At 41.9% G+C, this 144,179-nt stretch overlaps 1 protein-coding gene across 2 annotated transcripts; it reads left to right on the top strand.

Moving 5' to 3' along the window:
* Positions 1-23,083: 23,083 nt before the first annotated feature.
* On the top strand, positions 23,084-125,795 carry ZNF516 (zinc finger protein 516). 2 transcript variants are annotated; one of them, XM_061364686.1, is made up of 6 exons: positions 23,084-23,215; positions 66,223-68,247; positions 108,926-110,404; positions 115,236-115,340; positions 116,238-116,305; positions 122,763-122,960. In XM_061364686.1, exons 2-6 carry the CDS (start codon positions 66,348-66,350, stop codon positions 122,820-122,822), a joined length of 3,612 nt encoding a protein of 1,203 aa, XP_061220670.1. In that variant the 5' UTR covers positions 23,084-23,215; positions 66,223-66,347; the 3' UTR covers positions 122,823-122,960. The 2 variants fall into 2 exon arrangements, with proteins under 2 accessions (XP_061220670.1, XP_061220669.1); XM_061364685.1 differs by lacking the exon at positions 116,238-116,305 and having other exon boundaries at positions 122,763-125,795.
* Positions 125,796-144,179: the final 18,384 nt, after the last annotated feature.

Here is a 144,179-nt window from a genome sequence, read left to right as displayed (position 1 = left end):
GCCATGCAACTGTCAGTTCACATTGTGTCTGACAGTCATTGACAGCTTGCTTCTTCAATTTTACTAAGATTAATATTCTTCACATGTTTTATTTATATTTACTGGTCTTACTGCAGTGAATTTTTAAAGAGACATTTTCATATTGAAATTCCCTGTTAAAAGTCAAATCTGCATTTTCTTCAAAATTTTGATTTACATTTCATCAGTATTGCTTGTGCAGTATTTGCATGTTGATCATGGACTGATCACATTCACGATGCTTTATTCGTACAGTGGTCAACAAGGCTTATTCTGATAAAGCCCCAGGATCACCATCCTGGGAACCTTCTCATCCTTGGAAACAACTGCACACTGTTAACTTGACACAAGGCAGTAGTTTCACAGAAGAAGACTATTCAGATGCATAAAATTATTCATGTGTGCAAGCATTTGAAAGTCTCAATTTCTGTAAAAGTAACGTTGTCACCAGAGTAATACTGTTGAACTCAGAAGTATTCACATAGGTAAATGATTGCAGGATTAGACTTTGAACTCTGGTGAAACTCTTCTACTTGTTCTGTCCTTTTAGGCTGGCTCACCATCTCTCTGGATGCTTGAATTAAAATAGCAACACATGGGCATGTTGGAATTGTAAATACAATGCAGGAAATTATACTTAAGCCAAAAGAATTTTAAACACAAAAGGTAGAAATAGTTGGAAATTTGGACAGAAGGTCTAATTTTATGACCATTTTTATATAAATAAGCTATTTAATTCATATTAAAATAATGTTTGGAAAATGTAAAGGTATATATAGATGTATATAAATATATAGAGAGAGACAAAAGCTGAATCTTAATGTTTATGCTCTGTCTGCTTTAGAAAGCGCTAGTCAAATCCCCCACTGGAGTGGGGAATTTTCAGTAGGTGTCCTATCTGAGTGCAGTCTGACTTATTGGACCCAATTAGGGAAATCCAGATCTTCATGTTGAACATCTTTGCATGTTTATGAATTGAAAATTCTCCACTTCAGGACTCCTTTTAACCTCTCTGATCTTTCAAATTGCATGTCTCTTAACTTCACAGATAAATTATCCGATTCCGACCTCATCTAGCCTTGAGATGACAGTGGTGTTTTATCTCTTTTTTCTTTCCTTTCTCTCCAGATCTGCATCATCACGTTTTCCCTATTGCCATGGCAATACAGCTCAATACACTGAGAAGTGCAACAAGCCAACTGCATGTAAAAAGTTTGCACAAAGGCAGAATTGCTAACTAAACAAGGGGCACTGCTGATACATGGCTCCCGCAGGGATATGGCAGGGGAGGGTGTCCTTTTTCATCTCCTCTCCTTACCAAGTGATTACAGGTGAAAACACAAATAGGGACATGAAAGCCAGCACATCAGGATTTCTAAAACAGTTTATAGGAGGGAAAATCAGCATCAAGTAAGACTACAGTAGCATGAAAGTGTGCTGTTTCATTCAGATCATGAGGAGCTCTGGCAACGTCTGATGAAAACATGGGTGATTTATCACTTTTAGGTGATTAAGCATTTGTAGTGAATTTTAACAATAACCCTGCCCTGCACCTTGAAGAGAGGTGTCTTGTTAATGAAGAAATGGTGGCACAAACAATGAAGAGCACAGAAAAAACAGTGAATCGGTGAAAAGCCCCTCCATTTAGCCTAATAATACTTTTCATATTCTTAGGTGCTAACTGAATAACAATTTGCCCTTCAGTGACACTTCAAGACAGCTTCTTTTTTTCTTTTTTTTTTTTTTTAATAATAGTAAAAAAGGAGTTAAAACAGAGATCCCTTTGATTTTTCCTAAAGTCAGACAAAACGACAGATGAACAAACTGTAGCTTTTTACCTTTCTGGCTTGGTGTCATTTACATTTAATTCATTAATTATTTTTCAGGGAGAAAAGTTTTGTCTTATTTTCAGTGAAAAGAATGCTGATTGTTCTCCTAGGGATATTATAATAATGTCAAGGAAAGCCATAAATATTTTATAAAGACTGATAATAGAGTTTTCTGTGCTAAGGAAAAGTCAATGACTTTTGAAAAGGGATACATAATGATTTTCTGACTAACTGCAAAAATGAGATGGCAGTAATTTTAATATTAGTTAATAAATATTGACATTAGTATTTCAATGAGTGTAATCAGGCTTTGGTTGGATATTGGAAAGTCATGGTTTGTTCAGCAGTATTATTATAAAAGCTCAACTATTTCCACTGAAGCTATTAAACTATCTTTGCAGGAAGCCTCAGTAACCTCTCAGAATAAATCCAGTAAGACTATGCAAGAATTAACACGTGCTCTCTGCATCATATTGTGAGCTCATCTATTTTGCTGTCCTGCTGAAAAACAACATTGCGCAATAGGTTACGTGTTTATGGCACCCTCGTGCAGAATCAGCCTTTATGCAAAATAAGTTGGTTAAAATGACAGCATCAGGCTTATAGGTAATCTGATGTCTTCAGCATACTTCACCTTGCTGTATCTCAGTTATTCAGAAACTTAGTGGTTAGGGGAAAAAACAAGAGCAAGAAAATACCCAGGGGTGAACCAGAGTCTGAAATGTCAGCTGTTATTCGTGGTGTTAGCCTGTTACTGCAGAGACAGTCAGAAAGTCATTATTCCATGATGACTTCTGAGTTTTCAAACACTTTTAGTCCCAAAATTACCACCCCTCCACCAAAGCCAAACTCCAGAATTGTTTTCAGAAGTGCTACGTTTCTGGTGAAGGATGCCCCTGGGATACCTGGTATTTGATGAATTAAAAATGACATCATTCTTGTTGGCTTTAGGGTTGATAATTACTGTCTACTGAGAACATGCAGCAGTGAACAGTGGAGAGGAAATGGAGTGAGCTGAAACCTAGCTCTTTGGTTGGATGCTCATTAATACACACGTCTGCAACGAACAGACCAGATTTTAAATCTGACTTTTTAGTATAGAACATTTTCAACAGAAGTTTCCTGAGCAGTGACACAGTTTCCTCACAAAACAACCTCAGTTCCCACGCAGTGTAAGTTTTAGGGGGCAGCATATCGTTTCTCTCATTGACCACTCTGGCTTCTGCTCTTCAAAAGCCTCAGCTACGCTGGCACAGATGCCCAGTGAGCTGGACTGGGGAACAGATCTGGTGAAAAATAACCTTAGTTTTGACTAATCTTTATCTGGATTAATTTCCCAATCCAGGTGAAATTGTTTGAAATAAACTGTGAGGGTGGGAGAAACTGAAGTTGGCTGCTCACCGATTAGGAGCCATGACCCCATCTCAGGGAGTGCTACGACGCCATCCTCACCTTGGACTTGGTGACGTATTACCAGGCCCTGCCCTTTTGCTGGCCCTGGTGCTCCCCTGACCTCTCTGTGACTCAATTTAAAGTCACAAACCAGCTGAAAAGTAACCCAGGAAAAAAATAGAAGAAAGAAAAAAAAAGGCTATTTGTTTAACTTGGCTCAAGGAGGGGTCAGATAAGCAGGGGTGCTAATGCATTTCTGTGCATCAGGAACATGTGGCATGGCCCAGGAAAGAGGGAGGACCCTAGCTAGCTCCATCATTTTAAACTGTCTTGAAACTGCTCCCTGGATGTTTTGCCAGGGGCTGCGTAATAGCGAGAGGAGCAGTTTCTGCATCGCAATGTTTAGTCCTGGCTAATTTTAAAATGTAATGTAAAACAGCTTCCTTTCTTTAAAAAATGGGATTTGTGAGCCTTTCCTTAATATGCGTGCACACACAGAGTATAAATTCATCCAGGAAATGTGTTGATTTATAACGTGGGGGGAGCAGAGCGGAGAGGAAAACTAAACAATCTTTTAGCCTCAATAATATCAAAAATGCCAAGCCTGGTTTTCCCCTGTTTGGAGTTGGAGGCTGTTGGGGGAGGGACTGGGATTCTATTATGAGCTTTTTCACAGTTTAGAATAACTGAAAGGGATACTAGAATTTTAAGAGAGGGTTGGTGTTTTTTTCCTCCTATATGATTTTGCATGCTGAAGTTTAACAGCTGTTGCAAGCAAGAAGAAAACATATTTTTCCCACTACATCTTTTGATTCCACCAGATGAACTGAGTTTCCTTGGCATTATTTCTTCTTCAGAAAATTCAAAATACTAGGCAGTTAAATTTAACCCAGATATGATTCTGCTGATTTAAAACTACATTAAAACAAAGGCCAAACCTTTTAATTGCTCATGACCCCATTATGTTCTGTCCCCTTCCCCCTCACCCTCCATTAACTAGTTGTCCCATTGTTTCACTAAGGATTGAAGTTAGATTTACTGGCTGGCAATTACAAGGATTGCTCTTTTGCCCCTTTGCCCCTCTCCCTGTTTTAAAAAATAACAAGAGAGAGGATGGGGGAGAGGGAAGCCTCCGAGCGGTTTGGCTTGTTTGTTTGTTTGTTTGTTTGTTTCCCAGTCTCTGTGGGTTGCTGGTGTTTGTTAGGAAAAGTGAGAATATAAGCTGATCAATTCCCTTCACCTCCTCAAGACTGCATTTTCCTGGGACAACGCAAACAGCCAATTGCCCTGCAAACTGTCCCATCTGATTTTATTAGGTTTGTTTACCCCTGTGCCATTGTTTATCATCACTTTCATACATATTTGCACTTCCATTATATTTCTGCTGTCAGCTGCAGCAACAAATAGGCTTTTATTAGTCTGTGAGCCTCATGCAGGGGAGCAGGAGTGGGCAGCACCCAGTATAGTCTCCCCTCCTTGCATTACCAAACCCCCATGCCACAGTGGGATTCGCTCCCTAAAGAGATAAAGTTCCCACCAGTTCTTCCTCCCCCTTCAGACTTTCCACTGGCGTGAGCACAGGCATTTGCTTTAGTTTATGACCGTTAGCAGAGACTGTGGGGGACGTGCTGGGTCAGCACATCCTGTAACTCCTCTGGATGGCAGAACCAATGTTGGGGCATGCTGCCATCCCCAGGAGGACCCTTCAGCCACAAAGGGATGACGGTTGGTTTTGGTTGTGGGAAATTCCACTACCAACAGATTTCCCACCTTAGAGGTCTCCTTTGGGGTTTATATCATCATAAGACAGCACTGACTGGAATTGAATCTGACCCCGTGTTTATATCCGAACAGCACACAAACCTGAAGTAAAACTCCAGACACACATAAATAACACGTGCTTGCACATCCTCTGCTGTGTTGTGATCCCAGTGATGCTGAAACTGGTGTCCGAGCACTTCAGACCCTGGTTTTAAAGACTTTGAAATGCATCTATTAAATTGCAGCCTTTGCTGAACCTGTCAGGAAGGGTTTCTGCCCCAAATGGAAACTGTCCAAATAATTATGCATGGCCATTTTAAAGTTATGCAAGGTCAGAAAATACAAACAAAACGTAACAAAACAAAAGCTGGGAGATTGAATGGCCGCAGGACAAAACTGTGAGCTGCAAGAGACTTTTCCTTTCAATGCCCACTTAGCCACATGAAATCAGGGCAGCAGTGAGTTGCATAGGGCTGAGGTGCAGGGCATTCTCCCTCTGAGACACAGTTTAGATTTACAGTTTTATGAGTGTTTTCAGTCCTGACTTCATTTTAGGCTAATACCTGGGGTTAAATACCCCCAAGTTTCACTAAACTGGGTGGATATGTGAGACAGGTTTTTTATCCTCCTACAGCAAAAGCAAGCTCTGGGGAAAAGGGGAGACAGGCTGGGATTCAGTGCTCACAGTAGTCCATGCTGCTGCCTGCACTAGCAGACAGGTGTCCCAGTACCAAAGGCTCATCCCTTTTCTCCCTCAAACACTAGCCATAATAAATGTGTTGAGGACAACATGAAATACTAAGCATCCTCTGATTCATGTGCGCTATTTCAGAGTTCTGTGCACTGATGAATTATGGGGGTGGCTGGGAGAGGGTTATGATTCCTAGATTTGCTGGATCTGCTTTCTGAGATACTTCAAATGGATGAGTCTCCTGAGCTGCCAGCAGCTCCTCCTTTCTTGGAGTCCCTCTTTCCCCACCCCAGCCCCAAACTGGCCCTCTGACTTATACTGGAGTTCCTGGCTTTCAGTGATTTTCCCCTTCGTTAGCTGAGTTCTGAGCTTAGTTAATCTCTGCTCACTGGATTAGTAAAAACTCTTTTGCCTTGTGAGCTATGCTTTTTGTGATCTGTAATTTTTGAATTTCCAACAAGCAAGTTGGGAAGGAAATGATAAGGTTTACTGGCTATGACTGTAAAACTGCATCAACCATGAGTAGTGACTTGAAGTTTTATCGATGAAGCTTGATAAATGCAAGGTCTAATTTTTCATCTAATTTTTTCATTTAAGCAAATTCTGAAAGGGTTACACAGAAAGTCAAAGAAGATCCCTCTCTCTTGCCTAAAAACATAACTCCAGAGAAAACCATCTTAAAATGCAGGAAAATATCAAATCATTTAGGACCTGTGGATTTAACTTCCATTGAGGATGACAACCATTTCACAAGTTGAAGGCTTTCTGAAGCCAGCGTAAACCAAACCCACCAGGATGTTGGAAATCAAAGCTCCAAGCCAGAGTACAAACTGTCTCCCTGTGTACCTACTAATGCACAAACAAAACCTTGCGTTGGGAAAACATCAGTCCCTCTCTGTCCAAGGAAGCCTGGAAGATGTAGTGGCAGCAAGTCATGAAAAGGGTGGAGTCTGAGCCATAGCTCTGCCATTACCTCTGTGCCTCTCATACAAGGCAGGTCTCTGGCCAGGATTTACAATACTCTGTGTTCTCCAGGTGTAATTTAATGAATAACTTTTCAGGAAGGCTGCCAGTAACCTCCTCTCTCTCCTTTCCCCATTTTGCTCATTCATCCTTGGCGTTGTAGTGGGCCTTGGGAACTGAATCCCAGGAAAAAATAGTGTTTATTCTTATATTTACTATTTAGTTATAAATTCTATATTTTCTGGGTGGGTTAGTTTTGGTTGGTTGGTTGGTTGTCTTTTCACCCAGGGGATCAGGCCCACCATCCAGCCTACTGCACATCCACGACAATACTCCAGGAGGAACATGGGAGGAACAAGTTGCTGGCAAGGGCCAGAAATGGCATAGAGCCACTAAAGCATCCTCTGGCCCATCAAGTGCCAGATCACAGCTTTAGTCCATTTGGTGACCCATTGCCTGCTAAGGTTATGATATATATATACATACATAAATATATTTATCAGTGTGTCTGCAACCACCAATTATCTGCCAAACTGTCCCTAATTTACACCAAAGCAATGTAAATGAAGCATATCTGTGGAACAGTGCTGCCTGAATGCTGCTTCAACTTGCTTTGCTGTGAATACAAGGTAGAAGGCAGCGGAAAATTAGGAACGGAATAGCTAAGGATGTTATAAACTATGTCTGTGAGGTTAATTTAAATTTAGCTTATGTTTCTGTAGAGCCATTACTGGGAGATTGCTTTGCTTTCTTAGAAACTGGGGGGGTGGGGGGGCTGGGGGGATCCAAGTAAATTGACACTGTTATCAGAGCAACAAAAGAAATCCCTGTAGGCCATTTAGAAGCTGTTGTAACCAGGTTTCCCAAATAATATTAGTTGTATTCTTCCCTGCTACTGTGTTAAAGCATGCATGCAAAGATGTAAGCAGTAATAAGAGAAGACACAAGTCACATGTGCTGCATATTCTTCTTGCTCTTCTTCCTCTTCCTTTGCCACTCAGGGTACTTGTATCTGCCTGCTGCTCTGATGTCACTCCTTTCAAAGAAATAATTGCAGACAACAGACTTCACTATTTGGTTTATCAGCATCATGTTCTTGGGGAAGCTAGTCATTATTAAAGATATATGGGCAGGTGTGTGACTGGCTTAAATAGGAAATATTTTTCTGAATGACTCGGTGTTTAGTTTATTTTTACATGTTTTGACTTTCATTTAACTTGCCCTTGAATCCTTTAGCTTCTGGATGCCCTAAGAAATGTGTACGGTTCTCTAAATGTCACCTTCATCCATTGTCTCCTCCCCATGCTCTGCTCCTTGGACACAGAACTGCCTATCACTGCATAACATAATGGTCAAACGCTCCTTATTATACCATAGTTTAAAATGCATTTTCCAATTACACGAGTATATAGCATTTTCTAAACAAATAGGCTAATTTTGTATACGTAGGCAGTTTTTTAATAGGATGCTGCAACTGAAAATTACCATACAATTCCTAAGGCCCAATATCACAAACATGTTATTAATCTCCTAGTGAAAACATGTGAACTGCTCCATGCTTCACTGTAGAAACCCCTTTCTTTTTTCTTTTCTCTTTTTTACAATGTGCAGGTAGCAGATTGTTTTGGCCTATTGGAAACAATTAAATCAAAGTCCATTGGGCTTTCTACAGCTGTATTTAATAGAGAAGGACAGACTCCTTCCTGCTGGTTAAATTGGTTGCTGCGATGCACAGCTATTTTTATTTTTGTGTGAAAGTGAGGTTTTGAAGCCTCGAAAATAAATGCTGGACTTGGCAGAGGACAAAAATACTTGGCTAAAAGTCAGCACCAATGAAGTGCCCTGTATTTACTTTGCTGTATGTATCTAAATTTCTATTTTGATTCAGGAATTTACCCTGATAGATTAATCTATGTTTAGCGAGAGCAGCAACTCATGCTACCTGTTTCAACAGTGAATTTGCATTAAATAAGATGGGTAAGAGGAAAGCTGAATGCCCCATTTGCACATTAAAAGCTGATCATTAATCCTATATTTTAACTCTACAACTGTCAGGAGCTATTATTTCCCAAAGAGCCTGACAGTTCAAGGGATAAACTGGAGTGGGTCCCATTATAAAGGTCTATGAATAGACGTCAGAATAGTTTGCGCATCAAACCCCAAAGGCTATTAAATGTGATGCTTTAAGAATCAATTTGTAGCTAAATTAAACTGAAGGGATGTGAATCCTAGGACAGATTTTAATAAAGCAGAAAATGTAACATAGGCATTTTAAATACAATTAGGCAGATGTAAAGATTTAAAAAAATATGCATTATTAAGCATTAAAAAAAAAAAACCCACATTGATTTTCATCCTAATGCTTGGAAAACTGTGCCACAGTTTGCCACAGTAAAGAGATCAAACAAGCAGAGGTGCTGAAATGCTGCTTGCAAAATTATGTTTTCAAGTGACTTTAGAACAGATCAATAGAGAGCTGATAGCTTACGAGCCTCTGAGACAAGTCAACAAACGCAATGCAAGAAAAGAGGACCAAAGAGCTGTCTTTGTACAAAAAAAATTAGTTTCTAACAGGGCATCCTGCCGAGTTTTATCCAAGTTCATTAGGCTTGAAGACTGAGATCTGCTAATTCCACGTGAAAAGTTCCAGACATCTGCAAAACCAAATCAAATGTGATGCTGCACTTAAGCTTGTTAAGAAGTTGAAGTTAACACTAAAACCTGCTTAAATGGGCTATCATGAAACAAGGCTGTACAAGCAGCACCATCCTCACACTTTCATCAAGCCAAAAGAAATCATGTAAGCTCTGTGCAGTTCTTGTGAGGCTTTTTAGCACCACACTAGACTGGCCCTCCAAAAAATAAATGTTGGGAAAAGAACATGATTCTCCAGTATGTTACTTCTGTTTTCCCCCAGGGGGTCTCAAATGAAGCCAGGGAATCAGGCCCAACATATAGAATTACAAGGGCGGGAGTGCAGAAAGACTGATAACCTCACTGTACTGGGAACAATTTTGTTATCTCTCATTTATTTCCACAATTTCTTTCTCTTAAGTCATTTATATCCCCAAGTCCCTGAAACAGGATGTGCCTTAAAAATGATACATCTTCCTCTGTGCTTGTAAAGTGAATGGTTGTTTATTATTCAAAGTAGGCTACTGAAAAAAGATCTCTCAAAAATGAAATCACAGTTCATTTCCATAGCTGAAAATGGAGCTCGTTGCTTACTGCACCTGAAGAAGTGAGGACAAAGAGAAGTTTATCATAGACAGTTCCCCCTGGTTGTTTTGTTCAGAGCTGGCTGAGACATGAATGGAAATTCCAGAAAGACCCTCACTTTGTACTCCACTGGTTATCATAGATTTTAATATTCTGGGGGGATAGCTGAAAGCTCTGTGCTGTGGATTGACCATAATGTCTAGTAAATCACTGTCTCTGACAACTTCGGTTTAGCTATTCCTTTTTTCTATAGTCAAATGAAATTAACTGTTACCCGCTCCATGATCCACCATTATTTTATTATTTTGAACTAGAGGCAAGCTGTCTATAGGCATGTGCATATGCATAACACATATTAAAGGAACCAGGTTCTTTACTATTTTCTTAGGTTGTGTAGACAAAATAGTATAGAAAGTGTCAATACTGAGGATGTCTGTCCACTCAGCCCCTTACATGTGTGCTTTATGGCATCATCTTTAATTGCACACCTACCTGCTAATTTCATTGTAAATCATCATTTAAATTTCAGGAATTAGGAGCAATTCCATATTTTGCTACCTTCAAAGCAGTTTATTATCCCATGCCCTATTTGCAGTATGCTATTCAATCATTTTTCTCAAAAAAGGAATAATTAAATTCCTCATGAGATTTTCTGTGGTGACCAGTTCTGCACTATTTGAAAGCTGCATGAACATAAATTAATATACGTCCCTCTTAGCAGTTGCTTTTGGAACTCATCCCAACCTTACTGCTTTGAGTTCTTAGTACAGTGAAATTTTGGCTTTGGCCCTGTAATCTATCCTAGAATAATATATTCGAGCATGGAATAGTGAGGACACTAGTCTATAACTGAGGACATGGCATATGTGGTTCAGTCAGCGCTACCAGCTGTGAGAAACCTGAGCATCCTCAGTTACAGCAGAATCTTCTTAGAATTTAGCAACTCCAACTGAAGAGGTAGTGATGGAGCATGTGCAAACTGTGAATTTTCACAGGCTTATAACACAGCCAAATGTATAACGAGAATAGCAAAAGGCAACAGGGAGCCTCTTCAGATTTTTCAGACTCTGGCTTCAAACTGTAGAGGTGCTAGAACAATTCTGAGAGAGTACCCAGAATGTTTAATGATGGGCAAACCCACCTGGTTTATGTTAACCTCACTTTCAGAAACAGCTAAGCAGTTTTGGCTGAAATTTTCATTAGAATTTGAGCTTGAATCAGGCACTGCATGCAAACGACAGCAGAAATGTCTAAACTTTAATGAAATCTAGCTGTCTAGGAAGACAGGCTTATAAAGGTAGAACGTCAGGCAATTTTCCTTTTCACGCTGTGCATATACACAAATGTAATGATCTCATTACACCTAATGCTGTGCATGTGAAATAAACATGTACGTGCCACATGGGTGCAAATGTGCTTGTGCACACACAACGATCAAACAATTTAAACAATTTATCATGTTCAAGAATATCACCCATAGATAGTCACCGTGTGTAATTCAGGATCAGTTATGCAAGCAGACAGGCCTGCTGCTTATGAGCCACTCACCAACAATAGTGCTATCTCTGACTGCAGTGAGAACAGGACAGTCAGGATTATAATCTCATTAAAGGAGAATAGATTCAGAAATCATGTCCTACTTTTGTTAAATGCAGCACTGGTAGGTTATATGGATTGTTTATAATTTGAAATGCTACTTGTGTATCTGGCTTGCAAAAATGACTTGATTCATTTGTGAAATTCTAAATATTAGCATTAACAGAGCTTTATTCTTTGGGCCCATAAATCCAGGTGTATCTATAAAAAGAAAAAATAAAGGGTTTCTGTTTATCATCTGTACAGAAGTTCTTCTTGTCTTTTATTGCAGAGAGCCAAGTGTAATCACCATGAGAGGAAATGATCGAGTTCGGCAGCAGCCTCAGCAGGAAAGCTGACTGCCAGGTGCGTGGAGTGTAAGCATAACTGTGCTAGCTATGTACGCACCAAGGGTTTGATTTGCATTAGAACACTGCTGGGCTGGAGGGAAACAAATGAAAGGGAGGATAGGTAGGCACCTACCCCACCACCACATCTCTGCCCACTGAAAAGGTTTGGGTTTCACGGCAGAAACACAAATACAGCGTGAAGCTAAATAATTAAAGCCTGGCATTACTGGCCAGAGTCATTTCTTGTTATAGGGAGGGTCATTTTTTTTTTTGTGTGTGTAACAGACAAAGCTTATTTTGAAAGATATTACATGTCTTCCTAAGAGAAAACATAATCTAGCATTTGCAAAACTTATATCACCCCAGGAAAAAAAAAATAGCCGACACCACTGAGCACATGGGCTTATCTGCAACCTAATACTGTTATTGTAAGGGTTTGTGTAGCTCACTTCCTGCCTTTAGGCTTGCACAACAGGATATTTAAATTACAAAGACAATGAAGAAACAAGGCAAAATGCTCTTGATATTAAAAATATTCTAGCTGCTTTACTGCTCTGATTCCCCATAAAGTGACTTGCAGGATTAATGAGTAAACACAAGGTCACTCCTAGAATGGTGCTGGCTAAACAAACTACAGGCAAATTAAAGGCAGCCAGCAGGCAGGTTCAGGGTTTAGCAGATGTCCCACTATGCTGTGAAAAACATATAACTTACTATTATAATGACAACCACTACCCCGTATTACTGTTAGCAGTCTGTCACTGTTTCCATTGTTAACTTGGTCTTTGGGTTTTAATATCTCATCTGTATCCAGTTGCATCAGGTTGAAACTTGGCACACAGGTGTGTCTGGATGGTACTCATTTTTTTTCTTTCCTTTTAATTACAAAATTCAATTGTATCAATTAGAACTCAGTAATATATTTTTTTCCTTTACTTTCAGACACTGTTTATTCACTTCCCAAAAACTGAAAGCAAACAAAAGTTTAACTTTTCACTGAAAGAGACCCGAAGTATAATCCAATCGGTCCATTAAATCTCTTGGCTCCTATGCAGTTTGTATTGACAGGGCTATTTTTATCCTAGGGGTCTTTATCTGAGTGGGCACTTCTCAGCTTACACTTTCCTGATCTACCACCTTGAAGTACTGAGAGACACCGAATTAACCCATACCGGATTGCTGTTACACCCTGTTTGTTTCTCTGTGGCTTCTCTTTGGGGGAGACTTTCTCTTCTATTCAGTATATTTATTCTCTTTTAGCTGTGTGACCACCTCTCTCTCATTACACAGTCAGCTCAAGGAAGGTGCAAAAAAGTTTCAGCAGAGATTGCAGAACAGAGATAACCCTTGTTACGTGCTGTATTAGATAAACTTGCCAAAACACAATTCCAAGCACAGGTACCATGCGTGACTTTTTCCATGATTTGCTCTGCCAGGGTCAGAGGTGGTCTCACAGTATTTCATTATGGCAGTGCAGAGCACAGCTCTCTAAAAGTACTGACACATTCTGCAGCTACAGAAAATGAGCTCAGAGAGAGCTGGCTTGTGTGGCCAATGAGTGGAGTGTTCCCCCTAAACTCAGTATATATGGCTGCAACAGGGGTCAAATCCGGCACAGCGCCTTGCATGCAGGGGAGAGATGTGGCAGGCTGTGGAGAGATGTCCCATGCTGTGGCAGGCTGCAGGCGATGATCAGGTGGATTGGAACATGGTAAATGCTGTGCCACAGGCAGGTAGGTGCAGATGCAACTATGGCCAGCCAGTAACCACCTGGGATCCAACTCAGCCACATCAGCTCTGCTGGGCAGTGTGATCGTCCTTCTCTCCTCATTTATCTGATTAGCAATGGGCTCTTTGACCGAGCCTGCCCCTGCACTGGGACCCAAGCTGCACAGGGGGAAAAGGGGATAAGTCTTACAAACCCTTGGTAAAGATTGAGTGAAATTCAGCTTAGATTAATAGTTGGAGTTCTAAGCCCGTTTTGCATTAGCAGTGACAAAGATGTGTCCATATATGGATGAATGTAACTTACTCACGTGTTTTTGAGCCCAAAATTCAGGGAGTGGAGGGCCCTACAATGGCTTTCAAGGTGACATTCTTCCATTCGTATCTCTGATTAAATTAAATCAGGGACCGTAGCGATAGGACAAGGGGTAATGTGTTTAAACTTAAAGAGGGGAAGTTCAGGTTAGACGTAAGGAAGAAGTTCTCTATTGTGAGGGTGCTGAGGCACTGGCACAGGTTGCCCAGAGAAGCTGTGTTCAAGGCAGTGTTCAAGGCCAGGCTGGATGGGGCTTGGAGCAACCTGGTCTAGTGGAATGTGTCCCTGTGCATGGGCAGGGGATTGGAACTAGATGACATTAAGGTCCTTTCCAACCCAAACCATTTTATGATTATATGATTCTAAGTTTAAATGTAAAACTCACAGAATTTCCCGTTAACTGTACATCTGAGGGAGCTGCTGAATGTACTTACGGGAGTCCAGATAAGCAGAAACTTTAGGTTGTACAAACAAGTCACACATCCCCTTGCTTTTGATAAAGCAGGACAGTAGGTTTGTATGTGTGCTAAGTAAACAGCATTAGATGAAGTAATGCCTTTTTTGGACATTTTCCACTTCGCATTTAGAAGTCAGGAGGATCTGCAAAACGACTTTTTTTTTTTGCAATATGGTGGGAAATAATTAAATAAGAATATTGCTTTATGTCAATCTCTTGCGTGCAAATCTTACAGAGTCTGGAAATCACCAGTGAACTTTGGAGAGAATTTTACCCTTAACATGGACTAAACACAATTGGTTGTCAAGGAGAAGAAAACACTTGGCTACTAACCAAGCAAATACTTCCTTTTAAAAATGTTCTAGTGAGCAAGTGAAAAATGAGGTCATTCATGCAAATATCCCATTCACCGGCACCTTTTTTTTACAGCCAGATTATGGCTACTATGCCTGCCCTATAGCAGAGTGGTGCAGACTCTGGGTAGAAAACTCTTGAAAGTAAAGATAATGGTGGTTCGTAGTCCTTGAGGAGGCACTTGTGAACGAAATGGGGAGTGTGCTGAGGCAGTGTGAATGCTCTGCCACATTGCTGCCTGCAAGAGGCAGAGGTGGGAACAGAGCAGGCTTCAGGAGCAGATGCTGAGCACGGGCAGGAATGCAAAAACAGACCAGCTTTATCCTGGGTCCCACAGCAGAGTTGCTCCCCACCTCCTCTCTGAGATCTCACCAGCAGCATGTCTCTGGTTCTTACAGCTGAAGGCAGTGCGGGGAGCTCGGGTTCGTGTTCAGCTGTTTTACACCAACATCCAGTCACTGACCTTGCACAGACCTGATACTGGGACCATCATAATGGTGCTTGGGCTTACGCAGCACGAGAGCACTGCCAGAGGCCTTTTGGCTTCTCTTTACCGTCCCTTGACCCCTTCTTCCCATTTATGCCTTATGCTGTCTCTCCTGTGCACTACAGAAGTATGCAGTTCTATATAGCAGAGCCTTCAGAGAGTTAAACACCAAATGGCAAAACAAACTCTCTTTAATTTTGTAAAACAAACAAACAAACAAACAAACAAACAAACAGGAACTTTAGCTTCAACAACTATGCAGGCACACCAGAGTTGCCAGTACACATTCATACTCATCCTCCTTCTCCAAAGAGACAAAGCATTGACTTGCACAGTACTGACAGCATAATTCTGTGAGCATTTTTGGCAGTGTTGTTACCACACTTATTTTGCAGTGTATTATGTTTATTACACCAAGGCCCACCAAAGAAATAGGGTCCTGGACTCCTTACTCAATGGAGGGATTTGGCATGAAATGTTCTAGTGTCTTAGGTAAAAATATGTGGGATATTATATGGCAGCATACTTCATAACAATAAAAGCATGACTAGTGGTACAGCTTGTATTATTAGAACACTGTTGCACTGGTCATGTGAAGAGCAGATCTACCACATTTGATTTTATTAAGCGTAACCCTTTTATTATATAAAGCCTCTAGGAATGAACAGCATGCTTGCACCATTGATATTAATGGGATCTTTTGCAATAAATACAGTACTTGGGAATCTTTTGTACAGCCAAAGGAATCTAAGAGCTGCTGCTGTATGTAATAACTGCTTTACTGAATGAGTACATCTCTGCTTTTGTCAGAGAAGCAAACGAAAATGTAAATAGAAGGAAAAAAACCCCAGACGAGGTATTGCTCCACAAGAAGATTCAAAATGAAGAAATATCTCCCAGATAGCCTGATCAGCTCTTTAGGAAGCAACATGAGTGTTTTAGAATAAAAGTGCTGCTTATTCCCAAACAAGGCACCCACACAGGGAGCTGCTTTAGTCTGGTTATTCCGCAAACAATTCCGATAGCAAAAGCTATGCCAGCCGGCTTCCTCGCTGAGGCGGGGGGAGGAGGTCTTCTCCTACATTAGGAGCCTTTTGTTGGCCTGATATGGCTATATTCCCCGCCACACTGGTGTTCAGCAGGGTTTCCAGGATAAAATAGAAATCCAAATAGCCCTTTCTGTCTACTTGAAAGTTTGTTCTGATTTGAACAGAATTTGTGTACTTACCGGACAATTGAATAGTGTAGTTTAACACTCGGCCTTTTCTGTGCTCGTTTTAAAACGTGGGGAAGGGGGAGGGAGGGGGGGGAGCAAAGGGGATTATACTGTATGAAACAGAGAAGCAAGAGTGCACCACATATGACTAAAATATCTTCAAATCCTCGCCACAGAAGTTTCTTAAAACCTTGCCGTCTCTAAGTAAGGCCTTTGTTGACATGAGTGCCTCACTTGTTACTGAATGCTCCGGGTTTATTAGCTTTGGAGTTTAACAGGGGAAAAAGGCAAATGCCTCCCAGAGTCTGTACCAGGCCGACTTCCCTAACTCACTTCTGTCTTTCAAACCCAATGGAAGCAACAAACTAGAAGCCTTCTGCATTTTTTTATATTTTTGTAAAAAAGTTAGGATAATTCTATGCCTCTAATTTTATGTTAATGATCCCAGGCGTTTGTTTCAGCCTCTTTCTTTCAATGGAACGAATTCACTCGGTTGATTTGTGGATCCAAATGTGGAAAAAGGAGTCATGAATTTTGCGTGATTAATGGGGAAATTAGAAAAGTAGCCAATTTCGCATAAAATTATACAGGGAAGAAAAATGGTCTATCAGCAATGAAAGAAATAGTGGGAAGCTTTTGGAAGAGCTCCCATTCTCAAAATAATTTTCCACAGAATTGTACATCTTTATTATGACTTACACTGTTGCAAACTACTGCATCTTCATGTGTAATCATCGTACTTTTACTCATTTTTAATCTGCGCCAGTTCAGAAATGTGGGCAGGAACACAGAGTTTTAGGAGTAACAGATACACAGCAACGTATCAGCTACCCACCCTGATCTAGTATTTAATGATTTAACTTTAAGAGGTGGGCAGCACTATGCTAAAAAGAGGCTAATGCCACATATTTCTGATTTGAATGAGAACCAGAAGGTGAAAAAAAGGGTTTGGGAGCTTCTGAATCCCGAGTTTTTGCCTGGCTCAGTGAAAGGTTAGAAGGCATTGGCAAACTTTTTCTTCAGCCTGTGAATGGTTCTCTGTGGATGGACCTCGGTACAGGTTGCAGCATCTCTGCGGTAAGGTAAAAAAATCTGGGATTTAGGCTTGAAAGCATCTCTATTTCTTGTTTGCAAGTTCTTGTGTGCTTTCAGCAAAATAAATACCTGATGCTGGTCAAGTTTTTCTGGCTTTTTTCTGCTGCTTGCCATTGCAGATCCATGTCCTAGTGCTTACGACGTATTATGTTACAGCCAACAAACTAACTTCCTCTTAAACATGTTACTTCTACTCTGTTGCTCGTGATATTGATGGCTATTTTGACCTTTGGAATTCTCTAACTACTGGAGCTTTAAAATAGTACAGATCAGGTAAATTTTCTCTTTTTGAAGTTCCTTTTGCCTCGCATGCCTGAGCTGAAAGACCATATAAACCAAGATTATTCAAACACTTAGACCACTGCCCAGAATGTCAAGGGAAATTTTGTTAGCAAGAACAAGTGACTGTTTTGTTCTGCTTTTACTTTTGAGATACGTTTTACTCAGCAGAACTACATCTCTCTGCTTGCCATGCTGTCACAGGAATCATTTATAGCCTTCCCCTTACTAAACTCCAGAAATTAACACTTGTGAAACTATTTTTTCTGTGCTCCTTTATTTCAAGTCTTCTGTGAAACGTTACCAAATAACACACTGTTTTAGAGCTAGCAGCCAGTTCCCCCAGTTTTATCAAGCTCTGCATTCTCTGTATCATCAGAGGTCATTTTTAGCTATTGTACCTCTTTGTCTGGTCCAGTTAGAAAAGCGCACAAGCACTCCAGTACTATCAGTTATGCTTGGAGGAACATAAGAAGGGCGAGGGGGAGGGGAGGCGACACAAACTCAGAAATAGCCCGTTTCTTTGCTTTGAGAGAGTGCAGCCTGCTAACAGCCAGGTCAGACCTGCCAGAAAATCAGCGTCCTGCAGTACTACAGTCGGTAGACAACATGGCCCCAGAAATATGCCCTGACAAAGATCTCTTAAATAAATAACAAAATAATGTCTCAAAAGTGGCATCGTTATTGAATTTGTCTCTCTTGAAATTAATTCTACATTGTGGCCTAGTTCTTTCTTAGTTCTGAACCTATGATGGGCCACATCTGTGGAAGTCTGTATCAGCTATTCTGAAACCAGCTGCTGCCGAGATTCTTTCAGTTAAACTGAAATTAAGAACAGGTTTGTGGGCTCCCTACCTGCTGTGAAGCCGTGATGTAGTTTATAAAATTACATATGGGTGAGAAAATCTGACTGCCAGGGCTGGAAATGTTGGTAATATATACAGCCTTTAGCATGAACCTAAAATAACCACGTACACTAAAGCTGCATTTACTTTGCAATATTAACTTTTTCTGCTCTCTTCCTTAGTGTCATTGTAAAAGCTATGTTGAATAACTTGATTTAAAATAAAAAAGTTGGTTTGAGAAGATCAAAGCACAAAAATCAAAATCAGGCCATATCCTAGCAACTGTGTTGGTGGTAGGGGCAAATATGAAAGACATTAAAAATGTTGATTCTTGAAGAAAGGACTCCAAATTACTTCTGCCATAAGGAAAAGCTCATTATATGCCATAAATGAGATGATGGAGACAAACACTGATCATCTTTTATCATTAAAGCGATTGCATTAATAGCAAGGGGACAACTTGTATGAGTAGAAGGTAAAGAGGATGTGACCACATCCTCTTTAAAAATGACACCCCATGCAATTTGTCATCGGATATGCCCAGGTTACTTATTGCGGTTACATGTTAATAGACTCATCAGATCCTGAAATACATGCAGCTCTCTGAATGGAAAAGTATTTTCAAATCTGTTTGCTAGATTTATGCCTGACTCAATTAATGGTGCACAAGAGCTTGACCTCAGTCCACGCAGACCCAGAGTACACCAGCGTGCAAAACTTTGCTGGGTGGTGCTGTGTTTTCATAGTGCAAACTTTGGAAGCAGCTGGACACCGCGCAGCTACTGGGGCATGATTAAAGAAGAGACAAAGATTTTCATGGCATGCAAGAAGTCGATCTATTTTAGCCAAGAGTATACGCTGGGTATTGACTGAAACCATTTTGTTTGAGTGAAATTTGTGCCACCCACATAAACTCTGAAAGCACACCAGTGTTAGAATGGCCCTTTTTAATTTGAGTCAGAAATGTTAGTTTCTTGTTAAAAAGCATCCCTGGGAATGTTTCTGTGCAGTGATCTGCAGATGTACACGGGCTTCAGAGCCGTGCGCGCCTTCCAGTCTGCAAGTTCTGCACATGCTCTTTGTACTTCCAAGTATACCAAGAAAGAGTCTGGGTTTGAATGTAGAGACTCATAGAGGATTATTTGTTGTTAGGCTTTGCGTGCTCTTTTTTTTCTCTGACCCAAGCACACTTTGAAAGCAAACTCTCTGGTTTAGATTAAAACAGATATATACTGGTTTATTGGCAGAACTGGAGAACTAACTATAAGGCTAGGGTCTGTGTTTAGAAAAGGTCGTTGAGAGACACATATGACGGGAGACGCCAAGGAAAATGCTAGTCTGAGTCTTGAGATGGAGAGAAAGATTCCTTAAAAAAAATCAAGAGCTGCAAACCATCCTTGTGTAGCACTATTGAGACACATTCTCTAAATTTCAGACAGATTCATAACAACATGAAGTATTAACCAGCACAAAACCTAAGCAACTCTGAGCAAGCATACAGCCAAAGCTAAAGCAACTGACTCCTCTAGATTACATTTCACTGAATGTATCTGTGGATGTGACATGTATACACACACACACACACACATATACACAATGTGATACAAACTTGGCTTGTTTGCCTGCCTTGAAGTATTTATACACGCTTTCAGCTTTGCTTTTAGAGAGAGGTTTTTCCTCACTATTCCACGCTGGGGTTTCTCCGGAAGCTTTTCTTATCTAAACTTCTACCAATCATTCCTAAGGCTAAGTTATGCAGACAAGTCATCGCAGAGATTTTCATCAAAATGCCATTTTCCTTAACTTGAGAAAGCCTGGTCCCAAATGCTGAACAAATAATTTATCAGATCGCAGCAAAAGTAAATAAATGTTTTCCTGCTCCAAGTATTTCGTTAGCCAGAATTATTATACATGTGAGTCTATAAATAGCAAACCACGTATTGCGCCATTAATATCGCTGACATTCTCATATGAAATACCGTAATTTAAAGAATTTGAAACAGGAGGACATTGCCTGGAAGATTTCTGGCAAAGACAAAATGGGTAAACAGTGTCTGCAAACAGATTAATCACCCATGGTAATGGTACGTTACTGACGACTTGAAAATTAGGAGTATCCTCTCTACCTGAAATTTCTAACGACACTGATGATGTTATGCAAATATATGTTGCATATCCCGTAAGTCTATAAATCCTTACCCTGTTCTAGGTTTGCTATTGAAACCCAGAAGTGCTGGACTCAGCAGAAGAAATGTGAGAAAATCTCCTATTTAAAATTACATGGACAGAGGAACTCTGCTAGTGAGTTTCCGTGAAATTAATATACCGCTTGATTGTTTTTAAAGTCTCTGCATCTTCTGAATTTTTAATTCCCTTTCCATTAAAGTGGAATACCCCTCACTTACTGGGTTTGAAATGGCTTCTCCAGTCCTTTCCCCCCGTAGCCACTGCATCCTATGCTTTTTTTACAGGAACAAGGAGTGCAAGAGTGGGCCCTGCAGAAGTAAATATGGAAAATATTAAGCATTTCAAGCATTACTCTATCAAATAGTAAAGCAAGTGCTGTGTTGTGTATTCTCATGTTTTACTGTCTAAGGAAAAGAACCTATACAGACTATGAGGGAAAAGGAGTAGGTTGTAAAAATCACATTTTTTAGGTAGAGGATTTGGGAAGTCTCCTGCACCTTTCATTGCCCTGACTTGTCAATTTTCGCCATATGGAAATTATTAGCTTAATACTGTAGTCCTAAATACTGCCCAGGAATGCTGATTTATAAGGGATTTCTTACTCTTTGTGTAAAGAAATGCTACACTACAACGCGCACTGTGATCAGATAATCTACACTCTTGTGCTGTAGGGCATGCGTGTGGGGTGAATTCTCCAAGCCGGGGGAGGTGGCATCTGCTCCGGTCCATTCGCAGGTAAGTCCGTCGTCAGGGAACTTGGAATTTCCACAAAACGCTGCAAGGGACTGGGAACACAATGTGGCCCGCGATTGAAAAAGCGTGCAGGGAAGATGCTGATGCAGAAGGAACAAAATCCAGACATTCCAGATAGATTATTTACTATTGAGGCGTGTAAAAGCGCTATTTTGGCGTAATGAGCTGCCTTTGAAGGACAGGCAAAGTGCATTTTTTAAAGCGCGTCCCCTCTCTGTTTTGACCAGCTGCTCTGCACGTCCGATATTTTTTTTCCCCTGTGAATTAGAATTAAATTTGATTGTCCCAAATACATCCCACTCAGGCATTCATGCTGAAAGCAGCAACAATTGTCACTGACCTTTAACACGCCTGCTATTCAAATTAGTGCAGATCATTAATCACGCATAGCTTACATTTTATGATTCGTGTATCCTTCATTACCAACTTTCCCCCTTCATTCGCTGCCCCCCATCCCCCTCCTTTCTTTTCTTTATTCGAGGGGTTCTGCTAACGAGCACTGGGAAGGGCTGGGTTTAAACCCCTCTCCCCCGCCTCCTTCTCGCCCCAATTTTGTTTCCGTCTCCCTTGTCGGAGCAGTTTGCGTCCCAAGTGCAAGGCGGAACTGGAGCGGGGCAGGAGCGGGGTCGGGGAGCAGCCCCGGGCGGGAGGCTCGGACCCGGGGTGCCCAAGGAGGGAAAAGGAGAAGGGGGGTCCGGGATCCCACCCTGCCCGGCTGCCCAAGGGTGGGAGATAACCCGGACACTCCGTCAAAAGTCCTCCGTGTCAATTCTACGTCATCGCACATTACGAGACAAAGAAAGAGGAGGAAAAAAAAAAAAAAGCGCCTCCTCCACACCCTCGCTGTCTAGTACCGGGCTTCGGCACGTTAAACTGGGCTTTCCAGGGACGGGCGGAACAGCCGGTGGCACACGGGCTGGCCGCGGCTACACCGGGCTTAGGGAACACGCGGGGACACACGGATCGAACTTTGCAGACATGGCAGGCGGGGGGGGGGGGGGGGGGGGGGGCAGGTGTTCGGGGTTTTTTTTCTTTTCCTTCTTTTTTTTTAAAGCCATATGGCAGATTGATTTGTTCGGAGGTCTTTCAACTTCCCCAGCGTGGCTGTTGAACAGTATTCCGCTTTGATCTTGATTGAGGACTTTAATGTTGTGTTGTTTCTGCGCATTTCAATAGATCCATAAATATTTTACCAGTGGTATTCGTCCCCCCCCCCCCAATAATAAAAAGGATAAAAAAAGGAAAAAAGTTTCGCACAGAAACGCATCGGGGGCAACTCCAGCCTGCACCTTTCTCACCGGAGGTACGTGGGAACCGGGCCGGCGGTGGGCAGAAGCGCGGTTCCGTGCCCGCTCCCGACCGGCAGCGTATCCCCGGGCCGGCAGCACCTCGCACCCCAACTTCGCTCCGCGGAGACAATAGTACCGGGCGGGTTGTGCTCCGCACCGGCCTCACCATCGCGGCCGGGCGGGGGGGGGCCGCGCGGTGGCGGAGCGGGCGGGGCGCGGCGGGGCGCGGCGTGCGGGGGGCGGTGCGCGGGGCGCGGCGGGGGCCGCCCCCCCCCGCTCCGCGCCAGTGGAGCCGCTCGGCGGATCATGTGGAGCGCGCGGCCGCTCGCATGCGGCGCGTGGTTTCACCTTCAGGGCGGCGGCGGGCGGCTCGGCGCGCCCTTCCCCGGCAGTGGCCGCCGGCCAGGCGAGGAGGTGAGGGGTGGCGCGGGGCCCGCGGGAGGCAGCGGGGGTCGGTGTGTGTGTGTGTATATGGGGGGAGAAGGGAAACTTCGCGGAGCCTCCCCGTTTTTAACCTCCCCCCCCCCAGGAGAGGCGGCTGTACCCCCGGCCACCGGAGCGGCTCCAAAATGGTAACTTTGCGCTGTTTCCTTGGAGGAGGAGGATGATGGTTTTACTGCAGTGGTGGTGCCGGAGAGGCGGGGGGAGAGTAGCGGGGGTGGGGTGTTGTGGGCTCTGGGAGCCTTTTGGCTTTGTACGCTCCATCAGGGGCTGTGGGTGGGGGGGACAACGCGGGGACTGCGATATTAATCCATTAAGAAACAAAGAACAAATTGCCTCACTTTAAAGTAAAACGCTTCGGGGAACGGAGGTGGGTGATGGGTTTTGGAGCCCCGAGTGGCCAGTTAAATTATTAAGTGGGGTTGGTATATTTTTTTAGTTATTTAACCCCCCCCGCCCCCCGCCCCATAGCATTGTTTGTGCGATGTCCAATGTATGGCGGTGCGTGGGTCCCCCCCCCCAACCCCGTGTCCCCCGTTGTTTTTTATCCGCTCTCCACGAGTGGGTCCCCTTCGCAGAAGTACACAGTTCATCGAGGGAAGTTGGGGGCGGGCGGACGGGGAAAACAATTATTCACATACAGACAACGAGAAGGACAATGTCTCCGCAGCGGTTATTGCCAGAAGAGGAAAAAATAGCCCGTTGGGTGCGGGTGGGGTGGGGGGCTTGATGTGTATGTTAAAAAAAGAGAGGAGGGGGGAGGAGGAAAGAAGAATAGAAATAATGCAGTTCCAGACATTTTGTGCTATAAAAGCTTTCCTCCTCCTCGTCCCTCCCTCCCTCCCCCCCGCTGCTATCCCCGGTGATCATTAGCATAGCGCCCAGTCGCGATCCTGATGGGAGCGGAGCACTCGGGCAAGTTGGGGAAAGTTTGGATGGGTGAACTTCGCCGAGAGGGAGGGAGGGAGCGAGCTGGGGTGTGTGGACCGGCCGAGCGTGTATGTGTGTATGTGTATGGGGGGGGCGGGCATGACAGCCGGCCCTTGCTCCCCCCCCCAAGCACCTAACCTCTGCCATTAATCGGTGGAGACAAACCCCGTGGATTTGGTTTTTGTTTTGTTGGTGTTTTTTTTTTTCTTCCTTTTTTTTTTTTTTTTTTTTTTTAAGCAGAAAAGTGTGGGTTTGGAGCCGGGCCCCATTTATTAGGAGCGTTAATAAGCTCCCAGCAGCAGGCGGGGATCGTGTGGGGAATGCGCATTGTGTGTGCCCACGGCTGAGCCTTTACATTCCCCCCGCAGATACGGGGGCGCTCGGGCACTGGACGCGCAAATATCGTTTTGCTCGGACTACTTTCCAAACATTAATCCTGGCCTTTATTTAATCCAGATGCAGGGTTTTCCCCCTCACACCCCCCCCTTCTCTCAGCCCCCCCCCATTTGCTGCCTTATTGTTGGTTTACATTTTCTGAAAAGGCGACTGGTGTAACCTGTGGAATTTGAAATGCAAATAAAAGCCTGTGGGAGTTGAGGCAGAACAAATCAGCATTTATAAAGTGAAAAAGATTTAATGTCTTTGAAACCATTGCGAGATTTATTTATTTATTTATTTTAAGGCGAGCCGAATCGTGACGTCAAGTCGTTTGGGAAAGATTTTGTTGTTGTTTAATTATTTTCATTATTATTATTTTTAACGTCTGAAACGCCGGGTATGCGAAGTGCTTACAGGAAGAACAGATTACAAGATTAACATCTGTTAACATGATCGTTTATCTCCAGCCAAAAATAGGTCAGTCCTTTCTTAAGGAAACACGATTGCCGGGCGCATGATTAAATAATGAAATTAGGCTGATGAGTTCATAAATTAAGACGCTATGGGGACGTGCGGCGGCGAGGGTCCGTCCTCTGGCAAAAAAATTATATTCAGGGTCTGCCGGCGAGCGCTGCGAGGGGTCAAAGGCCCTTTTTGGGGAGAGCTGCAACTCTCCCTCCTCCCACTCCCACTCCCCCCCCATCACTTGTCGCCCCCCTCGTCCCCCCGCCCTGGGATCCGAACTCTTCCTTGAGAGCGGAGAAGTTTCCTCGGCGGGGGGGTGGGCCGCGGGGGGTGCTGCGGATGGGGGGTGACGGAGGGTCGGACGGGCCGCGGAGCTGAGCCCCCGCCCGGCGGCGGTCCCCGCCTCGCTGGGGCGGCCCCAGTCCGCGGGCCCGCCTCCCCGCCACCGCCCAGCCCCTCTCGGCCCGGCCCGGCGCGGCCCCGGGGTGTCGGGGCGCGGCGAGGTGGGACGGGCAACCGCTGGGCCGGGCCGGGCAGCTGCCTTCCTCCATCCTGCGCCCGGCCTCATCCTTTACATCCCCTCGGAGCTTCCCTGTCGGTGGTGGGGTTGGACTTCTTTTGGAAGTGGATGCGAAAGTGCCCTTACAAAACATCTCCTCGGGCCTGGCGGTGCCATCGATGCTGTTGGGTTTTTTTTGACGCAGATTTAGCCACGTTCTAGAGGAAGATCAGAGCAGCTTTTCAGAACTGGCTGCTCTGAGCTGGCTCCTCGGCGGTCGGGCTGGGGAGAGGTCCCAGAAGCCTGCCCGGCAAAGGGCTGCTGTGCTTTGGCCCGGTGCCATGGACTTTTATTTCATGCTTGCTGCACTAAATGAGTTAACAGCCAAAGGGTTTTTCATTAACTCGACTTGGCAACCGTGTATTTAGTTGGCTTCTCCCCCCCGCCCCCCTAAACCCCAATACAGCATAATTCTAAGCAGAAGTTGAGTGGCATAACGTGGATTGATTTGGGGGGCTGTCTGCTTCTCAGGATGTTCTCTTTGTGCCCTCTTCCTGTGCATGGCGTTTGGATGGGTTGATAACACAGTTTCATTTTGTGAGGTGTGTGTGTCTTGATTTTTGACCGTTGCTTTGCCATGGTGCATTAAGGCCCTGTGTGCCCTAGAGGGGACCCAAGCAGGGGAGATGCTAACCCTGAGTGAGGGCAGCAACTTGCTGCTTCCGCTTTATTTTCCCTTCTGCCCCACAGTGGGGTGTGTGGATAGGGCCAAGGGGGGGTGTGTGTATGTACGTGCTGGGGGGCACGCTGCTGCATGCAGGGCAGGTGCACGTGTTGTTGCAAATGGGACGGTGTTTGTGTGCATGCATGCATGGCCAGAGATGGGGTACGCTTCACTGCTGCACGTAAGTCACACATGTGTACCTGCAGGTCTTGCTATCAGAGGGATTATGCATGTGTATGCCAGGATGGGGACTGAATGGGTGAACATGTGTGAGAGCACATGTGTGAGGCAGGGGGTGCTTCATGGGGCAGGTGTATGTGTGTGCTGATACACATGTGTGTGTGGTGCTGGGCTGTGTCCCATGGGTGGGTTCAGGTGATGGTGGGTGCTGAGTGCAACATTGTGCCTACTTCTCGAGAGAGGCCCCCCGCCCGGCTGCTAGTGGGCCATACATAACTATTGCAAGAGGTTTTGGTGGGAGAGCAGTGCTGGGGAGGGGTGGTGGTGGTAGGAGCAGAAGTTTCATGGAGACAGGGAGTATTCTGGGAGATTAACTCTTGTAGTTTTGTCTGCGGTGGCTGATTGGGATGAGGAGTCATCTCTTGTTCATTGTCAGCATGTCCTTCAGCTCCGTAACAGCAAACCCATGGCTGTCTGACCTAGTCATGTGCTGCTCTCTGCAACCCGTCTTGTCCCAGGCGTTGAGGAGGAGTAAGCCTTGGTGGTTTTTGAAGATCTCCTCCGGTAGAACTGGAAGCTGAAGTTGTGTAGGAGCACCTGAGATGTAATTAGTATTATGGTGCAGTTATTTTGGGAGACATCTTTTGTTTCACAAGAGTAGCTGCCATAGGCATCTTGAATGAACTGTACAATGAAGTGTGGAGTTTAGGTATCTAAAAATTCTTACCTGGGATTTTTTTTCAAGCCTGTAGTTCCTATAAAACTGAGTGGTGTTGAAGTGACATCTATTAGTGATAAGTGGCCTGTGTGAACAGTAGGGCATTATAACCCCTCTCTAAACTGTTAGTTTAATATGCAAAAATAATGCTTACAAAAGGAAAGAAAAAATAAACTAAACACCAACATCAGTGAGAATAACATTGTCTTAAGGAGTGACCCAAAACATGTTTAAAGAGAAGAATGGTATTTGTTAGCAGGGCTCCTATCTAGGCTCAGCACAGCCTTCTAAATTGCTTTATGGGACTAAAACATGTGAATGACTGCTGCTCTGTGCATCCTAGAAAAGAAAACAACTTACATGACTGGGGTGAAAGCTACCTGTTGTTATTTGCAGGTGACCTCGGGAACAGTATAGCTGGCTGAATGGAGCAGCAGCAGTGACATTCAGATTTTGTAGATTATAAAGTTTTCCTGTGACAGTGACTAATGTCTTTGCTTTAAAAATTAGGTTTATCATATATTTCTTTAGTTGGTCATTGTATCTCTCTGTCACCAAGATGTAGTAATAGCAATTATCAGTACAAAAGTACTCATTGAAGGGGTTGAAAATGATGGTGCCATCCTTCTGAATCTCTGCTTGCTACAAGTGCAACCATCCCTCATCTTAGCAAAGGAAGATATTTATGTCTTAAAGCTTTACGTACCTACTTCAGAAGCAGGGATGTTGTCTTTGGTTGACTGAAAAGCAAATAGCCTTTAAAATGCACCTTGCTGTGGGTGCTTGAGTGGCTGGTACCAGGCTGGCAGCCTGGAAGAGCATCACTAGATGAGCGATGTACTCATCAACTCTTGAAAACCATCTGTTTATTCAGATTTGTTTTCGAGGTCTTTATGTGCAGGTGACTTCAACAGGTATCCATCTGTAGATACGTGTGATTCTATCTGGTGGGTTTTATGCTGAGGTCCCATCTGATGGAGGGCATCTATATTTAGTATGATCCAAAACCTGTCAACTTTGAAAGGCCTCACTTCTGTGAAGATTTGAATTCATGCCAGGTACTTTCAGGACTTTTCTGGGATTACATACACTGTGCAAAATGAGCCAATGCTTTTCCGAGACCAGTGATGAAGCCTGTAGATGTGTGCTCAGACTGGAAAGCTGGGTTTGACTATCTTGTTTCTTAAAGTCATCAAAATAGAAAGCTGAAATACAGAGTGATTGCATTTTGCAGGAAGCAACTTGTCCGAGCTTGCAAATTTTGCAAGTAAAATGTGCCTGTTAAAGTTTTTGAGGCGCAAGTATGAATTTGTAGGCGCATACCTTCTGAGCCTGAATGGGCACCAGATTTCTGTGCAGAAAAGGGGGATGGACTTCTGTTGTTTTTCATAGCTGTGTGATGTTCCTTGGTTGGGTAAGAGTGTGTACAGCCATCCTGTAAATTGACTTGTTGCTTGTGAGCCCATTGCTGTCCTTTAATGAGCATGCTTGCTACTCCCACTGAGTACCGTGGGTTGCAGGAGTGTGGTGCTGGGTGGAATTACATTTTCTCTGCGTGAGTCTGAAATCCTTAACAATATTGGCAGTTAATCAGCTAAAACTTAGCTAAAACTTAACTGAAACTAAAAACAGAGATTTTTTTTTTCTTTTTTCCTTTTTTTTTCCCTTTTTTCTGAAGTCATACAGGTAATCCAGATAATTAAATCACTTCACGGCAACAAAAAAAGTCACATTTATTTGATTAGATAGCTGCAGTATAAATTTTTGAATGTTGAAGCAACATTGCTTTTTCAAAGCAGACATCTTACATGCTGCAAATGTTTATACACTTAAGTGCAAGGATAAAACTATTCTGACTCAGCCACTGAAGACAAAACTCTGTTTTAAAGTTACCCGCTGTAATTGCACAGTATCTCCAGGTGTCATCAATACAGTACTAGGGAGTTAGAAAGCCTTAACGTATAGCAGTATGTCTTGATTATCACTTCTGCATTAGAAGTAAAGGAGTCTTCCTTTCCTTTTCCAGCAGGAGCGATTCTAGTAAATATTATGTTAGTGAGCCGGCATTAAAACGTGCTAGTGGCTTATGGCCCAGGTAGTTAACATCGCCATGGCTTTCATTAGGATGATGACTTCATTGCGAATATTTACTTTCATTATCTAACTGTTAGTCAGCAAATGTTGGGTCTCTTGATCTGCTGAACCTGCTTTGCTATTTGAAGCCAGTGAGCTCTGTGGTGTTTGATGCGATGGTTACTCAACATCAGTTACTCAGTTTTTGATGTTGTTTACATCTTGGTTATCTGTAGAGACCCATCAGCATTGTCACACACTTCGTGTTAGCAGTTTCTCCTTGTGTTCCTGAAACTGTATTACAGCAACAGTGCTTATGCAAATGGACTTGGGGCATTAAGCGTATGTTCTAAGATCAAATTAGTTTGCGGATGGACAATGCTTGCACCTCGTAAGTTGCCGCCAGAATATTTATTGCCTAATAAATTCTAGCAGGTATTTTATAGCAGTAGCACAAGGCTGCTGTAAGATAATTCGTTTGTTTACCACTCCGAAGCTGTGAGCTAACATTGCACAGAGTGCCTGTTGCAGGGACACTGGGACAGTGGCAGTTTACACCATGATGTCTTGTGTTAAAGAAGACACTGCTTTAAACTGTTTCAAGTGTTACCTCATAGAGGAACAGGGGCTTTTTGCTGTGGATTCAGAACTACTTATGTTCTGATGACTACTTATTGTCCTTTTTTTGCTAACCTTTCATTCAAATGATTGCTTATGGAAAAGAATTTAATTTGTATCAGCAGGATATTGCATAGCTTAACGCTTGTTCAACAAAATCCATGTTTCATTACGGGCTGTTGCAGAAGCCGTAGGCCAGGCATTGCTGTTACCTTGGGTTTACGACGACTGTGTAACTTTAGTAGAGTGACTCTGAATTTACAGGGCTGTGCTGGGGATGAATTTAGCACACAGCACTTAGCTCCTAATTAAAGCTTATAGTATTACATCCGTAATCAGGGCGCTCTTAGAATCTCTAAGAAATTACTTTTTTTCTTTGTCTACTCTTCCCCCTTTTCTTTCTTGCCATCTTGCTCTATGGTGTTGGGAGCTTGCTTCTCTGTGTTGGGGCCATGATATTTACATCCCAAAGGAAATGTTTTACAGCAGTGTACTCCAAATTGCGAAGTAGAATAATTTTTGTGGCTCCCCAAATCTTTAAGGCCAGTTTCTGAAACTATCTAGCTTTTAATCTTCTTTTCAAAGTAAAACAGAGACTACAAAGCATGTGTAATTACATTTTGCAGCTATTTTTAGACTCCTGACATGTTTCATTTATAGTATAATGATAAAAACAAATACTCAGCACAGAGGCTAAGACAGGCAGTTTTCAAACCAGCAGCATCCGCTTCAGCTGCCCTGTGTGTATTTCAGACATGTTTGCTTTAGTCTTTTTGTTCTTTTTGGTTGGGAGTGTACCGAAACTGTATGTTTCAGTACATGGCTGGGGGTGCAGGGAAAATGAGAGCTCTGTCAGGCAGGTCCTGTTGGGAGTATTTGCTGAAAATCGGATCATATGTCAGTGAGTTTTAACGCATTGCACGCACACACACACATGCTTTTCTTTTCAGGCAGGGAAAATAAAGGCAGAAAGGTGAGTTGGCTTGTCACTATTTTTACAGTACATAGAAATGCATGTTTTGGCTTATTATGAGGGGTAAAGCTGAGTTACTAGAAATTTTTCCTTGTCTTTTTAAGAAGGATGGTGAGCAGTGAAGTGGCATTAGTTTTCAGTGAAGAAAAAGAGAAAAGAAAGAGCTGGTGGAAATTGAGGTGTTTGAGTCGCAACTGTAGCCTCATTTTAAAATAATCAAGTTTATTTATTTTAAACTAGATTTGGGAAAGAAAATAGCCATGTTCCTTGTTTTTAAAGGGTAACGTGAATGCGCTCACCATATGGTAGCATTTAACCCATATTGTATGGGCTGACAAGAAGTCACATTTATGCTCTTGATTTATTTCAGTGTTTCAGAATGTTCTTCTTCTGCAGTCTAGTACAATAAATGATGCATTTAGGGTTGTGCAATGTAACTGTGTCTTTAGCTGTTTTGCCTCATTGTTAGAACGATACCAGGTTTATGAGTAAGCAGTTTTATTTTTTTCCCCTCCTTCCGAATAATTTCCTTGAGAAATAATCTGTCTCTGAATGTTGAAATGATTTGCGGGAAGAGTTACAAACAATAGCCAGTGACACGGTGTGTTGTAAAGGACTGCGGAGCGAGGTGTTACGGTCTCTGCTGGCTGAAACTAGAGCTGCTCCTTTGATGGTTGAGGGTATGCTTGGGAAGACTTTCTCCCCCACTCCTGCTCTAGTCTTCACACAGAGGTTGCTTGGTTGTCTATTTTAATGGATGCATTCTGGCTTCCCTTGCAGCAGACTGTGAGGCACCTGTGTTGGTGAGCTGGTACCAGTATTGGCAGCCACAAGTATGGTAAAACCATGAATCAGGCAGCGTAAGGATTGATTTAAACTATGCAATTAGGGAAATAAAGTCTCTTATTTTCGCTTTGAATTTGAGGCCCCTGGGAGTTGTATTTTTAGGCTTTCTTTCCCCCATCATTCCTAGCTATGCATATCTTCAGGGTTTCAGAAGACAGGGCTCTACTCGAAAGTCCCAAGGCATGCAGTAAACAGGAGTTAGCCCCATACGGTGCGTCGCGTGAGAACTCCCAAAAGTCAGTGTGACTCCTTGGTGAGGTACCAGTTGCTCACCATCTGTCTCTTAAAGTCGTTTCTTTTAACCTTGGAATGCAGAAATATTTCAATAAGGTTATTCATGTGTTTGTGTGAAGTGTCTGTAAGCGCACTGAAAAACTGCTAAGCTTCTAATTCCAACGTGGTGTTTGAATACTAATGTATACCAATTAGGAATGGCTGATGTTGTAATTTAGAGAAGTTGAAAGGAGCATTAAACGCCACCCTTCCAACACTAAATACAGCTTTTCCTCCCGTTGTAGCTGCTTACGTGAAACCAAGGGTCTGTCTTCCAGATTGTTGTGCTAGCACGTTGATATATCCTTGGATAAGCTACCAGTCTCACGTATTATCGCGTCAGCCCCTTTGCAATATCCTGTGTATAACTGTACCTTTAGCTGATTAACACAGTGCTTTCTTGGTACTGTTTTGAGTGACTCTGTGAATGCTTATTTTAAGACCATTTTTAGGGAAGTGTTTTCATCACTACTGAGAAAAGCTGAACAAAATCTATAAATACTTACTCTAATTAGATTTGCTCTGTTTGTCTCTTCTCTTTTTTTTTCCCCTTTCCCCCAGATAAATTTTACCTCTGTAATGAATGCTGTGATCTTCAATGCATAATTTATATTGACATTAATAATGATACTTGGAGAATGTTTTAAAGCCAGTCTGAGAAAACATGACAATTTATGATGATAAACCTGGTCCCATTAAGTTGGAACATCTTTCAGTAGAGAGAGCTGTGACTGTTGGTGGTACGATGAAATAACCCACTTCTCCTCATTGTGGCAAGCATACTGGAGACTTCATCTTATCATGAACAGTACATACCAGGTGTCGAGTGACATGCCAGACACACAGCTTTGCTTCTGAATGACTCCTTCCAATTAGAAAGTAATGGCTTTAAGGGGATCAACCGAGTAATCGGAGTCTCCCAGTTCTCAAGTGCCAAGAGGTGTATATTTGCAAATGTTATTTATTTATCTGCTCTTTAATTGAGTTCCAAAATTGTTGGTAACCTTGGGTGAGTGCGGTGGTGGCTGTAGGGAAATATGTGGAAATCGTGGGATTAATGGTTTAGCAGTCGGGATTAAAAATAGTCTCAGCAAATTACCCTGTTGATACTGAAGCCAGAATCTGTTAATGGGGTTACAAGCAGATTGGTTTATCAGTCATTTATTTTCTAGGTTGATTAGGGATTATAGGTTGCCATGTATTTGTATCACAAAAGTAAGCAGTGCAAAAGGAGAGGTTGGCTAATATTTCACTTAAAAGCTCCATGCACTTAAAAGGAGGGTGGCTGCAACTCAGAAGAGTCTTCTAGACTGCGGGCAGCCTTTTCTCCCTGATTTTAATGCTCTGAAGTGGATGCCTGAGGAGCATGGGTGTTGTAGTGGGCTGGCCTGACTTGTTAAAAATCTGAAAAAGGGAGTGAAAGCGGTAATGTAATTTGTGAAATTCATGCTGGCCACTAAATATGAAATGTCAAAACACCTGTTGCTGTTATGTCTCCTACTGTTCCAGAGCAGAACAGAGAGAATTTTTGTTCAGTCATGATAATGTATATGAAGTGCAGTCTGTGCAATAGCCTGAAGATTTCTGTGTGTCCTTGTTATAACCTGCAAACAAACTGACATCGTGTGTACTCCTGCATAACAAAAAAATCTGACTGCTGCCTATATACTGCAGGTTGTGTGTTCATTTCCAAGCTAGGCATAAAATTGCAAACCAAGATGTTCCCTCTGAGTCTTCATAGGAAGATGAGAGCCATGATGGGAGTCCTGTAATATCTCAATATTACTCTACTGCTGTCTAGCTCAGGGGGTGCTGTGGCTTTTGCGCTCCTCTTTGCTACCTTGGTGTACAGCTTGAGGTAGCCCAGTGATGTTTATTGGCTTTTCAGTACTTGCCACATGAAATGCGATTGAACTAGCAGGTGAAGACTTCTGCAACTTTTTCGGTAGGTTTGGAGCACTGGAGGAGGTTGGTGGAGAGACTTGTAACTGGTTTTGCTTCCTCGGATCTGACAGAAAATGAGGGAGGAAACAAGAATTTTAAGAAGAGAAATGTGACCTGGTTTGAGAGAGGAATGGAAAATATTAGCTAAAAAGGAATCCACATGGGACAGGCCGGTCCAGCAGGCTGAGGAAGGGGAAGGAAATGGAGTCCTTGAGATGTAAGAAATCACTCTAATTCCTTACCCTTCTAAGGCCTAGGTCCTCATCTCCCCTTGCAAAAAGCTTGTCAGAGCCTCCTGCAGGCTCTGGGACTGATGTCCAGGGGTCAAGGCTTGTATCATGAGACTGGAGAGGAAGGCAGATGGTTATCCCCTTAATGTGGCTTCTTTGTACGTGAGTTTTGTGCTCCCGGAGGATGGGAGATGGGAGAGAGAGAGTGTAACAGATGCTGTGAAGGATGAGCAACCTAGGGCAGTGGCAGGACAGAGAAGTTTGTCTGAAGTTTGGCTTGAGACCTCTCTCTTTGAGGTCATTGTGTAGACCAGAGTGCAGATTACTCTGCAGCGTATAGGGACCCTTCAGTGATGCTGCTGCCTTGGTAGGATGGGGAATGCTGCCCTCCTAGTTGGTACTTGCCCTGCAGGGGAGAAAACCCTCATGACTCATTAGGGTCTCTGTCTTCTCTTATCCCTATGGAAGAAGGCACACTTCCTCTTAAGCTAAAGTCTCTTCAATATGTAAGAAAAAGGATGAGATGATCAGAAGTGTGAGTCTGACAGCTAAGAAGATGCTAGACATGAAACGGATTTTCGTTGTTCTTACAAACCCAGTTTATCTTGCTTTGTTTAGTGTATTATACAGAGAACAGTATTTGAAAGGATGAAATCTCAGTTTCTCATTGAAAATTCCCATGCAAAATGAAATTTTCAGTTTGAATTTTCTCAGTAATCTTTTAAAAATAAAATATTTGTGTATGTGCAGGAGTAAGAGAATGTGAAAAAAATACATGAAAAATAGTTTTGCAGAGGAGCAGGAAAAACACTGATCACAGTCCTCCCTCCTTCACTTCCATGCTTTTAGGGTCTAGTGAATTTTGATGAGCATAACTTGGGGTTCTCTCATGGAGTTTTACAGAAGGTCTGAGAAGTTCATTGAAGACAAGATACCCAGAATTACTCTCGGTGTAATTCCACCCACAAGGTTACACCTTGCGTTTGGGATAGCGGAGCTGTGCCAAGATGAGCTAGTTGACTTGTAAAGATCTCTCAGCCGTTTCACGGCTGGCATCAGCGTCAGTCTCTGCAGAGGCAGTGAAGAGCTGGTGCAGGCAGCAGCCGCTGCAAAAGCTGGGGGAGAGGGAGACGCAGGGCTTTGAGGAGCTGAGCACAGCCTTGTAGGAAAGGAGAATGTAACAAGGCTGTACAGAAATAAGGGGGGAGAAAATGGGTGTTCGGAAGAGCCGTGGATGTCCAGGAAGGCTATTGAAGGTGAAGAATGCGTTTCCCTTGTGCCTCGGGACTCTGAGTTTCTGTAGGTGGGTGTCTTTGTTCTTTTTCTCATCAGAAATCACCATGGCAGGAATCTGCAATTATCTGTGTTGAGGTAGTAAAATGATCGTTGCCCGTTGGTGATGCTTTTCTTCGTGAGCAGTGAGCCTGAGGTGGTGGCTGGAGCTCCCCCAGTCATTGTGTCCCTGTACAGCATTGCTAGATGTCGCTCTCTGGAATAGGTTGATACAGTCTGAGATCTTGTGTGTTTTGTTTCCTGTGGCACTGACCTGCCAGGTGGTCTCTGCCATCCCACAGCAGCACAAGAAAGAGGCAGGGATTGTGCAGAGCTGTGTAGGAGCAGGGAATGGAGATACCTGGCGTTTGTCTGGCGCCTAGGACTTGCGCTCCTGCTTCATCACCAGGGGTCCTGGGATGTGTGCGCATCTGTGCGAAGTAACTGAATTTTTCTTTGCTGTAGTTGTTTTAAGGGACTAAAGACTTGGTTCCCACTGCACTGGTCACTGCTTATTGTAGATGCTTCACAGATCACTGCTTGTCATAGACCCTTTTTCTGCCTCTTGTCCCTCAGGTCTGCTTTGGTCTGCAGTCCCTGTTTCCCAGCTGCTGTGTGCATCTGAACTTGAGCCGGTGGTGTCAATGTTCACCTAAAACCTAAAGGTGGCGGAGACTTGGGATGAGTGGGTGGATGTGGCATCTTGAGCATGAGAGTTTTTAAAGGAGGAATATGAAGCGGAGCAGATTTGCCATCATGATGAAAATGGGAGCAATCAGAGTGTTGCGAGGGGCCTGTGAGAAGGATGGGTCTATGCCAGGCAACTGGTCTGTGGGTACAAGAGGTCTAGGCAGATAGCAGGCAGGATGCTGACAGCTGCCTAAGGCTGATTAATTTTCAGCACTGGCAGCAAACTTCCTTAAAAAAGGAAACAAAGAAATTGCTGTGAGTGAATAGAATTTGTTAGGACTAGCTAAGTTTGTGAAAGATGCGTGTCAGCAAAACCAGCCATTAAAAAAAAAGGCTCATGGAAAGTCTGTTGTTCATCCCCCGTCTTTTCTGTGAATACTCATGAATCTGTCCTGAAAGCACATTTTCTAGACGTGACTTTCACTGTAGTGAAGTCTGGTTATTTTTACAAAGAATGCGCTGTGTATAATGTTTCTGGTCTGTTAAAACGAAGTAGTAACTTAAATGTTTTAAGCATTGTAAGGGAAATAAAATGAGGACATGCTGCAGTTCCTTTTTCCGAGCCTCTGTAGTTTTGATCAGTTCCTTTTGTTAACAGTCATCCTCTAAATTGAACCGCAACATGATGGTCAGGTAAAGGTGTGTGGGAACATGGTAGGTATCTGTTTATATCTGACACAAAGTCAGTGGTTTAGGCTTACAGTAGATTACAATTTATCAGGACAGTATAATTGTAGCTGTTGTCATATAGTGGCACCCAGTAGCAATGGTGATCTGTTATTCTTGTTCTGGGATGTGTGCAAACACATAGTAAGAATAGGTCTTGGGACTTGATTGTATCTTCTCTGTGTACATGTGGTTGTATGGATCCATTAATGGGTCATTAAAATTCTTCAAAGCATATCTGCTGTCAAATTAAACACTAATAAATGTCTGTTAATTACCACAGCCTTCTTCACAATAATAAGTTATTAGAATTGAATTTACTGTGAATTTTACTAGAGCAGGGGCGAAGCCAACTTCAGTGTTTGATCCTCAGCTGGCATTTGAATGTGTATCCACAATAGGAGGCAAAAATTTGGCAACAGTTTCCTGGTACTGAAGGCTGCCTGTGTGTTGATGCTGTGAAATTGCTTCCTGCTCTTCTCCAAACTTGGTTGGTTTCTGTGTGGGGATCAGTCCTGTCCCAGGCTTGCAGGAAAACAGCACCATGGGCCTCTGCTTCTGCATTGCTCTGTGGGTGCCTGGAAATGTGGTCAGTGCCAAAGTATTTGGGTCATCCCAGAAGTTAACCTGCCAGTACATGGAAAAATGAGGGTGGTTCATCTTTATGTTAGCCCTCTCTGTATCTTTTACAGAGGGGTAGTAGTGAAAAGATGACGGTGAAAAGTCACATGAGAGATGAGAGCAGACAAGAAGGGAAAATGCTTGGCATGCTGTGTAGCATGGGTGCGTTTACATGAGTACAGTGCTTGCCTGTGGGGTAAAGTATTGTTTATGCAGTTTTCCTTCACTGCAAAGACACTCTAGTTTTACAAACAGGTTTTTTGGTTTTGGTACTTCAGCTTATTAGTAAGACCTGTGCGGCCTAGTAAATATGCACAAAGCTCACCTTCATGTATGTACTGAGTAGTAAAGGTGGGATTAAGGTGGTGCCATATCCCATGGATGCATAAATGGCTTTGTAATTTCTTCTAGATACTGGTCAGAAAATTGTACAGATTCTTGTGCCAACTTTAGCCTAGAGCCTGAGCTTTGCTCACTCACTCTGCATTTCATTGGTGTTTCTCCACTGATTTCAGTTACATTAATTTAAACTTGTGTCAACGTACGTGAGACTGGAGGTTAGCATTCAGTGTGCTAAATATGCACTGTGGCATAGAAAGTGTAGCAGGATGGCATGGGACTGAGCCAGCAGAAGGAGAGATGCTTATGGTATGTATCTTGTGCCCCTGTGTGTTTCAGCCTTGTACTCCCGGTGTCATGTTTAGCCCTGATACAGGTAGGTACAGCTTGAGCTGGGGTTATTCCTACCTTGAGCTCATGGCATAGGGTCATTTATCTTACTTTTTGACTGCTTTTCACTGTAACCCGTGCTGCCTTGTAGATTAGTGATGAATTCATGGCTTGTAGGTAGTCATGTCTGTTCCTGTGCATGTGCACACATACACTACTACAAAATAAAGCCTTCAGAGCCCTCACTGAATAATCTTTCTTGGCATCAGTGAGCACTTTTTACTCATTTGAGAAGTCTTGCTGACTTCAGAGGCACTTTCTTGTGAGTAAGAGCTTGCCAGTGTTAGCAATGGTTACCCAGCCTGGTCCCATAGGGTGGTGTTATGACTCAGTCATCCTAACCTTGGCATTGTCCGGGCGCGTGCGCGCGCGCGCACACACACACACACACACACAAAGCATTGGTATTACTAGGCCAGGACTTGAAAAATGTGAAATTGATGGTTTGACTTCTGTTATTGATGCTGGAGATCTATTTAAACCCAGGCAAACAGAGTACCTGCAACCTTGGAAATACAGGTGCCTCCTTGCCCAAGCATGATGATGATGTAGAACACTGTGTGTGTGTAGCAGCATGCTGTGGTGCACTTCTGGCTCCTTGCCTCCTCCTCGGCATCATAGGCTGGATTCTCCTCAACTCTTTGCCATCAATACTTGCTAATGTGGAGATTTCGGGGGTGCAGGTCAGGCCAAGCTGGTCCTCTGTGTATACAGGACAGCACACCTGCATGCTGTGTGAATATATTTGTTTATAGTACAGGTCAGGTGTTAAGAGAAAGTGGTACATGACTTATTAGATAATGGGAAAAGAAAGGCAGTATTGTCATGATTACAACTTTAGAAACAGAGATGGCTTTCTGTAGTTCCTCAAATATGACAGAAGATGGGTAGCTAAGTAATGCACTAGCTCACTAGAATAAGTGTATGATAATGCCAAAGGTAAGAATGTAATTTAATATACTGACTTCAGAATCCTATAATTGTTCAGTTATTTCTGCTTCTCTTATCTTTCAAAAAAGCAAAATATTACCTTTTTTTCCCTTCCCCTCCTTCCAGTTTTGCAGAAAGTAGGTTGTTTGTAGTCCTCTATAGTTTTGAGGTTATACATTAGCAAGCATCATGCTATTAACCCTTCCAAGTCAGTGTTGATTTTTTTTTTTGTAATATAAAGAGAGTGTATGCCTATACATGTGGAAACAAAAGTCACAGATTTATTTTAAAGCTGTAAAGGTTGGCAAGAACCAGAGTGTACCCTAAGGCATTATTACATTGCCAGTTGGGATTTGAGCTTTTATACAAGTAAATTTTATTGTCTAGGTTAAAAGCCAAATTCGTTGAACCAAATTAATCTCTGCTTCATTTCCAGTGTTGGCAGAGTTTAACCAGCGACAAACATAGCTGTTTGGTTAAAGATTAAAGGATTATTATTGGTTTGATATTTTTAAACTAATATTAGTGTGAGCCCCAAATTAAATAGGTTCTGAAGTTTTGGCATGGGGTTGCCATGCTGCCAGTAATAAAACTGATCTTTCTTTATTTCTTCATTTATTTAATAAACATACTTGCCATGAGTACAAAGCTTGTAATGTGATGCTTGTTCTTGGTCTGGCAAGCTGATCTGTATAGGCAGATGCTAGTGGCCACTTGGAAACCTATTGAACTGTCTGCAGAGATTTGCTCATGTGGGTCAGTCTTTGCAACTGGGGGTTTAGTTTTAGAGGCAATTAACAATTCACTGTTGCCTAATTTTAGAGCGCAAATAATTGCTTTGCTTACTCAAGAGGAGAAACAGTGCTTCTCTTTGAAACATTCCTAACTAGGGTGTAAAACCAGATAATTTACATTAAATGGCTGGAGAAGCAATTTGTCTACTGCATGAAACCCCTATATTTATGTATCAGTGTAATCCAACCATCAGTTTATTGATTCAGAGTCCTCCTGGAAGTGTCACAAATGCGCAGAGCCCCTGAGCGCTAGATTCAGCACTTGATACCCAGGTGTAGTGTTCAGATCTATGAAGTGTCTGAACCCTTACAGCTCCCCACTGGCTGTGTTTTTCAAGATATTCAGGCGCTTGGTACCCTACCCAGGTCAGCTGTAAGTTATGCCCAGTGAGAAGGGTCTCAGGCAGCCCAAATGATAGCATTGCATTTATCCTAAGGGACACTGTCATCTTCAGGATGACTTAAAAGCCTAGCTGGGCATATAATGCAGTAATAGTGTGCAGAATAGCCCTGCTGCTGCTGCAGGTCAGGGGCTTGGATCCCTGCTGATGCTTCCACTCAGATGCCTGCAGGATGGCAGAGTGCAGAGTTGGGAACTGGAGGAGCAATCAAGAGCATTTGTTCCTGTGGAGTTTTCTAAAAGCAATGAGGAAAAGGTGTAAAATGTTTAGGGGAACTAAAATGCCAACTTTACTAAATGAAGCAATTTAATTAATGCAGTGCTGACATACCATAGGTGAGATCTTTTTGCCCCATTGCTCCACATGCCCTGTTGTGACAGCAGGAGCGGTTGAGCAGGGAAGCGCATCGGTGCTCCCCTCTTCTAGTTTTCATGCTGCAACCCCTATACGGATGTCTTTTGGCCAAAAACTTCCCTCAGGCATCACTTCAGGAAGCATGTTTTGACACTGCCTGCTTGCATATGCGCTTAGAGGGAGTCACTGCAGGTGTCACTGCAAAGAAGAGTCTTCTCTAGTGTATGGTTGGAAGGCTCCAAGGCAAAGAAGTCAGTGAGAATTACTTATTCTTAAAATGAACTAACCCTTCCCCTTGAAACAGCATAGAAGTTACAGAATTGTGTATCGACAATGGTTTTATCTGGGGGGAGGTGATTAGTTTTCATATGAAAAGTTTTAGAAAGGTCTTGGTGAAGGACATAATATTGCAAGTTTAAAAGGTTTAGGGTAAAGCAAAATGGTATTTTAACATTTTCAAGGAAGTGCTCATGGCAGTGTCAGGTAACATTTTACCCCAAACTTGCTGCTTTGTTCTGGGTGAGCAGTTTTACTACTTGTAAAGTCTCAGTAGGAATGTGTGAATATTAAACTCATAAGCAAAACTGATGTATTCACTGGACCCTTTTGTCACTCTATGGAGATTGTGTATGGATATGGTATGTTCCCCACTGAGTAAAAGGAGAACTTCCAGACTTTGAAAGCAAAGTTCAAACTCCAGGGTCAGAGAGTGAAAAATACCTCCCCTTACCCAGACAAAAGTAGAGGTGTGGGGTGTTTTTTGTTCTTTATTTTAAGTCAAACAGTATATCCAGTTGGGCATGGAGATGGCACTTCACTGTGACTGTTGGTGGAGAGGTGACCTTAACAGTGGTCCTGGGCCAGGTTGTTTCCTCAGCCTGCTGTAGCCCTTCTTTCTGGAAGGGGTTGCTATGGAATGGCTGAGTCAGCACTGAGAGAGGTGCAGTTTGGGGTTTTTGGGGTTGTTTAGTTTTTTATCCACACACTTTGTTTTTTGTATTTTTTGTTGTTGTGGCACTGATAGATGTGAAGACCAGGTCTTCTGAGGGACCTCATTAGCACACTAGATGTCCTGTGCAACTTTGCAAGGGTGAGGAGGAAGGGATTTGGTTGGGGTGTATCAATTGGCAAGTATGCTAAAATGTGGTAAGGCTGAGTTGATGCAATCACCAGGGTGCAGTCAGATTCAGTCACCCTGTGCTTAGTTATTCTTCCTGTGGTTACTGACCAGTGAGCCATCCTGTATTGTAGCAGGTGCCTGCATTTTGAACTAGGTTATATGGTACCTGATCTTACTGATTTAATAATCTGGAGAGGTTTTACAGCAGAACAAAAAGAGTTTGCATACTTCTTCAGATTAACGAGATCCATCTCTTTAAACAGGGGATTAAGATGTAATTATTCTGTATTTATATAACAGTCACTTGTGGTTGTGTATGCTAGGGTGGCTTATATAAACTTTTCTTTAGGATTGTTTCTTGTTGCTTCGCTTTTAAAAGCTATTAGGTGAAGGAGAAGTTGGCTTATGATAAGACCAGACTTTTTTTTTTTTTTCTCTGTACATAGGATGTAAGCATTGCAGTGTTGCAGACTGAAATGAAATCACTGTTTGCTTTATGCTGACCCAACAACACGGAAGGTGTGCCTCCTACTGGTGTGCCTCATTCTGTGTGGGTCTCTTACCCATCCTTTCTGGCCCAATGGGTAAGGCTTCTTGAGCAGCCAAATCCCATAAAAAAGAGCCTCTGTCCCTCGTGGCGTGGTGTCTTCATTTGTCACAGTGGTCATGCGGTGCAGGGCAGAGCCCTGGTGAAGGAGCAGAGGAGGTGAAGGTGGGGAGATGGGGGCCTTCATGCTGCAGCTGTGGGGAGGGCAGGGATATGATGTGAAGGTGGTGGTTCATCTGCACTGGAAGCATTGAGATGTTTGAGTTAGGGTGTGCTTTGAAGTCCTCTGGTGGAAAGACTGCCTCCTCACCCCCTGTAGGTGATAAAGTTGTTCTACCTTCACTTTACCAGAAGTGTAGGTTAAGCTGCCATCTGTTACAGGAAGAAAATGTTTCCTGTGACAAGCAGAAATTGCATACAGAAACCCATGTTTGATTTCTCAATTCTGAGTCTCTGTTCTTTCAGAAGAAAAGGTTTGCACTTCTTGTTCCACTTGTTAAGTTTTAAAGGAAAATATTGAGATTGTACTATTCAAGGTAATGTAAAATATTTAGCTAATTATCTTAGCCAGCAGAGAAGAACTGAGGGATTTGGGAGGTGGAAAGGAAGAGGAGGCAAAGATACTTGTCTGATTAAAAGTAGCGGTGCAGTGAAGTTAAGGACCCTTTGACATTTTTGTGGCAAAGCTCAGACAGCAGTTTCATTTCAACTGTTGATTGACACCACCATTGCCCCTGTTGCAGCATCTGACTTTATTGCGAGGAAATACCTGCGAGGAAATCTCCTGATTGCTTATGATGTCTTGGTGACTTCATACTGTGTCATGGTGACTTCATGATGTAACTGGGGCCTGAACGTGCATAGCTGCCTGTGCTGTCCTCCCATCTTCGATTAAAACTGTTATTGCCTCTTCTTGGTAGATGGAAGTACATCTCTGGAAGTCAAATGTTAGCATCTTAATCTTCACTTAAAAGTGTAGGCAGCCTACCTACCTTGGGCTTGTAAAAATTGCAACCCCAGCAGGTTTCTTTGGGTTTCCTCCTGTTTCCGTTCATCCTTCAGCACTTGAAACTAGCCTGTTTGAATCTTAAGCGTGAAATTTTAGTTGCTAAATAAAACTTCAGTTATTCATATAAATTATGGGGGAAGCAGTAACAGCTTTGTGTTTCTTACTGTTCTGGTTATGCCTGCTAGGAGACTTTAAGGAAATATATGGAGCTGTCAGGGATGTAAAAGCAGGAGAGTCTTGTTCTTGAAGAGAAGACACTTGGATGGCTGATGAAATCGCAGCCCTTGGGTGCTGCACAGAAGTAAATTGAAGTCATTATGACATTATGGCAGCGAGTGCCTGATCTGCCAAACTGTCAGTGTTTGATGGACGTGGTATCTACTGACATGATGTTGCATGAGTGCCAGCCAGTTTTTCTTTCTGTCAGCGCAGTGTTGATACTGCCAAGTGCCTGTTATTCCCTCAAACTACTGCACGTGTAAAAAAAGCTGCTGATCAATACTACAAATGGGCAATTTATGTTTGGTGATCATCAAACGTGTATTGATCCGTCTTTTGGTTATGGGTGGGTAACATCAAGAAATCGGTGATGGAGAGGGTTGAAATATTGGTAACAGATAATTTTTCTAAATCAAACCATAAACATTCGCAGTACTTAATAACTTGCAAGATATAAATAGTTTCCTGACAGCTTTCCAGCAGGAGTTTCATTTGGGAGCTGACTCACACCCTAAAATTGAGGAGAAAAATCAATGAAAGTATCAGAAAGTGACTTTTTTTTTAATGTTTGGTGTGCTTTTTTTGGTGTGTGTTTGTTTAACGTAGCACAAAATGAGCATCCCAAGGAAGCGCTTTTGCCACCCTGCTATGACTAAATGCCTACAAAGTGAATCTGGAAGCAGGTTCGGAAAGTGGAGATGCAGCAGAAACAATGGCAAAAGTTGAAAGAGTAAACCCTGACATTATGTAAGATAGCAGATGAGAAATGATTCAATAATGGTTACAAGCACTCATACAAGGGGGAAAAAAGGTCCAGATTCCCACATAATGGTATTGATTCTACATTTGAAAAGTGAATTGCAGCTTACTGCATCCAAGGTGTAGAGAATGCTATCTGCAGATACAGGGAGAGAGGTACGACAGGGAGGGTTTTGCTATGTGCTTAGACAACAAAGTAATACAGGAAGGATTAAAGGACTTCTTAGGTGAAGTCATCCTCTATTTAATGCTTATTGAGAAAGCCCTGCATCTTGTAATGTTGGCTGAATGTATTTTGGAGGGTTAAGGATATTTCTGCCACTGTGTGAGTGATTATTAAGGAGATCAAAGCTCCAGTCTTCTGTTGGCATCTTCGCATACAATTCTTTGAAAAGGAGTGTGCTTTTTATTTTACTGTGTCATAATTTCTAGGCTTTTGGGTTTGGCTTTTTGTGTGTATGATAGTTTATCATCTCTAGAACAATGCACAAATCAGTCATTCAGACAAAAAGTCTAAAATCTGGATGACCTAATTATAGATTTCTAAATTTGCACTCCTGTGTCCTGGTATTAAGTATTCCCTTACTCAGAAGAGCTGAGTACTTAGAAATCCCATTGCAGTCAACGGGAATTGCAGTAATAAGCACATTGAAAAGCAAGCTGTTCTTGTTAAGCACTTAAACATGATCATTTATAGAGATACCTGAGACTTAAAAAGTGTTTGCTTAAATTAGTAACCTAGTTAATATCTCTAGAGCCAATTAACTGTTTGAAAAATATTTGCACATTATTTGGGAAATTTCAGGTTTCATTTAAAATAATTTTGACTGATTTTAAATATTGTGGTTTTTTTTGACTTAGAATTTGATCAAGGGTTTGAAGTACTACCTTCTTGTAATAAATTTTGAAGTTTCACTCTGAAATCTCTGATTTCACTTTCTGTTAAACCTATTGCGATGTGACTGTACTCACACTTCATAGGTCTGAGTGGCTTTGAGAAAAAGAGTAGCCCCACTGGATTTAATCAGATTATTTCTGTGTGTAAAGTTACTCAGTTGCATAAGTATTTGCAGAATTTGTGCTTGTGTAAAGTTTCAGTTAATGACTTAAGTTGCTTTTTGCTTCATCTTTAATAACTTATTTTTTTATTTTAAAGATGTCTGAAAAGTCTGTATTTACAGTGCAGGACCCCTTCCCCCCCCCCCCCCCTTTCTGCATTTGGTTTCAGAAAGGAAAATAATTTTAGGTGAACTTCTGTTGCTGTAGAAGAAAAAAAAAGTAATGTGGAAATGAAATGGGTTTTGGTTTTATGCATGTTTTGTCAGTGGTACAATGGATTCATTCATAAGCCTTTAGTAAGATGTATTTTGATATTTTTTCTCTCATTTTAAAATGTAGGTATGAGTTTTCTTGGAGAATAACAACACAAAAGCCTTAATTTGGAGTTATAATTATGAAATGCTGACCTTACCATTCAGAGCAGCTGAATGGTTTTATGTGGAACAAGGAGATGGATGAGGCTTTCTCTAATGCAGGCCACTTTAGGACACTATAAATTATGTGCATCAGATATTTTTATTCAGACAGCACACAACAAAACCTGGAAATGCTAAGACTACATATTTTAGGGAAGTAGATTTGTAAACTATCATTTTTAAATAGATCCTGTAACAGTGCCAGTATAGTGTGTTATAGGCCATTTTGGGTAATACCTAGAAATTTAATGGTTACATATACTTCCTGGCTTGCTCTGTAGACAAAATAGAACATTTTCAAAGTAGCATTTAACGTATATTGAACCCCCATGCACTTAAGGTGGACCAAAAAGTTTTTCTAGTACTTCCTTCAGAAACCTCACTCTGTATCCTCCCTCCCTCTCTCATTTTTCTTCTATTCCCTCCCCCCTTTCGTCAAGAGATTTTTTTTTTTTCCTGCCTTTTTGGGTATGCATTCTTGAGTACTTATCGCTAAGTTATCTGGTTAACCCTTATACAAGAAGGCAAAGGAGGAGACTTGCAAATAGCACAGCTGAAGTTTTCAAAGGAACCTGCATAAGTTTCTTTTGCTACTTTAAAAGTTGCAGTTTACACCTCTTTCTTTGACTATATTGCTTGTCTGTGCCCATGTAACTCTGTAAAATTTCTTATATTGTAAAACTGGCTTGATATCTCTTTCAAGTGAAGTGTAGGTATTGAGAAAAAGTTGCTTTAGGCTCAAGGTATTTTACCAATATTCTACATTGAACTTATATTCAAAACTATTGCGTGTAACAGTTTGTGGAGTTGTGCTTGAGTGAAAAGAGGAGTCTTCGTGTGGCTGAGTGCCAGAATGAGGTGACCTCTCAAAAGATACTTTATCTGCGGGACTTGCTATACCAAGGTATTACCACAGTAAAACCTCACAGCGCAGAGTGCCTAACGGAGAGGTTATAACATACAACTTATGGCTTAAGAGGGCTACTTGAAGTCTGAAGTCAAGAAGACACCTTTTCAGAAAAGCATGCTGTTGCCTGCTTCTGAATTACTTTGTGCCTTCTGAAGTTGGGGCACTGGTCTCATCTCTGTGGCTGTTCTTACAATGAAGTGATGGTGCTGGTTTTAGAAAAAATAGTTTTTCTCCCTATGAGTCACTGCTATGATGACTTAGATTTTAAGGAAATAAGGAAATGTCCTCGTTGAGCATGCTTTGTTATCTTTGTACCAAATATGAACAGTGTTCATCATAAAATGGCTTTTTATTCTAATAAAAGAGGGGTGGGGGGAATAGAACAGTGATTAAGCTCTAGGTCAGACGAAATAAAGCCACAGAGTTCTTGCAGTGTCACCAAAACTACACTAGCTTGTATGAGTGGTGACCTGCTGGCACTTGCCCTTGATTATCTTCTTTTGTACAAGAGACTACAGTTCATACTAGAAACGAACATTGTAGAGTTAGGAAAGCAGCACACCGCTTTGCTCTGCAACTTATATCTTCTGTGCTTCACTGAAGAATAGCTTTATTAAACCAGCCACTGTTTGCCGATCCCCTCCTCTCCAGCAAGACCAAATCTGATACTTTTTAAATGCATTTTTCTTTCCCTCAGAGCTGAAACAAGCAGAAGCAGGCAGACTTGCTGTATGTTGCTTCTCTATTCACGGTAAAGATGAATTCCAAACTATCAAGCCAATTTCCTGTTTAAATTGCTGGATTTTTGTTGCCTAGAACTGGAATTCAGATGAAGCAAGAACCAACTATTTCTCTCTGACCTTGACATACGTTGCTTTTCTTGGCTGGCTGAAAAAATGTTAGAACAAACTTCATGTAAGGCACTTAAGAAAGTAATTAAACCTCTGCATGTAGTTCTTCAGTTGTTGGTTGCATTTCTGTAATAAGTAATTCAAATAATTACAAATAATCATAACACTCCCAAAAAGTCTTTTGTGGTCACTAGAAACTGATGGGTGAAGAACTGTGATTTTTGTGCATGTTTGATATTTGATAACTGTGGAGCCTCTCCCTGGATAGATTTTGTTGTGCTGCATGAAGGAGACCAACTTTTGGCTTCAGCCATTGTTCTGAAAGGTACTTAAGTGAGGACTGCCTTCAGTGCTCGGCAGCTGCATTTCTTCCTTTAGGGCTTTCACCAGTGGAGAACAAGAGCAATATCATGGGGATAACTTAATTATAAAATGCGTAGATGTTGTTTCACTTATTTAGTCAATAGTCTGGAGACATGGGAATTAGAACTTGTGAAGCAGTAAGAATTTTTCTGATAAAGAAGTGTTTACAAATGAAGCAGCTTTTAAGTTGGGTATTTCTGTGCTGTGTTGAAGATACGTTGTGGTTTCATGCCTTGGAGTTTAGTATGTTTATGTCAAAGGGCTATCAGAGTAGCTTAAATATTTTTGGGTTGCAAATCCCTTATAAGGAAATGTAAGGTGATACAGGCTGTTCTTTCAGTTGCTTTCCAGTTATTTAATGTATACGGAAACATTGTTCCCTTCAGCTTTGTGAAAAATATCAGTCTAATAATACCAGTGCGAAATACGAGTTTTTCTCAGAGCCACACACCATGCAGTTAAAACAGAGCTGGACTATAAATCACTGTTTTTGCAATACAAGTAGTGAGAATGTAGTATCTCACAGCCTAGCAACAGCCTTAATTAGCTGCTACCGCACAGGCGTGGTAGCAAAGGGTAAAAGCTATTGCAAGCAGAGCCCCAAATCTGCATGTGTTGTTTTCATTTACAATGTTAATGTAGATGAGAATTGTTATTAACAGTAGCATAATTAAAGTGCGCATCCTTAACTTTGTGACGTCCCTGCAGTTTGTTTTGTTTTAGGTTGCAGGAAGCATTATGAACTCTAAAAAAGCTGTAAAGAGAGGTTAACAGAAGTTACTGAAAACAATTTGGGATTTAAACTGGAAAGCCTTGTAAAATTACTGCTCTTTCTCTTTTTCACATACTTACATGGTTTCTAAACTACTTCTTTGAGGGCCTATACAGATTCTGGTTAGGAGAAATACTTTAAAAGGACTGTTGGGATGAGTCCTGATAATAGATGGGTCTGACTCTTTATAATGATTTATAGTTGTTATTCAGTTAAATTAGACCTTGGTGCTCTGATACACATCTGGTCATTACTTTCTTTTGGCAGGGTTTCCCTAACAGTTTTCCTTCATTAACAGCTACCAAGTGACTCTTAGAAAATAATTAAAATTTCATTTGATGGTATTTGTAATACAATGGCTGCACTGTTGCTGGAAAGTGAAATCAAATGCTTGTTAGCCGCAGAATCTCTACAGATGAGTTTCACTGTTTCGAACAGAGAAACTATTGGTCGTGCAGTGAAAGCTGTGAAGGCTGATGTGTAAGCGTGTCTGTGAGTGCAAATACACTGATAATGTCATTGCTTTCTTCATAGTAGCATTCAATTCACTCAAAAAATGTAATGGTGTTTGGGTACTTAAATCTTAGGACATTTTTAAAAAGATGTCATTTGAAAATGTCATTGTTTAAGAAAAAAATCCCTGTGATTAATTACGGATGTTTTCTAGCTTCATTTCTGTTCCTTAGCTTTGGGTGCAAGACACTTGGCTTGAGTTGGTCACTGGAGCCCATTTAGTGAGGGCACGGGGTTGTTTCAGAAGCTCATTGTAGGCAGCTGTGGCAGTGTCTGGTTTGCAGTAAGGAAGGTGTCCGTGTTCCTGACAGCCTGTGCAGTGGGAAGTTGTGACACAGAAGCAGAGCAGGTAGCAGAGTGGGCGGACATATGTGTGTGTTTAGAGTCTTTTTTTCCCTCCTCCTTCTATTTTTGTGTCCCAGGGAACCAGCGCTGTTTGCCTTCCCAGCTTGAAAATTATGTCAGCTTTTCTGGAGACATTGACCTCTCAGGTACATGCATTAGAAAGCATGGAAGGGAGTCAGCTTTACGAGGATGAGGTGTGTTCCCACTGCTCTGCTGGAGATGCTGTCTGCGTGCTGAGCGGCTGCAGCACTGGCTGTTTTGCAACTCACTGTGAAAGATAACGCTTGCCCTGAAATTTTGTGGTCACATAAAAGTGACTCCCCACCGTCTGACTGGAGGTGTCTGGGCTGTAAGTTTGGAACACAGGGGACCTTCAGTTTTTTCCTGTACAGTAGGAGATGGCTTAAGATTTGTTACAAATAGTCATCAGAACGTAAGAGGGTGTGAACTGGGTCAGGCTGAATGTTCGTGTGCTCCAGTATTCTCCTTCTGACAGTGCTCAGTGGTGGCTGCCTGGGGAAGGAGCACTGGGACAAGCCTTTGGTGGTAACCCCTCCAGGGGAACTCTCCCAGTTTGACCAGTTTGCCCCGTAATGGCTTCCTGAGGTAGAGATCACATCTGTATCTTGCTGGTTTCTTAGCCCTGGATGGGCTTTTCTTTCATGACTTTGGTCATTTGCAAATGCTGAGCCTCATCTGAGTCAGTTAGGTAGTGGCAAAGGCACTGGGCAAATTGGGAACCTACAAGTTTGGGTACCTTGGTTTCGAGCTGATCTGCACCTTGTAGGCTCAGACAGGGTTTATAAAGAAGTCTGGTGCATACAGAAATAATGCTGAATGTGTAAGAGATGTCAGTCTCGTACTTTAAAGCTGAAGGGCTGGTGTATCTCCCTTCTCATGCGAGTGTAAATGTATAGTGACTCTGCTAAACTTGATGTGGTAGGTTGGGATTGAACACCTGTCTGACTCAGCTTAATACCTGACTTGCAGTTTGTTACCAAGAAAGGCTTGAATGTGCCTGAACCTCTTGTGAGCTGGCAGTCTCTCTGCTAGCTCTGAGATGAGAGATCCTCATGGGATAAGAGAGCTGTGTGAAGCTGCTGTAGCGGAGTTCCCAAAGAACAGCTGCCTTGTGCAGGCAGTACCATGCAGCCACATGGTGAGGCCCCATGGTGGCCAAACACAGAGGCTGTACCAGCCTTGCTTGGTCCAGTCATCTATAAGGCAGCATGAGGAAGTGTCTAGGTAGCAGCATGAGACCACCCTCCGTACCTTTGGTGTGTGATCTGCAGCATATGGAGGAATATCATCTTCACAAGTCTGAAGGTGATAATGTGCTAGAGTGTAAAGTGTTGAAATAGATGCTAATCCAGACCTTTATTTTCTGACATCATGGATGTGTCTTAGAGGATTTGCCTGTTGGACTTCTCTTTTACGAGGATACCTAATAATTTGGGTTGAAACAACCCAGTCCTTAGTGGTTTTGGTGTTAGCTGCTGCAGCTGCCTTTAGCTATACCCAAGACAAGACTCAGTCTTGCAGAGTCACTGTTTATAATCTGCAAATGACAAACCCAGTGAGACACAGTGGGGTTTGTCTGCTCCCTCAGAGCTGGCTTGTCTTACAATAGTATTATCACCATCTATTATACTTACATTCAAGGGTTATGGTTTACTTAGAAACATTCTGGCAGAAGATCAAGGTATTTTTAGTACCATTCAAGGTTTTGCAATGTCTATGCCACATCTGCACCACAAGGCACCTGGCAGATAAAACAAAGGGCTTGTGTCCTGCAGGAGAAGTAGCTGGGGCCATGGACTATATGGCATTGGATGTCTGTCAGTGGGTACCTTGATCTTTTTATGGTTATACAGCCTTGTCAAATTAAGATGGTTTTCAACATTGTATTTATCTTTAGCATTCTTAATTTTGTTAAGTCTAGGTTGAAAGCATTAAGGAAAATATTTATGAACCTAGATCTCAAACACTATATACCTAAATAAAATATTATTATTTTCCCAAACCAAATAAAATAGTTTGTTTTCTTTTGCCTCATTTTTTGATTCATGTAAATTCCCTGGAGTAAATGGAGGCTATGCATGCTCTGTACACCTGATCATCCACTGGATGAGTATGTGGAGGGGTTATTCTGGCCCCCAGCATTAGATGTTTATAGGTAAATTGCTGTAGCCTTCTAAGGAGTGTTTATGGCTGAAGTGGAGGAGGAAAGGAATACCACATCTGTTTGCTATAGTTACGGTATTCCCCCCTTCGTATGATTTTGTCAGAGGAGAGGATGGGGATCATTTCCTGCAGCCCCTTTTTCTGCCATCCAGTGATTGCAAAACAGGAGATGTAAGCCTCTGAAAACAGAAATTTCTTTGGCTTCACAGTTGTTGGAAGAAGCTTCAGACATCACTGAATGTAAAAGCTCAAAAGGCAAATAAGAGAATCCACAGTACATTCAAAAACCTCTCCTGTCTTTGGGTATCTTACGGTATTTGAGTGCTTAGCCCATGAGGTTTAGTGTTCTGAGTTTGCAGTACTATAATAATAATTTTTATTGTGCTTTCTGTTCAAGTTTTAACTATACCTGGTTTTGGATAGTGTTTTTAATGAACACTTTGACTTTATATGTTGATTGTGTTAATCACGTGGGAAGTTTAGGAGGTACTTGAAAGCCTGTGAGTAGAGAAGTGTGGTAGAATGAGCAATGATACTTAATAAAACTGTATATTGAGAGTTGTGATACTGAAGGGTGTTCTCATACTTGATTACAAGCCTCATACATGGGTTTTATGAAAAAGGTTTCCTTATGTTTAGAAAATACATGGTTATAGATAAGGTCCTGTATTTGTGACTGTATACAGTAGTAATAATACTGTGTGTGTTCTTTCTTTCAAGAATGTGTTTTTTACTGTTAGTCAAGTTGTGAGGCTCGGTGACTTTGTTTTTTTGTTTAATATGGCCAGTTTTTCCTTGTGAGGAAATCTTCTTTTCAGATTATAAACAGTGACTCTGATAAATGCACCCATTACCTAAGTAAGTAAATACAGGTGTTCTTGTCTAAACCTGTTTAAAAAAAAATAAAATCCAAAATCCTCTAAAGTATTAACAAACATTGTAGCTGACTGTTGTAAAGCTGCCAAAATTAGATTGCACCTGCCTAAAAATGTGCTTCTAGCCAGACATTTTCTTAGTTTTGCTTGATATTTCTACTGAAATAAAAACCTCCGCAGCACAGATTGCTTCTTTTTATTTGTATGCTCTCCACTGCAAGTGGAGTAGCCATGGAGTACTAAAGATAGTATATAGTTATAAATGGTTTGTTTTCATAGTAAGAAGTGTCAAGTAACCAGTGCGAGCAGTCACTTACATACAGAGCAAGCATAATACTGTGCTGTTGAGCCATGATTATTTAGCACTCACTATGGTGTAAAAATACATTAAATAGAGAGTAGTTGAGTAATAAATGGGTCAGATGCAGAAAAGTGAAAGCAGTAAAAAAGATGGGTAATGAAAAACAGAAGAAGGATCTTTGTGTATGTGGCTGAGACAAATGGCGTTTGTGTGTTAGGAATAGCATCACAAAACATCCCATGGTGAACCAGCCACGCCATAATCCATGCTTATTTGTTGTGTAACAGGTTTAAGGATTTAGCAGTGTGGCTCAAATTCCGCTCTCAGAGTTAGCGAGTCACAGTACGTTGTGCATCTCTGGTGGAAAATCTACTTGTTTCAGCATTGTCCTGAGAGTCAAGGAGTATTTGTATTTGCAGAATGGTAAAATGTGTGATAGAAAGCAGCATACATGTCCTGGAGGAAAGTGAGTTTAGAAAGCTTTCAAACTGGACTTACAGTCCCAGCTGTAGAAAAAAAACTAAGGCCTGTAAGAATACCTTACTGAATTGAGATTCACCACTAGGGATCTTATACTTTAAACTGATGTTCTGCACTGCCCACTTTTTTCCCAGTGTTTCCTTTGGTGGCATGTGCACTTGAAATGTGCTTGTTATTATGCTTCTTGCTTGTTGTTATTAATATCGTATAAATGGATGCAATTGGCTGGAAACCTGTGTTTCAAAAAGGCAGAGAGGCGAGAGGTTAGTGACATGATTTGTGCTTTGTTCCTTTCTTTACTATCAGATAGTCCCTTTGGTTCACTAATAGGTGAACTCTGGGTAGGCAGAAGAAGGCATTAGTTTACTTTTGGGGCTCATGGGAAAGAATCTTGGTTACTCAACTTCTGGCTGTGCCTGTGATGAAAAGAGGGACTTTGACTCTTTCAAAAGGCGAGTCTTGACTTTATGATGATAATTTGTTCTTAGAAATTGTTTGAAGTTGGAACATTTGTCACTCTGTAATAAAGTATATAAAAGAGCATGTATAAAATATTTCGAGTCCCTGCCTTGAGGAATATATGTACCAATTAGAATACAGCAAAATCTACTACACATATTATGCACTGGGGGAAAAGAAACAACAAAACGGAGTGATGGATTTTGTTTTGGAAAACAATTTTGAGTAATTTGTGGAAAACACGCTTTTAAGAATTAATGGAAAAATAATGGAAAACCAGTTCTAAATGCAGTGTCAAAACACAAGGTCGTAAGTGGGAAACTGATGCAAAAGATGCGTTGAGGAGAGTGAATCACTGCCCACACAAAAGAGAGTAGGTGGAACTGTGGAGGTCCTTGTGGGAGAAGAATGGCACTTGAACCTAACATGTGAGGCGTTTGACCTGGGTGTTATAATCCATTTGACTTTTGGGAGAGCGCTATGCTGTTAGTAGCAGTTACTTGGGTAGAGCAGAGGAGAACATCTCGGTGGCCAGAGATGACTGTAGTAAATGAAGATAGAAGCACCTGGAGAATGGGCACCTTCTAAGGAGCAAGACAGAAGGGGAAAGGAAGAGGCACTTGCTGACTGTCCTGCCAAACAAGGCTCCAGTGAGCAGGGACTGAAGCCATACAAGTGAGGGAGAGCCCAAATAAAGAATTAGTCAGGAAGGGCCTAAACAGGTTTGAGAGAGAGGAGGTGAAGGTTCTTCTGAAAGAAGCAGAAGCCTTGGGGAAGACTGAGAAAGCAGGGCTAAAGAGTAAGCAAACTAAGTGAAGACTGGGGAAAAGAAGTGGCCTTTACACTGGGATTGTGGGGTGGCAGTGGCTTGGGGAAGGGACCATGCTGCCTCCAGGTAGTCCAGAAGGGATCTGACAGGCAGGTGGTATGTGTGGATAGCTGAGGCTTGGAGGCATGGTGGTGATGGAAGTGGGGTAGAGATGGGTAGGAGAGTGTAAGGAAGGAAATCAGTGCTGCAGAAGGGGTGTGGGTGTGAGTGGGATGGACAAGGACCCAGGCTGCGGTGGAAGATAATGTGAATATAGCAATTAATGGCATTGTGACTTCTCTATTACAAAGAGTGAGTGAGAGGGGAGGGTGTTGGTGTGTATATGTGCTACACAGGCATGTTTCTTTAAAAAGAGAAATAAAGTCTGGCTGTAATATTTGGTGATGTAAACAAATTCATGTTCTTAGTGTAATTGATATTTGTCTTGCCAGCTGATAGATTTGCCTTGCAAGTTGCAGTTGTAATGTATGGAAAAATAAACAATCAGGCAGCACCAGACCTTTCTTTTCCTAGCAGGCTTGTTTGCTTACTATCCTATCAGTGGTAACTGTAGGGAGGTTGTTTTGTATTTAAGTAGTTGCTCAGCATTTACAGGCTGAGGCTGTAGAAGAGTTTCTATGTAGAGGCTGGGTTTTGTTCCTCTTCTTTTTAGTCTTCTGTATGCTCTTAGATCTACCTACCTGTTCCCAAGGCCAGCAGTGAGCTCAGGAGTGGTTTTAGAGATGGATGTCCATCCAGGCCCTTCTCTTCCATTGAGGATGAAATACAGAATAATTTTCAGCACTTCAGTAAATTTCTGTCTGTATTTCTGAAGAAACAATTTGTGTGCTGTAGGTGGTGGATCGGCCCAAAGATTTAAAGTCTGATTAAATGGCAAAGGGAGGGGAAGTACATATGCCTGTTTTTGTAAGGAAGGTGGAACAGTTCTGAACAGAGTTGTCAGGGTTTATCTTGTGATATCCACAGTGTTCTGACCTGCCAAAATCTGAAGCATGCCTTACTTACATTGTGCCTTAATGAGGATAAAGTTAACAGGCTTGGTAAAATGTGCCTTGAAATTGTATTTATGAGGAGACCATGGAATCCGTTTGTCTCTCTGGATGATACATTGCAGTGATGTTTCACAGAGATAGTTCAGCATTTCAGACCAAAATAAGCCAGACCAACTGACAGCTGAATGATTTGGTTTGAGTTTAGTTTCTCTTCTGTTGTCTGGGAGCTTTGAAATCCAGAAAAAGTCATCTTGTGCTTTGTATTCATTTGATATACAGGACGGTTTCTTTCTTCCCTTTGTGTTTATAAACGTAAATACATAAATAGAGGAGAAAAGTAGTTGCCCCACTGTGTAAGTCAGCACATGTTTTATGGTAATACCACTTTTGTTGTACTGGCTATACCTGTTTGCTTTTCTATGCTGATAGTGATAGGGCAGTACAAGATTCGGTGTATTACAAAGTTGGATTTATCACATACATGCTGGTAGTAGCTTTTAATGCTGGGAACTACAGAAAACTCTAAAGTTGATTAACAGGGTAGAGAAACAACAGCAGGCATCTTCTTACCTTTAAAACCACTGGTGAACTTAGAAACTCGTGATCCTTCTTTTTAACTATGAGCAGTCATCTGTCTTACTACTAAGTTTAAAAAAAGCTCATCATCACAAAATATACTTGTGGATCAAGTGATACTTGGGGGTATCTGTGTACCTTAGCGAAAAGGTTAAAATGAAGGTATTTCTGAGACACTGGCAATCCACAGATTGGCCTTCAGCACTGTCCTCTGCCAGTTCTGGGCTGGGAGTCACTAAGCCAAAGCTGCGTGCACTTTAAGCAACACAGTGGGTCCTGAGTTTCAGCTGGTGCAAAGCTAGCTTCAGCTTGGCTGGTTTGGGATCTCACAAGTGCAGAACGTCTGTGCTTGTGCTTGGGCCTGGGCATAGTCTGCATGCTTGACATTCAGAAATGTTGCAGAGAATGGAAAAACTGTGATTGAAAGTCTTAATTACCTGCTTAAGTTCTTAAACGTTTGAGAAAGCTTCCTAAAATAGACTTTGTTCATGCTGTTTTGTGCTTTGCAAGAGCTTACAGTAAAACACTTCCATATATAAAAACAAGTAACCCAACAATGGAAAATGAGGTTTTGGTGGTGTGTGTTTTGTGTTGCGTCTCAGTGCTAAGCATTGCTATCTTGAAAGGTAATGTTTAACAGAATATTTTATGGCTTATTGCATATGATTATCCTTCCTTGTGTTTCAGGGCACAGTTCTCTCCCTTCCCCTTCTGCCCGTTCCCTCTCCCTTTCTTCCAGTCTCTTCCTTCCCCCCTTCCATTCCCCCCCCCTCCTTTTTTTTTTAATGCAGTCTTTCTACTCTTAAAATGGGGGTTTGAAAAGAGTTAAGGTAGTAGTGCCTGAAAGCTTGTTTCAGTGCTTTATAATTCCTTTATAATGGGGGGGCGGGGGCAGGGGGGGAGGACTAAGCAACAACTTGCTGGTGTTATTTCAGAAACAATTTTTTGTTACTGTAAGGCTTTAATAGTTAATCAAACAACAGTGCTGTAATTCTGAATCTGTTAACAGGTTAACGCTTGGCAACACTTACATTTATAAGGTAATGATTTTACTGTAGCAATTTGAGCAGTAGGATATATTGGGTGTAAGAGAAACTAATTTATTACCTTGAATTTCTTAATTCTCCACACAGCTTATTTCATAGCAGCGTACCATAGAAATAATCTTTACCTTTCATTGACCTGCTGAACATAGCTGTAGCTAGTAAATTTGCTTGATATTAAATATAGAGCTTTTTGGATTTCAGGCCTGCTATGGGCAAGTCATTACAGCGCTGTATGAATGTACTCAAGCACTGAAGTTAGTTCCTCACTGGTGTAACTGTTAGTTGTGACAGGGAGGAATTTGGGCACATAGGACGACATTGCTTCCTGTAACTTTTTGCTGGGGTAGGAAATCAACAATTCATAATGTTTGCTTTTAATTATGCTCTTGCTTTTCTTACATTCAGGTCTTGATTTACACAGCACAAAGGCATACTGGTTTTAGCTAACGGTACGGCTTCGCGTTTGGTGCGAATTGATTTCATGGCACGGTGTGTGCTTACAGCAGCTGAGGATGTGGTTTGTGTGTAGCTTGCATTGATGGGGCAAATGAAAGAGGCAGCAAGGGGTGGGGGGGGTGGTGTGTGTGTATGTGTGTGATGTACTGTACTGCTGCACTGGCTGCCAGCTGATGATCCAGTCCCTGTTCTTTTGCAGATAATGTAAAAATTAAAAACCTAAGTATTTCCTTGTCATGACACTCAAAATAAAAACAGATACCTTTTTTGTTTCCCCCATTTTAAGATACAGACTGAGCACATAGCAGCATATTGGTGGGAAAACACCCTGCCCATACAGTTTGAGATCAGCCCCCATGCTGAAGATTTAAAATGGCCATGTTACATCTCCGTGTAAATTGGTTTGCAGTGGAAACCCTAACAAGATCATTAAATATAAAAACACTGTTAGATGCCGGGAAAATACTGTGCTGCCCATGTGTATGTGCATCTCCATAGACATGCATGACTAGACAGCGTCAATGCCATCGATCTGAATAAGGAGGTAATAAAACAGTATTGAGGTGACTTTGCTTGTATTTGTAACTGACTTATTTTTTTTTATACTGTCAGAACTGTGGATGTTTCTTCAACTTCTAATTCTTACTGCTTGGGAGTACTAAGATACTAAAGTAGCTTGGTGGGTATGGCCAAATAGGAAAACATTATTGTTACATTGAAAAAATGGAGGTCTTTTTTGTTTTGTTTTTGAGATATTTCTGAAGCTAGGATGATGCTTATTTTCAGAATTAGCAGTACTGTTGCAGCATGTCAGAATAAGAGCTTTTGTCTTTCCGACATATATCATTAATGACCCTAGGAAAAAAAATCACATCTGCACTAGTGCAGTTCTTGGCTTTTCTAGGGCTGATCAATAATCACATTGTGTATTCATTCCCGCTAGCCCCCTACCCCGCGAGGTCAACTTTAACTACTAGTCTTTATAATTCAGAAAAAGGAAGGACATAGACTACCTTGTGCATTAAAAATATTGGTCTCAAAGTTTCCTTTGGGTCTAATTTACTGTTACTGATCAAAAAAATCAGTAACTTTTTTTTTTTAATTTGATTTAAATAGTTTATTTGTCATTTTTTAGAAGAGCTTTTCTCCTCTTCTGCCTTCCCATGCTGTGTTGGGAAGTCTGTTTGGGAACTGGACTGAGGATGTTGAGGCTTTCTATGATTGTGCTATTTAAATGGATCCTCTCCTGATGGCATTGTAGCATGTGACAGTGACAATGGGAGAACAACAATTTCAGGGCCTCCTGTCTGGATGGTAACACAGCTGCTGCAATAAAGTCTTGTTATGGTTGTCCAGTCACATTGTTATTTCTAATTAGACATTCTTATTTGCGTTGCATTAGAAAACAGTTTGAGCAAACTAGTAGATACTTGAAGTTAGTTAATTTTCTCCTCCCTGTCTTGAAAGATTAATGTTGCTTTTTTGTTTTGTCCTGCAGCCAGAATAAGTAGTCTTGAAAGAATTTTGCCTTTAAAAAAAGCTTTTAATGATTATTATTTTGGCTTATAATCTCCAGCAACTTCTGTAAAAATAAAGGGTTATTGTGGGTTGTTCTGTCAGTGTTAGACATCACCAGTAGTTTTAAGTCTTGTGATGGCATTTTGTGATTTCTGCATTGTTGGTTTTTTCCATGAAAGTACTAGTGATACTGGCTCCCTTTTATTCATTTCTTCATATTAGAGGGGAAATGTAGTTTGTTCATAATGGATTATTGATTGGTCTGCGAACAGCAGAAGCCCCAAGGCCTTGTCATCAATGGTACTTAGTCTCCCAATAGTGAATGCATCGCTTCATGCAGCTATTTGCAACCCCAGTCTGTGGAATATAAGCCCGTAATTGTTACTCTTGTGCAGCACAGTTTTTAGGGAGAGGAACTCTTCATTGTCATTATGGGATTTTCCCCCTCAATTTGTTCAAAGAATAGTCCCTTTGTTTGAGTAGCAAGATAAAGCTTGTCCTGGATGTTAATGATATATTTCAATTCATTGCTTAGAATACTACAGTGTAACTAATAAAGTACATTTCTTTGTTTCCCAGAAGACAAACACGCACAGTATACTAAAACACAAAATGTGCATGGAGTGGGTGACAGCTCTTTCTCAACATACCCTGTAGCAGCGCAAAAGCAAGCTCCCCCCTCTTCCCCTTGCTCCTGAACTGCTTCTTGAGGAGCCACAATAAAATCTGGGTTACAGAGGTTGCTCTGACCTTGTTTTGAGAGAGATCACCTCGCTTCAGATGCCTACCTCCTGCTTTTTAAGCATTTGTGGTTTTATATTCATTTCAGTATATTCTTTCCCCTGCCTAGGGTGTGGCATCAGTTGAAAAAGGCCTGACTCTGCTTTTGCAGCCCTGGCTGCTGCCCTGAAGCCTGCTGCAAAATGTCATTAGCTCATGGAGGGAGGACATGAAAACACATGATGTATTTGGAGCAGCTCAAAATAATATTGCAGGGTTCAGACACCAAACTTTTCAAATGGGAAGAGCTTCCCCAGCCACAGGGGAAGGCTGGTTTAAAGTAACTGAACAAAAAAGTATTGCAAAATGCTGCTGAAGGATTTTATATAGCCTAAGCGGAAATAAATGAATAGAAATTCCTTGTTTGTTTTTCCGGGAGCTTTTTATTTCTCCTTTTCAATCCTGTGTCAGTTTTGGCATGCTTGAACAAACTTTAGGAGGTCTGTTGTCAAGATTGCTGCTTTTAATAACTGAATACATTTGATAATTTGACAGCCTTCTAGAACTGGCTTTGGATTTTTGAATAGCTTTTCAGTGGGTTAGCTTGGATTGCTCTCAGAAAATCACTTCAGAGCTATGCAGCCTTTACCTAATGGCAAGTTTAGTCCATAGGTTGCAGAATGTCAGGATTTCCAGCAGGTATGTGCTTACTACCTAAAGGTACACTTGCTCTACCACCCTCTGGTATAGTCTGAAAGGTGCTAAGCTGAAGCGAGCAAAAGGTCTAGAGGCTAGTGACATAAGTCTGTAAAAGGCATTTTGGTAGGGCTGGTGCATAAATGAGGATGGCAGGATCAAATCTTTTATCAATGTGGTGGACTGTTGGCTTCCATGGGATCTGGGGTGTTCAGAAGAAGCCATGTCTCTTCACAAAGTGAGGAGGAGGGTGTGCAGGTAGAGCATGGCTAGTATGTGTGTAAGGTGGTGTCCCTGCAGCCTAGGGAGAAGACATGGAGGGGAAAAAGGTCTCTGCGATTTGGTGAGCATGAAAGCTGGTGAGACAGTTGTAAAACTTTCTGTGCCTTTCATCCACTCTTCCCCTGCACTTTGCTCTCTTCTGGCCTCTACTCTCAACATCAAAGTCTGTTGGCTCTGGGGTTACTTAAGCTTCCTCAAATCGAGAGAGATCAGTTCTCCAGGTTGCTGTTCTTTAAAAGTTACAACTTTCTCAAATTCACCTGCACATTTATGTTCCATGTCCTATCATTTCATCATCTAGAGGAAATTTCAGTAAGATACTTTTTCCACAAGATCATGCCTTACAGTATTTTCTGTGTGCTGGATTTTTTGGGGTTTTGTTTGTTTTGTTTAGTTTTTTAAAGTCATTGCTTTTGGCAAAGAACACGGTGGAGTGATTGGAGTGTATAGTCAAAGCTCTTGCAGAGTGTAAGAGCAATACTTCTCCAGTGCATTTGTTTCAGATGGGATTTGAAATACTTGCACCCAAACTGAAAGCAGTTTGTTTTAAAATAGACACTGTGCTGTTTGAATAGGTCTATGTAGCTTCCCAGATTGTATGTTCTTGCTTATTACTTACTGAAGAGTTTTCCCTTCTTGCCGTTACAGCCGTGAAAAATGATTTTTAAAGTCAGGTTTAGTTGAAGGGAAATAAAAAAAGAATGTACAGTCTTCTGTATGTTAGAACAGGAATAACTTTCTTGTATGTTTTCCTCTCATTCTGCTCTGCACAGGATATCTGTATGCAGCAAATGAATTTTCAGTTAGTTTTGCAATATGGTACCTCTTGCATTCTATTTTTCAGTTTTCTAGTGTAGTTTATTTTCAGTTTCTTCTTGCATTAATTGTTTTCCGAGAGGTGCAAAAGACCCTTAAGAGAGTCTGTCTCGCCCTGCAGGGAGTCCTCACAGCACACCCGGTCCTCTTCCAGAACATGCAGGTGGCATGTAGAGTAGTAGGTATTTTAGAGTGCTCCTGTTTTAGTTAAAATGCTGTTCCCCTGTACTTTTAATATACTAAAGACTTGCAGAAGTTGCGAGGATGGTGCAGCCATGCACTGATGCACCTGCATCCCTGCCACCGGGGATGTGCTACCATGACCTTGCTGGGGAAGCTGTGGCTGGTGCGGGGAAAGGCCTTGTGGCTCTGTGATGACAGCAGATCCCTTTGGCCAAATGTATTTTCTCTCACCCAAGAACTGTGTCTGAGTTAGTTTTTAAAACCAGAGAAGTTTTGGTATCTAAATGTTTGCACTAGAGTCAATTCTAACCAGTTCTGAGTTTAAGCTAGTAGGAAAGCTCATTTTCCTTTCTGGTGGGGACATTAAAAAAAGTTTATTTGTATTTGTCACTGTGTGAGTCAAGGCAAAGGCTGTCTGTGGGGCAAGTGGTGCAGAAACGAGCCTGAAATATTTGGCTGAGCAAAGGCATTTCTCATCATGCCACCCCTCCTTGTTTTGGGTCTTTGTATGTTTCTCTTCTACCTTGCTTTATATACCAAACCTGCATGTAAATGGTAGTGGTGTTAAGTGCCTCAGTGTATTTAATAAGGGCTGGAAATGCCCTGGATACTGGCCAGCATCCTCTTACGTGAACTGCTGATCCCTAGTTCAACAAAGCAAAGTGAATCTAGTTCGCATGCCTCTTACAACACAGTATCAGACATCCTCAAGGAGTTGTATTGCTTTTGGCATATACACGCGTTACTGTGTTTTAATGGCTGCAATGCCATTAAAACACACAAAATACATTTAAAAACAACATATTCAGTTACAGGTTGCATTCACTTGAACTTCCTTATGGTTTGCAAGTGTGCTAGTGGGGATCACTGTGCTGTGACAGTCTAGGAGAAATCTGCAGGCTGGATATGACTCTGCTATGGATTCTGTGTGACAGGATGGTGCTAAGGAACTGCAGGGTGAACTTGAACCAGACCAATGAAAGGTTACCATCTACCACCTGAAATTAGTGAGAGTTGAAATGTTTTTGTAGTAGCCTTAGGGTAGCTGAATATGGCAGTGTTGCATGTGTGCTGAAAGAGAATTATTTCAGAATACTTTCAAATTCGTAATTGTTTCAAAATACAAATATTTTTATTACCACAGTCAGTAAGAGACAGAAATAGCTGTGACAAAATTTTACTCACAGCAGAAGAGCTTGATTGGCAAGCTGATTTCTTCCATCCCGTGTGCCATCTTTGTTTAGTGGTTAATGCTAAAGTGGAAATTATTAAGCCAAAGTATTATTTTCTATTGGAAGGATTTTGCAAGTGATGTTTTTCTTATTTTGTGCATTCAGTCTCTGGAATTCGAACTTTCAAAGTTGTCTTTTCTTTTTTCCTGCTTCTTTCCGATGAACACTGGCTTTGCTGTTCTCAAAGAGCCCCTCTGAAAGCATTACTTTTAAGTGACACTTAAATGATGTAGGGAGAGTTCTAAGTTGTTCATGTATGTTTATCTCAGTCAATATGCCAGAGCCTGAGGGTGACTTCTCCACGCTGTGTAAAGCAAACTGGGATTGGGTGAACACCCTTCCTCCCCCTGGAATTTCTGTTTGTGGAAGAACAGGCTGGAATTTTTGTGAGTCTTAGATAATTCAAATCTAGGACTACTTTATTTCAGCTTTTAAAGTTAAAAATTGCACCGTGTTGGCCAAGCTAAAGTAATAAAGATTAAACAATTATCTCAGAATATTATATACATAGATATATATATTATATATAATCTGAGAATATTGTATAACACTTCCATTAAGTATTTTAGACTAATAAAATAATTTGGCAATTTTTTAACTCTGACTTTCCCCCCCTCAGGCCTAATGTAATCTAGGGCTGAGGGGAATCTCCTGTGAGTGGCTAATACCTCTCTTATAAATAATGCTTTCTTCATATCCTCATTTTCATAACTAAGTTTCATTAATGAAAATGCTATAAATAATTAAAGTGAAATATGTCAAGGCTAAGCACAGGGAAGCTGCGCCCAAGTAAACAAAGGGACTCTGAAGCTTTGGATTTATGTGTCTGAACTGCTGCGTACAGCATTCTTGTCTAAGTTTGGCTCTTAAAGCTCTTTTGAACTTTCAGACAGGAACCCTTGTAGAAAGTTGAGTTAAAGTGGGACCTACAAAAAACCCAAAAGTCACTAGTCTAAAAGTCAGCCTGCCAATAAGCAGTGTTTCTCCCTGGTGTAAACTGTAGAAAATACAGAATGTAGAAAAGATTGTATAAAATACCTGGAAAAATCTGCCTCAGAGGTTGCTGGTTTTTTTTTTTTCTGCAGTGGTGGAGAACATTAGATAAGAATCTGTAGCTTGTTCAAGTATTCTTTACTGTTGTGTTAAATGCAAGAAGTTACCCTGGTGTTGTTGTTTTTTATGATTTAATGACTTTTAGGTTAAGTCTTTGATTATAAGGCACTGTGTTACTTGGCAAGTTCAGATTACAGGGCAAATAAATAAGATGTTACACTAAATTGTTTCATACATCAATAATGCAGTGTAAACTGCACTTCTGTTTGCTGTTTGGCATGTTTGTACCTTCTGGTACAGCCACAACTTCCAGTGGCTGACATCCGTTAAATACCCAGGGAATTTCTTCTGAGGTTGCCCCTCCATTTGGTTTTTAAATGGCTAATTTCAGAGATTAATTTAGGTACTCTTGTTTATAAATTACCTGCTCATCTGGATTTCTGAATTTGGGATTTTATTTTTCTTTTTAGTCACAACAAATTAGTCATAATATGAAACTGCGTCATTCAAGGAATGAAATTGCATTTGCATCATGTCCTTTAGCTGTTGCTGTCGGCTCTCTTGAGGAAAAGGTAGTTTGGGTTTATGCCGTTGAGAACTCCTCACATGCTGAAAGGATATTAGATATTGCAGATAATCAAACCCAGAAATGTATGGTCCTGTAGCAAATAAGAGACTAGATTATCTTAACCATAATGAAGTCATTCTATAGTGTGTGGCTGATATGAGCATTGCATCAGTTTTACCTTGCTTTTTGTAAGGCTCATGCTGGTGATGTGGTTAGACTATTTATTTATTTATTTACGCATTGAAGAGATGCAGAGGTGAATACAGCTTAAAATGTGCAACTGTAGATCTGTAGCTCTTTATTTATTGAGTCACAGATGTCAGGTGATGGATGTGTGAACATACAGTCTTGTTATTGCTCTGCATATTTTTAGCTGCATTTTAAGAAGTTGATGTTTTCTTAATGTAGTAATAGATTGGTTCTTTTTGTTAGAAAATACAGTATTCTTTGATCTTAGTCATGTGGTATTTGTAGTACTTAACGAGGATAGGAAGGGGGGGAAGATTTTTTACAGTGTGGTAATTGGGAAAGAAACAATCTGTGGAGACTTACCCATTGCCTTTTGCCATATACAAGGTGGGGAATTGCTGGTGTGTTGCACCTTGCATTGCTGAGGCAGATATTGACATTGCGTTTAGTCATGATGACATACAAAAGCTTTAAAACTTTTATTATCTGTTTTGTTGATCCAAGCTGTTTCTTGTTTTGTTTGTTTGTTTATGGTTAAGATTCTGTTTCATTGTGGTGGGTGGTGCTGTGGTTTCCTGTATGTCTTGTTGACATAAATCACTGGTATTTAAGATTATTTGATACCTACGCACATCATCAGTTTCCTTTGTTAGATCGTGACTAAATGTTACACTTTGAGGGGTTTGATTTTTTTTTTTTCTTCATTGTCCATCAGGAAATAACTTCTAGTTTTCCTGAATGCTTTGTCAGGGTCTGGATTCTTGTTTTCTCTCTAACGTACTGAGCGTCCTCAGCCTCTGCGCCTGCTCTGTGCATGCCACATCGAGCAGAGCTGTCTGAGACGCAAAGTAATGCAGTTGCCAGCAGGAATATGATACTTGCTAAAGACTCTAGGAAGGCCTTTTATCTTTGGCAAGTAAATATTTTACATGAAATTACACATGATGGTAAAGCCACAGATTTAAAGCATAATAACCCGTTCAAGAAATGTTTTCCTCGTTTAAGGTATATTTTTAGCTGCTTCTGCCTGGTTTTAAAACAAAAAATGTTTTGAAAGTTTGTACTCTTTAAAAGACACTGATGTCAGTTTATGGAAGTGAATACTTGCCTTTTTTTATTGTTTATTAATGATGCTTGCCACTGAAATCTAGATTATCAGCAAAAAGAGAAGCTGCTTTTTTTTGGTGCAATAGATTGTAGCGCAGTATGCTTCTGAACGTGGGGTGTGTGATGGAAGCTTTTGAATTAAAAATATGAATAGGTTTAAATATATAGGTTTAAGAATCTGCTTACATGATTTCTCTACATTTGTGTGATTTTTGTTCTTGTTTCAGGTGATCTATGCCATCCGTTTACACAGCACACGGAAGTAAAGCGGCGCTTCAGATTCTCTTGAGCAGCTGAAAGGAGAAACATTACCCAGAGAATGAAGCAGTAAAACATATCTCTGCAGAACCGTATGATTGAAAACGCGGTCCAGCCCTCCTCTGCTGCCGGGCATGCTTTTGTCCTCCTACCCCTCTTACCTGATGTTGCAGTAGTACAGATGGATCGTAGGAGAGAGGCAGAAATGGAGCTACGGAGATCCTCCAGCCCAGGCAAGCTAAGCAAGAATGACATGGATACTGACAAGACCATGTGCCACAGCTGCTGCATCTGCGGTAAAAGTTTCCCTTTTCAGAGCTCCTTGTCGCAGCACATGAGGAAGCACACGGGTGAGAAGCCCTACAAATGCCCTTACTGTGATCACAGAGCTTCCCAAAAGGGCAACCTCAAGATCCACATCCGTAGTCACAGAACAGGCACTTTAAGTCAGGGGCATGAGGCGGAGATGGGAGAGGCGCAGCTGGGGGAGATGGGCGTTTCGGAGGGCCTTGGTGGGTGCACCAGCCCCACTAAAAGTACATCTGCCTGCAACAAGATCTTGAATGGTACTGCTCAGGTTGATAGCAGCAAGATCTTGTTGAGAAGCAGCAAGAAGGAGGTCATGGAGGTGGTTCCAGCTGAGGTGGATGGCAAGCTGACCTCTTACCAGTGCACCTTCTGCAAAAACAAATTTGAAAGGAAGAAAGACCTGGAGCAGCACCTACACCAGGTCCATAAACCATTCAAGTGCAGGTTGTGTAGCTACATGGCCCTGAGGGAAGAGATGCTCTTAAGCCATGTAGAGAAGGACCATGCTCAGGTCCCAAATGGGGGGGCCTACACTGAGAACTGCAAGAGTGAGCCGAGTGCAGGCGAGTTTCCATGTGAAGTCTGTGGTCAGGCTTTTAGTCAAACCTGGTTCCTGAAAGCTCACATGAAAAAGCACAGGGGGTCATTTGATCATGGGTGCCACATTTGTGGTAGGAGATTCAAAGAGCCCTGGTTTCTCAAAAACCATATGAAGTCACACGGCCCCAAGACTGGGAGCAAGAACAAACCAAAAAATGATTTGGAGCTCATAGCCACTATCAATAACGTGATACAGGAAGAGATGATTGTGACAGGCCTATCTCTATATGAAGTTTGCACCAAGTGTGGAAATCTGTTTACAAATATGGAAAGCCTGAAAGTGCATAATGCTGTTCACTACCGAGCACAGAGGGCCAGCACTGGGGATAAAGCTGAGGACTTAATTGATGGGAGCCTAAGCTCCTCCGTAACAAAGCAGTTTTTCTTGCAGTGTCTCAATCTAAGGCCATCTGTAGGGCTGGATAGAGTTACAAGAGAACAGCCTGGGAAAAGGGTAGCTGAGTTGGATCCTGTCAGTAGCTACCAAGCTTGGCAGCTGGCCACCAAAGGAAAAGTAGTAGAGCCCTCAGACTATGTGAAGTATGTGGGATGGGACGAGGCCCTGGCGGATGCAGATGTGACTTACGACAAGGATAAAAGAGAGTACATCCTTGTCAACCAGGAGAAACGCAAGCGAGACCAGGACTCGCCCAGCTCTTCCAGCAACCCCAAGAAGAAGAGCTGCACCAGTGGGCGCCTGGAGAAAACTGGCAGCACCCCATCGGGGGAGAGCTGCCCTCTCGCCCAGGGGGACCTGGACTACCGCCCTGCCTCACGGCAGAGCCGGCGGGCCACTCAGAACAAGTCCACCGAGTGCTTCGAGTGCGGCAAGATCTTCCGCACCTACCACCAAATGGTGCTGCACTCCCGGGTGCACCGCAAGGAGCGCAGGAGCTGCCGTGAGGGGGGGACGGCTGCCCAGCCGGACCGCTATGGCTCCAGCAGTGAGGAAGGGGACTCGGGGTCTGTCAGTGGGCCCAGTACCCCTGAATCTGCGTCCGCCCCTGAGGACTCGGTCACCTCTGGCCTGGGGGAGGAAGGGGCTGAGGAGAGCTCGGAGGAGGGAGCAGCCAACCCCTTGATAGGTAAGATTGCTTCCAGCTTTGCTCTGCATGGTGTTGCCAGTTCCTGTGCCTCCCGGTGCGGGACATGGTGATGAGCAGAGGGAGAGATGCGTGAAAGCATATGAAAGGTTTAAAGGCAGTGATGTTGAGGTCCTGTTCCCACTGAGTGCTGCTGCTTGTCTTGGCATGGTGACTTGTCGTTCCTGGCACAGGTAATAAAAGCAAGATCAGAGGATGGCTCCATAAGGTACAAGTGAATTTGTATTTTGATGAAGGACACCTGAGAAATATTTTAGTTGCCCATAGCAACGGTGTATGGGCAGCTACCCAATGTTGTAGGATAGAGTAGTGTCTTCCCTGGGTATCTTGGGGGCTGTTTTCCCCCAGTTTATGGGCACCTTGTGCACTGTTCTGCCTGTAGCATGCAGGTGTAGTAGGGGCACAGCCAGTGTGGTGCAGCCCTGAAGCATGTAAACTTAATCTCCAGCGTGAAAGGCATCTCTCTCTTCTTCTCTGCTTCACTTCCCAAATTGTGTTTATAACTCCAAAGGCTATAATTAATCTCTCTGGATTAAAGCAGTCCTTTGAGCCCAACACTACTAAATGGAACAAATTATTCTCCAAATAGCAGCAAAGTAAATATTTAAAAGAACACCATTAAGCACTTTTGTATTTTTTAATATATTTTCTTTTTGCTGTTCACCATTCTTTGTTTATAATACCTTTTTAGAAATGTGAGATTAACCATTCTTTCCTTACTAGCCTTGTCCTGCTTTTTTGTTTGTTTTCTCTTTGGCAAACAGTAATATTTTCTTCTCATTTTCATTCATTTTGTTGTGAAGCACATAGTTATCTGTAGAGTTAAACGCATTTTCAAGACCATCACAGATGAAGTAATCTTCACCATTGTGGAAGAGGGTGGGTTATTCAAGTAGCTGTGTTCTGTCAGGTTTTTATATAATGTTGTGCTTTTTCCTGGCTACAGACCCCACGGCAGCAAAGGAACACTTTCCAGAATTGTATATTGTTACATGTTTTTCATAAAGTTTTTATATATATATATATATATATATATATTACACACGCTTTTTGGTCATTGAGCTGCTTTTGTGAAAGTCCCATGGTTTTAGGACAATTAAAGTTGGAGCCAGCACTGCTTGTAAGGTGTAGAGGGAAGAGAGCGCCAGAGGATTGAAGCTGTAAAAAATTAATCCCATCTGTTTGTCCCTAAATTAACAAGAATGGTCTTAAGCTTGATTTTGCTACAGCTTGGATTAAGTCCCCAGTGGACAAATTGGGTGAGTACTAGAACAGAAATGTAAATTAAGCCAGGAACTCTTTTTTTTTTTATTTTTTTTAAATTCTTTTTTTTTTTTTTTTCCCTTTCCAGAAACCACAATTCCAAAAAGACTCAGTAAAAAGTCCCAGTGACAGGCTGACTTGCATATTTTCTCAGTGATTACTTGCCTATTTGAAAGACTCAGAATTTAGCTTTCCTATCTGCTGTTGGATTTTGGACACTTAAATGAACTTCATTATGGAAGCATACGTACTTTGTGTGAAAATCCATCAGCTGCTGCCTGAAACACCTTGGTACAGTTGACGCAAGATGTAGGGAAAAACCTGCAGCTTTGTCTACAGTTAAATACGGTTGCCATGCTTTACCAGTGTATGTACATTTATTTGCCTTATGGAAACTGCTGTGGTGGAAGAGTGTCCCTCTGGAGATGGCTAAAAACACCAGAACAGTTTTTCCATGATGTTCAAGTAGGAAAGCTGTTCTTACAGGCTCCCCATATGAAGCGCTCTTGCTAACAAGAGGAGCTGGCTCATCTCTTTGCCAGTCCTGCTTCTTACCTCAACTGAAGCTTTAAGCTCTTCTTGCAGGAGTGAAAGGTGACAGTTAAATTAACATGGCAGTTTCTCTCACAGGAATTAAGTGACTGGCTTAACCTGTGCCAGTAGCCAACACCTGGAAATGTGTTTGTCATGGTACCCAATTGGTCCCCATGTTTAACTGTAAAGAAGCAGCAAACTGATGGGCCTGGATAAAGGTGCATCTTGGAAAAGGGATGTTTTTGCATCAGTGAGCTGGGAGGGTGACAGCTGCATGTTTGATTTGCTAATGTCACAGCTAAAGAGCTAATCAAGTATTCAATTGGCTGATAAGATTATGACCAAGAGAAATGTTACCCTTGCTTATTAATAGAGCTTATTAAAAAAAATCACTGTGTCAGTGAAGTGAATGCTTTTTACAAGTGACAAAAGATTTCTGGGATTCAAAAGAAAGTTTTTTGGTGGTGGTGGTATTTTTTTTTTTTTTTTTGTTTGTTTAAAGGCATTTTCTTAAGTCAGTGTTCAAGACTTAGGTTTCTCAGTTTTCTGTTTTTGGTATGCAGATTTACTGACACTGCCCTTACATTGTTCTCTAAGGACAGGGGACCTTCTGTCCATCAGGCTGTAGGATTATTTTTACTCTTCAGGTTGCTGCTTTAACTTGAGACGCCTTCTTTCTTTCCCCCATGAACAGAAACTTAAAAGTGTGCAGAATATAGGCCAAATTCCGCCCTCATGTATGCGCCTGCTAAAATCAGGTGTTCGGTATGGTCTTGAAGCACATTTTGTCCTAGAAGTACTGCAGTTTGCTATCCTCCACTGCGGCTTTTCATAGTCACTCTTGGAGGTGAAGCTTTTCCACCAACAGCTATGCTCCAGCCCTACAGACAGCATCATTTCCCAGTGGAGGTGGGCAAGTGGTGCTCTCAGTTCCTCTTCCTGGCATGCCTTCTGTGGTGGAATTTTTACTCGGGGTACGGTGAGGAAAATCTTGGGCTACTCATAAGGTTATATAGCAACTGTATTACTTTTTTACTTTCACGTCTTTACTGGTTTTCTCCCCTTTGACACATTACTGTGTTATCCTGGTTCAGAAAAGGGCTTTGAGACTGCCAAGTGCTGAACGTTGCGGCCTTGACTGGGCTGAAGGTTTTTCTTTGTGTGGTTAATTCTTAATCAGCTGAGTAGTCCTGTTGACACACAGTCTTGCAATGGGGGAGCTGTCAATGCACCTCTGTGGTCACGTAGAGCCAAGAGATGTTGAGGCTGAGAAGTACTGGTAGGGCTTACTGGGAAAGAGCAAGAATTGCACCTTGCATGTGAAATGGGGTTGAGAGCCTTCAGGGTAGGCACTTCTTTGTTCTTAACACATCAGTAATTTGCTGTCTACATAGACTAACGTAATGATTTCTCAGGCACTGGGATAATGTTTGCAAACCCAGTTTATCAGCTGTCAGGGGGTAAGCTAGCTGGTTACGAAGTGCTTTCCGTCTTGTTGGATGGAGGGTAAAAATTAGGTTTCTGGAGTTACACATGGTGTACCATGTGATACCTGTAATACTTTGTATATATGCAATGGGGTATATGTGCTTTGTGTGACAGCTACATGGGAAGAGATGGCCCAGAGCACATTCACTCCATTAGGAGCAGCCTGAATATTTTTGAGGCCTTCCTACCCCGTATGAGTCTTTGTTTTTATTTGGCATTCCAGCCACTAGCAAACTGTACCTGAATTTCCACTGAGTTGCATCCAGGCTGTTTGAACCGCTTATGAGTTGTTGCACAGCACTTCTCCAGTTTGAGGCTTTTGTTTGTCTGTGATTTTCATTTTTAACTAAACCCCAGAGCTATGGCTGAGGGAGTAGAGGGGGATTATGTATGTGCTGATAAAAGTGGAAAGGAAAATACTCTGTCTTTCTAATCTTCCATCTTCTCAACTAAAATATAAGTTTTGGTATGCCAAATAAATAATTCAGCCTGTGTGCGTTTGGTGGTGTTTTTAAGGCTCAGTGTGGGCCCCCTCATTGTCATGGTGTGCTTAGCAGTGAAGGTGTTGCATGCAGTGTGTTACGTTAGGCACTATGAACGATTTCAGTCCTGAAATGAAGAAGCAAATTCAGTTTTTGAGGCTGTGACTGCTGCTGACAAGTGGGAAGATGAAGAAAACAAATACTGCTTGGTGCTTGGCAAACACGTAGTAAAAGCACAGGCCTGTGATACCCCAGCCAGTAAAGGAATGCCGTAAAGGTACTTCTTTTTGCATGTAAGTGCCAGACTGGGCAGGAAGTAAGTGTTAAAAGTAATCTGGGGAGGGGAAAAAAAAAGAGGAGTTTTATATAGGAATAAAAGAGGAATGCTGCTTCCAGCCTGACCTTGTCAGGGAAGGATGGCAGGTAGAGAGGGTGTTGCTCCTTGGAATGCTGCATCCAGTGGAAACAGTCATAACCATTTTATTTCTTTCATCTCCCTGCATCTTCTCTCCCTTTTCTTCTTCCTTTTTATTTCCTGTCAGACTCCTCTGGATTTTTGAAATGCTTTAATGAGGGACTGATTCACCCTTACTCAACACATGTTGTTTTTATTACACTGGCTAATGCGGGAAGGGGCTGATTGCAAGTGAGAGCTGTTGCGCTAGGCCCTGTACCAACACTGCTTCAGGCCCAAGGAGCTCGTAGGCTGACTAGATGAGGGGGACACAAGTTGCTAGACTGCACAGAATGTTAAAAAAAACCCCACAACAAACAATGAATACAAAACAGTCATTTGTGGCTGTGTTTGGTTTGTGTTTTACCACCAGGAGTTAACTGATGGTATGGTGGGACTTGCTCAAGAGGTGATGAGCTCTATGAAGGGGTGAGACAAGATGGGAATAAGGTGTAGTGGGGAGAGAAGGGGAAATGGGGGAAAGCAGAGAGGAGCAAGATCCTGGTGAAGGGAGTTGTGCTGTACAGTGAGGTTTTGAAGAGGAGGGGAGGCTGAAAAGAGGTGTGGGCTGGTGTTGGGGTTCAGACCCTCCAAGGCAATGGCAGGGTGCTGGGTGTCTTGCACTGAAGCCGTGAGGGCTTGTGCCGCCTACACTCAGAGGCTGGTGATCCCAAGAAGGTTGCCATCTGAAGTGCAACAGTGGAGTAGTCACATGAATGGGAGACAGCAGCAGGAGCTCACCTTGTCCACACCTGCCACTGGAGTGACCAGCTTGTTGTTACTAATCTGTTGAAATGTCTGAACTCTTAGCTCCTTCCTTGGCTTTAGCTTAAGCAAAACAAGGGAGCAGTGCCTGGTTTTAGAGCTCTTCATGCTTGTTACATTTGAAAAACTCTTGGAAATCTATGGCCAGACGTTGCTTTAGTATCTTTATTAGTGAACTGAAGGAGAAGAGACAGCTGTTTGTGAATTGCTTGCAGGTTATACAAACTGAGAGATGTAGCACATGCCATTTATCCCAAGCATATTATAAGAAAACTCTATATGTAAATTGGAGTGCTTGAATAAAAACATAACATTATCATGTTTTGTGAAAGAAGAAGAAGAGTAGGAGAGACTTACAAAGCATAAATTTGGACTTTGTTTAGCTCAGGTATAAATCATAATGAATCCAAGAGCTGGAACTTTCTAACAAAAAGTGCCCAATTTCATAAGGCATTTGATTTAAAGTAAAAGAAAAATTGTCTCGAGTTGTTTTAATTTTCCAGTAAAATGGCGAGGCTGTAATTTGAGGGAGGGGAGGAACCAGCTAAGCGAGTGAAAATAGAAAAATTAAAATGTATAGTAACTCCAAAGAAGAAAGATAGTCCTAGTAAATGTTCTCTGTTGCCAGAGTGAGTGCATGAAAAAAGCTGTCAGTATCCAGTACCAGGACTTCATTGTTCTGCTTAGATGAAAAAGTGGTCCTCTGCGGATGTCCTCTCCACTCTTGAAAAAATCAAACATTTTTACTGTATATCTTAATCAAATAATTACACTTCAGACACTTCTCATGCCAGATTCTCACTTACTGTAAATCCCACAGTGTCATGCCACTGAAGGTAGTGCTGTTGGGGCGTTTTACACCAAGTCAAGATCTTGTTCTGCATGTACAATCTGAAGTATGTTGAAGTTACTTAGCTTATTTATTTTGCAGAATAAGCGTTTTAAAAGTTGGGGAATATCTCAGTGCTGCACAATCAGTAACTCCTGCCCCAGGCTTCCAAGAAATGAGGTAGCTTCAGGGAGGAAGAGTGGCTCAGTGGCTTCTGCTAGATCCCTACCACAGAGATAAAAATATTACACCGTGATTACACGCTTCCCCAGTCAGTTTTGGCATTGCTGAGGATTGTTGTTGGCATATAAAACCCCCTCAACTTTATAACCCAAACTAATTGTTTTGGTTGTTAACACTAGTGGGATTAATGCCAGGACTTTAAATACAGCAAGTTGGTGTCTCTGCCCAGCTTCTTCTGTGACTTGAACCAAGAACCCTGTGCTTACACAAGTAAGATCTCTTAAGCATTGTTTGGAACTTTAAAGTTCAAACTGTTCCTGAAAGCCCATTCAGTGAATCAGGACTAGCTCAGTTACCTGGTTTGAATGTGCCTAATAATACCATTAAGAAATTTCTCTGTCTGCCTTGCTGTAATGCACACAGTCCAGTCATGATGTTATGTAGCAAATCCACATGCAGTGTGGTATTTTTTCATGATCTGAAGTTTCTCTGGAAAGTACTGCAAGTTGAAGCATTATTTTTGATCAGTGCAAACCTGTGTGTATCTCCGCAGCAGCACTTTGTTACCTCTTCCCTCCCCTTTGGACTCTTCTGCACTGCTCAGGACTGCAGAGGCTATCTTCTATGTGAGTGTATATATATACAGAGAGAGAGAGAGCGAATATATATATATATATTCCTGTGGTGCTGCCGCCATCAACAGTAGCTTTTTGCTTTCATTTATTTTTAATTGTGGGTTGGCATGAATGGGAAGAAGAGCTGAGGAAACAGAAGAAAATGGAAATCACGCTGATCATCCCAAGCAAATGAATAACAAGAAAAATCCTGACAGCTGGGATCACTGAAGTGTGTATCAAGGGGAGAGAAAGGGAGAAGAGCCGTAGGACAGATACAGAGGTATGGGTCAAAACCTCTCTTGGATGTGTACCTCACACATGTGAAGTTACTTGGCCCTTGTTTATTTTAGGGCGATGGTGGGAGCTGTGCTTCAAGAAGCTCATACAAAAAGTGATGGGAGCTGTGCTTCAAGAAGCTCATACAAAAAGTGTTTGACTGCAACAGGGCAGCAATGCTTTGGGATAATGTAGTCATTACTCTTTAATGCTGCGCATTACCCTGACGTCATATAACCAAGGAACGTTTGACGATTGCCCTGTAGGCATCTTGGGTAGTTTCCACTGTATTCCTGATTATGCATTACTAGGTCCTGTTTTACTCAGTCTCCTGTAATGTGGGTGGCCAGCAGGAGTGTTAAACAGTAATTCAGGTTCCTCTCCCAGCAGACCATGGTGATGAGAAACAGGTAACACACAGTCAGCTCAAGTCAAAACTGTCTTGCTGGTTGAGCTTGAGATACTTTAGTAGATGAATGACTTCTCAGACAAAGATTGCTGTTGCTCAGAGACATCTTCTTTTGCAGCAGTTTGAAGTTATTAATTCAGCTATTGTGTTGCTTTTATTCCTTCCAAACATTTATGTTGGGGTCTTGTTTAAGTACTGAAAAATTTTGCGCAGGGTATTTTGATACAGCATGTCAAAGATAGTCTTACTGGATTTAGCTTTAATTGTTAATGTTCCTGTTTTTGCAGGTTGCCATATTCAGTAACGAGACACAATTAGAAGTATTGTTTAGACAGTTTATTGTAGCTGTAGTCTGTGATACAAGCAACCAAAGCATAGCTCAGCTTGGAAGAAAATTTTTGCCAAGATGCTAAGGGAGAGATAGGTTTACCCATCCTTTATTTTATCTATGGGAAAGCAGGGAAGTCAGTGTGGTTTCTTAAAAGTAGGCAGTAGTAGGTTAAGCTTTGCGCTGAAGCTTCTGTCAGATGCCCAAAGCAAGATTAGTTCTTCATACTTCTTCCACAGCTTTTGGAGATGTTGTCACAAGGGCTGCTGCCCTTCCTAAATTGCCAGTTCCCATTCCGTGCTTGCCAAGTACTAGTATTTCTTTGTAAACTAAATTCCGAAGGTGTGGAAAGCTGTTAGCCATCTTGTTTTCAGTTTGTGCATTCAAAAATGACGATTTATGTTTAAGTCAGTTGCCTTGCCATAGGGGTTGCAGTTTTCATAGTAGGCTTTTAGCTTTGCTTCAGCAAGTATCATAAACATCTGCATACAGGGACGTGCACTCGGGCATCCAGCTGCATAGGAACTCGGCTTGTTCAAAACACTAATTTCTGGACACCTACCCTGGCCTTGCTGCCTTGTAAAAGCCAGTTTAGCAAGCAATTCTGGTATTTGTTACTACTGATGTTTCTATTACATCAGGTTATAGCATGTGAAATACTGCTTTGTGACATTTATAGTCATAAGATCACATTGTGTAGTGCTTTTATTTTCTAGCAGTTTCTGATTAGTGAGCAAGGACTTCCTTCCCCCATCTAGTAAAACAAGATTCAGGCAATGAAAATGGCAATGCTAGTGTTTTTAATCTAATTTCCAAATATTTCAGTAGTGCTGTGGCTGTGTTCAGTGGGATTATACTGATCTGTAAACCACTGCTAATGAGGGACTTGTGTCTTTGATGTTAAATGTGTTTGCTGCTCTTAACATCATGGTTCACAGTTTGCTCTTCATCCATCTAAAACCAGGTTTTCTTTGTTAACATGTTGGGTTTGGCAGTAGGTGCTCACAGTGGGTATGGTGGGCTAATTTTTGTTGGAGCTGAAACCTGGGGAGTCTCCGGGCTGGACAGGATATAGAAGTAATGCGCGGTTTGGCCTAGTGTTGGTAGATAATTTGTTTTCTGAAGGTGCATTTTACAAATACAAGTTTTACTTAAGGCATTGCCTGACTTTACGTTTATTACTTCACAACTCACTAGTCTAATGCAAGCACTGGATTGCTTTAACTTGAATGGGGCTGACTGTGGTACCAGTCATACCAGTAGAAGTCAAAAGCAACTTAGCTATAGTCAGGGGAACCCTTTACAGCGGGAGTATCAATAACTTTTTGTTTTATTCTCAGTTTTTTTTTTTTTTTTTTATTGTCTACAGGATTTATCAGCATCAAGCCTGGGTTTTTAGCGAGATGAAGAGCATATAGTGAATTGTCTGGAAACTGTGGAGGAAAACTTTTTGAGTTTTTCATTAGAATTTTCAATGCCCTAGTCCTTGAATGAGATTTTTGGATCCTTATTACACTTGGCGTGTGACTGCTACTGTTCCATATTTTGTGACCAATACCTAGACGTTATTTTCAGTGCCTGGAATGGATTTGTAAATGTGTAAGGAACTTATTTTTATGGTGAATTTGTTTTCTGTGTTTATAGACAGCATGAGTTTGAACTGGCAAATTGATGAATGTTTTGGTCCTGATCCAGCAAAACTCATAACTTCTGGCTTGATTTTAAGTGTATGAGCAGTCAGGTTGGAGTCATTAACAACTGCTTTGTTGAAGTACTTGGCACCTAATGGCTTGAGGTTAGAGAAGAATAGAGAAATCTTTCTTTGCTGTAATCGATGCCAGTGTAAATGGCATATCCTGGAAGGTACTGTAGCATGCAGACTTTACAGATGTTAAGATTAGAGGAGAGAAACAGGTATCAGAATTGTCTTTTGTGGGTACTCTCTTAATGGATTCAGTTACGCTTTAGTGATGCTAACGGAAAAAATCAACACCTTGTTCTTTTGAAGTGTAGAATCTCTATTGAGAAAGTGTCCATGTGAAACACAAAAGTATTCTTTCAGCTGATGCTTGTAACTTGGATATCGGTGCTTATTTAACATGGATTTAGAGCATGAGCTACTTCTCATACCAGACCCATGGGGGAAGACTTGCCCTTCTGCTTTTTAGAACTTTGTTTTCCAGGTTTGTAATCTCAGAACTTAGATACTACTTAAGCTCTGTCACTTCAATAAACAGAAAAACAAATAACCATTAAAATGAAATTGAATCACAGCTGTAATTTTAGTCTTGTTTGGGAGCCATAAGTTAGCAATAGTTGCTCTTAAGTCATCTTCCCTGTTGTCCCACTCCCTCCCCCCTGCTCTAAAGAATACAAAGTCACTGGTTTCTTTATTTTTTTAAATTTGGGGTTAGTTTGTAATATAAGGCACTCCCAAACCTTGTGTTTCTTTGAGATAACAAATTCATGAGGCAGTTGAAGGCATCAGCTACACCTGACAGCATTTCAGAGGTATGTGTTATCTCAGGATAGCATATGTCTTGTGATGTCTTACTGCTTAAATAGCATTTGAGGCAAGCTACTGTCAGCAAACCTAAATATTTTTTGGAGAGGGAAAAAAAAGCACAACACAAGGGAAATACATGGATTGTTTTGGAAATGTGAACCTTGGGTCTGCGTGGCATCTTTATTTTGCCTAGTCTGTGAAACATTTTCTGTGTGTTTTAACAATAGAGGTTGCATGCCAGTGTCATGATGAGCACAGTGAATTGGGATGATAATTGGATGTAAAAGACTTCATTTCTTCCCATCCCTGCTGTACCCCAAGGAGGTGGAGCAGCTGTTGCACGCAGTTGTTGCCTTTTGCATGTTTTGCTAGTTGGGTAGCACTATTGAACCAAAGGTATGTTCAGTTTTCTGTGGTTAAGCCTTTATTGGGTTGGTAGTAAAGCCTTTTTTAGTAGATAATGAAGCAAATAGATCCTTCCCTTTCCGTAAAAGAGAATTCAGCAAGTACAGCTTACACTGCACATGGAACACATTAATCCTAAACCCTTTGTAATACTTTGCAGAAGTTTCTTGTCCTTGCACATGCCTGTATCCACAGGCGCAGCAGTTTCCCAGAAGCATCTTAACCTTAAGTACTGTTGAAGCTTGGAGAAGCCTTAAAAAGCCCTCCACAAAGTGTCAGGTAAAGTTGTAACAGGAAAAACTTAATCTTTGCTTGGATTGTTACGGTAAAACGGACTGGGTGCATGTAAGTAAGAATCAGTTACTTGCTACTGTACCGCTAAATATGTTTGACAGGGAAGCCTCAGTGCTGTTATTTGTGTGGAAGCACGGAATATTGTTTATTTCATTAATTTATACACACAGGCATGACTTGCTGGTTATGATTGAAACATAATCACTTTATTTTGCAAGTGAAGTTGTCATGGTTTTTTATCTCTGATGTTACTAGCATGCAGTGCCTAATATTAAGGCCTGTAATGGAACAGAAGTTTTATTAATGCATAATGAAATTTTTATGTGCTAGTAAAATTTTCTGCTAAACTGACCTTTCTTGGTCAGATTAGGGGAAGATTTTATATGATTTTTTTTTTTTTTTAATATCTTAGGATATACTTAGTATGTTGAAGTGCTGACTTCACTCAACCAATGTGTCATGGAAAGTACTCTTCCTACGGTATTTACTCAAATTCCAGTTTTGCAACTTTCTTTGAGGCCTTCAGAAGCCAAAAGGAAAGAAACATGATACATATGGAGGTGAAGATTGGAATGGGCCAGAAACGTAATGTAATTAAAAACTCTGTCAAACTGAAAAAGGTTTGAGAAAGGCAAGGCAAAAAATGGGGAAGTGTGGGAGTGTGTGTAACAAGTACAGGGTAATATGCATAAATGGGAAAGTGCTGATGTGTTACTATTAGAGATGCATCCAAATGATATAAACAACTCATTTTGGAAGCTTGTGGATACTTCCAAGCAGATCTCTGATGCTGATAGCACTACAGAGATCCCTGTCGTAGACGGGAGTGCAGGGTTTCCAAAAGCACAAGCCAGAAATGTAGTCTTCTGCAGTAACTGCCCTATCTCTGCGAATTTGCTTTTTGGTGTGAATAAGTTCAGTCTGATGCACAGTATGAAAAGTATCACACAGTATATACCATAAGGTAACCAATCTACATTTCTTTTGTTGAGGGTCTGAATTCAGAGTGAGACAAAGTTTATCATATCTCAGCAGTGCTGTGGAGAAGAAAGCAGGCACGCAGGCTGGTGCTGCTGAGAGCGGGGTGCTGCAAGGACATGGATGGGACCTGGCTGGGAGCATTTCCCTTTCATCCAGCTTGTTGCAACGATCATGAAGTTGTGAATCGAAGGGGGTGATAGAAGATGTTGTCTTGAAGGTGCTGGTCCAGATTCAGGCTCTTGTCAACTGAAACATATGGGTGGTTTTAAGTAGGAATGGCAGCCCTAGGGACAGGCTTGGAAGAAAGCTGAATCAGTGGCACAAGGAAGTAAGCTGGAGGTAAGCAAAGGTTCTGTTTGTATAAGTGGTGTCATGTTGTTAGCTTATTGGTCAGAGAAAGGCCATGAGGGTGGCTGAGGCCTGGAACAGCACATGCCAGGGAGGTTGACATGCTGCAGGAAGTTAGCCTATGTGGGCACAGTTGGCTCTCAGAAAATGAATGTTATTTAAAGGAAGTGAGTGACCGCAGAGTGCACATGGAGAGAAAATGGAGCATCAAGGAAGGAGGCACTGTAGTGGAGTGTTACTCTGTTTGTGTTAGGGGGTCGGAGTGCGTTGGGGCAGGAGGTTAGACCATGCCCCTGTCACTACTCTGCGTAAGCAGTCCTGGCACTCGAGAGCTATGCATAGCAGTAGAGCGCAGGTGAACGAAAATCAGGTAAGTTTCATTCCGGTCCTGAGAACAGTGGAAGCTGAAAAGAGAAGGAGAGGTGATAACTGTGAAGAGTACAAATGAGGGATTCCGTTTTGATATGTTGCATGTCTCAGTGTTTCACCTGGTAAATCACAAGGATGACTATATTCCTTTGTGCCTTTTCATCTGAGTGCTTGAGTGTCGGGAGATAATAGTTATGTTTGGAGAAACACTTTGAAAGAAGACATTTGCAGTTCTTCATCTGTTTCACTTTCCTGGTGCGCAGGGAGAAGGAATAAATACATTTTAATCAAAAGTGTCACTGAATGGAAAGATTAAAAATGATAAAGTGATGGACTTTGAAAACTTGACTCTTAAAACTGGTGTGGCTGGACCGCTTGGCTTAAATGTAGCATGTCATTTCAAAGGCACTAAAGCCAGGTACATAACTTGCCCCAGATGTTTAGATTCAGTGGAGCAAGCGTGCATGGTGTTTTGAACAAAATTGCCTCTATCCTAGTAATGAGTATTTTATGAATAATACTGTAATTCCAGACACCCTTCTCTGCCTATATATTTTCACACAAACAAAACTGGCACCCAATGCAAGGCACTGTGTTTGTCAACCCAGGTTCAAAATCTTAACGTGTTGTTTTCCTGTTGCAGATACTTGAAAGTACTTGCTGTGTTTCTTTCCTTTAATGAAATTAACAGCTTGTTGAGAGCTTAAGGTTGCATGTTGGATTCCTGATCAGTTGTGCTTATACAAAATATTTTATTTGCTGCCTTTCTTTAATTTTGGGGGCATTTGTACAGGAACAGAACTTGCATTAACTCCTGCTGTTTATTCTTTACCCTTAAGCTAACAGCCCTTTGTTGCGGCATCACAGTGTTGACCCTGGAACCAATTACTGTGCATAACAACCAGAAGATGATGAAGCTTATTCTGCACCCATTGTTTTCCAGTAGTCTTGGTGCACGTAAGCCTCGTTTAGTACATGGAGCAGTAGGATAAATCTTTTTAAGAACTTTGTAACGCTGCCTGGGCAAAAACATCAGTAAAAGCAATACGGGAGAAGGCTTCTTTGCTGATCTCTGGTTTTACAGTCCTGAGAGTGCAGCTGGGAAGGCTACAGCATTCTTCCTGCATTTGGAGAGTTGGGATGTTCTCCATTAGTTTTGATGTCTGTCTCTTCCCTGGAAGCGAGTGCATGTGCAAATGTGGTACAGATGTTGTATGAAAGCTTAATTACGCCTCTCTTTACTTTAAGCTGTGGTGCTGTTCTGTGGTGACCCCCACCCCCCCCACCCCAAAAGGCTTTTCCTGAGAAGAGAAGGGAAACCATTTTCCCATTCTTCCCTTACGCAGGGGTTAATTATGTTTTACCGTGCAAATGTACCTCAGCAAAACCTGAATGGAAATACAAGTCTCCTTTGGCAGAGGGGCGGAAGTTTTTAGGCTACCTTAGATTTTCAGTTCTTTTTTTAGGAATCAGAAGTCCTTACCAATTTCAGCCAAAAGAAGAAATCCCACCCTGAGGTTACATTTCATCCATTCCTCTGAGAGAGCTTAAATCTCTCTATTTCCTCATGTTTGGTTGCTGGTTGTTGACAGCCAGCAGGGTCAAACTGTCACAGGTGCAGCAGTAAGCAGCTAGCAGGAACTGAAGAAGTAGGGGTGATCCCACTTAGGAAATCCCCTAGTAGCTTGGTGCTCACTTGAAGCAGTAGACCAGAAATACAGTTAGTGGCAGTTAGAAGCAAGGAAGAAGGAAATTCTTAGCTCATGCATCAGAATTAAAGGGATATACTGTGCTCTGTTTGCTGGGTTAATGTGTTACCACAGCTCGTCTCTTAGACTCTTCTGTCTTCTCTATCTGAACTCCTGAAACCAATGAAGAAACTGCTTGCTTACACTCTAATATTGTAGTCTGGTTATGGGATGCCAGATAATAGAGTTAGATTGGACATTTATTTCTATTTTGCTGTATTTATTTTTGCTGTGTTTATTTCTCTGTATGCCCTTGTGCTTGTGGACTTTTTGTGCTTTTACAATTGTCAGTATAATCTTTTCCCGCTTCGTTTTTAAATTTTAATTAAATTTAATTAAATTAAATTTTAAACACCACCTCCAATACAACAAAATGGAACAAGCCATTCTTTCAAGATGTCTTGAGACCTGACTTGTTTATATTTCTGGATAAGAAATAATAATAGTCTCATAATTTTATCAACAAAACCCAGCCTCTAAGCTAAAATGGCTTGTAACTTATATTTGTGGAAGATGGTTTGAGCAGATCTGAGACAATTTTAGTGGGTATTTTTTTTGTGTTTGTTCTGTTTGTTTTTCACCCTTTTCCTCCCCCAGAAGTGGAGCTTCCTGTCTCTTTCTAGAAAAATTATCAGATTTTTGTTGGAGGGAGAAATAAGTGAAATGCATTCTTTTATATGTTGTTCCAAAGAAAAAATTAACTGCTTCTTGTCCATAATCTCTGTTTCTAAAAAAATATTTTTTTTTCTTGAGTTTTTTTCTTGATTTGTTGAGGAAACAGCTTTAATTTTCATTGTTTTTTTTATATAATTTTTTTTTTTCTATTGGAAACAAGCTGAGTGGTAATGTCATAGGATCCCTTTCAAGTGGAACGCTTGGCAAAGTACCCAGGGGGGAAAAAGAGAAAACTTTAAACAGGGATCAAACCAGAGTGTTAAGGAGTGGATAGTGGTATATCTGAGAACTCTGAAAGAGTGTATGACCAGAATTATCCAGCAGGATTTCCCACTGCGTGTTGCTATTTTCGAGCATACAGCTGTGTCTAATTGTCTAAAGCTAATGTACAATGCAATTAATGTCATGCATCTGAAGAGCCAGGTAAGAGGGCAGCTGTCCGTTTGTATGAAGGAATAACCCAATGTGTGTACAGCGTGTGCACACAAATGCATGCATTGCTGTTCACAAACCCTTACAAAACCCCCAGCTTTTGGGCCAGTATTGTCCACTGCACTCTGCATGGACACAGACATGTGGAAGTCAAATGAGAAGACAGCAGAGAGAAAGCCCGTCAGTTGGAAAGCCATAAATAAAACCAATCCGGCAAATAGTAACTGCAGAATTAGAGGCATTGTGACTTTTAAAGATTTCTGAACAGCTGATACCATGACCCTGTATTCTTTGTTATTTATGGAAATGTGTTACTTGCCAGACTGTGAAAATGGCTGCCTGTTTGCTATATATGTTATTTTTGAATCACAAGTCAGCAGCTGCACTTTCACTAAGAGCTTAATAAAAATATAAAAGAAAATACAATAGTTCTTTATTAATACCTAGGTTTGAAATTCTTTAAATGCTTTAAGCATTCAAATCATTTGTGCAAAACAAAAAGGTTGGAAAAGCTTTCCCAAATGACTGTTATCAAAGCATCTTTCCATATAAGGCTCATATTTCAGACCTAAGCCTATCTAGAAAGAACAGAAATATATGATCATCACATATTAATAAATGACTGCCATCTGATTGTGCAGTAGTTTTACTAGGCTTTCTTTAAAGTGCAGTTAGATTTTTTGTACATTATGAAGCTCATTTGAGCTTTAGATCTTCTGTTTTGCTCAGATGTTATAAGGCAAAGCTGATCTTCCTAATTGATTTACTGAATGTTGCTGTTTGCATTTGCTTATCCATGTCAAATATTGTATGGGCCTTTTGACTTTGTAACTGGCTGAGGAATTATGTGGAAGCAGCAGAGTTAAGTTAGTGATGAGTGATTTGTGTGCAATCAGATTGGTGTCCCTCTCTGTCTTCCCTTCTCCCTGTACTGCTACTGTACGAAGGGCTCAGCCAATTCAGCTGTAAGTTTCTCAGTGAGAACTGTCCAGTCTCTTCAACTGTCCTGTTGCTGAAATGATGTTTCAAATTGGGTTAATCCACTTGCCTGGAAGCCCTTATCCATAAGGAGTGTAACAGCTGACAATCTGACTCATCAAACTGAACCACTAACTATACATGTGTAAGATGTCTACAGCCTGACCACTACATGCAAGCTGTTGTACAAGAGCTTGGTGTGAGAAAAACACTTTTGAATTGAAGATGGGAGCAGGATTGAGGTATGCTATTTACAGGAAGTGTGAGAGAAGGGGTGCTGCTGTTTTGTTGAGGCAGGATGTTAATTAGTCTCTGGTCAAAATGTGGCACTACAGAGTTGGTGAAAATGATGAGTGGGAGGTTGCAAGAAGTCAAGTACAAAACCAGTACTGCTGATCTTGGAGTCCACAACACCAAAGTATGTAGGCTTTGAAACTCAGTCAAAATAAACAAAATGTATCTCCCTGTAGGAGAAAGTGGAGATTTGAAGAAAGTCTTCTTCAGGCTGGTTTCCAATCAGGCTGAGGTGGAGAGAGGCTGGCTTTTGGCAAGGAGTTTGTCAAAAAGACTGTGGCTTGTTTTTCTTCTGTCAGACATAGAACTGTGTCTAAGAACTGTGCCGTCTACAGAATATATACTACTAATTTACCAAAGGCCAAACAGGTTTTTTGACAATCCTTATACTTCCAGTATACCCTGGCCTGCCTTATACGCAGAGAGACTGCCTTAAGGCTGGTGTCTAGACAGGGCCTTGTGTTTCAGCAAAGGGAGTTAAAAGCAGGCTCTGATGTCCCTAAATTTACAGAGAAATCTTTCTTTTGACTACCTGCCTGTCATAGTTATTAGACAAAGTGTTACATTTCTGTTGGGCCCTGGGATGTGTGAAGGGAGGCGTTTCAGGTGTTGCTGTCAAATGATGTAACTATGTCCTGGCTTGTTCAAATGTGGCTGATGAGCTGCTGCTGTATGGAGTAAACAGTGGGGCTGCTGTTTGTAGACAGTCCCTTTCAATGTCTCAGGCTGTCATTGTATTAAAGGATTATTCTGACATTATAAATCAAACAAAGGCAGCTCAGTAAGCTTGAACTTCTTAAATCTAAGATGAAATTATGATCTATTTTGCCCCATGGGGTATGGGCTAAAGAGAGTCCCCGATGGTGATTCTTCAGTCATGGGGACTGTAAATAAGTTGCCCTACCTTACAAGGTATAAGTTAGTAGGATTATTAGTAGTTAATAGAATCATACAATAGTTCGGGTTGGAAAGGACCTTAAGATCATCAAGTTCCAACCCCCCTGCCATGGGCAGGGACACCTCGCTCTAAACCGTATCACCCAAGGCCTCGTCCAACCTGGCCTTGAACACTGCCAGGGATGGAGCATTCACAACTTCTCTGGGCAACCCATTCCAGTGCCTCACCACCCTCACAGTAAAGAATTTAGTTCTTATATCTAATCTAAACTTCCCCTGTTTAAGTTTTAACCCATTGCCCCTTGTCCTATCACTACAGTCCCTAATGAAGAGTCCCTCCCCAGCATCCCCGTAGACCCCCTTCAGATACTGGAAGGCTGCTATGAGGTCTCCATGCAGCCTTCTCTTCTCCAGGCTGAACAACCCCAACTTTCTCAGCCTATCTTCATATGGGAGGTGCTCCAGTCCCCTGCTCATCCTCGTGGCCCTCCTCTGGACTTGTTCCAACAGTTCCATGTCCTTTTTATGTTGAGGACACCAGAACTGCACACAATACTCCAAGTGAGGTCTCACGAGAGCAGAGTAGAGGGGCAGGATCACCTCCTTTCACCTGCTGGTCACCCTCCTTTTGATGCATCCCAGGATATGGTTGGCTTTCTGGGCTGCGAGCGCACACTGCTGGCTCATGTTCATTTTCCCATCAACCAGCACCCCCAAGTCCTTCTCTGTAGGGCTGCTCTGAATCTCTTCTCTGCCCAACCTGTAGCTGTGCCTGGGATTGCTCCGACCCAGGTGTAGGACCTTGCACTTGGCATGGTTAAACTTCATGAGGCTGGCATCAGCCCACTCACAAGCTTTTCAAGGTCCCTCTGGATGGCATTCCTTCCCTCCAGCGTATCAACTGAACCACACAGCTTGGTGTCATCGGCAAACTTGCTGAGGGCGCGCTCAATCCCACTGTCCATGTCGGCGACGAAGATGTTGAACAAGACTGGTCCCAACACTGATCCCTGAGGGACACCACTCATTAGAATCTTATTTGGCATATTAGCCTTGCTCTAAATTTTAAAGGCATGCTGCCGTTTGCTACTGTTGGAATGAATGTCATCATGGAGAAAGTTACTTGGGTAATGGCTCTGTCAGGGTGAGTACATAAGTACAGGTTGTGTGGCATTCTTTGTGCTTCAGGTGTCCAGTGTAGTTTGTAAATATAGCTATTCCTAGTTTATTATTTACTTATTTTAAAAGTAACATCAAAACCTGGTTGGTAACAGTAAGGGTCTTTAGTCTTCAATTGTAGGTCAAAGTCACTTTAACAGGAACATGCATATTAGATGCTCAATGTGAAATATGTAAGGGAGTGTGAGGCAAATGCACTTCTCAGCCTTCAGTTCAACCACCCAAGCTTTTAAGAGATTGAAGACTGAAAAACTGAAGTTCAGGTTAGCTGATATAATTTATTCATGACAGTAAATTGTGCAAAACAGGTAAACATTAAACGCTGGTTTGCTGCTTCACAAAGTGTAGTGTCCTGCGTCTCAGAAAGAATCTGTTTTTGTTTTCAGATGATATGCATTCCCTCATCACTGCTTGCATCATTGAAAATAGTTCCCTATAGTGCCCTTCCATCCTTCATCTGCAGTGCTCTTTGCTGTTGGTGAACAGCAGGTTTAGAGTTTTGAATAATAGGCTGGGACTCAAATGGATAACCTCTATCAATTATTCATGATAGGTCTGAGTAACCAGTGTACAATACTGACAACGTTCATACCTTTCTACTGTAATATGAACTGTAAATGATGCAGTGATTGATAGACTACATATGACCTTTGGTCAGTTTTATTAATTCCTGTTGTTGAGTTCTGTAACCTGTTTTTCATTGCTTATGCCATGGAGCCACTGGGTTTTTAAAAACTCCAGCTGTCCAGACCTGGGAGAGGCTCTGAATTTACTGCTTATTATCTGTTTATATTCTTTGGATCAGTTCTCCTTCCTTGGAGGTTAATAGTTGTATCATCGGTGACTTCAGCAGGATTGTAACAGGCTTCTTGGTACATGTTTGGAATAATATTAGGTGAATGAAATAAAATGTGGTTAGGGATCCTGTATTGTGGCTGATGGTGAGTAGAGCTGTGGGGAGTTGTCAGCAAAAGCAGAGGAAGGAAGGGATGCTTGCCCTTTGCTCATGGGCTGTTTCTGTTTGCCTTGTAGGTTAATACAAAAACCCTGACTGAAACAATGCAAGGCTTGAGATATTTTGCTTCCTAACTGTAAGCATAAGGGAGCTCCATTGTGTAATCATACATTAGGTATAACTGTGCTGTGAAAAGTCTGTAATTTAACATTACAGAACAAGCTGAAGTTTTAAGAGCGTTTAAGTCTGTTTACTCAGTGTCCTACTGGAGAAGTGTTTTCTGAAGTCCAAAATGAGAAGAGGCTCTTAAATTTTGCATTTGTTTTGCTTATGGAGTACACTGCTTTAAAAGCACAATAATTGTCATTTTTGCTAACTTGTTTGAGAAAGTGCTGTAGATACCAGTCTACAGAAATACAGTTCTGAATGTACTGCTTACCAGGAGTTCACACAAAGGGCATATTTAGAAGGTATAAATAAAACTCAGCCAGACCTGGGAGGAGTTAACACTGGGCCATGTACCTGAAGACAGAAGGGGATGAAAGGGAGTCCTGGTCTGTGACAACAGCCAAAAGTAACCCAAAATTGGAAGATGAGCAAGCACATCTCTTTCACAGGAGACCTAGATGCACTTAGCATTGCAGGCTCTACCAGCAGAATTGTCTATGGTAGGCTTCATAGCAGTGTAACACTCTGACTAATATATAGGTGTGGTGGAAGGAATCTTAGCATAGATGCAAAGGTGTCAACCAAGTGGCACATCTAACTGGGCTTTTTGCAGAGAAAGGGGGGTTTGGCTGTAACAACACAAGTTGCAGCCTTGCTCCGATATCTGCATCCATGCTGACAGTCTCATGGATGTCTGGTTGTGGCTCCTGGCATGGATGTAGCCTTGGAACTCCTGATGTGTGGAACTCCTCACAGTGACACCATGGCTGCTTTCCCTCTCTGACTTGTGGAGACAGTGCTTATTCGTATGGGATGATGGGGATGGCAGTCGCTTCTGTTGTTACAGCTATGCCACGACTGTTGTGGCAGAGGGTGGTGGTGTACTTGGTGGTTGCGCAAGCAGGGAGCAAAAAGCGTTTGGAAGCTTTGCTACCTGTGCTTACAAGGTCACTTCAGTCACAGGCATTAATCCAGGACATCTCTTCCCTTCAGCTCCATTCCAGGGAAGGACCTGTGGCATGCTTTTGCCATAAGCAGTGCAGGCGTTCAGGAGGCTGAAGCTGATACATACGTTAGGTTACCATGCAGTCCTGCTGGCACACCTGAATCCTGATCTAGTAGCCCTGGAGCACCAGGTATCTCTCCCCAGGGAGCAATTGCCAGCGTTCATTCTCTGCTCCCTTATATTCCTGGTGGGTCTTTACAGCAGCTGAAAGTAGGGCTGTTCTCCACTCACCGGTCCACCTTAACAGAGCAATACTGGCCAACATATTTTGTTGATCAGTGTGATTCCAACTCTGCAGTAATGTGTAGACTAACCAGATGGAGGCTTGTACCTCTTGTGATTGTAAAATTAACCAGAATCATTGATAGTTACAAGAGTGATGACGGAGACCCAGGCGCTGTCAGAACAATGTGCTTTGAGGCATGCTTAAATCTGTTAAGACAATATTTCGTGTTGCTGCGTGCTCAGTACACAATTCAGCAGCATGGCAAAGCGCGTATGCCTCACTGTCAGCTGTGAGGGTGGATAAGGGATGAAGATTAATTGCTACTGAATTTGACTTAGCAAAGGGGCAGGTCCTGTTCCATTCAGAGGCACATCCAAGAAATTTTAGTCACAGGTCCTAGATTTTGTTTTGATCTTTATAATTGGCCAGAATAAGATTTTTCTGACTTTTGGACTGAAAGATTTTTTTTTTCTTTTAAATGGAGCCTAATGTGAAAACTTCCAGGGAATCAGTGAGAAATTTGTAAGAAACATCTGGAGATAACAGTGGAGAAAGCAGTGCCATCTCTATTCTCTTCCTGCCACACAGTCCACAGACTGTACTGTAGATCCCTGTTCATTTACATCAGTGACTAAAGGACCTATTTAAATGAATGAACTTCATGAATTAGTAAGTGCGGGGGGCAGGGGGAGGGAAGAAACCTGCATTACAAAAGGTACTTTGTTCTTAGATGTTGAGAGTAAGAGTTCAGTTTGATATTTCATAACATAGTGCTGACTGCTGTTCGCTGTATTTCGTAATGCACCCCTAGTAACATGAGATTGCACCACAGATTCCTGCTGTTAAATGGTTATTCAGACGTGTTGCACTACCAGCAGCTTTTTGCTTGCATGTGAATTATTAGGTGTTTGGATTAGCAAAGTTTTTGTTTCTCTAGTGGTGCAGCAGACACTTATGCCATTTGGTCGTCAGATACAGTCATTTTGTATTTGAGCTTCTCAAAATAATGCTTGCCTAGTGCCTCTGTAATGAAACATCTGTCAGGGTTTTCAGAATGCCCTATGGGTTTTCTTCTTTTTTTTTGGGTGGGACGGAATGACATAAGCCCCTGCTTTTCGGGGGTGGAAAATGGTGTAACAGTAAAATGTATTTTAGCTGGTTTTACAGGAGGGCAAACTTAGGAAATCAGCAGCTTTCTTCTCCATTTTGGCTGATGTAAATAAGCAGTAAATTTATTGAGACATCCGGCACAAAACTGGTGTGAGAACAGAACTTTGGGCCTTGTGTGGCAGCTTGAGCAGATGGGTGCTTCTTACTATTTCTTAAAAACTGAAATGACAGGGAGATTAGGGTTTAAAAATCACAGCTTCTGTCGCATGCATTAATTAAAGGGGTTTAGTGTAATAATTTTATCTCACTGTTCTAAAGCATACGGTCAGCTACTTTCAATTTTTAAAAGTCCTCAGCCCTTCTCTGGGATCCATGGCTGTTTGCTCAGTTAAATTCCTTCTGATTAAAGCTCCCTGAATAGTCATTGCCTTCATATACTGAGACCAGCTCTGTTTTCTCTATGCTACGCTGATAATGGGGTCACTGGGAGATTTCTGAATTACAAGGTCTAACCAAAGTTACAGCGCTTCAGGGATGGTTCGCTGCTCAGCGCAGGCTGATGCGCCTCAAAGTACTGTTGGAGCACTTGGGGCAGTGGCTCATACATTTCTGTTCCTGACTTATTTTGCTCACAGGGGAAGCACTGTAGCAATTTTGGTTATTTCATATCACGTTCAAAATATTATATTTTTTAATATGGAAAGAAGTTGGAACCCAAACTTTGCAATGATCTAGCAGTGCTAGCATTTTTCTTTTCAGGTATGCCTGCAATGGCCTGTACGTTATTACTTTTGCCCTGCAAAATATAAACCTGCAGATTTTTCAAATCTGAAAATGGCATGCATCAAGCAACCCTGCATAGGAGAGGTGGGGCTTCTCTGGGTTTTAATCTGATGGGCTGTGACAAGGTCATTTGAAGAAAACAGGGCCTTATTGTGACTGTCAGGCAAGTTTCATTTAAAAATGTCAGTCCTATGGATACTGTGGATTTGTTACTGGTTTTTGCTTCTTCCAGCCAAACTTAACATTCCCTGGAAGAGCAGATGTTCGTGGAACGAACTCCTGGGGAATTAACTAATTAAGAAGGTCAAGCTTCTGTGTTCTTCCAAATCGTGTATCCCCAGGCTGCAGTGTGGTGTCAGGGCTCTTCATTGGCAGTGCTTGATAGACATGTAGGTTGAGACTGGCTGAAGACCTGTAACTGTCTGCCAAGCTGGTGGGATTGGTTGAGGAAGGGAAATGGGAAGAGTTGCCAGTTTACAGATTTCTTGTGTTCCCTTTAAACCGATGATCGGGAGATGTGGTGGAGATGGTATCCATTTTCAGTGGTTTGCTGGAGAGCCTGTGCTGGTACTGGTTCAGTGAGTAGGTGGAGGTGATTTATCCTTTCCATCTCTGGTCAGCATCACCTTGTAAACATAGGCTTAGGATTTGGGATGTGCAGGTACCAGCTCCGAGACTGATTTAATGACGAGGAGTAAAATGATGATAAACACAAGTTGTGTATTTCTTTTTTTTTGTTTGTTTTTTCTTTTTGATCAAGTTGGGAAGTGCCCTTCCCAGCAGTTGTGAGCAGCACCTTGCAGGAGCTGAGTTATTGTTCTTTGCCTTATTAAGTGCTACAGCTCCCTGCAACAAGCTATTAAGCTCTTAGAGCAGGCAGATCTATCTTTAGACTGTATTGACCCATTATCACCCTGAATCTTCATGTCTTAGAGGGCAGGCCACACAAAATAAGGGATTTCTTAGATCCTCTTAGATGGAGAAAGGAGCTTGGTAGAGGAGGTAGGTTGACACCCACCCTGAAGAAGACAATCACAGTAAAAGGTGCTGTAGATAGCGTGTTTCTGAGTGTGGGGGAATGGAAAACCTCCTCAGAGGGTGTTGCAAAGAGAGGTGGGGCTTGTTCAGTGGTGGATCTCCATTTTGAGTCTGCAGCCATCTCTTGCAGTGAGAGTCTGCAGGATGGAGAAAACTAGATTGGCAAAGATTTGGGTTTGAGAAGACTGGCAAGAGGGATCGAGAAACTCTACTCAACCTTTCCTGGTTCCTTTCAACTTGGGTAATAGAGCCCGTCAGCCTAGAATTTGGAAGCAACTTTAACTGAGATTATGCTGGTACATTAAATTTCTCATACTTAATTTCAAAGGCTAGAAAAATCTCATGAAAGCTACTTGAGTCTTAAGATCCAAATATGCATATTTTGAAAACAGTCTTTGGAGCAGTGTGTTATTACAATGTTTAAATCACTGCTTTCCATAGAAAATAATTCATTTCTTGTGATTCAGTAATGTTGTTAGACAAAGTATTGCTTTGTTTTTCTGTGGGGTTTTTTTTTCAGCCTAGTAACAAGATGACTCAGATAGTAACCTGGATAATTAGGTTACATAGAAACAGATCTATTAAAAATTTTGTTTTATGTTTTTCACATTACAGCTTAAACTTGCTACCAATAGTAGTGGATCAAATTTGAACCAAAACCAGGGCATGTCTAAAAAAAGTCAGCTCCATTTTGAAGGCACTTCTCATTGTAAATACAGGAGCACAACACTGCACTAGCAATGCTTTTTTTTTTTTTTTAGGTAAACAGAATGAAGCATTTTATAGAAGAGCTGCTATGGTACTTGTACTTTTGATTTGCTGGAAAACAAGGATTATGTTTTACCACAATATTAAAAGGACTCCGTAGTTTGAACCATTTTAGATTGTTCCTGTTGAGAAGGTTTACAGGGTAAAACTCGGCTTCACTTTGAAGTCCAACACTAATCAGCAAGAAGACGTCTAGCACAATACAAGTGCCAGTAATACTCAGCCATATGAAATTTCTGGTAGTTTAAATGAAGTTTTGAATTCTGTGTTTAGGTGGAGGGAGCTTGAATTACCTGGGCAAGAGTTACTGCCTAAAGGAAGTTCTCCGACTTTCCGTAAGCACAAATGTAATGCATTGAAAATACAAAGAATGCTGAGAAAAAGTGAACAGTGGGGTTCAGAGATGTGAGGGAAAGAGAAGGGTAAAGAGAATATAAAGCGATGTTTATTTTAAATATACCTTTGTTTTTTCATAATGACTAGGATGTTTTTTGCCTTATGTAATTACTTAGAACTTCACTGCAACTAGTTAACTTGAGTGAAAGAATAACCAGGCTACAAACTCTGATCTAAAGTTGCAGTTGTAGTAAATGATGAAGACTGGATGTGATGAGGAGTTACAGTCAGTATTTCATCATTACAGTGTTTCATCTTCAAAAACTGGTGTTCTACCAAGTTCCCTGTCTTGGCCAGGTCTTGTGGTCAAGGAACCACAAAACTGAAGTTAAGGTAGAGACTTTAACAGGGAGAGTTGATTTGGGTAGAGGACAAATCTCAGTTAGTTGTAGCTAAGAGACGTTCTCACTTATGAGTATCTGTTCCTTTTCCAGAGGATAGTCAAGTTTAATCTCAGAGGGATTGAACAACTTTCTCATGGTCATTTATGAGACTAAACTCTGGGGTAAAGCTGAAATCTGTAACTTGGAATGTCTTTGAATGCCTTTAACTACAAAACCATCCACCCTCTGAGATACATGTTTTTCCTTGTGAAGCAAGGAACAAGAGAAAGACAGAACAGAGGAAGAGTATTGGTGAATAGTAAGTATGTGTTCTCAAGATACTGGAAAGGTAGGGGCTAAAGGGCTCCAAAAGGCACCTTTATGGTTTTGCCTGACACAAAACTAGGTGTAGTAAGCTTTTCTGTAGGCTGAATAATGCAGAAAGACAGTCAGGAAGATTCAAACAGGAAGGCCAAAGGAGAAAAGTCCTTTTGCGTGAACCCAGTGGAGACTGAAAGGTTGACTTGGCTTCATAGTTGGCTGAATTCTGTGTGCTGCTGTAGAGGGTGGCTTTCACACCTGTGACCTTAAACACAGACCACTGCAATCTAGAGACCGTGCTAAGGCTCCCCTTCGCATGGGAAGCCTGTTTGTAATCCCTAAACAAGATGAAAAGAGGTACTTCATAGCATAGAATTTCTTAATTATAGACAAAAGAAAACTTTAAAGGCTCTTTAAAGAAAAGGGGGTGGGGTGGGGGAGGGAAGAGGGATTGTTAACGGTGAGCTTGGGAAAGCCAGTATTTCATCAGCAAATACACAAAATTAAAACAGCTTTGGAAAGTCCCTGGTAAGCTGTGTGCTCATTTATGTTCTGATATTTTGCAGGGAACTTTCATTCTGAAATAATGAAAGAATTATTATGTGAATTAAACCTGAATCTTTAAACCAGGCAATTTTTTTTAGAATTTACTTTGAAAGCGTTGCTTTTCATTGAACTTTCCTAAAGCATCCTAAAACTGCATGTTCTGACCTTGCTAGTGTTGTTCTACATTCTCCAGTAATCAAATGGAAAAGTGGAATGGAAGAGTCAGTGGTTTGTTCTCATTCCTTGATAAGCGGAGTACAGATGTCAGTCAGTGTACTAAGTGCACTTGGGTGCCTAGTGACAGGTAGCATTTCCAAGTTTTGCAGAACATGATGAAATATATTTGTCTTCTGAAAGCTATGCCCTGTGAGTGAAAACATATGAAATAAGTTTTCTTGCTAAAAAATAGGAGCACTCAAATTTCTTCATTGCTTTAACATACCTAGACCTTTGTATCGGAGGCCCTCCTCCCCCATAATCCTTGATTTTTATTTTCCCTGCGAATAAAGGGTTGGCTCCATTTATCCAACTGTTAGTCTTTGTCTTAAGCTTGAAGTTGAATTCAGAACATAAAAATGTACTTTTTGCTTTTCCCTCACTACATTTGGCAAAATCTGAAGTTTATTATTCACATGTCCTTTCCAAATATTTTAAATATAATAATACATTGCTGCAGCATTTGAGCTTGTCCTCTGTCCATAATCCAGCAGTCGGGAATAGTTTACAACTGACCAAGTTGCAAATATTGGATGCCATCTCCATAGATACCTCTTTCTATGTGCACGTTGCTGCACAGTGGTTTGCTTTACTGCTAGCTGTATGTATATATGTAAGTGAAACTTCTCCCACTCCCACAGCACTTCCTTAATCTGCAAGAATGTTATCTCAATTAGCACTTGGCAGGCACAGGTTTTTGCATTTGTGAGGTCTTTGTATTTTCTTCTCCCATGTTTCTGTATTTTCCCCAGTGGCTGCACTAGGAAAGTTCAAGTGATCCTTTCCTGCAGAGAGAGATGCATGTGGGCTGATTACCATACATCAAGAAGAACTCTCTAAAAAGGAGATTGGCATTACCTCATCCTACTACTGGCTGCTCCAACTCTGGCCTGTTTTGATGCAGATCCTTTCTAAATAGTAGGAGCAGTGATCAAAAGTCAAAAACCTCTGTGCTGGAGGTTTTGCTTCCCTTAAAATGGATGCTTTTCTACCATCTGCAAGCATGGTGCTTCCTGTAAAGTAACCTGTTTTAGCCTATTGGGAGCTATTTATTTCAAGGCAGTTCTTGTTTGAAAAATAAACCAACCCCTAAACAGGACAAATGCATATAGTATGGTACATTATATAGAAAACCCTATCAAAATACTGTACCATCTGTCTCTGTTCCTGATGTTTCTCTAATTACACCCCAGTTCACTGGGACAACACGCAACTTCATCTGTGAGAAGATTTTTGTTCTCTTTTGTTTCCTTGGTGGTCACAAACATCTTGACCTAGGGTGTGTTGCTCATCATGGCTAAACACGGCACACCTCAGTCCTGCTGGCACTGTCTTGTCATCTGAGAGGATGGAGCTCCCCTCCATACCGCAGTGCTTGGTCACTGTATGACGTGTGTCCCCATCGCACAGGGGTATCATGGCATGTCTGATTTTGATTATGGATGGCAGGGGAGCTCAGTCCAGAGACTCCCCCAGGGTGGGGATTGGGTTTCCCAAATTCACAGCTGGTGAAAGGAGTGGTGGGATGCTAACTGCCCCTTCCTAGTCCCATAGCTTCTCTTCTGGTTCTGCGAGGTGATTCCATCTCTGTCCTTTGGAAGCGTGGTGGTAGGTGCTCACAAGTATGCCAGTGACTGCACCTGCGTGGTCAATGTAATCATCTTGTATAAAGTGAAGGAACAGGGCTGCCTGGAGCTTGTGCTGAAGCAGGGATGAGTCCCACTTGAAGGCTGCCTCTCCTGGGAGCAGCATCTGATGTGACACTGCCATCACCTAGGAACACTCCTGTGGGGTAAGACCTTTTGGGTTTGTTTTGTTCGTTTATTGCCTTTTTGCTTTGCTTTGCTTTTCTTAAATATTTCATTACTTTATTACCCCCACCAGCTTTGAGGTGTTCTTCAGTGCAGGGGACCCAACTAAAGAGGGCATCGGTGCCGATGGCAACGGAAGTGTCGCATGCACACTGAGGGGAGGTTTCCGCTGCACTGGGTCAGCCATACTTAGGGCTGGGGTTCCTAAGGAGCTGCTGTGGAAGCAGTCCCCTGCAGGCTTTGCTTTTCTTGGTGGGGTTTTGTTGCTGTTCGTTTTGGTTTGTTTTTCGGGTTTTACTGGGGGTGGTTTTGCGCTGCGGTTGGGTTTTGGAGCAGGAGGCGCAGCGGCTGGGGTTTATCCGCTGGGCGGCGGCGCCACCTGGCGGCGGCGGGCGGACCAGCCGGCACCACTCCTACACCCTCCCGGCCTCCTCTTCCTCTTTCTCCTCCCCTCTTTCTCCTGCCCGGCCGTTCTTAGCTGTGCAGCTTTGAGCCAGGGACTGACATTGACATGCGGGGGAAATAACGGCGCATTTAGTATCTGGGACAACACTAGAGTTTTCTTGTAGGCGGTGCACTGTAAAGATCTGGTTTAACTGTGCTCTGGAACGTGGGAGCTATGGTGGTGTGTTCGTGGCAGGGAAAGGTCAGCACATGACTCATGGGATGGGTGGGATTTTAACTGAGAGCATTACCCATATGGAGGTGCCAAGGTGAAGTAGTGCAGTGTATTACTTAACTCATAGGGATAGGTAACTTTGTTAGCTACATAACCTCTCTTTCAGCACTTTCGGGCCACTTGGGAAGCTGTGCGTTATCTTTGATTAAAGAGCTAAAACTGAAATTGGCGTGATGTGTGTGAAGACTAGTCGTCAGCTGGACCTTGTGTGTAGTCAGGTGTGCAGGTGGATTAAGTCAGGGATTAAATGTGTCTGAGTGAATAGATTTAAAATGGCTCTGACTTTGAGGAGGATTTTCAATATGCTTTATTTTTCTGACATTGTTCTAATCTGTATCTTTGCCAGAGTAGCTGTGGTAGTAAGTACTTTGTGTGACATTACTGGGGACACGTACACTCACACTGTACAATTGTTTACCTTTCCCTTTTTGGAAATAATCTGGGCAAACATCTGTTTTTTGGGGGGATTTTGTGCTATTAAAGAATCTGAAATAACCAGATCAATTTCTTAAGCCCATTTTTCTTTAGGCAAGTTTTATTTCTGTCTGGGAGCAGTCTCAAGGAGTCAACTGTGGTTGGGGTGGGGGGGGTGTCCTGTCTTCTGTAGCAGGAGCATGTGTATAAATGGCAAGTAAGTGATGTAGGTGATCTGAGGAGCTCTGTCTGTTGATAACTTAATTTTTCTTTCTATTTGGTGTTTTTTGTTTGTTTGGGTTTTTTGTTGTTTTTTTCCCCTGTGGCATTCCCTGGTGCATAACAACAGCCCCTTAAACTGATACAGGACCTGGGCAGTGGGGTGGGGAGGTTGGTTTGGTTACCTCAGGTCCCCTTGTCCCTCCCCAGTGCATTGTTTGACCCTGCTGGAGTTGCTGTGACCAGGCCTGCCGTGCACTGCTGGGAAAGCAGATGGCCTTCCTGAGTTTCCAAAAAAATCCAGTCCCTGTACAACCGGAACACTCAGGAATAGTAATTAACACTTAAGCTCCTCAGGAGGAGAGGCGTCAGGACTGCTTCTCGCATAAATACACCAGGCCACAGCCCTCACCCAAGAACTGATGCACTCCCAGCGGGTTGCACCTCCATACTGCCAGGTTAGCATGTCTGAGGCAAAAAGCTTTGCACTGCAGTGGCAGGCATCTTTCTGTTTAAGAACACATCATATAGATAGCTGAGCACTGGCATTTTAAAACGTTCCTTTGTTAATCCCGTGACAGGTGCAGGGAGTTTTCATGCTGCTTTCTAAGGGCTTGCTCTCAACATGAAGGAAGGAGATGTCAGTGAGGTTAACTGAGCCTTGTGCCCCAAATGGTGTTTGCAGGCTGCTGCAGGTGCATGTGTAGAGCCTCTTTTCTATCAGACCAAGTTTGTAAGTTGCCCTTACAAACATACTTCCCTACTCTATTGTAAGGCAGGTAACAGAGTGAGGGCTTGAGAAAGGAAAAAAAATGCAGAACCTGACGTACTTTCCAGCCGTTCTGGATGTGTGATTTGCTTTGGCTCTGTGGGTTCTTTCAGGCTTTTTGTTAGATCCGCTTGAAAAGGAGAAATTCCAAAATAAGCCAGCCTGTGGCAGTGTTTTTCAGCATTTCTTGGGCTTCTGCTGCGTTTAAAGCTTAAGCCTTGGTGCCAGTTGGAAAAGTTGGGAAGCTTCCTATGTGCTGCATGCAATAGCTAGTTTTCAGTGTTTAATAACGTTTTAGCATTTTCCGCAGCTGTTATTAAAATGATTGTGTGATATAAATAATCATGACTCACAGGTGCAGGATTGCTATTTCGTTGTCTATGGAGCTTATTTCAAAAGTGATGTGTTGCTACTGCCATTTTTCAAATGGATTTGATTTCTCTCCCCCATTCTCCTTTAGCATAACAATGTTTCTATTATTTGAAAAATTCGTTTAAACACATTTGCAGCTGGTTCTTCTTTTTTCAAGACATCTTTGAGACATTCCCTTGTCTTCTGACCTTTTGAGCTACATCATGCACCGTGGGATGATTCTCATCCCACTTCCTTCCGAAACAGAAGGCCTCCTCTTGCACCAGAGATGAATAGATGCTGGAATTTACTTATTTTATCTTTTAAATTGCATATTAAAAGTTATTTTGTTCCAGTTATTCACTTTCCAGATTAGTAAGTCTTTTAAAAGTAAGGATTTAAGTGAGCCCGGAACTTTGGTGCTCTCATGAGCCTTCTCTCCGTATGAAAGGAAAAGTGTCAGGAAAAATGCTAAAAGTCAAAATCCCTCTTAGAGCACATTTTGCCTGCAGGCAGCTGCCCTTTCTGCCGCGGTGCTGGTGGCCATAGGTTCCAGCCTGCTTTGTCTGTTAGCTCTTCAAGGGGATTATGGAAGTTGCCAGTAAATGGCTGATGTCTTTAGTGATCTGTGTAAGGCTGTCAACAGAGTTGTTTCAAGCCAGGTCTGAAAGGCCATTTACTTTGCTGGAAGTGCCTCCCGTAGTTATTGTTACCATTTCCTCTTGTTCCTACACAAAGGGGCAAGGGAGGACAGTGGGAAGAAAGGGAAGGGTAAAGGAAAGGCTGCTTACCTAGCAATTAGCCAACCTGCCAATACCCCTGCCCTGATTGGTCAGTAGGAGCAAGCAGTGCTGACAGCCAGCCAGATGCTGGGTGGAGGGGAGGTGGATCTGTCAGGCAGGAACTTAAGCCCCTTCTCTTGAGGCTCAGGGCTGCTCATGTGCAGAGTGTGTTTGATGCAGTTCAGCTCTGTTGATACTGAGTCAGTGGCCTTGATCAAGTGGCCACAGGCTGCCCTCATGCCTGCAGCCACATCCTCCCTGGGAGCTCCACTACTCTTCAATCCATCCAGAACAGAGCTGTTCAAATCAACTTCTGATCTGTCTGTAGCTTAGAGCCTTCTTGTACCTTGAAGGGAGTACTGCACATCTCACATCCTGCTGGGCTCAGCCACTCATCTGGCCTACCGCATCCTTGCAGCACCACATAATGGTTATAGTTATGATCCAGCAATGTCACCCTTCACCAAGGGTGATGATAGTTCAGTCTGTCCGCCTCTGTCTTGGATTTGATCTGACTTATTTTCCTATTCCAGCCCTATTTTCTTCTATTCTCCTTCCAAAATCCTCTTTCCTCTGAAAACCTGAAAAAAAAAGCCCAACAGAAGGAAGATTTTCTGTAGAGTACTGTCTAGTGAATCTTTATGTATGTGTAATACTTGCAATCTAAATTCACCTTTCTGTGGTTTGCCACCATACGTGATGTGACTGACATGCACAGTAGAGAGTTCCTTGGTTGCCTTAAGTCTGAAGAGAGCCGCAAGCCATGGTAGCATGGACATCGTCAGGAGCAACAAGGCAAATTAGGTCATGCACAGCTCCTTAGTTCCATAACTGTGCTACCTCTGTTACCATGCTGGGCTTGCTGGCCGAAGCTTAGGTATTTCTGCAGAATGCTAGCCTGCAGCACAGCTGTACCCTCTGTTTTTAGACAGAGCAGCTCTAGTAGGGCTTTATGATGTATGGCAATACACTACCCATGCTTAACAAATGATAGGGGAAATGAAATATTGGATGTGGAATGTTAAGCTGTATGGGGTGGCTGCCAGTCCACAGTCCTGGTGTGGAAAGCCTTTCTCCTTAATGCACTTGAAGGAAGAGGAACAGGTGGTGGTCAAGAAGACGCTCTGGAGCAGACGCTGTGGCAAGTCTGACTGCTGGAACAAAAGGGAAAATCTCCAGGAAGATTTACAACTGCTTGGGGCTATGTTTGGAGTGGATGTACAGGCAGGCTGCCACTTACTTAAAAAAAAAACAAATAAATCTGACTCATAGTTTTCCATCTCTGCAAGTCATTTTGATGCATCAAAACCAATTGCACTTCTCTTTCTGTGCCTTAAACTAAAATAAAAACCCCAAACAAACCCAAATCCAAAAAAACACAACAGCCCCTACCCAAATCCAGTCCTCTCAAGTTTAATTACGTATCCTGCTGTGTTAATAGTCTTACACCCTTCCTTCTTCCTCCTTCTACCTGCACCAAACTTCACAGGCAGGGCCACACATGGAGAAATGCCTAGGAGCTACAGAGCATACTGGAAGTACTCTGCCTACGTTTTGGACCAGTTCATACTGTATTGCCGTTAACTCTGAAATTACAGCAGAGCTGTGTTAGAGTCAAATTGGTATCATCTGGCCTAATCACTTCCTAATTTTGCAGAGCATTCCAGGAGTTTTATGTCCCATAATTTTCTTTAAGTGTATTACAAGCAGCAACATTTAAAGCAATGCCAAATTGTACAGTTTTCATGTTGGCAGGCAGTCACTGCAAGTGTTTTTGTATTGGTCCTATGTACATACTCATCTCTCCCTCTGTTTTACCCATAATTTATAGATGAGTACTTAACCATTGCCTCACCACTTTGAGGTTCAGACAATGATGAGGAACTGTGAAGGTGCCTGTATGTTTTAAGTGTCTTTGCTCCAGTTAAGTCCATGAGTGGGAGTATTAGACCTTTCTTCTACATCCACTTACGTGTTTTGGCATTACATTTCCTAAAGGAAGAAGAACAGGTTTGAAGTTTTGTAAGGTGGGGACAGAATTACAAAGCCATGCATAATGTGGACAACTCAGCCCTGTGTGAGACGGGAAGACATCAGGATGTACTTGAAGTTCACACGGCAAAGAGAGGCTGTGAGGTATGACCAGGAAGTTCAGTCCTCAGAAGGAGCTGTGTATGTACTGCGAGACAGATGTGGTGACAGTATAGGAATCAGCATCAGTTGCAGCCTTGCTGTGTAAGGCTGGATAGACCCATGTCAACTCCTCTCAGCTCTTTATTTAAAAGACAAGATTTCTTCTCAACCAACAAAAGCCCAGCTGAAATCTTAACTACCCTTGGGTCAAGCTAGTGTGGATGAAGGGTGAAAAAGGTTCTTGAAAATACTATGATAATAGGAGCTACAGCTTTCCCTGCACATATACTTAAAGGGGCTTTTCCCCTGCTGCTGGGCAGAGATTATGCTCTTGGACCTCTATGAGAAATACAGAGGTGACAGGATTGGTAAGTCATCGCTAGCTCTGCTGCTGCCCAGAATTCCTATGCACCATATATATAATGACTTACAAAAAAACCCCACTGAGGAGGTGCAGAGAGATGTGATGAACACTGGAAATGTTGTGTCGTGGCACGCTGCCAGCAGCAGCCATTTTACCCACACGTGCACTTTCATTTCATTATGTGCTCAGCTGTGGATACTTTCCTTCTCTCACCTCCAAATAAAGTCTGTGTTGATTCTGGAAGGGCTGATACCTGGGAGACAGATCCCAAAGCACCTGGCCCTAGAAGAGAGTTTGTGTTTGGACTTCAGCACAAAGGTTTTTGCACTTGATGCGCATCAGTGCGATGCTGAGGGTGATGAAAATACACTCTGTGAGGGGAGAGTGGAGTAATTTGCACGTGAAGCTGCTCTTGCAGCCAGTTGGCCTTTGGGAGTCCTGTAGCATTGGTACCCTAGTTAACAACAAAATCAAATATTCTTCAGGGAAAAATGATAGGCAAGCAGATGGAGAGAAAAAGTTCACTGTGAACTTTCAGTCTTGTTTTTCATCATGCCTCTGGTACCTAACAGTGTGCACCTCAGCCCAACAGATTCTGGATCCAATACCCTTTTCTTTTGCATGTAGTTCGTCAGTTACATTGTTGGTGCCTATTCTATAATTGTGGTTGAAACTGCAGTAACCTTACTGGTGTTTGCATCTGTGGATGGGGGATGTTTTCAGGACTTCATTTTCTTTTTGACAAAAAAAGAGAAGAAAAAAAGTGATCCTTGAAGTGTGACATAACTCTAAAACGTTTCTGCTGTGCAAAGGAATTTGTAATTTTACTGAGCTAGGGAATGGCTTATAGAAAGGGGTCTTTCGTGTACTGTACTGTAACTGTTCTCAGACTTGGATTTCACTCATCTCAAAATGCTAAGTTTCAAATTTAAGCTACTAAAATTTTTATACCCTTTTCCCCAGTCACTTTGGTGACCTTTCAGATTCTTTCCAAAATGCAAAACTAGTGCAATCAGTGTTTCTGATGATAAGAACAACAGTAGTCTAAAATAATTCAGACACCTCCACATTTGCAGCCCAGAACTGAACAAACTTGACTGAATTAGTTTGATGGTTGCCTATTCATGTTTTTTGCTGCCTGGATTGTAAAAGCCCAGTGGGTTTTGTTTTCCCAAGCAGCAGGTGTCCTCCCGGACAATGCCAGAGAGATTAGTCAAATGGCAACTGGGGAATGTTAGGAGTGGTGGTCTCAGCTGGCCTGTCCTGCTTTCATCCCCTGCAGTGTACCCCAGTTCTGCAGAGGGAAGGAGATGAACAGTATAACAGGGCCCTTCAGCTGTTTGCATGCACAGGGCATGGTGGTACGATGTTTTAAGTGTCTAACAGCAAAGGTAAAAAGTATCTTGTGGGTAGTTAGAAATTGTGGGGTGTAAAGTTAGTGAGTGAAGCAAATGGGACTTTGGAATAAATCTAGGAAGAAAAGAAGTGAAAAAAGTTAAATTTTGTTAGGAGGGTCACGGACTTGGTGGGTTTGGTATATATCTACAATGCAGTTGTAGTGTATGGATGTTAGCTTACAAGGGGTTTTGGTTTGCTGTGCAGGTAGAGCAAAGAGAAGGACTAAGTCAGTCATGCTTTTTACTTCCTCGTGAAAAGGATGTATTTTTATCATGCTTTGATAATCTGTGTTTTGTCTATCCATGTTTTACAGTCCAGGTAACGTTCCATCTCTTCTCTAGACATTTATTTTGCAAGCTGCAAATACACATTTATTTTTCCTTCCCCCCCCCCCCCATTCATTGTGAATTGTCCCACATGAATTTGTATCTGACAGTCATGATAGATTCCAGTGCTCAGGGTGACGTAATTCTCTCTTTCGGAACTTGGCATTCCTGATGAGGTTGCAGGCATTGGCCTGTCACAATCCAATCTTCCCTCAGCCACGTGAGGGACACTTAACTCTTCATCTTTATTTTCTGTCTGGTTACTTTTCTGTTGCAGTTCTCCGAACTTCTGACTTGTTTGTGTTTGCAGATCTGCACAGATATTCTGGGAGCAGGGAGTATTTTTGTTGGACCTTCCTTTCACAGGATAAAATACCTTGATTTTCTGCTGCACACCTGCTTTTTTCCCTTCTCTCCCCTCTTCCCACCATGTCCCATTGTATTGTGCTTATTGTAAACTTTTACACAGTGCCCCTTAGTATGGTGTATATATTTTGGTTTATATATATATACATATCGTATATACACACACACACATATATATACCCCATATATGTATGTACATATAATAATGTGACCAACACGGCCATCATGTAAATGTCTTCAGAGGGGTATTTTTATTTTTATAATGAATATTCTTATCTGTGAAAGCTAAACTGAAAAACCTCACCTAGAACACTTGCATTTAACTTGCCGTCTATTGTAACATCTGTTATTTTCAACGTTGCTGCTTCCCAGATTTTGCCGTCCCACTGCATGGGGGTTTTTTGAATCATTTCCCTTCACTTGTCTTAGCCTGCTTTCTTTTCCAGAATGAATCTCATTTGATTATTTTCAGACTACATTTCTATTCTCTCCAAGTCCCTGTGCAGTATTTCCTTGTCCCCATTATTTTTGCAGTTCCTCCAAACACACTGTTTCCTGGGCATTTAAGTTAACATGCCGTCTAGAGTCTCTTCTGGATCATTAAAGAATATACCAAGTAAAATAGGACCTAATACAGGTCTTTGCAACATTTCACCTCCTTTCCATGTTATCCTTTGCTTTTATTATGATTTATTTGCAGCCAGTTTTCAAATTGAGCCACAGCATTCATCTCAAAGTGCAAATCACTATCAAATGTTTACTAAAAATCAAACACATTGCATCTGCTCCTTTCCTTTTGACGCATAGTGCTGTAAATGCTAGCCAGAAAAGGGGCCAATTTCTAGCCAGTTCTGCTCCTCTGAATAGAAATCACAGTTTCATTGTCCTCAGACTTGTAGCCTAGTTTACTTTATAGGAAGCCTTATGAATTAAAACAGCTGTGCAGCCTGTTCTGAAATTTGATTTTGTGGAGAAACAGAGCTGAGGAGGAAACAAGTGGAGCTTATGCATGTGAGGGAAACCAAGAGTGAAGAGAAAGAGGTGTGTGTGGGGAGAAGGGAAGTCACTTTTATGTGGCTGTGTGAGATTGATAACTAGGTGATGGAAGTTAGATGTGTTTCTGAAGAACTGGTTGAATGCCTGAATGTTCCTGTGTTTCTAGACCATGGCTTCCAGTGTAGTTGCTTCCCACTGATCCTTTTTGCTGTCCTGCAATGCCATTGATATTTGAAGCTATGGCCAAACTGAAGGCACCAAGATGACATCAGCCACTTCCTAGCTGGGCACCTTGAGAAATTCCTCCAGTTCAGCTGCTGGCCAGGTATCTGTGTCACAGAAAAACTGCTACGATTTCAGGGATGCGGTGAAAGGACCTTTCTTACTCTTAAGTACAACAGGTAAATGGCTGGTTTGGGTAAGAAACAAAGGAATTGAGAGAACCGTGAGAAGGTGACAAGGACTGTATGATAAAAAGTGAGAGCATGCTTAGCCAGGAACTCTTTCAATAGGGAATGTGAGTTATAGTCTCTGGAGATCATGCAAAAGGCATCCCATTCATGGCTTTTTGCTTTGACCTGGCCATAATAAAATCTTGGAAGTTTCTGGTGACAGTAATGCCTGTACTGCACTGGTTAGAGCAGTATTTTATGCCAGTGATTTAAAAGGGTTGTTAACTACCCCTTTTCAGCTGGGGCAAGCGGCTAGGAGCAGGCAGAAATAAATTTAATCTATTTTTCTAAAAAGGCTCTATATTTTTTGGGTTGCATGCCATCTCTTGCCTGCATCTCTTCTTCCCCCCTGGATTTTGCTACCTGCTCACAGCCCAGTCTAGATCACCACCCATGATGGGAAGGATGGCAGCATTTCAGCCTGAGCATTGGTACCTGGAGTGTCAGGTCCCTGGCAGAGATCAGGATGGGGATAGGGAAAGGCTTAGGCTGTGCTTTGTGCTGGTGAAGAAGTATGAGTTGGCCTGTGAGTGAAAAGTGTGTCTGTCCAGACCTTGGGGAAGGGGAGTAAGGATGTGGTTATGTTTGGGGCTTTTTTTTTCTTTTTTTTTCTAGAAGTGCAGCTTGAGTAATAAACACAAATACTGCTACTAAGACTCCTGGTCTAAGCTTTTAGAATTATTCCTGATATGTCCAGTATTGTTCATGTGAGACATTAGGGGAGCTGAATCTAGCAAAACACTGCCAAGAGATGTTTTCATATATTCTACTGACAGCATATGCCTTCAGCATTGTGGCAGCTGGGGGCCTAGATACACCTCAGAAATGCCTTCACAGTTTTCCTATTCTGTGCTGTGTTTTTCACCTTGATGGCTGCACTAAAGCAATACTGCTAAAAGAACTGTAGCCACCTCGAGGTTTCAGTACCAGGCTTTATACCCATTGTTGTTGGGGCACATGGGTCTGTGGTGTCTCTCTGCTTCCTCCTTCTCCCCAAGTACAGATGTAAACTGAACAGTCCAGACCTAAAGACCAAGCTGTGCCCCCTCCCATAGATTTTGACCAAGTCAGAAAGCATCAGGGGGTATGCAGAACAACCTGGGAGTTGAGGGTGTCTGCCTGTGCACTCCTTCATCAAGGCTGTACAGAGTGGCTGGTACTTCCTGGCAGTGCAGGTGTGGTCCCCACCTCCTTGCTCTGCCTGATTTGCTCAGCATAGCCAGTAGGTTCAGTCTCTGCTGAGTACTGCTAGGACTAAATGATTTGGTTTTGCTTTGCTTTGCTGCTTTATTTACTACGGTGATCAAAAGAGCCACTCCTCGTGATCATAAAGAGGAGCCTTAAAATCTTATTTAAAAGCACAAATATTTTGGGCTTTGACAGATGTGCTTTGAAAATAACACAGATGTGCAGTGTCGGATTTCACCACTGCATGCAGTGTCTTTGTTTCAAACTGTAAATTTCCCTAGTAGGGCTGGGTATGTGCTTTCCCAAAACCTTGCCCCTGCAACACAGGAAAAACAAGTTTCTGGGTTGTGGTTTGTTTTGGTTTTTTTTCCACTGAATTTACTTACTTAGAGAGTTTGAAAGGAGCATGGTCTTAGCAGAGTGAGCACTCAGCCCTGCAAAGCCACACATCTATGGGTTATTTTTAACCTCATTACCTCAAATTAAGTAAGAGCTTAAGATTTTTTTGCTTGAATTGAAGGTGAGGCTACGCAGACTTTATTTGCAGTGGAATTTCAGCTGAAGACTAGCTTCTTCCATAGTGCTGTTCAGAATAATGCCTGTGGCACTTCTCTGTTCTGACAGAACAGTGCTTGATTTTCTTGGCTTTTCTGAGTTGCAAGAGGATATGCAGCTCTAGAACAGTTCACTCCTGTCCCATTCTCACCTCTCCTAGGGTTGCAGTGATCACTTTGGACTGGTGAGATTTTAGCTGGAGCATGCCACTTGCCTGGTAGTGGCTCATTAGCTGCATTTTAATTGAAACTGAAAGTTTGTCAGACAATTCAATTTGATTACATGTTAAATGGATTCGTGCAGCAAGCATTACTGCTGTGATGAAAATCTTAGTGGAATTGATTTGTAAACCGATTTGGAGGGATTCAGCAGCTTCATGAGCAGCAATGAGAGATCTGCATTGGGAGAGCATGCAGAGGTGGCCACGCTCCCAGCAAAACAAATCTTTCTCTTTCACCCTAAACAGCTTTAATCAATGCCTAGTATGTTCCCTTTCCAGGATATTAGGTAGATATATTTGTTCTTGAGAGAAGCAAAGGTGAAAATGAGAAGGATCAAAATGGTTTGTATTCTGTAATCAACATGCCTGAAAATGTTGAATTCCTTATCTCTCAGTGGATTGAGCGAGTGATCATAAAATTTTCCTAAAGTTTGACTCAAGTGTAAACGTATGTTAGAAAAAAAATCTGCTTGAAACTAATAAACAGAAAATTCAAAATTTACATCCTCCATAACTCATCTTTCATACTTGGCCACTGCAAAGGTCCCTCTTCGGTGAGCAGTTTATTCTGTATGCTGTACCTGCTTATATGCTTGAGTTCTGTGTGGAGCCAGTCTTTATTGCTGAATTATAAACCCTTTGAAAATAGGGGCTTGTAATGGAAGTGCTGCCAGACCTTCAACAAGCTCAGTCTTATCTGGCTCCATTATGTTAAAGCATTAAATGGCTGCATGTTTGTTTATTTTTCTCACAGAATTTTAACATTGGGTATGTTATTGAATTGTTCTTTCTTCAAAAAGTGATGAATGTGCAGCATTAGAGAGTTTATCCAGACCTCACAGTCATCTTTAAAAGTAAATTGAATTGTTGTGCCTTATTTCAGGATTTTCTTGCTTATGCAGTATGTTTAGTCTGTAGTGTGTCATTACGATACTAAGTTTGCTTTTTCTCCTGCTATCATCTTATTCTAATTTTGAATTCTGCTCTGTCTTCTGGGCTCCTTTCTGCATACAATGACAGCAATGATTTTTTGTTTGTCCCATTCAGATGAAAAGCCATACCCCTGCAAGTTTTCTGAAGAGGAAACCCCGATGGTAACATCTCAGTTGGATGAACTCCCAAAGCCGGGAAGCCGCAACACCAGAGAAAATGAGGCCAAGGAATCCAAAGCAGAGATTCCCGCCCTGGTGTCACCACTGGAGAGTGTCATCAAGGAGCCCTTATCAAAATACCAAGATATAACAGGTTCTGCAGACATAAAGATGCCAGCATTTCACTACAGCCAGGGGCTTCCTTGCTCCAGTCGTATTGCTAGCTTTGCTTCGGGTGTGGGACAGACATCTTCACACATGGTCATGGACTTGAAAACATCACTTGAAGTGCAGACTAGTTGTGCTAGAGAAACTTTGCTGGACTTGCACAGGGAGCATCCTCTGATAGAAAAAGGTGCTGAAGCTCAAGAGGTAGCTCCACTCGATTTGAGTGAAAAATCAACAAGGGATAATTCATGCAATAAAAATCTGAGTACATCCTTGCAGGCTGCTTTAATAGTCTACCCATGTCCTTTCTGCAGTCACAAGACCTACTACCCAGAAGTCCTGTGGATGCACAAAAGAATTTTGCACAAAATCAGCTGTAATTTGATGGTCCCCCCTTGGGTTCAACAGAATGGATTCAGGAATATTAAAAACAACCTGGTCTTTCTGGCTAGGAGTGGGCGTACCGGACCCCCTCCTGTTCTGGGTGGTAAGGAATGCCAGCCTTTGCCCATAGCCAGATTTACGCGCACTCAAGTGCCAAGTTCATGGCCAGGGTCCAAAAGCAGCTCTCTTTCTGCTGGGATGACTGGGAAATCTGGGAATACGCATCAATCAAAGGATGGTCATGCCTTCAGCCACTGTGGTCCACGCTCATCAGGTCTGGATGGGTACAGACAGCCCAAGTTAAACCATTCCCAGGAGCAATACAGCATAGCAGCACAACAAAAAGGTAAATATGAAGCAAATTCCAAACTTATGCAAATGGGAGCCTATAGCAGAAGTGTAACACCTACTCCAACAGTCATATCCAGGCCTAGCACACAGCCTGCCAACAGTAAGCAAGCTGAAAAGTATGTGGTTCCCCAAGGAAGTAGTAGTTTTGCCCCTCCAGGTAAGCACTGTGCATCTGACTTCGTGAAGGCCAAATTCAGCCCACCACCACAGTATCATCCCCTGTGTAAAAGTGAGCAGCACACTAAACATGAAGAGCCACTGGTGCCTCAGAGGGAGTCTCACATGAAGGCTGGGAATGAGATGAGGACATTGGCAAACTGCACAGCTGTAGCACAAGCAAGTCCGCTGCTGCAGCCCCAGCCTAGCGCTGCAGGAGTTCCTCCGGCTTTACACTCCAGCAAACAGGATTTGGGATCAGATGGGCACGAGAAACATTTGGACATTTTAAATATCTTTAAAACATACATTCCAAAGGACCTTGCTTCGTTGTACCAAACCTGTGGTGCCAACAGCCCTGTCCTGGATCATGCAGGTGAGATACTTTTCACAAGCTCTTCCATAGCTGAGGATGCAGCTTGCTTGTTCTTGCTTTGTTAAGAGCCATGATGCACTGTTTCACGGTTTCTTCTTTCTGTTCTTTTAACGGCTGGATTACCAGTTCATTGGTTTTATCATTTCTGGATAGGCTTGAATGGATTTGTTTACTGATCTCTAATATTACTGCATCCCCCCTTGTGCACCGTGTGACATTTCTGTCACAGGTTAAATGTATCTGGTTCCACCTGGAGTATTACTGTTCCTTTGTCCTCTCACATCAAGCAGGCTAAAGTTACACAAATGCTGTCACATGAAGATCCCCCTGATATGCTGCTGCTGGCACACATCATCATCTTTTTGCTTCGGGCAAAATAAACATCCTCTGGGGCTTATCTGTAATGTTATTTTGGAGGTTTTGTTCAGTTTCATCTGCAAACAAGTCTTCCAACAGAGATAACTTGTCAGTGTCCTTTGTCTTTCTTGACAAAAGTCTTAAGATCTTCCTTGTCCGTATCAAAGACTGCAGTCCTTTTTCTCAAATGATTCTTTTGATCTGTTTGTATGTTTCAAATTAAGAAGAGGTAGGACCAAATACACATAAGCAGGAAAAGACAGTTGTGCCAGTTTAAAAGTTCAGGGACTTCAAAAGTACCAGAGCTCTCCTTCTGTTTCTTGCAGTTAACTGCCATGTAAAAAGAAGAAAGAAGGGGGGGGGGGGGGAAAGCTATGTGCCCCCAAGAAAGCTATGTGTTTGCATTTGAAACCATACTCTTCTGTTTATCTGCCCGAATTAGTTTGTTAAAGTGGAAACTGAAAATCACACTGATTTTCACACAAGCTCTTAAATGGGTGTATGTAGTGGGGGCTGGGAAAATTGGACCTATCCCATTCTTTTATACACTTCTCTTTCTGGAAATTGTGTAAATACTGAACACCACATGGAAAGAGCACATGTTTCAGATCTGTGTTCTGGTGTCCTCACCTGACATAGTGCTCTCTGTTTTGTTAAGAGTGTGTGTGAAATGGAGCTTGTGACCCCATTTTGAAAGTGGGACAAAACCCAGGACGTTTGGAAGCTGGTAGCATGAGGATAGGTATGGTCTACTGCCCAGAAGGTGTGTGCAAGTTGTCCACTCTGGCAGCTGTGAAGCAAGGAAGGAGCCATCATGTTTGGTCAGGTCTTGGTGGAAGGCCTTTTGGAGAAGACAGGAAGGCAAAATCTACCTGACATAGTCCTTGAGGTGCATCTTTCAGCCATTCCATTGCGTTAACGTATTAAGTAGATCGTTCTAGAGGTGGTTAGAGGCTGCGTGATGATTATAACTACCATCAGGCTCCTGGTTTTCAGGGAAGCAGAGATGGAGATGCTCAGTTTCTAAAACTGCAGTGTCAGTGTTCCTCATTTTGTTTAGCTGACTTTGCTTTTGGCATCCCAGTGCCTAGGAATGTTGCCTCAAGCAAGTTTCCACTTCCTGCGCTAAAAGACATTGGTTAGTTGTTCCACTTCGGGTCCCTTTACCTGGGCACCGTCCTTTATGTTCTTTAATACTACATTTTGTCAGCCTGCTCAAAGAAATCTAGCTGTTCAGTGTGCTCCCATCTGTGTTAAGAGGGATGGAGAGAAACAGTAAAAGCCAGGAACTAGAAGGTGGCTTAGTGAATGCAGGCACCAGAAAAAACATGAGGACTGTTGGAGCAAAGTAGGGGCAGGGCTTCCAAGGAGATCTCTGTTTACCTGCTTTTTAAAAGAGTTATTTTTTATTGCCAGAATGTTTCTGCTGGGCAGTGATTTCCAGAGACACTTTAACTGGAAGTTATTTAGTGCCCATTTCTGCTTTGAAATCTCTCCTTTCATTCCAAGCTGTTTACAGCAGTCAAATTTTCAGAATTTGAAGCCTGGGTTTTTTTTTTTTTAATGTATCTTGTCTTTGTTTTATATACAGCTTCCAGGTTGTTGATGGTTCTCCAAACCAGTTGGCATGATGGCTGTTTTTCATAGCACTAAAAAAGCTGCTGCAGGTGAAAGGACTGAGATCCTACCAACTGCAAATAGAGGAGGATAAATGTATTTTGTCTGAGACATCTCAGTCTAGGGCTGTGTGTTTTCTGAGTCAGTATGCATCATACAATCTAGTTTTAATACAGCAATGGGCATATGGCAATCATGACATAAAGGACAAACAGAAATCCCACTTAGGTATCCTATTTGTTGTGGGGTTTTTTTCCCCAGTTGAAGGTTCCCAATGGACTTCACTCAAGTGTTTGTTAGACAACCTCATCTTGGATCACACTAGAATATTTTAGTATCTAGTAGAGCAGTGTTCAGCTTCCCTTAGAGTGACTGGATTTATTTCTGGGATCCTTGTTCTACATTTGTGTTTATTCCAGTGTGTCCTTGGAAAACAAGAGTTGTATGTACTGTTATGATACGGCTGCAAACACAAAGATTGCTGTACTTAGACTAGGTTTGTTTCATACTGCCCAGTCTTCCCCAATGCTTGCAGAGAGAATCTTACTGTTGTATTTCATAGTGGTTATTTATTTTATTCATGATACGTACACGAATCACCATATTAGGAAAGGATGGGTTATGGCAGCAGATGCACTCTTTCCCTGGGGCTCCTTTGAGACCAGTTTTGAGCATCAGTTTTGCAGGAGCTCCCATTCATATAGTCACATTAATGTACCTTAATTTGCTAAGACCTATAGTCATCCACCCTCTTTCGTTCACATTCACATACAGGATAACCTGACTGATGACTCAAGGGGGTATTGCCTTCTGACAGTGATGCCCTTTGCTCAAAGCTCTGAACTCTCAAAAGCCTGATGGTGCTCCTTAGGAAATACAACAATGGCAAATGTGCCTGAAAGCAACCCATTTTTTCCACCTAAATAACTCCCATAAAGCGAGTGCTAGGGAGGGGTTAGATGAAAGTTAACCAGCTTACCTGCAGAGTTTATACAAGTTAGGCTGGCTCACAATAACATCCTCAACCTTCATGTGTGACTCAAGTGAAAGCAGTGCTTCCATTGAAAGCTGTTGGGTTGGGGCCGTGATGACTTCTGAGACAAGTGTATTCACCTTCCACAGGGGGAGATCTGGGGTATAGAGAGGTTAAATGTCTTTCCAGAGGTGGCAGAAAAATCATCTGCAGAACCCAGGTATCCCAGGCTTCACTGGGGCTGCTCTGCTGGTAGCTGAGCTCTGCTCTGTGTGTCCGGCAAAGGCCACTTCTGGTCCTTCAACATGCTTCACTCAGTTTTTTGCTTTTAAGCTTGCAGCTATAGTTCTGGCCAGTGAGGAGAAAATGCTAGTAACAGACCAGAAAATCTGCTTTAATCTTGACTGCCTTACAAGGCAAATCTGTACCATTATAGTATGGTGAAGCTCTCTTGAAATTTGTGTGGTTTGGGGGGTTTTTGAGGGGTTGTGTGCATGTCTGTCTGTGTGTGTATACGTGATCTGGATTTGCTCCTAAATCACCATCTTATATTTGATTGCCAGGAGCTTAATTGTCAGGAGTGGGTGTGTTTCAGCTATATTATACAGACTGTGCTGCCATCTACAGGAGGTGCTGTTAGAAAAAAATATGTATGTGAGTGGATTGTTGTTTTTTTTTAGCAGCCAGACATTTCTTTGCAGTATATGCTGTTGTGAAAATCATTGGCAGACCCTTGGTGCCATACCACCAGAGTATATGGCAGCTTGTCTTTTTCCATTCATCTTCAGGCACAGCATCTGTATTTCAAATGAATCCTCTGGCATCTTGCAGTTGATTTTTCAAATGGGGGGGGGGGTGTTGTAACTGTTTTGTTTGCAATTTTGTTATTTTTAAATGCTGCAACAGGGTAGGGGAAAGAAAATCTGAAACTTCACTTCCACTGACAACGCCCAGAGAATTTCTTTAAAAGCCAAGAGTATTCCAGTGGCAAACGGAAACATCAACTCTTTCTTTCTGAGGAGGGCATTTTACCAAAGTAGAAAAGACGAGGTTCAAACATTCCGTTGTGTTTTTTTTTTTTTTTTTTTAATAATAATAAAAATGCCCAATAAAAGTCAAATGTGTCTTTTTTGATCAGCAGCAAAAAGACAAAGACCAGCCCTTTAAGTCAGATGCTGTAAACTGACCTTTGGAGAAAAAGGAGAGGTTTGAGTGGTTTTCCACAAATGCTAATGGCCTAGAAAACATGTTTACCCAGGGCTGGGGGAAGGCTGCTGCGCTGCTACCAGCTCAGAATGTCCGGAATGACACTTTCATTCACAGATGTCTTTCGTCTGTGCCTCAGAGGTCCGGGGTCAAAGCAGTACCGGCAGGCAGGTAGGCAGGGGCGAAAGGTTTGATCAGTCTGCGATGGCTCCGCTCGCTCTGCATTTGTCTCTGAGGTATTGCAGCCTTGGGGGGACAGTCGGGCTCTGGTCCTACTCACTTCCTATTATCCATGTGACTTGTCTCCACCACGCTGGAGTCACTTTGATTTGCCTGATGTACTGCTTGACAAAGCTGGGTGATGGCTGAGAAGTGGATCCAGCTGCTCTGAAAAGCGCACACCTGACATGCCAGTCCTGGTGCGGGCACATCATGGGGAGCATTTTTTAATTCAATGTAATTTATGCATTCTTGCAGTCCTGTGTGTGCCTGGCCTGTCAGCCAGTGCCTAGATGAAGGCTGACAGTTGTCATCCAGGGCCTGAAGGTAGCCTCACATAATGACACATTAGACATACTAATGATGTTTTCTTCTGGCATAATGTTTTCTTCTCAACTTTCCTCTCTCCTCTCTCTCTCCCCAACCCCTCCTCCCTCTCTCCCTCCCTCCTGACTACAGGGATGCTCAGGACACAAACACGCCAAGGAGACTGCGTCTGCAGAGAATGTGGAAAATGCTTTACCCAACCCAGTCACCTCAGGACTCATCAGAGGTCCCACACAGGTACCTTTTCACACTCACTCTTGCTTCCTCCCTTGCCTGCTTTCAGATCTGGCTAACAGAATGCCAAGGTTACATTTCACGTACCATGTTAACCTAAGTAATTCCGGTACCTAAATCTAATGGACAGGTTTTTTATTTTTACGACTATTGCCCTTGTTCTTTGGATATTGCTTACCTGATTCCTGCCCGAATTCCATAAAATCACAATGCATTTGAGATAAGTCTGTTTGTAAATGTTTTATTTTAATTAGAGAGTAGGGTACTCAGAAATGAATATGCTAATGAATTCTGTTGCCACCAGCACAAATTGAAATCAAAGTACCCCTTTCAGCACAACAGAAGGCTTTATTTTGCCTCATCATTGCTGTTGACAGGAACATTTTTGTGGGAAAGGAGGTTTTTCCACACACTGGTCAGCCCTAAGATGGGAAATCCCTACCAGCCATTTTTAACCTGGCACAGTCTGTGGTTGAGGCTGTAGGAGGCTAAAACGACCGGTGTCAGGAGACCTCCGAGCACTGCATGAGACAGTGGGACTAGCAGGTTCCTACTGAAAAGTGTGAATGATGCATACATAAGCCAATCTGATGCGAAATGACAGAGGCCAAATGGTAAGTAATGCAAGAAGAGGGTCCCTTTACACATACACTGGTAATTAATGTTGTCAGTGATTGCTTTCTTCAGCACCGAGGTCTGAATTAAAAAGGGCAGTGGCCCTAGGCTGCCATTAGCACACTCTCTTACAGTAAGTGTTACGGTAAATTGGTATTTTCCGGCCACAGGCTAGTAGCTGGTGTCTTTTTTTGAACGTGATTAATCTGTAATGGTCTCAAATAATGTACACACACTAACGAAGCTTGAATGTTCATCTGTTAACAAGCCCCCTTGTTCCCACAGTGGTATTTGAGTCTAATGGACTCCGAGGTACTGAAGTTCACACCACCTCCGCAGATGCCCCAAAACAAGTATGTTTTACAATTAATTGGATGTTTGGGTTTTAATGTGGTAGCTGGGAAAAAGTTGCACAGTGAAACTCATCACTTAAGAAAAGCACTGACTGGTTTATAACATATATAAATAATAACAATGTCACTTGATTTTTAGCTTTTATGTATTTCAAGTGTCGTATCAAAGTCGTTATATAGAAAGTCAATTAATTGTAAAGCAGGTAGTTAGTGTTTAAATAGACATGTTGGTGGCTTAGTGGGGACTGGGTGGGATAGGTAATTGTAATGTGCACACATAGCAACAGTGAGATTGTATACAAAGAATTCCTAGATAGAATTTGCTCTTAAAACATTTTCTACTGCAGCAGTACCATTAAAGCTTAATCTGTATTTTTCTGGAGTATTTGTACCTTGATATCCAGTATCTGGCCTTTGAAAGGCTCTCATCCTTCAGTTTCTGTGGACTCTGTGGGGTGGTGTGCTTTCCTATTTCTAGTGTAGAGTTTTCAGTCTTAACAAACACGTCTCAGCACTCTGAATTGTACAGGCCAAAGTTGTTGCATAGAACACCATTAAAATGAATTTGTTTGCTATATATTCCATCTTTGGAAACCAGTGTTTCCAACTGGACATTCTGACTTCATCTTACAGGTTGGCAGGAAGTGCAAACCTTCTCATGGGCAGTTCTCTTCCATTGTGAAAGTGCTTCCAACATAACTCACTTTTCCTTTCATCCATGTTTTTAGTTTAATTTTGACTACAGCACTTTTTCTGTCCTGTTTCTTTCTAAATGAATGCAGATGGTTTCAGCCATGCTTGGAGAATGCATCTTTATGCTAGTCGTGCTTCATGAAGTTCATGAGTTGGTTTCTGCTGGCTCAGTAAATATCCTCACTGGGCACTACCACATTGCAACTATAGCACCCTTCATGGGGCACCTTCTTTCTCTATTGCATTTGCATTTGCATGTTTCTGGCCCAAAGGCCATGTGGGGAACCCAGCTGCTGCCACAGGAGTACTTGAGTTGCCATCAGGCGATAGGAGGGGCCAGCAACTCTGCTCAGAAAGTTTTCAAGATGGCATAGCACTTCAGTAGCTGTGGGTGGTGTTTCCTTTGCTTTTGTGGAACAGTAGTAACAAAATTATGTTGTAGTTGGAGAACTAGATAAAAGTGATCTCCTTATAATGCTTACTTGATTAAATTGTGCAAGGGCATACCTCTCAGTATCACTATGTGACAGGGTGGTACACTGCAACTCTGCAACCTAGCTCAACTGATCTTTGGTTCTTGTTGGTTTAGTAATGTAGACTTAGTAAACCTAAGCATCTTTAAAATGCTCTTCCATCTTTTCATGCTCATGGTTTTAGTTCATGTGTAGTTGTGGTCGGATTCTTAAGGCATCTGGTTTGGTTTTTTTCCTCTACAAGACAACATAAGGTCAAACTTAAATTCTGAAATGACTGTATCTGTCCGCTGGCAGCTCAGTCCACATCGAGTCCTGGACTCTTCCTGTAATTTAGGTTATACTACTGCACAATAAATTCACTCATAATCTTGTCTTTGTAAACTACTGCCATGCCAGAATTTATTGACTAACTTCTTCCACGGCAAATGTAGCTTGCTCTTGCAGTCTCTGTCCATGTCAATCTGTCTTCAAAGTATTTGATTAAATTACAGTGTCTCTCAATACAGCAGAATACTGAGTAGGGGTTAGCTTCATGAATTGCTTCGTCTCTTGCCAGTCAGTATTTCTTCCACAGAAGCTGCAATATGATAACTTCTCCAGGAGATAGTTCCCTTTCTTTTGTCGTGTGTGCTCCTCAGTATCAGCCTTTGTCTTGGTTTGTCAGCATCTGTGTCAGTTAGGATTATTCAGTTGTCTGCTGTTTTGCTCATTCTCATCGCAAGCAGCCTTGCGCTTCCCCAGAAGACTCCACCTGCACAGTCCCTGCGCATTAGAGAGGGAATACACTCATTTCTACCTGCAGCTGCAGGGGCCTTTAGAAGCGCAGAAATTAGCTCGCACTGAGAAAGATGCCTGCAGCACTCTGATAACATTGTGATTTCCCACTTTAAACATTGTCACTCCGTGTCTTCACTTCTTTCCTTAATTGGGGACAGATCTGTTCTTGAGAGTTTACAGTGTAAAGTCAGTTCAAGTTACGCAAGTGCCATGCACATGCTCCAAGCAAGAAACAATAGTAACCACATACAGTAGCTTGAGAATGAAAGGTTGTTTTTTGGTGTTTTTTTTTTTTTTTTTTACTGCTAAGTGGAAATAATTCACTTTATGTAAAGCTTCCTCCTCACAGGTAAAAGATCTTCCCCTGAGTTGTCTGCTAAAGAGTAAAAATATTCACATAAGTACTTCACAGTTCCATTTCCTTCTGTAGTCAACCAGAAGATAATCTCTAAAGGCTTCCTTTATGAAAGAATGTTAGGTAGGGCTTCTAAAATCCCCCAGCATAATAGCTTACAACAGTGCTACATTATTTAGCAGTTTTCTCACAGAATAATTCTAATTCTGCACATTAAAAATAGGGTCTATAGCCAGGCTTTTTCAAATGTGAGCCAGCTAAATCTATATTTAGGTGTCTAAATGGGAAACCTACTTTAGGGTGGTGAACCACCAACAGAATATGCAGGTGTTCAGCATCACTGAGAAGTAGGCCACCTATAGGGGTGTGTAAAGAAGATCATACACAGCCCATCTTGATAATATTAGCACTGAGTTGTGTTTCAGGCTTTGTTATCAGCACCAGTGGAATATAAACAAAGTGTGGGAAATAAGATGTTCATTTCCTTCATAACATTATTTCCTACTTCTACCTGAATGCTTTTAAAATAAAAAGACATTTTTTACATGAGATTAATTTCCCATGAATTCTGGAATATTTCCTACTCTTCTTTGTCTATAGGACAAAAAATGCTCATTACAACCCCAAGTCAATACAATCTGTGCAAAGTCATGTAGATTGTCTTGAAATGCTGCCATATTGAACATACTGAATATTCTGAATATTTTTATAAATGCTAAATATCCCAATATATCCATGATTAAACTTGCTTATCCCCAATGAATATGTATCTTAATTTGGAATACACCAAGCAGCATCCAAAGACCTGATTTAGTAGGCATGAATTCGAGGAGTGCACTCCCAATTGCATATACATGGCAAGACAAAAGCTGGCTCCTTTTCAGAACGGTTCCTGTGACTGTGTGTACCTCAGAGCTGCTGCAGCTCTCAAAGCAAACCTCTCCTAAAACATGGGGTCATTTCAGAGATACTGCCTGGTGCTGCAGCATTGCAGCTGGAAGCCCAATTCCCAAGTGACCCTCCAGCCTGCTTCTACAAAATGGTGACAGCAGTCATAGCAGTCTTGAAAAATTCCTTGCTTTTAATTTCTGTGTTTTTAAAAGCATGCAAGAGCTTGGCCTGCTTTAGGAATGTAGTTTATCCTCTATCAGTGCTGTGTCAAAAAATATGCTCTGAAAATTTTAAAGGACAAGTAATTGGGTGTTCAAAAGGCATGTTTTATTGATTAGCAGCAAGGAAGAGTTCTGTCTCATTGAGAGCTGTGTGAAGGATATTTGCAGTGCTGGAACTGGAGACATGAGGTTCCCTGCCTTTTGTGCAAGTGAAACAAGCAAAAACCCCAGAACTTCAAAACGCCCTCTCTGGAAACATACCTTTTTACTCACAGAAAATCAATTTAAAGCTATAGCCCAGGAAAATTGGAACAGGTAGTATCATGGATATCTCTGGCTGAAGCTTTTTTCATGCCAGAAGGCGGTAATGATTGTTTTCTGTGAAACAGCTTTGGACACCACAGTTCTTGAGCCTCATTCGGTGACAGGAGTAAACCACCTTCATTAAGGAGTGTGTAAGCCTTAATTTTCTCCACTGCAAGTATTCTGAAATAGTACTTGAAGTGTTCAGTACTTGAGATAGCATAGAGTTTGGGGGATAGGCAGATCGGAAAGAGCTAACAAGAAAACGCTGTGTGTATGTACACCACATATACATTGCAAGGGAGCTTGGGAGAAAGGCTGGGGGCATCTGTTACCTCTACTGTTTTTACAGTCCAGCATCACTGCAGCCCTCCTTGTCCTAAAGCAACTTCGGAGAGAAAGGGAAGAGAAAAAAAAAAAAGTAAATAAAATCCCCAAACATATTGAAAAGGTATTTAAACCATTGGTGTCTGAGTTTGGTTGGGTTGTTTCTTTTTTTGCATTTGGAATCCTAGCACTGTCTGTTAGAAGCCTGATTTATGACATTTGTTCATGTGAAATGCCTTGCCCCAGTTCCTTCTAGAGTTTCTTCTGAAGATCATGATTAATAGTTCAGTCCTCATTATTGCAAATGTTATTTTTAAATAGTTATTCTGAGAACAAGAATTCCATTAATCAAAATAATAGATAATGAACAAATAAATGGCAACCTAATTTGTCTCGTTCATACATATGGAGATTATAATGCAAACAATCAAGGAACCATGGAGGCTGCTGTACTGGCATCTCAGTAATATGCATGTGCTGTATGTCCATTAGTTTTGGAGCGTTACAGACAGTATTAGCAGCTGTAGTTCTTGTCCCAACACTTTCCCCTTGCCAGCAAACTGGAGTGGCATCTCTGCTCCAAAGCCATCACTCCAATTTATTTCGATGTCGTGCAGTAATCTGTCTCTAATATATTGACGTGCACAAACTGCTTTTTCCTGTTAACTGCCGAAAAGCCCTAGAAGTAGGTGTGAAAGCAGCTGAGCTGTTGATATGGAAGCTATAGGTTTCACTTCAAGAACTGCTGCTTTTCTCTTTTAAAATGCTGAAAGTGAAGAAAGCCTCCTTTTTAGAATGGTTATCACTTCAGAAAGAATTCAATCCAGCTATGTCTCAGCTGGTTCAAAACCTGATTGCCTGCTGGGGCTGCTGCAAGTAGAAGGGTGTGTGCCACCGAGTAGGTTTTGGCATTCATGAAGCTCAAGTGCTGTTTCCTTGTGAAACTGGGGGTGCAACCATACATAAGAGGGGCCTAGCCACCCTCGGCTCCTATGTACTTCACTGCCAGGTGGGAGGAAGGATGGATTATCCCTTTCATGGTCCCCATTGCTGTGTGGTCCAGACCTGCAGGATATGCCTCTGTCATCCAGCACCCCACAGGCTATCTGTCCCCAAAAAGTGCCACTAGTTACACCCCTTTCTCCAGTTCTTGCTCAGGGAAACTGAGGCAAGGTGCCTGCCATCCTCTCCCCTCATCCTTCCCTGCTCCCCTGGCTCTGCAAAGCCCTGCTGCACTCCCCATGGACATAGAGCTGGTTTGATACGAGACATTTTAATGACGAATGCCTCCTCCTGGAATTGTGGCTCTGTCTCTCAGGCATGATGCAGCCGTGCAAAAATGTAAAGCATCTCTCTTGGTTTACTGCAGGAAATTCGGCATCCAACTAAGGAAGTTTTATCACATCTCTCATTCTGTTACTGTTTCCTACATTTCAAAAATACTGCAGTCTGTACAGCAGCTTTTTTTTTCTTTAATTTTGTTGCAAATCTTTCCGACTTAAACCAAACTTTGACTGGTAAATGTCATGAATCTCGAGCCAGGTTTAATTAGGAATTTTCTAAATCTATTAACAAAAGAGATGCACTTAATACATTATGTCAACCAGAGCTGGGCTTTCTTTAGCTGTTTCGAGGGCTGCCATAGGCACAGCTTGAAACTTCCTTGGATTTTACATGGGTGCCGTATTTTATGTTGCATTAATTTAAAATGGTCTGTTTCACTTCATCAAGACTTTAGCTTAAGGATAATGCATTTATGTAAGATTAATCTTGCCATGTTGTTTTAGGATCAGGATTGTAAACTGCATTGTTCCGACAGTGATGTTCTAAATGTCATTTTAAAGCTTTTCTCGGGAGCTGCAGGCTCCCGCTTATTCATGATGTTATCTTTAATTTCACTTGATTTTTAGAATATCCCTGCTTTTTTTTCCAACATGGTAATTATTTATGAAAATTGGCAAAAAAGAAATAATAAAAGGAAGATGACAAGGAGGAGAAGAGGAAGCTGCCTTAGCATATGACAGACCTGCAGAAGAATTCAGTTTTTCTTCTTATAGCTGTGACCTCAAATTTCAGCCTTTTTAAAACTCTGATCTAGTTATGAATCCCTTTTGGGTAGCACAGAGTTCTGCTTTTTGGAGGCCTCTTCTTCCCCTCCTTGTCCGCAACCTTTTCTGAACTGCTCCACCAGACATTGCTGCTCTCTCTCCCTAGTCCATCAGGGCCTGTTTATAGGCCCAACACGCTTTAGCTGGAGATGCTTAAAAAAGCTCCACAAACCTCCTGATGCACTGAGCCAAAAGGAGTGTATGTGTTGCTAATACAGGGTAACAAATGCCAGCAGGACTTGCTGGAGGGCTGTGCCTGGGAGAGGAGGCGAGAATGAGCTTTTCCCTGTGTCATCCTTTTTGCAGGGGAGAGACCACGGCGGTGCGGAGGTCACCCACACGCTGCGTCTCCGGAAGGGAACCTAGAGCCCCAGCTGAGGAGCCCCACCGTGGCGGACAGCTCCCCGTTGTCTGCAGAGCAGCCTCCCTCCTTCCCTCCCTCCCTGCCAGCCATCGCCTCGCCCAGAGCCACTGAGCGAGACCGAGACCGGCGCTCTGCGAGGAGGGGGTGCCTCTGTGCTGTTAATCATCTTAAAATAAATGAAGATGCTACACAAGATATATATAAATTGACGTACTAATCAGTCCCAAGGTTCCTTATTTCCTTTGTAATAAACAGTGGAGTTGGCAAGCACTGTGGCAGCACAAGGCATCTGTATTAATCAAGAGAAGTTTGAGACACTGGAAAAATTAAACTTTATGTGATTTGGACAGCATGAAGAAGTTAAGCACTGTAACAAAAACCTCCCTGATGCTCACAATGACTATTTGATACATTTGAAAAACAGCAGTGGATTCGAGGGCTGGAGAAGTATTAATTAATGGAACTGCCACTGCCTGTCATGCTGAAAAGCAAATTAAGGGAAAAAAAAAGAATCAACAACAACAGAGAGAGGAAGAATGGGGGTGCAGGGAAAAGGTGGCGTTTGGTGCTGAGAAAGCAATGCTTGATGAAGGATTAAAGGGACTAAAGAGAAAGACCGTCATTCTGCAATGGTTTGTTTCATTACAGTTTGGGGACCACTTGCATTTCTAGTGCTCTTGCTCTTGACTGCGCACCATTAATAGTATGTGAATATGGAAATTGAAACACTTCCAGAGAAAAGCTTCTATTCTTGCTTAGGAAAAGAAAAGCTAGTCGAACACTAAGAGAAAAAAAAAACAGGCTTCTGTGTTTTACTCTCAGGACCTTTTTTTTTTTTTTTTTTGTTGTAACAGGGCTACTTTCTCCAACCTGATCCCAACAAAGGAAGTCTTCACTTTTTTAGTAGAAACAAGAGAAATAATACATTAAAACACTCAGCTGTCTAACGCCGCTGATCTGTACCTTTAGAAGAGAAGAAGTGTCACTGAGTAACTTGGGGCAGCCCTGGGCCCACAAGGTACTTCCTGTTGCTGCGTTTGGTTCAGCAGGCCAGCTACACTCCGCATCGGGCCCAGCGACGTTTTGGCAAGATGAGGACCTTATTTTGTGGTGGCAGGTTAATGTTCATATAAATGTGTCATGTCTCGTACTTGGTGATCACTGGTGGTGTTAGGAAAAAAAAAGAAGAAAGAAAGAAAAAAAAGCTTTATATACCTCTTCTACCGTAACTCTTTAACTGCAAGTTTTCAAGGTGGGGTTGTGGCACATAACAGGTTGTTAAACCATGCAGTGTAAGCAATTAAAAGTGTATTCCACAGATATAAATATTTTCTTTTCTTATTGCTGTGACACTATGTGTGATGGTAATATTTCTGAGAGTTTCAGATTTTGCACATATAATTTTATGCATTATCAAAAGTTACTGCTGCCTTGAAAGAAAATGTTCTGTGAAAATTTTTGCAAAAGCTTTACTAGTTTGTTTTTTTTAAATTGTAACATTTTGTAAAGGCAGGAAGCGGATTAAAAAGAAAAAAACAACCTAGCATGCTAAATATATTTTTCAAGAAAGCAATAATTTTACATGTACAGAAATAATGCTAACCTTTAATACAGGTGAGAGCAACAGTTTACTTAATACATTAACGGAATAGTGCTTTTTTTGTAGACATGGGCTTCTGACACAAAGATTTGTTTAAAAAAACAAAAAGCAGAAAAAACCTTGAAGTGTGATCTTTCTGTTCTAACCGTTTTGGGGGGGGGGGTTGCTTTTTTAAAGAACTCTAGTCAGTAATTGGTTCTGGATACTACTTGTTACTTGTTTTAAATTACTTGACAGTTTTTGTTACTTCGCAACACTTGCAACAATGCAAATTAACTTTCTTACCTATTTTTTTTTTAAACTAGTTTTTCCTCATGCGATTACACCAGACGTGTACCAGAATCCTCTGTAAGTCTCGGTGTAGTTAGGAATGTCTGTGCAAGTACTTTCAAGTGACTGTAATTAACTGTTCTGTGAAGTTACTTTGAGGGAGGTCGCATAGACACATTCCATTGTACACCAAAAAAAAAAAAAGGAGAAAAAAAGAAAAACAGAACTATTTTGCTGTGTTGCTTTATGATTATCATTTTGGGTTTGCACTAGCTTGCTCGGTTTGGTTTGGGTTTTTTTCTTTTTGTTTTTGTTTTGTTTCAGTTTTGTTGCTTTTCTGAGTCATATTTTCTGTCAGTGGAAGTAATGGTGACAGTTCAGGACTGTACAAAAGCTAGTTGCTTAGCCTATTTGTTTGTGTTTCAGTTATTAAAAACTCTTCTGTACCCAAAATGGCATGAAAGTACATTTGTAATTCCTCTTTTTTTTTTTTTTTAATGGTATTCTTTTTGGCAAGCAGATCTAGAAAATCTGAGTTAATATTTAGAGCCAAGAGCTTCTTTCTGGAGTTTTTCTTCAGAATCTCTGACAGAGAAACTAGTGCTGTCATTGCCATTACCAGGGTACTAATCAGCAAAGTTTACAATCATAATTTAGCTCCATGAAGAACAAGAGTAGGAAAAATCAGTTTAAATAATTATATGCTGTGTATAGCACAGAAATGAGATTTTCACTTAATTAAACAAGAAATAAGAGTTGGGTGGGGGAAAGCCAACCTTAAAGACCATCTGTTCTCAGAAGCAATCCCGCAATTTCTGTTTTCTTCTTTATCATTGTATTGTATTGATTTGTTATTTTAGTTAGGCCACGGTATTTAAAATGAGTTGTGTTCTTTATTTATTTAGTCAATGGGCTTGGATCAGTTTTTTTAAGCAAGTGATAACTTTTTTTTGGCATGACACACTCCTGTAAAGCCCTTTTATGACTGTTACAGGGACTTTCTACTACCTCTACCAATCTACTGTTTCTTCTCTTTAACAGGTTTTTATGGTGTTGCAAGTCTAATGTAACTTAGACAATAAAGGGTTTGATTATCTACGCTGCAGATTCTCAAGTGTATCTGCCATCTCTCTTTCTCTCTCCCTCACTCTGTTTTTTGTGTGGTTCATTATAGATAAAGTGTAGAAGATCGTCTTTATTACAGCTCAAGTGAAAGAAAGAGCTTCCATGCTGGAGTATTTTTGTATCCTGTGTGTTGTGCACTGACCGAAAGTCGAACTTTGAGAAACTTTTTCCACAGAGCTAATAGGCTACTACCTTACCATCATGCTGTTTGCATTCTTTAAATTCCTTCTGTCAGAAATGCTATGAATAAAGGGGTACACACTGCAAAATGGGAAGCAAGCTAGAAAGCCAAAACAGTTTTAAGTTTTGTATTTCAAACCCACTTTACTATTTCGTAAACCATGAAGCGCTGCCCCCATGCTATGGAAGACTCTGCTTACCTGAGAACAACTAGTTAGGAACTTAATTATCCTTTGGAAAATAGCATCTTCTTAGTGCAAAACAGTGTTCTGCTATTAATTGACTCAGATAAACACCTGCAACTGGAGGGATTGCCAAGTTTTGACATGATGCACCTTTTGTGGTAATCCCTGTAAAGAGATGGAGAAAGCATGTGAAAGATCTGTAAGGGGCCAAGTTTTGACCCTCTGAAATTCATGTAAGTAGACAGAAGGCAGTGCCTGAGAAATGCCAGTGCTGAGGCTGGGACAAAGGAGAAGCAAGGAGTGAAGCAAGAGGTTTAGACCAGAATCACCAAGAGTAGGAAAGTTGCCCAGAATGGCAAAGTCAGCATTTTGAGACAGCAGGGTGATCTGGAGGTGGAGCAGAAACTGCAACCTAACCAGGAGAGGTCTGTGCCTTGCAAAAGGATGCTCAGATAAAAGGGAGGAAGGATGGATACACAGGCAGCTTCTGGGGAGATGGATTGGAAGCTTCAGAAAATAAGCACATAATTTAAACTCTGTGAATCATCTTATTCTGCAAAAATGTTGTTTTGTGAAATGAGCCTGAATGATGTTCTGACAGAAAAGAAGGGGATGCCTTTTTGGATCTTTACTCTCTTGACTGATGGGTGAACCAGAGTTAGGACTGTAATTATGAGTAGTTGAGGCTAGACTGAAGGGTCTCTCCAGTACCTGAGGGATTCTGAAAAGCATATTGCTCTTTCCAAGAAACAAGCAGACTCTGGTTAGCCCTAAGCAGGAAGGGAAAAAAAAAAGGCAGGGAAGAAGGCATAGTGTTTTAAGCAGTTACTGAACTGCAGCAGTCCTTTGAGGATGCTAGAGGGTACATTCAGATAGTATTCTCTAATACAGAATATTTTAAGATGTCTCATAGAATGTTGGGTAAAAGAGCTGGGGATGCTCAAAGCTGTTAAGAAAAAAAGTCCAATATTAAAATGGCTTCAGACACTTGGCTCTATCCTTTGTGAAACCCTTTGCATCTCAAATTTAAGTTGTGGATCATGGTACAGACAGCTTGATTTGTTTGTTCCTGTGACATCAGTGTTGTCTACAAAGGTGAGTTACTTGTCAAGAGTTTAGAAAATGTGAGATACCCATGTTCCCTTTCTGTAAGTGAAAATCTCTGCATGCCATATTTCATCATCATCAACTCAAGCACCACAGGAGTCTTGGAAGATTTTTCTAAGCAGAGAAAAATGATTTACTTATCTTCTAAATATTCGTTGTTCTGGTGTGACACAAAATAAAAGGGACACTGGCCCTCCAGTTCATCTGACTCCCAGAATTCAACTGACTTTTCTGGGACAGGGCAGCATTATGCCTTGCCTGGGACAATGAAGGAGGCAGCAGTGGCTTTCAAGACCTATGGCTTGCCACAGAGCACTGGAGTGGTGCTGCAGTAAACACATTTCTAATAGGGACCTCTCTTGGCAAAGGTAGTTTGCAAACTGCACCATTTCTTTGTTTTATCACAGGTTTTCATGAGAGTCATGTTGATGCTGCTGGGATACTGGGTCTGTTACTCCAGATAGTGGTGGGAGGTCACTGCAGTAGGAGGAGCGTGGACTTAAATGATAACCAGCTTACTGGCCACTGTTTTCCTGAAGTTTTCTTTGTGTTCCTCTCCTCCCTCAGAGAGCACAAATGCAGGTGGTTGGTTGCACCATGGAGGAGGTGACATCCCAGTGGTGGGAAGAGGCAGCTGGAAAGGGTTTATGTTGAGAAGAAGTCTATGTCAGGGCTTGCCCAGTGTCTCATCCTGTCTGCTGGGCTTCCTTCCCCCTGTCTCCTGTCAAATGGCAAATTCATTGTTGTGTGGCTGTGTTCCCAATAATTCACAGAAGCTTGCTGTGGATATGGGAGTGATTGTTTGTTGTCCAAGGGTATTTTTCCTTTCAAATATTGAGAGAGTAGAGCATCCCTGGGCCTCATTGTTAGAGACAATCTGGAGGAAGCCTAGTTAGTGCAGTTGCAACATAAGGCACCTTTTCTATCTGTAGAATGGTAGGTCTACCGGCAGGCTCTAAGGGCTCGAAGTGAGGGAATTCGTGGGAATTTGGTAACTAGAAAGTAGAAGTGTATGGAAATGTGCTCAGGTTTTACAGCACCTGTGCGATGGGGGCAGCCCAGGAGCCGCAAGCTTTTTTAGCTGGGAGGATGTTCCAGGCTTTCTTGGAGGACTCTGCATGTGATGAGTGGCTTGACTTGGACTCTGGGTTGTGACTTCTGGAAAGACTCACTGCAGCTGTCCACCCTTTGCAAGTAAGGGATCCTAGCGCCTGGCCAGGGGTTATTTATGGCAAAAGTGACATCCAAGAAGCCTGCGGGAACTTCCTGAGCTAGACTGAGTGCAGTGCTAGGGCTAAATCCAAGCAGGCCCAAGTGGAATGGCAATGAATTCACCAAAGGCCACAAGGATGATTGGGGCCTGGAGCACCTCCTGTATGAAGATTGGCTGAGAAAGTTGGGGCTGTTCAGCCTGGAGCAGAGAAGGCTGCGTGGAGACCTCATAGCAGCCTTCCAGTATCTGAAGGGGGCTTATGAGGGTGCTGGGGAGGGACTTTTTAAAAGGGCATGTAGTGATAGGACAAGGGGGAATGGGTTTAAAGTGGCACAGGGGAGATTTAGATTAGACATTAGGAAGGAATTTTCCTTTGAGAGCAGTGAGACACTGGCACAGGTTGCCCAGGAAGCTGTGGCTGCCCCATCCCTGGAAGTTTTAGCACTTTCAGGGTTAGAAACATGTAAGGAGTTCCCTGCAAGGCTACTTAGGTTATTTTAATTTTGCCCCTACTGACAGAACATGATGTGAGGAATTACATGGCTTTTAAGGTGAGGCAAGTAGAAGGGGAATGGTCCAAGTGGCAGCAGTGTTGCTGTCCTAAACACCTACTTTTTCAGAGTGTGACATTAAATTACTTGGTAACTGAGTTCATTCTGCTTTGCATTTGTTCCGTTAAATAAACGGGGACTTTAAAACGAGGCACAGCTGGAGGCACCATTAAACCTACCTGAGTTTTGCTTCTCAAGTTGTATTTTCCGAGTATTTTGCAGAGCGCGAGTCTTTGAGAGGTTTTAGAAAACCTAGAAAAACTTTCTGACAAATTATTTTGACTGTATCCAGAATTACAGTGTTTCAGGAATTTGAACTTGCAAGAAACAGGTGAGTGCTGAGGTGGCATAGGAAGAAGCACCAAGGCTGTAAACCTACCTAGGTGTTGATTTAGCCATTTTATAACTGAGGCTAGTTTGGTAAATGTGACTCCAGGGAGTACAGGTGCCTCTTAGGGCCTCCTCTGACCATTTTTCGTACTACTTGTGGCAGAGTGATTTTGTTTGTAAGGTTACAGTTTCCTTCATTATATGAAGGGCCTCTTCAGTCGCTGTCTGTCTGTGCTGGGCACCGTACGGTAAGAGATATTTCCTGATGCAGAAGCTGCATGCGGGTTGCCATGCAGAAGTGACTCTGACCTGGGCTTAAGGGCAAATTAACCTTCTGCCCACCTCGCTTACCTGCTTGAATGCCTTTAAGCTGCCTCTGAGGCAAACTAGTTACTGGTTTGAGAAGCAAGGTGCGATGCACAGTGCTCTAAAGGCATTACCTGCCATGGGGATGCGTCCTGTCACCCTTGGTTTCATCAGTCAATCTGTCCTGAGCATCTGCTCTTAACATAGCCAAAATGTGAAACAAATAATGCTGGCTGGGTGGTGGACAAGGTCAGGCAGGATGTGTGAGCAGTCTGGCTTCAGGCTGAGCCCAGGCAAGTTAGATGTGAGAGAGCAGGATTTCACAGCTCAGGTAAATGCATAGGTGTGTAGAAAGGCTATGGAAGATCCTCACCTCTCAGCACCTTGCACAGTATGCAGGAAGTGCATAAAGGACATGGCGATGGGCTCCACTGGGCTGGTACAAAGGAAGAGCATTTGCTCACTGCCCTACAGCATTCATAAAGAAAGACATGTCCTTCTTAGGCTTCCAAAGGATGCTAGGGGTTTATGGAAGCACAAGAACTTGACAGTCTTAACCTGCCTAGGTACATGGAAAGCTTGATACTTCACCATTTCTATAGAAATCCTTTAATTGTTTAATTGTTTTTAATTGTCTGTCCACGAGTCTGTATTGCTTTGGTACCATTGGAAGGATGTGAGCTATTTCTTAGAAGAAACTGAAAGCCTTTGGAGGTCTCTCCATCCTTCACCAACGTGGAAAAAGGGCAAACTGTCTTCTCCCACCTGTGTGCATTTGAAGCAACTACATTAACATCAGTGGGATTTTTGTGTATTTGCATGGCTACATGGTAAGGACAAATTTGACCTCTAGTCAGTGATGTACAGACACTTGGTATATGCCTCTGTGCATTGTTATTTTATGAAGGGAAGTGGTTAGAGCAGGGGTTGCAGAATGATCACAAAATGATCCTGTTCCCTACATACATCTGAATAAACTTCTGACACCAGTCCTAAAGCCAAGCTCCAGTTAGGAGATTATTGTGAAGCTGATGTCATATGTTAGCTCATGATGTTTTAGCTGAAGTTTCTTCTTTTGGCAAGAAATGCATCTTCAGAAAAAAAAATATCAAAAAACCCACCCCAAACCCAACAAAAACCTTGCAATAAAATAGCCTCAGAAGATGGAGGTAAACAGGTGTAGTTGTCCCAGTGAATCAATTGCGAAGAAGTAATTGCAAAATGATACTTAATATACTTTAAAAGTTTTGGCTTTAGTATGGAAATGATGCCAGTTGAACTGAAAGCAATACTATCTACGTGGGAAAGTGGCATTGAAATAGGCTTTCTTTCTGCTGCCTTTTGTCAATAAGAGAGGCTTGAATTATGCATTAGCAAGCTATAGAGTTATGGAAGATAATACAGCAAGGTTATGAACTCAGAACAAAAGAAGTGGAAACTAGGTTCAACTCGGTAATATATCACTTGGAACATATATAAATGGTTATAATGCTTTGCACATTATGAAGACAGTAGTCATGTATTTAAATGAGAGCAGAGCTATTGCTTCAAGATTTTCTTCTAATATTAATTTGAGCATTGTAATTAGTTCCTCTTGGGAAGCCTTGCAATGTTCAGTATGTTTAGAGCTTTGTGGAATATTCTAGAAAATGACTTTTAAGTAGGTATAGTTGAGATGTCGGATTTTACATAGATACCAATTTGTATTCACATAGATGAAATTCTGAATCACCAGCTGTGAACAGTCATCTCTTGAAATGGGAGTGATCTTTGGACAGAGAAGGCCAAAGCAATACTAATCCTAAATACCAAGTATTTGGAGGAGAAACCATAAGCAAAGAATTATTCACAGCATTTTATTTTTTTCTAACATCATTATTTTTTTTTTTTACGATGTGCTTTGCTCCTTAAACTGATGAAGAGAAAGGGAAGCAAAATCCTTTGTCTAATTGATTTGCTATCTGCTGATAGTTTGGAAATGGCACATTCCTGCAAAGCCTTTCACCCAAGTGGTGTCCAGCCACTGTTACCTGCTGGATGCTGGTGCTCCTCCTGACCTCAGTGTCCACCCCAGCCCACAAGATCTTGTCCACCCCTGGCTGTGCAGGTACTCATCTGCAGCACTGAGGGAAACAAAGTCTGCACTGAGCCTGACTTCAGCATCCCAGGTTTATCCATCATGTTCTGTGTGTATGTACAAGAGGCACATTTTTCCCAGGTCAGTTGTGTTTGGAGCCAGGGCACTTGCTTTCCAGTTTTCCAAGACAGAGCAGCATGGGGTGAGATAGAGCTGCTGTTGCAACATCGTGTTTCCCAGTGATCAATGGGATGATTCAGTTCGTGCTTCTCTGGGCCCCAGGGCCCAGGATGATGCTGAGAGGTTTTGCTATGTGGGCTCTGAGACCCTTGGCTGCCCCACCATGAGTAGTGCCTGGGCTTGGGCAGACGCTGACGCTGGGTCCACTCAAGTCCATCTTGTACCCACGTGAAGCCAATTTGCTTCATAGTCAATGTGGAGCAGGGAGGGTGCTGCAAGCCTGCTGAGATCCTGCCTTTCTCTTTCTTGCTCAGCTTTGGAGGCAGGTAGGAACCTGGCTCCTCAGTCCCCCATGCTGGGCTGCAGCCACCGCCAGTCCTCAGTGCCACTGCCCATGGGTGCATGCACTTCTGCTGGGGTTGTCTGCCCTCCTCCTGCAGCGCAGGGGAAAATGCATGTTTTTGTTGCTTTTGCCAATAATGCACTTAAATTATTGTTTTGTTGTTGGTTTTGGTTTGGGGTTGAGTTTTTTTTCAATAGGATTTTGGGCAAAGATCAAGTAGAGAAAAGTTAACTACAACAGTTTTGGTTTGTTTGTTTGTTTTTTTAAAGAGAATTATGGATTTTGAAAACAAGGTCTTCCAATGGCTGACGCTGTTTACTAAATCAATGAGAGCCATCTGATGTGCACTCACAGTTCCCTGAGCTGTATCATTAAACAAGTGTAAGTTAACCAACCTTTAGTCCACTGTTATTTGCTTTTAATCACAGCTGAGGAGCTGCTTAAGAAAGGTCTTGGGAAAAGCAAACCATTTCTTGAAGAGAGGAATGGGGAGTCCAAGGTAAGCATTTACCAGTTGCCAAAAATCTTTAGATCCATTTAGTGTCTCATTATTTGGTGAATAAACCACCTGGCATTGCTTAGAAAAACATCAGTATAATTCCTTTCCAAGACAGGCCTAATTGTATAGCAGTGTGTGGTCATTATTTTCTTCCACATCCAATCTGACACTGGGAGCACATGCCATATAGTTTCATTCTCTTTTCGTTTCAAAAGCAATGTCCTTAAAAAATGAATAATTGTGGGGAAATGGTACTATGTTTGGCTACTCACACTGTCTTGCTTAAGAAAGGTTCCAGCTGAACCATTACAAAAGAAGTAAAAATACACACACTTGCCCCAGCATTATTGTGCTCTGCAATAAATGGTTATGATGAGGAAAACAGAGGAGACTTTGATTTTGTCTTTTGTGTGGTTGCTTTTTGGGTTCATAGATGAGGGCTCCATTGTCTTCAACTAGTCATCAAGAAACCTCTCATTTTCTTTCTCCTTGTTACATGCACTCCCATGCACATAATCATGAAGATTGTGGTTCTTAGTTATGAGAGGAGAGTTAATTCCTAATTTTTGATCATTCTTATTACCTGCAAATTCTGGAAACTGGTTCTGAAGAGCATTTGGTGGGAGCTGGCTGGGATGTCGCAAGAATATATGTGCAGTTCTTTATTTACTTGAGGGACTGCTGCACACTGCCCTGGGCATGGAGGCTTTTTAGATTTGGGTTTCACTCCTGAGCATATGGTGCACTGCCAGTAATTAAGCCTGACAGTCATGGATGCATGGATCACATTGGGCGAGTGACTCCCACTTGGAAGAAACAGCATCTTGGGGCCACCTAGGGTAAGAAGTAAATGCATCCCTACCCTTATTGTATAACCAGTGCCAGTGAAGAGCAGAGCAGGGCCGAGTTGTCAGGTGCTGATGTCATGCAGGTATGAAGGTCACCACTTCATCTACTCTTCTTATGCCTGTCTCCTTGTTGTTGAGGTGTAGCTCCCACCAGTTACCTATTAGGGAGAGCTGGAGAATTGTGACCTGTGGGGGGTTGATGGCGGCTTCCTGACTACTGCTAGGTGCTGTGGTACACCATGTCCTCTGGAGCTTGGAATGGATGTGGAATACAAAGCATGAGAACATACAGCCTATGTGACCTTGGGATGCACTGTCTTTTGTGCCAGTGTCCATCCATGAAAGACTGGGGCTAATTTTTTTGCTACACAGCCTGAATCATGTTACAGTTTTCATAAGATTTTTAGAATTTTCGAACTTTGTTTTCTAATTTAATTCTCAGTTTCACAGAAGTCATGTTTTGTCCATAACGCAGATTAAAAAAAAGGAACATAGAAATAGTTTCTGGGTAAAAAGTAGTTCATAACTTAGGTGGTTTAAGACCAGTTTCTGATCTCCTGTAGGCTGAGGTAAAAAGCTGCTGCTGCTTTCCATAAAGGTAGGAGCCTGTCCTTGCTCTTCATTTCCAGTACTTATTATTTTTGCCACATCCATATTTTTATATTTTGCTTTTGGAAGACAGAGGGACAGAATGATACTCCCTTCCCTCTGATCTTGCTGTGATTATGCAGCATAAATCTCCCTTTATAATCTTATCACTGGGCAATTCAGTTATTTTAAATGTGAGCCTTCTTGCACATTAATCAGTTCATCTTCAGGTTTTTAAAAGCACTATTTCATAATTCTGCACATCCCAATTGCTTCTGAGTGTCCAGCCCAGCTCTGCCTTCACTTATCCCCGTCTCCTTCCTTTCTGACAAGGCAGGCTCGCTCTCTCGCTCACAGTCTTTGCATTCCTTCCAAGTTGATGCACATAGTCATTTGTAATCAAGGCTGTAAATTGTATTTAAAGCTGTACTGCACTATCCATGGATATTTGAATCATAAATGAGAGTATTGTCCTGCCTGTACTCTCACTTATCCTTTCAGCCGTAATAGATCCTTTCATTTGTGCTCAATTAGCTTTTCCACTCCTGCATTCAGATGCTGAAAGTTTCCACTCTTTTCTTCAGGTCTTGAACGCTGATGGTGTGTCCACGTTCGCCTCTACCCCATAATTTGCTTAGTTCTTTTGTGCCACAGATTTCACTGACTATGGTTTGTTTGTTTTGAGAAATCCAAAACACCATGACTATATTGTGCTGTAATATAAAAATGTTCCCTTTAATTATTGCTGGGGTGCCACAGCTCCGGGATGGACCTCTTTGGTGTCTGGGCTTTTATGTCTCCAGGTTGAACATAACCAGAATTTTGGGTCATTGGGGTTTTTTTATTCTGATAGAGCAGCGAGCCAAGTCACAGCAATCGTGTCACGGCAAGTCATTTTTAGACAAGCAAGTACTCTGTGCAAGTACACAGAGTCCTCTTCCTTTTGCTGCAGCACCCTTATGCTGAGATGGATAATCCAGCCCGCTGCCATTCCCGGCCCCTTTCACTCTGCCCTACCAGTCTGGGGCAGTAAAACCTTGGCAGTGCTGCTGGCTGCTCCTTGTTAGGTGTTACAGCTCCCCTGGGACTTCAGCCTGGTGCAGAATCTATGGCTCCTAATGCTTGTAATGATCTGTCCCACTGCCAGCACAGCCCTTTATGTTCACTGACATCTCCAAAGGTGGAATTATAGTCTTCTTGTGAGTGAATGTTTCCTTTTCCCTTCACGTTTCCACCCCCAGGTTTTGTTTGTTTTTTTTCTGACTTTGTTTTCTGAGAAGAAAACAAGCAAAACTCAGTGAAAATTAGCCAGCTTCGCTTCCTTCCTTTGTACTACGAATGTGCACGTACCTTTACAGTGTGATCAGACAGGTTTTGTTTCTCCTCTTGTTCCATAAATTAGGACTGATTTTAGTTTTTCTTTTAATTGATGTTCATTTTGGTTTTGAAAGTGTTTTTCTTTAGGGGAATTCTCTTTCCCTTTGAACAAAGCTGGCATATTTAAATAAATGCATATTTTCTGAACCAAGCCCTGGGATAGTGTTGTGGGAGGGTAATTGACGTGTACTTGAAACTAACATCTCAAAGATTATTTTGTGATCATCTTCTAAGGGGAAGACAGCCATGACCTTTCTTTCGAGGACTGTCCATGGATGGAGGGAGAATGTATTTGGATGAATTTTGTCCATAATACTTGTGAAGGTTTCTAGTAGGTTTAAACTGAATACAACAGGAGCTAGTCTCTAGTTTATTTCTCTTGCTATAGACAGACATCCCTGAGTTTCCTTAAATTTCACCCTGAAGTTTTCCTTTCATGGGATACTCTAGCATTAAAAAATAAAATAAGAATATCTGTATCTCTGAAACACTAAATTGAAGAGAGCTTCACTTCGAGTGTAAGTGCACAAAAATCCAGGGAGGAAATGGGGCAAAGACAGCGGAGATGTTAAGGTATTCATCTGGGATGTGAATATGAAAGCAAGCCAGGAAAATACACCAGCTAATAAGACCTTTGTTGACCTGCATTTGGTGGGGAGGATTTAGGGCAAGAGCTCTGTTCCTAAATCTCACCAGTAAGAGATGACAAATCTAAGCAATAAAGAGTATCATGCTTGGGGCTCTACATCAGGGGCACACGGAGTTTGTTGGACAAAACTTTCTAGAACAGTCAACTCTTAACGTTAACTCCTTCATGAACACCAAATGTAACTAGATTGTCCTTTCATATTTAGAGATACCCAAAGTATAAGCCATTTTTTCTTTGTTTCTTTGATTCTTTGCTTCTTTCTTTCTTTCCTCCCAGTTAGAATGAACTAGAAAACTCCCCCAGTCCTCATTTATTTGACACTTTTCATTTGACAGCTCTGAAATGTTTGATTTTTGTGAATCCACAATCTTTATAGATCCCAAAGAGACCTATATAACTAACAAAAACATGGTATAGCTATTCTAAGCCTTTATATATGTATGTATAAAAATCTCAGTCACTATTCTTTCCTGTAGGCACCTTTCTCATTGTGGGACCCTACTCATCTATACAGAAACCCCAATTTGAAATCCTATCATTTCCTCCCAAAAGCAGGGTCAGTCTGTGCCTCTGCTGATATGGATTTTCCACATATATTGACCTTGTGCAGCGTTTCTACTTAGTGAATTAAAATCAGTGGAGAGAGCCAGCCATGTACAAGTCTCAATGGCCTCATTTTATTATATGCACTTTAAGGATAGACTGTTAAGGAGGAACATTGCTTGGATGATGGTGAATAGCAAGTCAGGCAGACAAAGCGCAATGGAATTACTTGGTTCGTAACCTGATCTGCAGATTTCCATGGCTGCAGTCCTGTGCTATCCTCCTTTGTACATCTGTACCCTGCACATATGATTATATCTCATCTCCAGAGTTACTGCCATTTTAATATCACATACTGCAGTCATAGCATCTAATATTGCTATCAATATCTTATTTTTCTTTGGGTTTAGAGTTTCAGGCTCCTGACAGCAGGGAATGAGTGCCCCTTCTCAGTCCAAAAGGTCACCATCCTTTACCATGAGAGAGGTATGCCAACATTGTACTCATTGATGACATCCTAACACACTTCAGAAAGATAGCTTGCTCTGAACACAGTTTTGGATTTCTACATGATACAAATCATGCTGAAATCATGTTTTTAGGAAGGTTGTTAGGAACAACCATGGTTTTAGGAAGGGTCAAATGTGGGAAGAAAAACAAAGTGAGCCATTGCTGATTGCTCTTGTGTTGTTTGAAATCTTGCTTGTGCCTTTTCCTTTTGGTATATGTCCTTTGGGCATCTTCCTACTGGAATTGCCTGGAAGCAAAGCAGAAGTTGTTGGGGTATAAAAATGCCCCTGTTTTGCATTTTCACATTAAAACTGCCAGTATGCTGCAAATGCTAGCTGTCCATTAGCCCCACGCACAGAGGTGTGCTTCTCACTGACCAGGGAGCTCCAGGAGGTCTTGAACCAGAGGTGAGATATGAAGAATGAATTTTTTTCTCTGAGATGAAATGAGACTCTTACTATTATTTTATCATAGTGTTTTGGTATTTAATATACAAGGATTTGACAAAGTGCTACTGTATAATCTTCTAAGACTACCCATTTTGTCCCATAAAATTATTATATCCAGTCTTAAAATGTTAAATGTGTCACTATTAGGGTAGAGTATCATAAAATTCAGTTTATAATACTGAAACTCAAAAATGACACAATGTTATCCATTACATTCCTCGGTAATATTCAACTTTCTTCATTTTTCTTTAATTTTGCATTTTAGTGTAACAAATTGAGATTAAAGCCGCAGCCTCCAGTTCAAGGTCTCTTGGCGGTGAACGGCAGTAAAGTTGCAAGTAAAGTGGTAAGAAAACAAATCACACTGTAATCTAATATTTAATAATGTTTCAGACAGATTACGGAGATTTAAGACCCTGTGTTGTAATCAGCATTGGGTAAGGGCAGTTATTGCAGAGGGAAATTTTCATCTCCTTAAAAATGCAGATCATCAGTGGAAGACTGGAAAGACATGGAAATCTCAGTTTTACACTGAGATTTCTTTCTGGTAGGATTTTTTTAGATTCCCATTGTGCTCCCAGGACACAGAAATCTGTGTTCCATTGTTTGCTTTTAACTGAAGAAATTGTATATTCCTCATGCATTCCCTGTCACCTGTCCCATTGGGGCTGGCATTGCACATCCTTCATCTGGACTTCTACATTGCTGGAACAAATGTAGGGAAAACTTCCCTAAAAATGGAAAAAAAATTCCCAAAATGGGCAGTAAATGCTCTGATGCATTTCTACTTATTTTCTATTTTTTTAAACATGTATCTTTATCCCATATTTTATTTTTTTAACACCAGAATGTAACAGAATTGTATTTTTATTCAGCTCATAAAGGTCTGAACCTCCTTTTGAAAATTTGTTCAACTGACAATGAGCTGATGGCCAAGTTGCACAATAATGCAAGGAGAAAAAGTTACACTTGAGTTAGCGGGGCTTTCTTTGCACGTAATGTACATATCAATTACTTAGTGATGCATTATACAGTATAATCTAATTCAGCATGTCAAACTTTTCAACCCAATTTATAAATTCAGCTGCATCAGCCTCTGCATCATTTACACCAAGTAATTTTTAGCTTCCCTAGAAATCATCTCCTACAGAAAAAAATGGCTAGATTTATTGTATGTGTTATACTCTGGGACCTAGTTTTCTCATTGAGCAAAATGAATGCAGTGAGTTTCACACAGTAGAACTAGATATTGTATTCTGTATGCTGAGCCTTTCTCTTTCTTTTCTCTCTCTCTCTCTTTCTTTCTCTCTTTTTCCCCCCCTCCAATAGAGCTATCCAGTGTTGAATATGTCAGTGTGCCTTGAATGTGCAGTCACATTCTGAGGTATGTCTTTGAACTCTTCAATGGTGCTTTGCATTTCTTTGAGACCTTTTATGGGAAGGAAATAGAGAATTGTGGACTAAAATGCTGTGCGGTTGTCTCATTATTTCTCTTCCATTAAAAAAAAAGGGCATTAGTTTTTGTTAGACAGGGACACCTCCGTTATAGAGTATATTCAGCATCTACTGTGCATGGCTTCATACTGATACTCACAGACAGCATGGGGTATGGTGAACCAATTTAGAAGGCCAAGACAATAGTTCTGTATCTGCTCTGAACAAAGAAATTATCATCTCCAGCTAGCAATAATTTTGACAAAAGAATAAATTGATTTTCAACATACATCTCATTCCTGGCTACTTTTTAAATTTTATTTTTTTTTAAATAGAAAAAGAACCCAAACCCAGAACCTAGAGAAAGATGAAGACTAATAGCAAGTAATCAGAAGATAATAAAGTGTGACCAGAAAAATTAGAAGCTCCCCCGCAGCTCTAATTAAGCTAGTAGGAAGCGTATCTGTGGAAGGATGGCAGAATGGGATCTGTAAATACATTCTCCTATGTAGAGCAGGATTCTGACACCTTTCCTCAGAGAAAGTAAGGGTTTGGTACCAAAATGGTTATAAGCAGCAGCCATTTGAGTGTGAGGTCATAGTACAACATTTGGCATGTTGCAGCTGGAGAAGCTTGTGCCACAACACTTAATATGCAGTGCTTATGCTGCAGTCAACTGCCTCCATATTGCAGAGATGTGAAGTGTGTCACCAGCCAGAGACATATAAATTAAAGGTATTTAAGGAGAAACTTCAGAAAGGATTGTTCTGGCACATAAAGAGGGTAGCCAATCAAAGTTTTGTACAGAGGAGTACTCATAGAGATTGTGTTAATATATTTTATGAGGTTTCTTTGATTATTTTAATTACATTTACATTTTAACACATTTGATTTCTACGTGTGCTAGGCATGAAGAGGAAAGAGGACAGTGAGATAATTGTCCTCGGACTGAGGCAAATTTTTTCCTCATAGTTGTGGGTATATCCTTTGTTCAGTGACTGTGTTTATCTTTTAAGTTGGGGGGGAGCATGGGCTTACCATCTCAGTCAATTCTGCGCTCTAACACCCAGGAAGTGTAATGCATTAAGTTTAATTTATCAAACCTATTTTGCACAAGCCCCTTTGACAGAGACGTTCCACAAGCAGATATCTTTTTATACTGTACTTGGGGCATAGCTTCTGACAGAGATTAGTGTATAACCTGAAGTAAAATTATTGGTGTAAAATACAAGACTGTATACATGGGATTTCATCCAGAACACTCAGCCAAAAGAAATACTGAACGACCGCTAAATCATCCTAATGAGTTAAGTATTGTGTGTGGCTTTGTTATTTTAAGCAAATGCACTCATATTTGTTTCTGGAACTATAAAGGATCAGTCAAGCAAATGTTTCCGTGAAAGGAAAAAAATATATGTATGTTCATAAAACTTACACTGCCTTACTTTCTTGGTGGCAAGGTATTTAAAATAATTGTTCAATGAAAGACTAAACATTTTCTTGGAAAGCACATTTAACTCAAGAATAAGCCATGTAGGGTGACTACTCCACTGTGTAAAATAATAAACTTCATGCTTTCTTTTTCTCTTTTGCCGTTAATACACAGCCACCTTTATAAAAGCCGTATGTTACACAGAACCGGGCGTTTTCATGTGAAAAAAAAAACCCAACCGACAACCTAAACCTAGAAAGAATTAGATTTGCAGGCCTAAGAAAAGCATTTGAGTTATTTCCAGTTTACACTGGGGGTGAGGGAGTGGAGAGAGAGGCAAGGTAAGAAGGAAACAGTACATCTCCGCCTCAGCTCAGTGTTGGGTTGCCAAAACAGGGGCTTTCAGTAGGAACAGACAGAACTGCCTCAGCCTTTGCGCTCCTCCAATTTTCTGTGGGTGTAGGGATTAAGTAACTACTGCAGTTCATACATGAATGGTTTCCCTCCCAGATGTGAAACATCTTCCAGACAGCTTGGCCAGACAGCTTTGGAAACATCTGCTGCTCTCTCTTCCTTCCCCACCTCCTGGTCATCCTGATTGTGATGGATAAAATAACAGGAAAACAAAAGGAGTGATTCCTGGGTATTATCATTGATCACTTTTGAATAGGAGTTGGAAGGTTTTCTATGCATGCTTTGCACTTGTGAGCAGTGAAACAAAGAGGCATCAACAGCACAGTGTTTTCAGGGGGTAACTCTGGTGGGTAACATGCCTTCAGAATGATTCTAGATGGTATGGGGGGCTTCCAGTCAAGGGCCATTGGACACACACCCTGGAGCAGAGATGAGCACAGGAAAACCATCTTCATTATATCAAATCCTGGCTCACTGAGACAGAGAGTTCTTTACTGGTAACATTTAGGGCAGTCACATGTGTGACCCAGTAACTGGGTTGGGGGGTTCTCCCATCAGCTGTATGTTGCTGGAGTCCCCAAGCTGGGACCATCCCACTGCCTGATTTTGAAATGCCACCCACTGTCTCAGCTGCCCATTAATCGAGGATTGTCCTTGTGGAAAATGCTTCAGATGGTCATTTATGGCAACGAGTGAGACTCTCCCTGCTGACTGACGGCTGTAGCCTTTTTCTTAATCTTCACCAAGCAGTCTCAGTCCCAGCAGCACTGGTTTGCTCATACACAGTGTGAAAATACATTGTTCTGTATGGGTTTCCTTGGCTCTCACATCTCCCCTTCAGAAAAACCCCAACCCAACTCAACCCTACCACTTTGGAAGCTATTTCACTGAGCAGTGCTTACAGCTGAAATATTTAAGGCATTTTCACTCTGTGGTACAGAAAGACCAAACCCAGTATTGAACTGAGTGGGTTTTTTTGCTTCTCCTTATAAATCTTTAGTATTTAAAAATCATAAAGAAGCACCGTTTCATTTATGGAATTTTACAAAAAATAATACTTCTCACCTCTCACAGAAAAATATAATCATCTATTTCAGCTAAGTGTTTTACTGGTGCATTTTTTCCAGCTGTAGCCAAAGAAGACCTACTTTGGTGTAGATGTCATGACCCACTTCAAAAGAGCAGAGGCCAATAAACACAGAGAGCATGGTTTCAGTTTTATCATTACAGGCTAAGGCACAGTGTGTCCATTACCAACAGCTGGAAAATGAGACAATGAATTAAAGTGGCATTATTGTGTTTCTCATGGATGGTTTACTGGGAAAGTTCAGGGAGGTGCAGACACTTGTGATAGAGAATGCTCAACAGGGATTTTTCACTTTGTGTCACATGATAGTCTTAAAAAAATTCTGCTAAGAGATGTCAGAGGTGAACTGAACAGCTTGAGTCTAGTGCAAAAATCAATGCACACAAATTGTTTAGGTCCCAGTTCTGCTCTACAGCCTAGAAATTACAAATACATCTATCTGAGAAATCATACCTCTGGTGTTTGTCACCTACTTTGTCTCTGCTGCAGATTTTTGTCTTGAAGTGAGGTCGGTAGATGTTTGCGTAGCTACTTCAACCTCCTCTTTGCAAGAAGGGGGAGAGCAGAATCCTCCCTGGACACAGTATTGTAAGGAGTTTAGGAGATGGTGATTTCCTTTCCTCTATCTCCATTTATTTAACTATGCTAGAACCTGCTCTGTTGAGCAGCTTCACTGTCAGCCTGAGTACAGATACAGATTACACTGTAAGCTGAGTACAGATATGTCTACACAACACTTCTTTCAGGCACAAGCACCCTTGCTGCCCACACACAGGGATGACCAAAAGCCCTGGGGTTACCATGAGCTTGAGCTCACCATCCTCACAGGCAGGTCAGCTCAGCCACTGCTCAGTGTGGCGCTGGTAAACCTGGCCTTTTGGGAGGGCAAGTCCAGCAATGACAGCTCAGATGGAAAGCAGAAAATGCTTGTGTAAGCCAGACAAGTATCATGGAGGCTGCATCTCAAGCCTGCTCTAGTCTCCACACTCCAATGCCTTCTTTAGTGTTACTGTTTTAAGAGAAATCTAACCCTGATTATGTGGCAGGGACCCATTACGTTGACTGTCTGGCGCTAAATACGTTTGCAGTGCAGTTACTTGATTATAAAACATTAGCAGCATTTGCGGTATTGCCATAATAGCTACAGATCCCAGCTACTAACAAGGCCTTACTGTGCCACTCATTTTACAAATCTGGACTAAAAGACAGTCCTTGTCTCTGGGACTGTGAAGTTTCAAGAGAGAGGTGTCTGAGCCCTGAATATAAGCACACAAACTCAGCAACTTGCCTGAAGTCTTAATAGTCAGTCAGAGGGAGAGCCGGGGATAAAAAACATGTTCCCTGAGCCCTGGTCATGCTGTACTCACTTGATCACTTCAGTTTTAAATACATCTGGTGTTTAAAGTGCTGTTTATGACTATCATTCCAAAGGAAGTTGATAAGGTCAATGCACAAGCACCCAAGACAGAAGAGTTATATTTGAAGGTGCTGTAGTGCACTGGCACTGCAAACATGGGCAGGGGTGGTGAATTTTGAAGAATGATGGTGTAATAAACTGTGTTAACCTGTGAAGTGGGAAAAATAGCAGACCTTCTTGTCTGAGCAAGTGTCAGGATGTGGGGGAGTGCTGAAGCAGAGGAGGGAAAAGCACGGGGGAGAACATATGGATGTGTCTTCTGTTCTTCCAGTCACAGTCTCCTATACAGGGGAAGGTCACAGAAATCTTAAATACATTGAGTTTGCTACAGCTGGAGGGCAGACAATCAGAATAATCCACTAAAAACTGGATACATATATAGAGACATATGTGTCTGCACATACAAACACAAAACTTTCACTTATGGTAGAAAGCTGATCAAAATTGTGTATAATTTTATTTCCTGATTTAGTTGAGAATATGTGATCCACATTCAAGTTCCAGCAGAAGCTCAAAACGTCTCATCTAACGAAATCACAGCGGGTGTCTGGGACATCAAAACTGCATGAGTAACTGATGGGACATGGTAGGAAACTGGTGGCAACTCTTCTCTGACCTCAACAGTGACTCCTCCCATTCAGCAGC

This window comes from Neopsephotus bourkii, unplaced genomic scaffold (assembly GCF_033783945.1).
Source record: "Neopsephotus bourkii isolate Nb327-2 ecotype Australia unplaced genomic scaffold, CSIRO-AGI_Nbou_v1 NB_1248, whole genome shotgun sequence".
NCBI classification, from domain to species: domain Eukaryota; kingdom Metazoa; phylum Chordata; class Aves; order Psittaciformes; family Psittacidae; genus Neopsephotus; species Neopsephotus bourkii.
The sequence above is the reverse complement of the archived record's forward strand: the minus strand, read 5'-3'. Positions and strand labels throughout refer to the sequence as shown.

Bases quoted from the DNA above. Each gene is read 5' to 3' on its own strand.
- ZNF516 (XM_061364685.1), top strand. From the start codon at position 66,348: ATGATTGAAAACGCGGTCCAGCCCTCCTCTGCTGCCGGGCATGCTTTT. The intron at 110,405-115,235 runs GTGAGATACTTT...TCCTGACTACAG, and splicing joins CCCTGTCCTGGATCATGCAG to GGATGCTCAGGACACAAACA. The intron at 115,341-122,762 runs GTACCTTTTCAC...TCCTTTTTGCAG, and splicing joins TCATCAGAGGTCCCACACAG to GGGAGAGACCACGGCGGTGC.